The sequence below is a fragment of the Pipistrellus hanaki genome (genome assembly GCF_964339955.1).
Source record: "Pipistrellus hanaki genome assembly, chromosome: 9".
Lineage (NCBI taxonomy): Eukaryota > Metazoa > Chordata > Mammalia > Chiroptera > Vespertilionidae > Pipistrellus > Pipistrellus hanaki.
Genome location: NC_140511.1, coordinates 45,849,809 through 45,991,041, shown reverse-complemented (window position 1 = coordinate 45,991,041; position 141,233 = coordinate 45,849,809). Strand labels below are relative to the sequence as shown.

General features: G+C 44.7%; 9 protein-coding genes across 15 annotated transcripts in view; 3 read left to right on the top strand and 6 right to left on the bottom strand.

Moving 5' to 3' along the window:
* The first annotated feature begins 14,418 nt into the window (after nt 1–14,418).
* Nucleotides 14,419–16,377, top strand: CAVIN3 (caveolae associated protein 3). Its single transcript, XM_084893453.1, has 2 exons — nt 14,419–14,875; nt 15,743–16,377. The coding sequence occupies exons 1-2, from the start codon at nt 14,492–14,494 to the stop codon at nt 16,154–16,156; spliced, it is 798 nt and encodes a 265-aa protein (XP_084749579.1). The 5' UTR covers nt 14,419–14,491; the 3' UTR covers nt 16,157–16,377.
* A 35,540-nt stretch (nt 16,378–51,917) lies between these two features.
* CCKBR (cholecystokinin B receptor) lies at nt 51,918–61,367 on the bottom strand. Of its 2 annotated transcripts, none has more exons than XM_084896005.1 (5): nt 61,135–61,367; nt 55,316–55,567; nt 54,912–55,161; nt 54,464–54,636; nt 51,918–53,326 (listed from the first exon to the last, which is right to left on the bottom strand). In XM_084896005.1, exons 1-5 carry the CDS (start codon nt 61,289–61,291, stop codon nt 52,785–52,787), a joined length of 1,374 nt encoding a protein of 457 aa, XP_084752131.1. In that variant the 5' UTR covers nt 61,292–61,367; the 3' UTR covers nt 51,918–52,784. The 2 variants fall into 2 exon arrangements, with proteins under 2 accessions (XP_084752131.1, XP_084752132.1); XM_084896006.1 differs by lacking the exon at nt 51,918–53,326 and adding an exon at nt 53,765–54,120.
* A 12,716-nt stretch (nt 61,368–74,083) lies between these two features.
* On the bottom strand, nt 74,084–81,971 carry CNGA4 (cyclic nucleotide gated channel subunit alpha 4). The gene is made up of 7 exons (XM_084893564.1): nt 81,951–81,971; nt 79,573–79,729; nt 79,338–79,439; nt 79,034–79,140; nt 78,068–78,713; nt 76,692–77,041; nt 74,084–74,850 (listed from the first exon to the last, which is right to left on the bottom strand). Exons 2-7 carry the CDS (start codon nt 79,632–79,634, stop codon nt 74,366–74,368), a joined length of 1,752 nt encoding a protein of 583 aa, XP_084749690.1. The 5' UTR covers nt 79,635–79,729; nt 81,951–81,971; the 3' UTR covers nt 74,084–74,365.
* Nucleotides 81,972–82,889: 918 nt separating this feature from the next.
* On the top strand, nt 82,890–107,315 carry FHIP1B (FHF complex subunit HOOK interacting protein 1B). 6 transcript variants are annotated; one of them, XM_084896045.1, is made up of 12 exons: nt 82,907–83,032; nt 93,428–93,757; nt 93,890–94,528; nt 94,877–95,035; nt 95,220–95,306; nt 95,516–95,683; nt 99,308–99,387; nt 99,585–99,748; nt 100,170–100,949; nt 103,669–103,847; nt 104,004–104,166; nt 106,794–107,315. In XM_084896045.1, the coding sequence occupies exons 2-12, from the start codon at nt 93,620–93,622 to the stop codon at nt 107,153–107,155; spliced, it is 2,919 nt and encodes a 972-aa protein (XP_084752171.1). In that variant the 5' UTR covers nt 82,907–83,032; nt 93,428–93,619; the 3' UTR covers nt 107,156–107,315. The 6 variants fall into 6 exon arrangements, 4 of the variants coding, with proteins under 4 accessions (XP_084752174.1, XP_084752171.1, XP_084752172.1 ...); XR_014796043.1 differs by having other exon boundaries at nt 82,928–83,032; nt 103,669–103,870; XR_014796044.1 differs by having other exon boundaries at nt 82,928–83,032; nt 99,585–99,790; nt 103,669–103,870.
* Nucleotides 107,316–107,718: 403 nt separating this feature from the next.
* Nucleotides 107,719–111,275, bottom strand: LOC311628658 (uncharacterized protein C11orf42). The gene is made up of 3 exons (XM_084896049.1): nt 111,083–111,275; nt 108,209–109,007; nt 107,719–107,968 (listed from the first exon to the last, which is right to left on the bottom strand). Exons 1-3 carry the CDS (start codon nt 111,152–111,154, stop codon nt 107,838–107,840), a joined length of 1,002 nt encoding a protein of 333 aa, XP_084752175.1. The 5' UTR covers nt 111,155–111,275; the 3' UTR covers nt 107,719–107,837.
* Nucleotides 111,276–115,260: 3,985 nt separating this feature from the next.
* OR52W1 (olfactory receptor family 52 subfamily W member 1) lies at nt 115,261–116,223 on the bottom strand (the record flags this gene model as incomplete). Its single annotated transcript, XM_084894278.1, has 1 exon — nt 115,261–116,223. One exon carries the CDS (start codon nt 116,221–116,223, stop codon nt 115,261–115,263), a length of 963 nt encoding a protein of 320 aa, XP_084750404.1.
* An 8,393-nt stretch (nt 116,224–124,616) lies between these two features.
* On the top strand, nt 124,617–125,591 carry OR52B2 (olfactory receptor family 52 subfamily B member 2; the record flags this gene model as incomplete). Its single annotated transcript, XM_084894419.1, has 1 exon — nt 124,617–125,591. Exon 1 carries the CDS (start codon nt 124,623–124,625, stop codon nt 125,589–125,591), a length of 969 nt encoding a protein of 322 aa, XP_084750545.1. The 5' UTR covers nt 124,617–124,622.
* A 9,178-nt stretch (nt 125,592–134,769) lies between these two features.
* Nucleotides 134,770–135,756, bottom strand: LOC311627704 (olfactory receptor 56B4-like; the record flags this gene model as incomplete). Its single annotated transcript, XM_084894257.1, has 1 exon — nt 134,770–135,756. One exon carries the CDS (start codon nt 135,754–135,756, stop codon nt 134,770–134,772), a length of 987 nt encoding a protein of 328 aa, XP_084750383.1.
* Nucleotides 135,757–140,329: 4,573 nt separating this feature from the next.
* LOC311627702 (olfactory receptor 56B4-like) overlaps nt 140,330–141,233 on the bottom strand; it is a gene marked incomplete at both ends in the record, with an annotated part of 988 nt that continues 84 nt past the window's right edge. The window contains 2 exon segments of the mRNA XM_084894255.1: nt 140,330–140,374; nt 140,376–141,233. The exon segment at nt 140,376–141,233 is cut by the window's right edge and continues 84 nt beyond it. Coding sequence (XP_084750381.1) covers nt 140,330–140,374; nt 140,376–141,233 — 903 coding nt within the window.

The window sequence follows — 141,233 nt, the reverse complement described above, 5'->3', positions numbered from 1 at the left end:
GGTGCTCTGCTGCAAATACTGAATTCTTTAAAATCAAAACAAACACCCCCCTCCCCCCAGTTTTGATTTGGTGTTTCTGCTTTAGTAATGCCATACATTTCTTGTCAGCCTATTAGGGATTCCATCCCTGAGGAAAGGTCTGAGGGGGGTCTTGTCACTGAGACCTGAGTGAGAAGAAATCTGAGTGGGAGTCCCTGGCTCACCGAGAGGCTGAGGGGGGTTGCTGGCTGCTAAGGGAATGGAGGGAAGAGTTCTGAGTGACAGCTGAGAGATCCAAGGGAGGTCCCTAGTCACTGGGAGTGCTGAGGGTGGGCTCTGGTCAGTGAGGGGCCTAAACAGATGGTTTTGTCATTGAGGACCCAAGGAAATGCCCTCATCACCGAGGAGCCTAGTCAGGGGCACCACTGACCAAAGGGCCTGCCAGAGACATCTGGTCAGCAAAACTGAGGGCGAGGCTCCCACCATAAACTCTTGAGTGTGGTCAGTGGGTCCTAGGTGAGAAGGGCTACTCCATGAGATGGCCAAGGAGGATGTAAGAACATTAACTTCTGGGGGGACTGAGGGTAGAGGTTTGAAGAAGGGGCTCTGACCACTGAGACATGATTGAGTAGTCTTTGGTCAACAGGAAATATAAAAATGGGACTCCTACATCAACTCTGAGTTCACATAGACGGCAAAATGACCAGTGTGGGGTCCAACAGCTGAGATTCCAGGACCAGATTAAACCATAGTGAATCTTGGATTCCTCCTTTCCCTTCCTTCCAGCCTGACCTGCAGGTTTTCTAGTCACCAGTAGATGGCACTGCAGTTTCACACGAGGAAGGGACTGCTGGCTTGGTTCCCAAGGTGGGGTCCAGGTGCAAGCAGGTGACCCCTGGGAGAGAGAGGAAATTAGTTGCTTCCTTGACCAGATTCCCTGGAGATAGGGAGGAATGAGGCCATGATGGCCAACGCTGGTTGCCTAAACACAGGCCACCTAGAGGCTGAGTCCTGTTATCACCAGACCAACTAGTTCTAAACACAGTGTGACTTTTTATGTTTGATTCATTCAGACATTCATCTGCTCAGCAAATGTACACCTAACACCTGTTAGAATTTGTGTGAGGACACAGGGTGATTGAATAAGGTCACTGTTATTGAGACGTCCATAGTCTTGGGGGTGAAACTTTATTACAAACCTAATGATTACAATAAATGTGATGAAGACTGTAACAAAGGGTGCATATATGCCCTGGTAGTCCAGGAAAGGAATGGATATAGGGTTTGGGGAGGTGGTGAACATGAGAGTAGAGCGAAGTGACATTGATGGAGGGTCTCAAAGTATGAACAGGGACCCACTAATGAGAAAAGGTGTCTGGAGTGGAAGCAGAAGTGTGAGTAGAAGTGTGGAGGGATTTTGGTGCAGTGTAAAATGTCTAGGGCACACAGGAAATGTGGTGCGGGTGGGCTGGGAGGATGGTGGGGAGTGGAAATGACAGATATGTATGGGGGAAGATCATTAAGAACCTTATAACCCATATTTAGGGATTTGGTCATGGTCCTTTAACGGATGAAGTATAAGGAGGTTTTTCAAGATGGCAGATGAAATATAACATTCAGGTTACTGATTAATTACTCTGATAGCCAAGGTGAGGGGTAGATTAGAGGAGAAACAGACTGCATGCAGGAACCCAAGTAGGCAACCAAGTTAGAATTTATGGGTGTTAAGAGAAGGGAAGAGAAAAGAGATTGGAGGGGTATTTAGGAGAGAGGATAAATAGGATGTTGTGCCAAAGTAGATGTGAAAGGTAAGGAAGAATGAAAAATTTAGGAAAATAAATGCTAACATTTACTAAGCATTTAACATTTGTGGTACTTTATCTCACTGATCATAACAGCACTCTAATAAGTAGGAATTATTACCCTCATTTTCAGATGAGGAAATCAGAGCTCAGAGAGGCTGTGTGGCTTACCGAAGGTCACATAGCTACTCTGTCTCCCACCTGGTTTCCTACCTTAAGCCTCATCTCTCTCTAGACCATTTTCCACACTGCCACCAGCATGAGCATATAGAAAATCCTTCCTTACAATCCTCCAATGCTTCTCTACTGGGTATAAGATAAAAGTCCAAGCATGCAGAGTCCTTGGCTGCTCAGTTCCTGCCACTCTCAGCCTTTCCCTATTTCATTCAAAGGATCAGGCACACAGGGGTGCTGGAAAGTTCCTAAAGAGCTGTGCTGGTGATACGAACCCCACCCAAACCCTTCACCCACACTGGTCCTCTGCATCCTAACCTCTCTCTCTTCCACTGGACGACGAGCTCCTCTAGAGGAGGGCCCCTCCTAGAGATATTCATTGCAAGTCTTTTGTAACAACAAAAATACCATGTGGAGGGTTGGTCAAATAAAATGTGACTTAAGTGTTCCTTCTAATGAAATACTTTGCCGTCATTAAAATGAATGAGAGCTCATGCCACCTTCCCTCAAATCCCACCCAGGATCTTTGACAGAGGAGGAGCAGACCTAAGCCTGATTTTCAGAGAGCTCGGCACAGGACACAGCCTCCAGATAGAAGTGGTCAGGAGGATGGAAAACCCATCCTTCATACAGCCTGGAAGATGGATGTGTCACCGCTCATAATTGTACTTTAATAATCATTCTCAAAATGTTGGCTTTCTGACACCAAGATTCTTATGCTGTCCAAGCCAGGGACATGTGTACTAAAGGATCGTAATAATGATTCTATCCATTTGGACACTGGGAACTGCCGATTTCACATTTCTCATGACTCAGCAGAAAGGGGGGGAAGGGTCCTTGTGTTGATTGGGATGATTTGTCTTGACTGCTATTGGAGAGAATGCGTTCCCCTCACTCCCAATGGTTTATTTCACACGAAAGAAGCTTCTCTAGAGTGACACTCTTGGCCTCCCTTCCCAGAAGAGAAGCCAATAACTTGTTCTAATGACAAATTTCTCTCTTTGGTAGTGAGGTTGACACAAAAGTATGTATTCTGTAGAGCATTTTAAAGGGAATTACCTCAATTTTCTTTCTTTAAAAAAATACTTTATTGATTTGTTACAGAGAGGAAGGGAGAGGGATAGAGAATCAGAAACATTGATTAGAGAGAAACATCAATCAGCTGCCTCATGCACACCCCCTATTGGGGACTTTTTTAAAACGCCGCAGGACGTGGGACAAATTGTTAGAAATCGGGACTGTCCCAAAAGTGGGACGTCTGGTCACCTTACCCTACTGGGGATGTGCCCACATCCAAGGTTCATGACCTTGACTGGAATTGAACCTGGGACCCTTCAGTCTGCAGGCCAACATTCTATCCCCTGAGCCAAACTGGTTAGGGCCTTATCTGTATTTTCTAACCCTTCCTTTAGCATCAACCTCCTCCCACCCTTATTCTACCTTATTTTGAAGTAAATCCTCAACACTATATCATTTGATTCCTAAATAATTCAGTATATTTCTCTAAGAGATAAAGACACTAAAAGCTTGACTAGTTTTTGTAATAAGAGTTGTTTATTGATGCATTATGACCTCCATTGTATGGTTAACAAAACTAGAGCCATATGGTGCAAAGGCTTTAGAGTTAACATCTGTGTGGAGCCCATAAAATTGCAATTCACTTCTTTTGTGTGCCAGCGGTGTTTAATTGATTTTGTCAGTTTATCTACTGAGACCAGTAGCCAAGAATATTATTATTCATTTCTATCAGGTTTTGATTACAGTGCCTTCAACTGTGTGAGAATTAAAGACTTAAGATAACACAACTACAATACCATCATGACAGTAAAAACTTCTTTTCTTTTTTTTTTATTAAGATATTATATGTGTACATATCTTATCAATTCCCACCCCCCCTCCCATACATGTCCTCCCTCCCCAGAGTTTTGCATCCATTGGTTATGCTTATATGCATGCTTATAATTCCTTCTGTTGCTCTCTTATCTCTCCCACCTCTCACTACCCTCCCCACTGTAATTTGACAGTCTGTTTGTTGCTTTACTGTCTCTGTATCTATCTTTTTGTTCATCAGTTTATAATGTTCCTTATTATCCATAAATGAGTGAGATCATGTGGTATTTTTCTTTCATTGACTGGCTTATTTCACTCAGCATAATAAACTTATTTTCTTAATATTGTATAATATTCAATTAGCACTCAAATTTCCCAGGTGGTCTCATAATTTCTTTTATTTATTTATTTATTTATTTATTTATTTATTTATTTTTAAATCAGTTTTGAGATTACTTAGATCTCTTTTAATCTGTATATACCCCTTCTATAATTTATTATTATTATTATTATTATTATTTGCAATTTATTGGTTGAGGAACCTGGGTCATTTGTCCTGTGGTATGGCTCACAGTACGAATAAACCCCTATGATATCATTAAAGGTGTTTCATTGTACCACATATTGCTGGTGAGTTAGACCTGGAGACTTGATCAGATTCAGATTTGATTTTTGATTTGAGCTGTCTGGAGCAAAAGGGTCACTTCTCTGGTAAATTTTGGAAGAGTAAATTGGCATACTCAACACTACTTCTCTGATTCTTTCTCTTTAGCCAGACTCTCCTGGGTTACACACATTCTGTTCTCCTTCTCCATGAAGTAAAATTTAAAGGGGTTTTCCCTGGATAGTTGGGTGAGTGGGAAGGGAAGCAATGGTTTTCTTTCATGGTCTGTGAGTGGGTGGGTTAGTCTCCCTAATCATGGGGTTCAATATTGAATGATGTAACCACATTTGCCCATATCAGCGTTATCAGTAGTATTGCTATTTTAAGCTCTCATTTGCCTTAAACTTTTGCATTATTTCTCAATCAATTCAGACCTTGGGCAGGGAACAGGGGACTCCAACAAGGATGAATAGACTAGCCACTTTTATTAGACAAGCTCCTCTGCCTGCCTTGCCCACAGATCTTGTAACACTCACCACAGTTGCCACATTCATCTCATTCTCTCACCTCTGGGCAACAGCCTATTGGATCTGATCCAAGGCTATCAGTCAGATGCTCACTCTCTTCTCTCTCAGGAGATTTAGCAAAGACACAGTGTGCAATCATTTGACAGTAGGCACTTGAGCTAGATTTTCTCACCATGTGTATTGCTGATAAGTAGGGACAGAAAGCCGGGCTGCGGGGCGGCAGCATGGAGCTGGCCCATGGGGAGTAGTAGAGCCAAGAGATCAGGAAGCATTGGGAATCGGAGGGCGTGGCCTGGCTCACTGACCTCCATGTTCTAGTTCCCCAGACTTTTTGGGTGTTGTTGTTCTTAGGTTCTGTGAGATGGTCACTTGATTCTAAGTGTATGAGAAAATTATACTCACTGGACTTGCTGAAGAGAGATCATTGCAACTTTTAGAAGTATTTTCATGACAAGCTCATTTCACACACAAGCCAAGGAGTTGGAATATATGTAAAACTAGGACTGGAGAAAGAAAAAGTGTTTTCTGATTATTCAGGAGAGGAAGGGAAGAAAGAGAGTAAGTGTGTGTATATGGGGGGGGGGGGGGGAGAGGGGGGAGAGATAAAAGGGGATGATATTTCCCATGTGACATTTCCCAACCATTCAAAACATCAGAGTTCCTACCTCTTGCAATAAAAAATTTTCAGTTTTCTTAGTGAAAATCAATGAAGAGGCATTGCTTGATGCCAGATTCATGTGGAAGAATTAAGGCAGCAAGAGGAAGTATGGGAGCCCTGAGTGTGTTTGTGTGGATGTGTGTGAGTGTGTGTGAGGGGTGCAGGGGGTAGAAGTGTATAGAACTTTGGACTTGAGACTGTGGTTTGGAACTAACTATACCTAGGTGGTACCTGGTCACTTTGAATGTCCAGCCTCCTTCACTTCCTCTACAGAGGACAGTATCTAATCTACATGAATACCCACAAGCTTCAGTCTTACTGCTCCTCAACTTTGTCATCTCTGCAGCGCTGTCCTATCATCATGGCTGTTTTTGCCCTACACTCAGTTTGGCCTGTCTTCACCAGGAGCTCCACGCTGTAGCCACTTAGTGTCTCTTGCTGGGATTCTTGTCCCAGCATTACAAAGGGTTCAGAAATCTGGAGAATGGAGCTGTTGCATAGATTCAATGAGTCCAAAGATGAAAGATAATTTTGAAAGGCATTGGGGGTCAGAGGAGCTTCAGCTAAAGGAACTAAAGACTACCCCTTGTCTAAAGACCCTATGCAATTATTTAACACAATTTGTCTTAAGGCAAGGTGGAGATAATACACTTCAAAGGGTAGGGTTTACAGAAGCATTGTCAGATTTAGGAATAGCCTACAGCTGTTCAGGTGTTTGGCCAATAGGAGGCAATAACATGCAGATTAAAATGCCCTGAGCTGTCTGGCAGCAAGCAATAATGCTAGTCAGGTTTGGGGGAGATGCTTTTTAGCTGTCCCAGATGATTCAGCCCGGCTGACGTGCTGGAATTGGCTTCTGGCAGTCTCTCTCTAATAAATCAAAGGAGGATGGTTGAGCAGATCTTTCTTCCTCTTATAGTTCTTTGCCTCCAGTCTTTCCAAAATTACCAACAGCCTTGGTATTTATATACAGGTTTCTTCACAGAGTTGAGATTTCAGAAGGGGCATTCAATGTCAACGAGGGAAGGATACAGCACTGCCTATTTAGACTTTCTCTTTACTTCTCAAAGGAATGGTACCTGCACATCAACTCCTTCACAAGTTCCCTGGCTTTTAGATGTGCAACCTTTCCTTCTCCATAGGCCCTCTTTTTAATATTTCTTTGATCCAAAATCCCACCAATGTCCATACCCATCACAGGCAGGGATCCCACTTATTGGCTCTCTCTCTCCAAATTTACTACTCTTTTCCTACCTCAAAGTCCTAAATCAGAGCGTGCCAATTTGAGATGGGCCCCCAAGACTCTAGGAGTTAAAAATGATGCCTATTGTCACCAGGCCTTGCAGAGTTGTGTATATAGGAGTTGGAGTGGAGGGTGAAGACAAAAGCCTCTAGGTCTGTAACTAGTTGTGAATTCATATCTTCCAGGTCAGGTTTCATTTTCAATATTCCTACATGTGTAAGTGGAAATCATGGCAGTTCATTTGATTAATACAATTGTTATATTAGCTCTTCTACTGCTCCCAGAAACCGACATTAATATTGAAAAAGGATATATTTCCTCAATTAGAAGGGCCTCTCGCCTTTTCCCCAGAGTTAGTGAGCCCCATTATTGTGCAGAAAAGAGGTCTGGTTTCTTTCCTGCTCTGCATGGGAAGCTATTGAAATAATAAATAAGCTATATTATCCCTTAATGGCTCCTCCCTTTCGTTAATTCAGGAAGGGCTCCAGACTCGATAAATTGTTTCAACACTGCTTTGGGGATGGGTGGCTGCCAATTCTTTTACGGTAAACCCACCTTCACTTAAGTTAACTGAGATAGTTTCTGTTCTTTGCAACCAACTGATCCTTGTTTAGAAGAGAAATGGATTCTGGCAAGTAGGTTTTCAGCAGCAGAGCCTCAAATGATGTGGATGTTGGCCCACCTTCGCTGCCAGGTGCAGAGTGCTGAAGACTCTCTTGTCCTGGGTGAGGCCTAGCCAGCTTGAATGGCCTTCCATTCGTTGCAAAAAAGTGATGCCCAAGTGGGATCCATGATAACAGAGGCCTGGAGGAATTTTTATTCTGCCATGTCCAGTGGAAAATGTGAATTAAAATCTTAGCACAATTCTAGGCTAATTCACCAAGGGTTCAGACTCTTCTGAAGGTTTGGATCAGTTCATCTGATTGTTGTGGGGTCGAACCCTGGGTTCAAAATAAGACCACCGGATGCTGATTAATTAATTTTAAAAAAGCAGGCAAGGATTTATTGAACTGGCCAGGACAGCCACGAGAGCACCACACGCAGGTGGTCTCCACACGACTGCACTGTTCCAGGGGTAGGCAATTCCTTTTAAAGGTTTAAACTGCAAGAATTTTCCTTTTGGCCGAAACCGGTTTGGCTCAATGGATAGAGCGTCGGCCTGTGGACTGAAAGGTCCTGGGTTCGATTCCGGTCAAGGGCACATACCCAGTAGGGGGTGTGCAAGAGGCAGCTGATCGATGATTCTCTCTCATTGATGTTTCTAACTCTCTATCCCTCTCTCTTCCTCTCTGTAAAAAATCAATAAAATATATTTAAAAAAGAAAAAAAAAAAAAAGAAAAAAAGAATTTTCCTTTTGTTCCTAAATCCTAAAGACTAAATTCTAAAGACTGGGGACAGCCTGCAGGGTTGGTTCCCAGTCACATCCTGCTGGACATTGGAATGTGGCCCTATCTTGCGATAGCGATAACACAGAAGCAGAGCTGAGCGGTTAGACTCTAAAGGTTATCTACAGTTTCTATCCCCAAAGCTACTGAGTCAGTGGGAATCAATCTCCTGTGGGTCTGGTCCCAGGCAAGGGAAAATTGCCTTAGCCTCCAGGTCTTAACCTGGAAGCTGAGGTAAGTACCCAGAGTTTTAATCAGATGCAAGAGCCAGACTTAGCAGGGTTAAAATTCAAACAGCAGTTTTTACCAAAGTATGGTTGCCACTATATTTCACTGGTAAAGAAACTATAACCAGTGTACATACTGGTTAAGAGCCTGGGTAATATGAAATGTGTTATAGAGGACAGACAAATAAAGACCAGCTCTATTTCTTAAACTCAACCATCCATTTCTTACCTAATTGGCATATTGGAATTTAGTTTCAGCTTATTTTTCATTTAGTTTGTATACTTAGTATATTTAACTCCATCTGTTTTCTGAGACTTTAACCCTCGTCTTAACTGACATCCTCCCCGCTCTTTTGTTTCCCTCTTTCTCATACCATTTGACACTTAAAATCTTTCCTATTTATTTCCCCCTCTCATTCTAATGGTCCCAGATTGACTGAAAGGATGAGAGGGGAGTCCCTGACTTGGACAAACACAGACTTCTGGCAAGGACTAAGTAGTGCAAGTGACTTTCTGGGAGCTGGACCATGTGAGACAGTTGGGGTCAGGTGTGTGTCTCTGTGTGTGTCTGTGTGTGTCTTTCTGCACCCTCTTCCAGACGTCAAATCCTGCAAGATTTGTGCACCACATGGTTAAGCTGCAAGACTCTCCTATGGTAGCTGCTTTCAGTTTCAGCCAAGACACTATGGCTGACACAACTCCCTTCAATAAGGAGGAGTTATGGTTAATTAGCAGCTGCCAAAGTATGGATTTTGCATACTATATTATCTCCAAGGGAATGGTGGATCAGTGATACCATCACACTTACCTGGCTGGGAATTTTGATACCAGAAAGCTGGGCACCAGTGTCAAGGACATCTCACCAGTCTCAGGGATCATTCTTACCCGTGAGTTAAATGGGTAAGCTGGCAGACCTATTAAAACAATTTTTCCCTTTTCTATGCCTTTCAGACCTGAATGGCTTAGTGAGTGAATTATGATATACATGGTCTGATTCTGAGAGCCTTCTCCTCTGTTTCTACAATGCCCCGAATCCAAACAGAATAAGAAATATTAACTATGGTACTTTGTGTTGTGCCATATCACTGAACCAGGCCAATTGCCTTACAGTGGGCTGGGATGGAAGAGCCAATGCTATTCTTTGCCTAGGATAGCCTCACTTCTCCCCCTCCCCTTGTTAAATAGAATAGCTAATATCTCTTCTTTAGACACCAAACCAATGATAGTTATTTTGGGAAAAAAATCTCATAACTGAGCACCATCCAGCTAATGCAGTGCTAAATCATACAAGTCATATTATTTCCCAGTTGGGGTAGTAGTAGGTGGCTCCTAATGACTTCTCCTTCCTTGGGCCCAGCCCCAGATACACAGGGGGATGTTTGTACTAAGATAAAAGTGGTTGCAGGGCCCTAGCTATAAATAATTTCCTGTAAGTCATCTTGGTCAAGGCTATCTTCAATGCTCCATTCTCTCTCTCAGTCTAGAGCCATGGTCGGCAAACTGTGGCTCGTGAGCCACATGTGGCTCTTTGGCCCCTTGAGTGTGGCTCTTCCACAAGATACCACGGCCTGGGCGAGTCTATTTTGAAGAAGTGGCGTTAGAAGAAATTTAAATTTTAAAAAGTTTGGCTCTCAAAAGTAATTTCTGTCGTTGTACTGCTGACAGTTGGCTCTGTTGACTAATGAGTTTGCTGACCACTGATCTAGAGAATTAGGCCACACCTCAAGATCCACCCTGCCCTTTACTCTGTGGGTAGCAAAACGTGTCCCTGGATTGGAGGCTGTAGCTGAGTTAGCTTAGGGTAGAGGATGCAGTGGCTCCTCAGTGATTAGTCCAAGAATGCAAGCTCCAATTCAGGCGGGGCTTCCCCCACATCAGGGCCCATTGAATTCCCGAGATTACAGAAAGAGGTTCCATAGAGTCTATTCAGTTACTGCTTCTCTAGGCTTTTTGCCTTTGGAATGTTCAGGACATTTTTTTCAGGAGGAGCCCAGCTCTCACATCCTAACGATTGGCTCCAGCGGCAACCAGATACTCCAAAGTACCTGCCAACCTCTAGCTCATCTCAGGTGCATGGTGCCTCAGCCAGGGTGCCTCAGCCAAAGCATCCACCCCTCGCATGTTGATTTACTTAGTTGTTAAACTTGTTTTTCTCTGCCCCTCCCTCGCTTGCTGTTGCCCCAAAGTTATAGCTCTTTTTTTTAATTGCCCATGGCACAGAGCTCCCTCATTGTGTGGAAAGGCCGTGCCCTTTCCGTAGGCAGGATGTCGATGACAAAGGGTGGAAGGTAGTGCCTGTCCACTGTGGCTCGGTCCCTGTAAAAGGCAGTTAGTTCTGCTGTGCTGCACGTTGTTACTTATATTCAAACGTTAAGTCCCCGGAGGGTGCCCCAGTTTGTCTGGCAGCTGAAAGCGAGGCTCAGGGTCAGGGATGTTTTTGTGTTATTAACTCACATAAATTCCTCTCCACTCCCCCATCCCATTTAATAGTCAAAGACCGTTAGGCTGTATTGCTATGTGAGACCAGGGGTTCCAGTTTACAAAACAACCCAGGAACCCCTGGTGACTGTTTCCACTGGTATTTGGTAGTAAGGCAGCAATTGTCTCTCATTAGCAGTATACTTCTCAGCTGCTGGAAGCGTTGCCTAGCTAGCTCAGCATCCGAAATACTCTGCCATATTTTTTCTTCTAGGATCTGTTGTCTCACCCCTCTTCCCCAGACTGTCTTGGTAGGAGAGACAGACCTCAGATCTCACCTTTCTGATTTATAGGGCCCAAGGGGTAGAGCTGACCAGGCTGTTAGCCTGTAAGTCGGCCAGGGCCAATCATGGAGTCTCCCGTGAATCCATTCAAAGTACGTGGCCTTTTGGATAACTCAGGATATGGAGTGTATAAGAACTCCAAAAGGGAGCATATACTGACTCAAACTGAAACACCCCAGGAGCTTCTATGGGACGTAATACACATGTTTCACTGCCTGTCACAGGGTTGAGTACTGTTACACCAGGAAAGCCCTGATGGCACGTGCTCATTTCCCCTGTCTCTGCCTCTTTTGTTTCAGGAGATCTTTGCAACACCTATAGGGGACCCCAGATCACTGAGGGAGAAGATAGAAAATAAGGATGCATTACCAGTATGATACCATCCAAGGCACTGGAATCTGATCTGTCCTTTTTCCTTTTTCCTCTTCTCACTTAAGTCAAGGGAGCAGCCAACTATTCTTGAATCAGGCAGAAACAGAGGCAGATATATTATTATATATGAAAGGTGCAGTGGAATATATATATATGTATTCCAGCCTGGGAATAAACTGACACCTGTAGGAGGACACAGTGTAAAGCACCAGATCTGGAGCTGTGACTGACCCACATTCAACCATCACCCTACAATGGTCTTTTTTGATTATCTTTGGATTGGATTTCAATATATATATATATTGAGTGGCCACATTATTATGATCTCTAAACGCATAATAATCTGGCCACTCAGTGTGTGTGTGTGTGTGTGTGTGTGTGTGTGTGTATATATATATATTTATATAATATACTTTAGAGGCCCAGTGCATAAATTGTATGTACATGGGTGGGGTCTGGTCACAGGGAGGGGACCTGGGCGGTTGGCTGGCCTGCCTACTGGTCGAACTCCTGGTTGAGGGAACAGTTTGCATATTAGCCTTTTATTATATAGGATATACATGGCGTGGCCAGATTATTATGCATTCAGAGGTATATATATTGCATAATATATATATATATTATTATGCAATCAAATATATATTGATTTTAGAGAGGGAGGGGTGGAGAGGGAAAGAGAGATAGAAACTTTAGTGATGAGAGAGAATAATGGATTGGTTGCCTCCTACATGCCTCCCACTGGGGATTAAGCTCGAAACTTGGGCATGTGTCCTGAACAGGAATTGAGCCATGACCTCTTGGGTTATAGGTTCATGTTCAACCACTGAGCCACCCTGGCCAGGCTGGATTTCTTTGTTTTTTGTTTTGTTAATAAAGCCAATCCTTCCTCAAAATATGCTATGTTCTGGAAAGGGGATGGGCCAGTGTATAAAAGGAACCCTTGACAAGCAATTTTTTCTTCTTCTTGGAATGTCCATATAACCCAGTGGAAAAATTCTGGGGGGCTTCTAAGAAATAAATGTCTTAAATTTTAAGAGCGTCTCTTTTCTTCTCTCCCTCTTTTAATATATTTTACTGATTTTTTTTTTTTTTTACAGAGAGGAAGAGAGAGGGATAGAGAATTAGAAACATCGATGAAAGAGAATCATCGATCAGCTGCCTCCTGCACACCCCATACCGGGGATGTGCCTGCAACCAATGTACATGCCCCTGACCGGAATCGAACCCGGGACCTTTCAGTTCACAGGCTGACGCTCTATCCACTGAGCCAAACTGGTTTTGGCTCTTTTCTTCTCTTGATCTTGTACAGATATATGAGGCTTGTAACTTGCCCCCAGCCTGGGAATAAGCTGACACCTGTAAGAGGACACAGAGTAAAGCACCAGATTGGGAGCTGTGACTGACCCACATTCAACCATCACCCTACAATGGTCTTTTTCCATTATCTTTGGATTGGATTTCCTGTTCCTAAGAACTACTTTAACCAGTTTTTCTGTTCCCTCAGTTTGAAAGTATTTTAACTGCACATCGTGAGGGGTGTCTCTGGGCAGATCCAGTCCCACTGGGAGAGATGGTGAGTCCCTTCTGGCCCCTGAGGGAGCCCATTGCTCTTGTGTGAAGCAGAGGGGTCAGGCTCCACGACCTTGTATCTGCAGAAGTCAGTCATCCATGGGACAGCACCAGGTTTCTGGGAATAGTTGCCCATCCTCTGCTGTACTTCTGTGTAAGACAGACCTCGAGGCCTTCCAGACTCACTTAACCGTCCTGAATGACACAGTTTCTCTCAGGGTTGGTACCCAGTGGCCTCACTGATGGGTGAGCCGAGAGATCACCGGTATCAGTGGATTGCGTGGATTTCTTAGCCTACTTCGGTTTACCAAGGATTGCTAAAGACAAGGCGTGGGATTTTCCAAACCGAACATTACAAACTCATGGCCTACATCTGTGCTCACTCTCCTCCCCTCTACAGCAGCAAATTCAAACCTCCTTCACATGCAGCAAATATACTCACTTGTTTCCAGAAAATGTTACAAAAACAACTTCAGGCAGCCGCCACAGCCTACCTCCATGAAAACAAAGTCATACCTACCAGCACTTGCTCTAATCCTCAGAAGGATTTCAAAGGAAATGGGGTCCTGCTTGCCCTCCCAGCTTGGGGTGCAGGAGCTGGGCGCCCTGGGCTTTCCCGCCCAACGAAAGGGAGCGGAGAGAAACCTTAGCAAACGGGGTAGTGCCACCCATCAGTGAGAACCAGAGCAGCAAGAAACGGGGCCTGCAGCTAAGCCCTGGGGAGGGCTATTGGCAACACACCACAGGATGCCCCGCCCGCCAGCAGTTCTCATTGTGTAGGCTGCCTAGCCACCAAGCGAGGCCTCGGGCCAGGCAGGAGTGGAACATTGGGGACATCCAAGAGCCTCCCCAAGGCTGCCAGTCTGGGGGCGCAAACACGACCCTCAGAGGCACAAGAGGCGGAAGGCGGGCTGCTGAGCAGGCCCCTCTGGCTACCCCTGGGCGGCGCTAACACAAACACTGCAGTTTCTCTGCCCACCTGACGCAGACAACAACATTTTCCATGGCTCTGCCCTTTCTGGTGGAGAGTATGTTCCAGAAAGGGGCACACCAGGGAATGGGGGCGGAGAAGAAGTCAAACTCAGAGTGTGTTTTCGGGAATGATGTGGGGTGGAGGCTGGGCCAACCTGCTTCCCCGTGGGTCCTCGGGGCGGGGCAGCAGAAGGGGGAACGTTGCTTCCCCGGGACCCCGCCGCCCCGCCGCCAGACATCCCGCCCCTCGCCCTCCCTCCCGCCGCCCGAGAAGGCCAACTCCGCCCGCCTGAGTCACGGCTGGGGCCGGGGAGGAGCCGGGGAAGGCGGCCCCAGCGCAGAGCTCAGTCGGCGGCGGGCGGGCGCGGGAGAGCAGGCCGGGGACCATGGGGGAGAGCGCGCTGGAGCCGGGCTCAGCGCCCCGCGCGCCGGCGGAGGGCCCGGTGCACGCGGTGACCGTGGTGACGCTGCTGGAGAAGCTGGCGGCCATGCTGGAGGCGCTGCGGGAGCGGCAGGGGGGCCTGGCGCAGAGGCAGGGCGGCCTGGCCGGCTCGGTGAGCCGCATCCAGAGCGGCCTGGGCGCGCTCAGCCGCAGCCACGACGCCACGAGCCACACGCTGGCGCAGCTGCTGGCCAAGGCGGAGCGCGTGGGCTCGCACGCCGATGCCGCCCAGGAGCGCGCCGTGCACCGCGCCGCCCAGGTGCAGCGGCTGGAGGCCAACCACGGGCTGCTGGTGGCGCGCGGGAAGCTCCACGTCCTGCTCTTCAAGGTCAGTGACCCCGGGCGTCCCTCGATCCGGGGCCTCGTCCCGCCTCCGGGGACACCGTCTGGGGGGAGGGAGGGTCCCCGCCGTTCCCATCCGCCCACCACACCCACATTCCTGGCCCTGCCCGGGGGAACAGACTTCCAGAGCCGCACCCGCTCCCCACACCCAGCCCGCTCCCCCTTCTCCCCCCGGCCCGCCCACGCCTGGACCCGTCTGGCCAATCAAAACCCTGCCAGCTCCAAGTCAGGACACGTCCACGGAATTTGCTCCAAGCCTCACCCCATCCCTGAGAGAAAATAACGGTGGTGGAGGTGCATCGCCCCTCCTCCAGTTCTTCTCCTTCTTCTTCTTCTTCTTCTTCTTCTTCTTCTTCTTCTTCTTCTTCTTCTTCTTCTTCTTCTTTTAAAATATATTTTATTAAATTTTTACAGAGAGAAAGGGAGAGAGGGATAAAGAGTTAGAAACATCGATGAGAGAGAAACATCGACCAGCTGCCTCCTGCACACCCCCCATTGGGGATGTGCCCGCAACCAAGGTACATGCCCTTGACTGGATGGAACCTGGGACCTTTCAGTCCGCAGACCGATGCTCCATCCACTGAGCAAAACCGGTTTCAGCCCTCCTCCAGTTCTTGTCCCTGCGGCCACCCTCCTCCTCTCAGGGCCCCCAAGCGGGTCCCACCTATTGAACAAACTTCTGCAGGCCGCCCCACCCCCCACTTTTCCACGCCTGCCTTTTCTTTCTTTCCCATTCGGGCAGCGGAGGGTAAGGGGGGAGGGGGCAGGCTCCCCTGCTGTGATTGAGGGGCGAGGCTCAGGCTGGTGCGGGGCAGGGGGCTGCCGGGGTCAGTGCTGTGTCCATCACCTGCAGGAGGAGGCCGAGATCCCACCCAGAGCCTTCCAGAAGGCGCCCGAGCTCCTAGGCCCGCTGGAGCAGCCTGAGCCCACCGCGGAGCAGCTGGAGGCTGAGGCTGGGGAGAGCTCGGACGAGGAGCCCGTGGAGTCCCGGGCGCGGCGGCTGCGGCGCACGGGTCTGGAGAAGGTTCAGAGCCTGCGAAGGGCCCTTTCTGGCAGGAAAGCCCCCGCGGCGCCCACGCCTGCCAAGCCTCCCCGCCTTGGGCCCGGCGGTGGCCGGAGCGCGAATGGCCAACAACCCGAAGAAGAAGCCCTGCCCGCGCTGGAGTCCAAGTTGGAGCCAGAACCTCCTCCGCAGGACACTGAGCAAGATCTCGGGAGGCCTGGGGCTGCCCAGCTGGCTGTGCTCCAAATAGAGAGTGCGGCCTGATGGCTGGCGCGCCTGCCTCCCCTGTGCCTAAGCCTAGTCCCAGAATAAATCTTCCTCCCGCGGAAGGCAGGCAGCATTCACGCCCAAATAAGGAGTGAATCCTGCGTCCACAGCACAGCTTTGGTCCTTCCTCCCGGGATCCTCCAGCCCAGCACCCTGAGTCCTGGGAGCAGCCACTTACACCTGCTTGTACTTCCATCAATAAAAGCAATGTTACCTAATCCAGGCTCCACGGGAAGGGTTGGGGATGGGAGTGGGGTGGGAATAAGACAAACGTGGGAACCAGGAATGTGGCTTCTGTTTCAGATCGTTGTATGATTTCTCTAGTTTCCACTGAATCCGAGGCTCCACTCCCGGGGCCCATGCGAATACGCTGCTCCTTAGGTGCTTCCTCATGGGGACACACCCTGTCCAGTCCCTTGCTATAGGTTCTCAATACATGTCAGCTTTGCTCTTAGTGTCTTCTTCCTCTACCACCTCCTCAGAGTTGGGTTTCCCAGGATTCTGTTCTCAGCATTCTTCTCATTCTGGGTTACCCCTCAGTTAACATTCACTTCTACCAGCCACAAACCCCCCAGACCACTGCCTTGAGCTGAAAAGTACTGCAAATTCAATGTGCTCAACCTATCTTCTACCGTGCCATTAAGCCCAATTTTAGTTCTGCAGCTATTTATTGAACACTTACTATCTATTGTTCTTACTATCTATTCCTCTTGTGTTTTCTTTGCTTATGAATGGCGCCCTCATCCCCACGGAAATCTGGCAGCCCTCTGACAAGTCCCTCTCACACTCCCCTACCACATGGAAACAGTTACTCTATTGCTTTGACCTCTGCAATCTGTCCACTTTTCTTTTCTTTTTAATATATTTTATTGATTTTTCACTGAGAGGAAGAGAGAGGGATAGAGAGTTAGAAACATCGATGAGAAACATCAACCAGCTGCCTCCTGCACACCCCCCACCGGGGATGTGCCCGCAACCAACGTACATGCCTTTAGCCGGAATCGAACCCGGGAGCTTTCAGTCCGCAGACCGACGCTCTATCCACTGAGCCAAACCGGTTTCAGCCACTTTTCTTTTTTTTAAAAAATATATCTTTGTTGCTTTCAGAGAGGAAGGGAGAGGGAAGGAGAGAGATAGAAACTTCAATAATGAGAGAGAATCCTTGATCAGCAGCCTCCCGCACGCCCCATACATACTGGGGATCGAACCTGCAACCCCGGGCATGTGCCCTGACTGGGTATTGAACCATAATCTCCTGGTTCATAGGTCGATACTCACCACTTGAGTTATGCCAGTCGGGCTGTCCACTTTTCTTAATACGCGTGGCCACTGTTCCATCTCAGGCCTTACCTTTCACCTGACATTCACATTATGTGAATTGCCAGTCTGATCCTATCACTCTCCTAATTCAGACCCTTCAATGGTTCCCCATCACCTTAATAAAGTCCAAGCTCTTTTTTTTTTTTTTAAATATATTTTATTGATTTTTCACAGAGAGGGAGGGAGAGAGAGAGAGAGCCAGAAACGTCGATGAGAAACATCGACCAGTTGCCTCTTGCACACCCCCTACCGGGGATGTGCCCGCAACCAATGTACATGCCCTTGACCAGAATCGAACCTGGGACCTTTCAGTCCGCAGACCGACGCTCTACCACTGAGCCAAACCAGTTTCGGCTCTTTCTTTCTTTCTTTCTTTCTTTCTTTCTTTCTTTCTTTCTTTTTTTTTTTTTTTTTTTTTTTTTAATATATTTTATTGATTTTTTACAGAGAGGAAGAGAGAAGGATAGAGAGTTAGAAACATCGATGAGAGAGAATCATCGATCGGCTGCCTCTTGTACAACCCATACTGGAGATGTGTCCGCAACCAAGGTACATGCCCTTGACCGGAATCGAACCCGGGACCTTTCAGACCACAGGCGGATGCTCTATCCACTGAGCCAAACCGGTTTTGGCAGGTCCAAGCTCTTTAACATTACCTTCAATATCTTCATATAACCTTTTTGTAGCCTCACTTCTTGCTACTTCCCTTAATTCTACTAAATTGCACTAAGCAATGTATTCCAACTCTCCTCTCTACTGTCCTGCAAAACTGAGCAAGCTACCCCTGTCTCAGGGCCAGCGGCTTCTCTTCCTCAGCACCACCTGCACACCTCAGTGCTACTTGCACTGAGGTGTGCAGGTGGTGCTGATTATTAGCAATTTCTGATTATTAGGTGGTGCTGATTATTAGCAATCATGATTATTAGCAATTTCTCTCCCAGTCCCATGCCACTAGACTGGCTCCTTTCCAGTAGGGGCCATTTTATTCATTTCTGTATTTTTCACACCAAATACTATGCTTAGCACCCAGCAGGGCCTCATAAAGCAAGAACATTTTAAAGAAGTGAGAAGCAGGAGGGATTGGCTAGGGGTGAGAGCATGGTCATCCACTCATTCATCAGTCCTTGGCTATGAAAATGTTTTCTAGTCCCTACCTGTGTTCCAGGTTCTATTCTAGGACTCGTTAACATGACAACCCTTTCTGAGTCTGTCAAGGACCTCAGAGTTTAGGGAAATACAAACATAATTACTAGAGGCCTGGTGCACGAATCTGTGCACCAGTGGTGTCCCTTGGCTTGGCCTGCAGGATCAGGCCGAAATCAGCTCTCTGACAAACCCCCAAAGGGTCCCGGATTGCAAGAGGGCTCAGGCCAGACCAAGGGACCCCACTTATGCACAATCAGGGGCAGAGAGGAAAGAAGGAGGTTGGCCAGCCTGGGAGGGACCATGGGAGTACTCCAGGGCATGTCTGGCCCATCTTGTTCAGTCCTGATCAGCCAGATCCCAGCAGCAAGCTCACTTACCAGTCAGAGGGTCTTCCCCTTGGTGGTCAGTGCATATCATAGCAACTGGTTGACCAACTGTCTGCCTCCAGGTGGTCAGTGCATGTCATAGTGAGAGGTTGATCAGCCTTAGCATATCATTAGCATATTGTGCTTTGATTGGTTGGACAGCCAACCGGATGACCAGACGCAGCATATTGGGCTTTTATTATATAGGATATTATATAGGATGATGAATGATGCAAGTGCAATGTTAGAGACAGGTTATTTTGAGAGGAAAGAGACACAACCTAACCGGAAGGAGGAAAAGTGGAGGATGTTTAAGGAAGTGCTCTTGGAAGAAGGTAAGTAGTGGGATGGGTGGAAAACAGGAATGGCGAGGGCCAGTAGAACTCAGTGGTTAATAGTTTCTCAGTTCTTTCATCTATAAAATGGAATAATGGTAACCCTTACTGGGCTGATGTGAGCATTACAGGATATAAGTGCCTTGCACAGTGCTAATTAATTTTAGCTGTGTAATTCATTCATCCACTCATTCCACAAATATTTACTAGCTTTATAATTATTCAACGTGTATGTACACATTTTTGGGGACACCCTATATTTTCTTCTTTATACTTTTTTTCCTTAGTTTCCAAATCAAGTTATTATTGTGATGAGTGCTTTTATAAATAGGAAAACATACATATAAAAATGGTAAGCAACAGTAAATATCTTTTATTGATTTTTGTACAGAGAGGAAGGGAGAGAGATAGAGAGAAACATCAATGAGAGAGAGTCATCGATCAGCTGCCTCTTGCACACCCACTGGGGATATGCCCGCAACCAAGGTACATGCCCTTGACCGGAATCGAACCCGGGGCCCTTCAGTCCCCAAACCGACGCTCTATCCATTGAGCCAAACCGGTCCAGGCAGCAACAGTAAATATAAATACAAGTAAATAAGAGCTTCAGAAATGAAGATGGATTTATGAGTGTAGAGACAGTAAGACTGAGGCAATTCCATGCTGACATATATAAAATATAAAGAATTGAAGAGACTCAATTTAGTAAGAATGTCTCATTTGATTTATAGAGAATGCTGTTCTGAGATGTGAATTTATTTTTCCAGCATCCAAATCAGGTACTTTCAGGTTGTGCTGAGAAGAAAACAAGTGTGGAAAATAGATAATGTGTGGTTTGAGCCTGAGTCTCTGCAGGCAAAGTGTCCATAATGGAGTGTTTCTGCATTCCAGCTGAGAAAGCTCCTCTCCATCTCGTAAGCACATATTGGAAAGTAAAACTGCAGGCGTCTGAGTTACTGATAGGAAGCTAACACTAAATAAGGAGGTGACAGTGTGGAGGTGGTGAGTGGTGGTGGCATGAATATTACCATGAGTGCTGGCTTTGAAGGCATAACTATTTAGGCTGCGCTGCGTATCTACAAACTCGGGATGTGACCCAAATAGACAGAATCCAGAGAGGCATTGCCACTGGGGAAACTAAGGCAAGATGGCCATACCTTATGTAATATACTCTCCTGCTTTTAAAGCAGCATCCCAGAAAGTACGCTTGCCACCTTCCACTTCAATTCCTTTTATCCCCGTTCCGTTGAGTTAGATAAACAGCAGGCCATAAGACTGGGGTGGCGCTCATGCTGTGGAGGCCTATGTAAGCAACCCAAAATCTAAGCCTGTGAGTGCCTCAAGGTTATAAAATTGAAACCTAAGGACAACCAATTACAAACTGCCAATTAAGCTTTGAGCTTTAGCCAATCAATTTTTTTTTTTCTTCCACACTTTTTCTAAGTCTTTCCAATGAGCTGCAAGGTTGGAATGGAAAAATGCTCAAATAAACTTTTAATTTTTCAAACATGCCTCTGTTTATCGTTCCACACTTCTGTGAACCATATACATCTCCATTGTCTCAATTCCCAGTGCTTAAATAGTTTATCTCCTCCCTCTCAGTCACCTCATGCATAATTAGTCAACAAATCTTGGAGAAGCTAGATATTCAGCATTCCACAAATCTTTTTTATGTTTCATGTCACTGTTCTTGTTTAAAATCTTATTGCCTCTCATGTAGGCTCCTGAAATTATCTCTTAAATTTCCTTACTTGAATCTGTTTGATATATAGTATCCAGTTGGTCCAAACACTACTTTTGATTTTCTCAAAAACTTGTGACTGCCTCTTCCTCTTAGCCAAAGTAGTATATTCTTTTTTTTTTTTTTTAAATACATATTTTTAAATGTATTTTATTGATTTTTTTGCAGAGAGGAAGAGAGAGGGATAGTTAGAAACATCGATGAAAGAGAAACATTGATCAGTTGCCTCCTGCACACCCCCTACTGGGGATGTGCCTGCAACCAAGGTACATGCCCTTGACAGGAATTGAACCCAAAATCTTTTAGTCCGCAGGCTGATGCTCTATCCACTGAGCCAAACCGGTTTCAGCCAAAGTAGTATATTCTTGTGTGACATTATATTATGTATAAAAAATGTAATTATATGAGAATATAATTAGCCTATCTAATAAAAGAGTAATATGCAAATTGACCATCACTCCAACACATACGATGGTTGACCCATGTGGTCAAAGATGGCTGCCCCCATGTAGACACAAGATGGCCAGCAGGAAAAGGCAGTTGGGAGGGACCAGGCCTGCAAAAGAGTGCAGTTGTGGGTTATCAGGCCAGCAGGGGAGGGCATTTAGGGGTGACCAGGCTTGCAGGGGAGGGCAGTTAGGGGAAATCAGGCTGAGAGGGGAGTAGTTAGGCATCAATCAGGCTGGCAGGCAGAAGTCAGGAAGGCAGGCCAAGTGAGCATTTGGGAGCCAGCAGTACTGGATTGTGAGAGGGATGTCCAACTGCCCTTTTAGGCTAGATCCTATCGAGATTGAGCCTAAATGGGCAGCCGGACATCCCTCGAAGGGTCCCAGATTGGAGAGAGTGTAGGATGGGCTGAGGGACAACCCCCTCCCCTTTAGTAGAATGTATAATGTAGATGTTCTATTCCCCACGACACTGTAAAACTTCTTGAGGGGAGGAATACACTGAATTTATCTTTCAGTCCTTTACAATGCTGTGTGTTTATTTAGAAGTCACAAAAATGCCTGTTTCATGGACATAATTATTAATTTAGCTTCCCTTTCCTCTTACCCCAGTGCCAAGAAGCTCCTTCCAAAATCACACCTCAGGTAAGAGAAATGGAGCTGATGCTTTTTTTCTGAGCCGTAAAATTACTTCCTGAACACTTGTTTTCCTCATATCACCAATCAAGGATGGAAATACATTAGTGCACAGTCCACCCAAAATAGACTGAAGTTGATATCTCTTTTTCATAAGTGTCTATTGGCTGGTAAATGCTAGCACCTCCATTTATGTTGGGGACGAATATCCAGGCAGTGTTTTCTATTAAGCACAAGTAGCTGCTGCTCCTGCACTTTGAGAGACACCAGTTCTTCACTGCAGATAATTCTGGGGTGACTGCAGTTACACTGTCACTCCCACACAGGACACTCTGCTTACTCTCCCGGAAGCTCTTTGCTCTGCCACCAGGAATTTCAGCTCCTCAAGCTCCCTTCCCCCCACCATTGCCAGTGCTCCAATATTCTGCTGGGGAGTTGAACCCCCTGCCCTTGCTCCAGCTGTGGCAAGGGGTAAGCTTTCCTCTTTGGCCCCTTGGAAACCTTGCTTTTTTAAGAATTCTAATTTCAGAAGGAAGGTTATAGGATTTCTCTTCTGTTTTACCAAAAACTCAGTGCAACCTTTCTCTCCAAGGAAGGGCTGGGATCTTCATCTTCTCTCCAGGTCAGTGGGTTGAGGGACTCAAGAGAATACCTCAAACAGACCCATGGTTCTTTCACTTTGAACTATATTACTCCGCCAGGTGGTTAAATATACTAAACCTACGATAGTGCTGGTTTTGTTCCACCAAGCCTTTGCTCTTAGCCACTAATATGGCTCTATATAAGTAAGCAAACTTAGGATATTTGGTTATGGCCACCCCCTTTTTTTTCTTCCTGGAGGACAGACACAATAAAACCTACACATTTTCCTAGTATTTTTCAGGTTTTACTAGAGATGGAGTCAAGAAGATAAAAATAGAATTCTCATCTAGTTAAACAAAAAGGGCTTAAAGTCTAATTTAAAGATCAATAATCATAGAATATTAAACCCATAGGAATAATATAAATACCAATAACAGAAAAAAGCTTCCAAAATAAGTAATCTTGATACTTATAGATAAAAGTAAAAAATAGATCTATATAATAAAGAACCAGGGTTGTAGGGACCATTCCCACGAAAGGCTCCACCAGACTGAAAGTCAGTGCTGGGTTGCAGAGGCAACCCACCACTGACTAGGTCACTGACTGCCTACGGGGCTGCAGATCAGGCCCGGAGAGTGGCCTGCAGGTAGAGAGGCAAGTCTGATCCGTAGCCTCTGTGGCAGCCATTGATCAGACCTTGCCTCTCTTTCTCTCCTGGACTGGCCAACAGCTCACCTCCATTTCTCTCCAGGCCTCCATCAGTGGCTGCTAATCAGGCCCGCCTTTCTGATCAGACCCATTGATAGGCCCAGAGATGCTGACTGGCATAGAAACTGACCAATCAGAACCAAATCTGGGTGAATGTAAGAAGCCAATGGCTGCCTAGGAGGTGGAGCTTTTGATGCTGACTGGCATAGAAACTGACCAATCAGAACCAAATTGGTGGCAGGAGAGGGCAGTTGGGGGCGAGATCAGACCAGCAAGGGAGGGCAGTTAGGGGCAATCAGGCAGGCAGAGGCAGTTAGGGGTGATCAGGTAGGCAGGCAGAGAGGTTAGGGGTGATCAGGCAGGTAGGCAGGTGAGTGGTTAGGAGCCAGCACTCCCAGATTGTGAGAGGGGTGTCTGATTGGAGTGGGTGCAGCCCCCCTCTGTGCACAAATTTTGTGCACTGGGCCTTTAGTATAATAATAAATTAAAGAGTTTAGCATTATTAATAGGGAGCAAAAGTACAAAAGTCAAATCCTAGGGCAGTGGTCGGCAAACTCATTAGTCAGCAGAGCCAAATATCAACAGTATAACGATAAAAATTTCTTTTGAGAGCCAAATTTTTTAAACTTAAACTTCTTCTAATGCCATTTCTTCAAAATAGACTTGCCCAGCCCATGGTATTTTGTGGAAGAGCCACACTCAAGGGGCCAAAGAACTGCATGTGGCTCGCGAGCCACAGTTTTTCAACCACAGCTCTAGGGGTAGGGACTCTTCAGTGTGGTGGACTTTTAATGGATGGATTTCCCAGCACCCCTTTAAGGAGCAGCAACGTAGATCCAGCTAGAATTGTTTTCTAATTTACTGATACCTGTAACCTGGTCGTGGGTTAAATTCCTACTCAGGCGTGTGTACCTAGATTGCAGGTTCAATCCCCGGCCCCACTGGGGGTGCATGTGGAGGCACCCAATCAATGTGTTTGTTTCTTTCTCTCACATGAGTGTTTCTCTCTCCCCTTCCATCCCCTCCCTCCATTCCACTGTCTCTAAAAATCAATGGAAAAAATATCTTCAGGTGAGGATAAACAACAACAAAACATCATCATCATCAACAAAAACAAAATCAACAACAAAAAGAAAAACCCAGAAATAAATGAGTCCTGAATTTTACATTCAGCTCTGATGGGTTGGAGAGGGTCAAACAACCCATTGTTCTCATTGTGGGGAGGTCAGGAATTTACCCAGTGCATTAAAAAAATATATATTTTTATTGATTTCAGATATGGTGAGGGAGAGAAAGAAACATTAATGATGAGGAACAGTTGTTGATCAGCTGCCTCCTGCACACCCCACACTGGGTATTGAGCCTGCAACCCAAGCAGGTGCCATGACTGGGAATTGATTCATGACCTCCTGGTTCATAGATCGATGCTCAACCTCTGAGTCACGCTGTCCAGGGCCCCGTGCACTTTTCAAACATAGTAGTTACTCAGAGCTTGTTGCAGATGTGGGGACTGTTAGGAAGAAGGGGGCTGACAGAGGATAAGTAAAACATCTTTCTGGTCAGGTAATGAACAAGCCATTGGGCATATTTAAACCTTAAACAGCCACTTTATGGACCCTCTAACCTTCCCTGAAGTTGCCAGAAGCCAACTTCTTTCTGATGAATCAGGGTACTGCTCACATCGTTAAATGGCTCTGAGACGGTATTCTGTAGTTCCTACTGGGCCAGCTGTCAGATGTGGGGAATTAACATGAGACACGGACCCCTTTCAGTGTGTTATGCTACTGTCCATTCTCACAGCTTTGCATAAGTGTTTTAACCAGAAAAAAAAAGAAAAAAAAGCTGCCTATGTTACACCCCTTCATTGCTCTTCGTCTTCCATCCGAAGATTGTGCTATTTGACCCACAGGGAGGTGCTAGCTAACATGCTCTGCCTGCCAAAAAGGGGAGGGTCTTGTCAGGTACTACTTCTTGGATGGCTGTGCCATGAGTCACTCTCCCCCACTTCTCTGTGGCTGCAGGAGACCACAACCTTGTAAAACAGGTCACCTTTAGGCAACATTAAATGCAACTCCAATACCATTTTGGTGAGGGTACCTGGGAAACCCAATAGCAAGATATTTTCAAGATATATGCTACTGTTTTCTAATCTTGATTGCATATCCCATGAGACAAAAAGTTGGACCTTCAACCTGAATATATGCGTGTTTATAAATTACATGCATATACTATTGTACTCACGCATTGAACACATACAAAAATAGAAGGCTGTCCTGACCCCTGGGATGTGTGCATCCAGCTGTAGAGATGGCTAATATATCCAATGTCAATTCATAGATAACATGGTAATGGCTTGCTGGGGGAATGCTGGGGGAATACTGGCATAGCTCAGCCACCTGCGTCTTCACACACTGGCGTTACCACAGGATGTGCTCTCTTGGGTCTCTATGACTTTCTTTACCACGTGGGGTCCTCCTTGAAGAAAATAGGACTTCCTTCTACCAGTTGTCTAGACACCACCATGAAGCTTCCTGTGGTTTTGATTTAAATAAGCATATACAACCCCACATGGCAGTGCTTGAGCACTGTCTCACTCTTCTCTGTGCGAGTTAGAATATGAGGGTCTTAATGTGTATTTCACCCTGAATTATGCTTTTGGGGTACAAACAGCCTTTTATGAGCAGCCAAATGACTAGGACAATGTCTTTTGAGAAGTACCAGGCCGCCTCAAACAGAACAGGAAAAATCACCAAGTGGCTTCTGAATGAGGCTGCTACCACAAAGCTTCTAGAAAGGTTGCTTGAAAGGTCACCATCACACTGGGCTGCCTCAAAAGCCTCTCTGCCACTGTTGTCTGAAAGCTGCTAGGCCCTGTGTGGCTGATGCTAAAACTCAAGGCACCTGCGGATCAGCCATTAAAGGATGGTTTAGTTTTATGCAGGCATTAAAAGGAAATTTTCATAAGTAGGTAAAATCATGAGTCTTATACAGATGTAATAAATTTATGTTTAAAATTTTATTTAATTCACTCATGAGGAAACTAGTGAAGTGCTACAACTAGGTCAAAGGAGATTCCTAAGAACAGGCACAGATATAGGTCAGGAATATTGTAATTATGGGCAAATAGAGCCAAAATTCTTTTGCTTTATTTTTGTTTTTGGTTGTTTTCCTCTTTTTTTTTTTTTTTTTTTTTTTAATATATTTTATTGATTTTTTTTTTACCCCCTCCCTCCCTCCCACACATCCCCTCCCTCCCCAGAGTTTTGTGTCCATTGGTTGCACTTATATGCATGTATACAAGTCCTTCGGTTGATCTATTATCTCCCCCAGATCTTCCTCCCGTCCCCACTGTAACTTGACAGTCTACTTGTTGATATACTGTCTCTATATCTATCTTATGGTTCACCAGTTTATAATGTTCTTTATTATCCACAAATGAGTGAGGTCATGTGGTGTTTCTCTTTCATTGATTGGCTTATTTCACTCAGCATGATGTTCTCCAATTCCATCCAGGATGCTGCAAATGATGAGAAATCCTTCTTTTTTATGGCAGCATAGTATTCCATTGTGTAGATGTACCATAGTTTTTGGATCCAATCATCTGCTGACGGACACTTAGACTGTTTCCAAATTCTGGCTATTGTAGATTGTGCTGCTATGAACATAGGGGTGCATATATCCTTTCTGATTGGTGTTTCAAGTTTCTTGGGATATATTCCTAGAAGTGGGATTACTGGGTCAAATGGGAGTTCCATTTTCAGTTTTTTGAGGAAACTCCACACTGTTCTCCACAGTGGTTGCACCAGTCTACATTCCCACCAGCAGTGCGCGAGGGTTCCTTTTTCTCCGCAACCTCGCCAACACTTGTCGTTTGTTGATTTGTTGATGTTGGCCATTCTGACAGGTGTGAGATGGTACCGCATTGTTGTTTTGATTTGCATCTCTCGGATAATTAGTGACTTTGAGCATGTTTTCATGTGCTTTTTGGCCTTCCTTCTGTCTTCTTTTGAAAATATTCTATTTAGGTCCATTGCCCATTTTTTAATTGGATCATTCATCTTCCTTTTATTTAGTTGTATAAGCTGTTTGTAGATGTTGGAGATTAAACCTTTATCAGTGGTAACATTTGCAAATATGTTCTCCCACACAGTGGGCTTTCTTGTTGTTTTGTTGATGGTTTCTTTTGCTGTAAAAAAGCTTTTTATTTTGATGTAGTCCCATTTGTTAATTTTCTCTTTAGCTTCCATTGCACTAGGGGTAGTATCAGTGAAGAAGTTTTTTTGGCATACGTCTGAGATTTTGTTGCCTGTGGATGCTTCAAGTATTTTTATGGTTTCCCGTCTGATGTTTAAGTCCTGTATCCATTTTGAGTTTATTTTTGTGTATGGTGTAAGTTGGTGATCTAGTTTCATTCTTTTGCATGTATCTGTCCAATTTTCCCAACACCATTTATTGAAGAGACTGTCTTGACTCCATTGTATATTAGTGCCTCCTTTGTCAAATATTAATTGAGCATAGTGATTTGGGTTGATATCTGGGTTCTCGATTCGATTCCATTGATCTATATGTCTGTTCTTGTGCCAGTACCAGGCTGTTTTGAGAACAGTGGCTTTGTAATACAGTTTGAAGTCTGGTATTGAGATACCTCCTACTTTACTCTTCTTTCTCAGGATTGCTGTGGCTATTCGGGGTCTTTTATTGTTCCAAATGAACTTTTGGAGAGTTCTTTCTAGGTCAGTGAAATATGCCGTTGGTATTTTAATGGGGAGTGCATTGAACTTATAGATTGCTTTAGGAAGTATGGACATTTTGATGATGTTGATTCTACCAATCCATGAACATGGTATGTTCTTCCATCTGTTTACATCTTCCTCTATTTCTTTTTTCAGTGTCGTGTAGTTTTCCGCAAATAGGTCCTTTACTTCCTTAGTTAAGTTTATTCCTAGGTATCTTAATTTTTTTGGTGCGATCGTAAATGGAATTGCTTTTTTAGTCTCTGTTTCTATAAACTCACTGTTGGTGTATAGAAATGCCATAGATTTCTTGGTGTTAATTTTGTATCCTGCTACATTGCCAAATTCATTTATTAAGCCAATTAGTTTTTTAATGGAGTCTTTTGGGTTTTTTATATACAATATCATGTCGTCTGCAAATAAGGATAACTTTACTTCTTCTTTTCCAATTTGGATGCCTTTTATTTCCTCCTCTTGTCTAATTGCAATGGCTAGTACTTCCAGTACTATGTCAAAGAGGAGTGGCGATAGTGGGCATCCCTGTCTTGTTCCTGTTCTTAGAGGGAATGGTTTTAGTTTTTGCCCATTGAGTATGATGTTTGCTGTGGGTTTATCATATATAGCTTTTATTACGTTGAGGTATGATCCTTGTACTCCCACCTTGTTAAGAGTTTTTATCAAGAAAGGGTGTTGGATTTTATCAAATGCTTTTTCTGCATCAATTGATATGACTATATGATTTTTATCTTTCAACTTGTTTATGTGATGTATCACGTTTATTGATTTGCGGATATTGTACCAACCTTGCATTCCTGGTATAAATCCTACTTGGTCATGGTGTATGATCTTTGTGATGCTCTGCTGGAGCCGATTTGCTAGAATTTTGTTGAGGATTTTGGCATCTATGTTCATGAGGGATATTGGCCTGTAATTCTCTTTCATTGAGTTGTCTTTATCGGGTTTTGGTATTAGGGTGATGCTGGCTTCATAGAAGGAGTTTGGAAGTGTTCCTTCCTCTTGAATTTTTTGGAATAGTCTGAGGAGGATAGGTTTTAGTTCTTCCTTGAATGTTTGGTAAAACTCTCCTGTGAAGCCATCTGGCCCTGGGCTTTTGTTTGCTGGAAGCTTTTTGATGACTGTTTCAATTTCTTCCCAAGTCACTGGTCTATTGAGATTTTTAGATTCTTCCTGATTGAGTTTTGGAAGTTTGTATTTTTCTAGGAATATGTCCATTTCCTCCAGGTTGTTCAGTTTGTTGGAATAGAGTTGTTCGTAGTATTTTGTAACAATCCGTTGTATTTCGGTGGGGTCTGTTGTTATTTCACCTCTTTCATTTCTGATTTTGTTTATTTGGGTCCTCTCTCTTTGTTTCTTGGTTAGCCTGGCTAGAGGTCCATCTATCTTGTTTATTCTTTCAAAGAACCAGCTCTTGGTTTTGTTGATCTTATGTATTGTTTTTTTGGTCTCTATGTCGTTTATTTCTGCTCTGATTTTTGTTTGTTTTCCTCTTAAAAGAATTTGTTTGCATGTCTATGGGCAGGAATGATTTAGCAATGCTCTTAATTAACTACAACATTTAGAATCAGACAACCCAGGTGTGCTTTAGTGACAGCACATCGTTTTCCATTTAAGAACAAATTCCCCCCCCTCCCTTTTTTTTTTTGTAAGCACTAGAAATAGAAAAATAAGCAATTTCCCCACTTTTGGTCAAAAAGAATTTCAAAAATGAGCCTTGGCTGGTGTGACTCTGTTGGTTGGGCACTGTCCTGTGTCCGGTGCACTGAAAGGTTGCTGGTTCAATTCCCAGACAGGGCACATGCCCAGGTTGTAGGCTCAGCAGTTTCCACTCACACTGATGTTTCACTTCCCCTCTCCCTTCCTCTTTCTCTCAAAATCAATTAAAATTTTTTTTTAAAATCTCAAAAATAATTCATATAAATAATGTGTATGTTATTTTTAAAATATATTTATTGGGGTGACATTTATATAGGTTTCAAGTGTACAATTATATAATACATCTAATTAGTACTTATGTGTAATGGTATATGGTGGATAATATGAGTATTGTAAATGGGAGCAAAGTTTGATTCCTGGCCTCCAGAAGCTTTTAATATAGTAGGAGAAATGAGACATACATACATATATTGTAATGTGGTCGGTAGGTCCAGAGGTGGACAGACTATAACATAGGTTGAAATGTGGAGAAAGGAATAACCATCCTCTGTTGTGCACATACTGCTTGCATGTAAAAACTGAGCGCTGGTGGCGGATCTAAAACTTGAGCAGGCTTTTCAGATGTGCTTAGGATTTTGGTACCTGCTCTCATGCTCTGACCCTGTGTTCTTTCTCTCGTCCTTCCTGAGGTGTGGTCAGAGTCCTCCTAGTCTCAGATTACACTGTCCCCTGACAAGCTGAGCCGATGGCTACAGCAGCAGTGGCAGGAGTGACCCCTGTATTCTACTCTTTGGCCAGTGACAAATCTGGCTACTCCAGGGGGCCAGCAGCTGTGGTTTGGCTTCACTGCAGTGTGGTCTGCATGCCCTGGTCCCCCAGCCATGAAGATTTCTGGTGCCGTGGCAGTATTACCTGTTCTTGCTTGCTTGATTGTTTTGGGAAAAGTTTTAGAAGTCCTGCAGGGGGAACTTGGTACTCCTTTTCTTCATCTTCCTAGCCCTTTTCTTACTCATGGAATTCTTCATGGCTCAGATTCATAAGCAGATCAAGGTCAAGTCAGTGGAGACAGTGGCAGCTGAAGGCTCCATGGTGGGAATCCAAGAGCATGTCCCCTCTCTGAAGAAGTCTATCTTGAACTTTCACCAGGTGCTTTTGATTTTGTACCTCCTTTGTTTCCTTTTGCTTCTGGCACACAGTGCTTGTCTTTGGTTCCTCTTATGTACCAACAGCTGCCACTGGTGAGCCAATTGTCCACTGCAGAACTGATCGCTGCCCTGGACCCTACCTCTGCCTGATCTGGGGGACCATGGAGAAATGCATGTCCATCTAAATCACCATCACCTTGTTCTTCATGACCATCCTCTTCTGCTTGGGTATCTTCATGCACTGTATCCATCATTACCTATTGAAGGGGCTTTCAGTGTTAAGTTTTGGCTTGAATGATATTTGGCAGTTCTGAGAGTCTTCCCTCCTTCACATTAGGAAGTTTGTGTTTCTCTAAATATTGTGCCTTGGGCAGGGCTTCCTCTTGCTAACCTTCTTTGCTTTCCTCCTTCATAAAATAAACACTGGTTGTTCTTGTTTTCTTTGTTCATGGTTGTCTTTGTTCTTGTCTAACTGTGGGATAGATGGGATGCACTTGATAACATTTCATTGTTCTTTCACACATGCACTTAATTTGTTTCTCACCAGAAGCCTGTGACATTGAGTTTGCTACTTCACTCTTCCAGTACCTTCAAATCAGCTAGAGTTTCCATTGTCTTGAAACAATGAGCTTGCAAGGTTCCACAAATTCTGCATGGGATTAGAAAGAAAGTTCATTTGACTACCTGGGTTTGATTTTGTTTTACAGGATCCTGATCAAAGTGGGATGGCTACATCAGCCACCTCTGGAAACAGGAAAATGTGATATCCCTTTGTTGGTAACAGCCCTGAAGCAAGCAGGCTATCAGGTCACTGATAAACTTACATCATGTAGGCGAAGAGCTGCTTGTAACGCCTCAATCTTAAAGTCAGGCAGGCAGAAAGAGCCAGCATAAATGCGCAATGGGCACGACTTCCAGCCTGGCCGCCTTCCTCCAGGTATTCCTCCTCCAGGCTGGCCTGGGCTCCCGAGGGGCGCCACAGGGTCTCAGCTCTTCTTGCAGGGCTGTGGTTGGTTGTTTGTCCTGCTGCTGCCCTTAGGCATGGGCCCTGACTGGTGGCTCAGGCCAGAGTCACTGAAGCAGGTGCTGCTATCTCACCTCTTCTGCGGCTGTGGCCACTCTTAAGTCCTGTACAATAAAATCATCTCACTGCCAGCGAAAGATTGAAGATGATTCTTGATCATGAAATGATTCTGGCCTCATCAGATTTGGCATGAGTATTTACATAGGTGCAACAAGAATGTTAATTTAGCATAAAAGCCTTCTCTAAGTTTGCTCTGCTAAAGGTTTCCATAGGAATCTCAGGATGGACTTCTAAAGTCTATTACTCACTGTCTTGAGGCTAGGAACCATGTTCAAGAAACTCTATCCACTGGATTTCATCTGTAATACCCATACAAGTTAGTAGGTGACTTCCTCTTTTCTCAAAGTTCTCTAAACATCTCTAGGTTCATGGTCGGCCATGGAAGTGACTTCTTTAAGGCTGGACCCTGAAAGCCAGGCACCAGGAGAGCTCTCTCAGCATTGTCTCCATGAAGTGAACCTTAATTCCCTAAAGGTGACTGGTTAGGCACTGGCGACAGCTTCTCCATGTTGGCAGAGAGCCTCCTCCCTTGCCTCTGTGGTCATGTCCACGTGGAGGGGCTGGCAACAAGGTTGCTGCTGGCATGGGCAGCCTGTTCTCCTCAAGGCAGCTGCCTGGTGGTGGTGTATTTGGAGCAGCTGGGAGGCAGGGGGTATGATTCCCCTCTCCCAGCTTCCAGAGGGCCCCTTCACTTGCCCCTGGTTGTCTGAAACCTTTCCCAAAAAGGACAGAAGGAGCTCAGATCAGTATCCCATCGTGCTGCTGGTTGGAAGTTATTTGGTCAAGTCCCTTCTGGAGAGAATCTTTAGAAAGCTTCCGAAAATAATGCAGCAGGAATATGGACCTGTAACCACCGCTTCAGTCTTCAAGACATAATAAGTTTGAATTTGAGCCTTTTTCTAATACAATTTCGATTCCTGAATACGGGCCATGATATGATTGGGGACTGCTTTTATGTACCGTTGAATAAATCTTTACCAAATTCAAGGAAACCTTCCTGCCAAATCTGTGGAAGAAGCTTTACTTCACAGATAAGAACATTAGCTGAGTCTCAAAATTGAGAAATTAAAGCAGTATATTAAAAAAAGAAAGAAAAAACATGTAAGCAGGGAGAAAATATTGCAAATACAATGGTAATTTGGAGCAGTGAAATGCTGCCTAATGGAGAAAGAATACAGAGTAGGAGGAAGGCTGGAGAATTGAGGTGCAGAGGTTGCCCTCTAGTGTTCGAGTTTGGAACCTCGCTGTAGAAAGAGAACTATATACCATTCCTGAACTTTATTAAGTATTTCGCTCCAAAGGAAAGAAATTGTGGAAAAGCTTCGGTAAAACACAGTCTCTTTAAACACACCATTCTTTAAATGCAGGAGGTGTATCTGTTGATTATATAGATGCCGGTTTGGAATTAAGCTGGACATGTCTGATGCATCTCCATCTCTCTACACTTTGCACAAGGATGACCCATATTATGATGCTTTATACAGCATCTTGGGGGCAGTATTCATGTTACAGGCCTGACGTTGTGCCCAGGGGATGTCCTTCATTGAGGCAGGACACATTCTCAATCAGGAAGAGGTAGATGCCATCATTGCTTTTGGAAATCTCATGAATAAGTCATGCCAGTTGGCCTTCTTTCTGTGTGGATTGCAGCAAGATGTTGACGTTTTTAGAATATTTGAAGCATTCTCTGAGGACAACCTTTTCAAGCTATTTCTTCACTCAAGTCTTATGGCCTTGCACCAGACATATACTTGATAGACTGGATCTTCATACAGTATCTCAGAAACAACTACTTGACCTGGCCTGTCTGCCCTGGGATGTATTTTGCAGAGATGGGGAGGAATTTTTATTGAGAAGTAGGTTAGGAATTCTCTAAGTACACCAAGGCATTTCCCCGCAGGCAGACTTTATTCATACAGGATGGCTTCTAACGGAATTGGCAGAGGTTATCACACCAGGAAAGCTGTCCAGCTGCAACACAGCCACTCAGAGGGGCACTGGTAAATGGGCTTAGGTCTTTGTGTTTGTAGTGAAGGAGACAAGAATAACAGTGTTGCTTTGAATAGCAAATCTTCATAACAACAAATGAAGTATAAAAAAGTATTTTTGATAAGAGCATTTTTTCCCCTATGTAAGCAACATGGAGGAAAGTTGGGAAAAATTTCCAAAAAATCAAGAGATGAAAACAGCTGATTTTGAACATAGTGATTGAAATTTTAAAAAAATGAATAATATTGACATTATCATTTAAAAATATTTTGTAGGGAAAACCATTTTACAAAGGAAAAAGTGCAAGTGGCTAGTTCATACTTCTTAATTTGGTGTGAACAGTTGAATGCAGTAATATTTTAAAACTTTCTTTTAAAGAAAACAAAACAAAAACAGTGACTGGTTGTTCCCAATTATATAAGCATCATTCTTAAATAAGACATTCCAGACAAGGCTTTAGTAAAAATAATAAACAATTTTTCCACTTATATCTATAATAGTAAAAAAGTGGGTTGATTCTTATTGAACATATGCAAATATATTTAAAAGTAAAATATTTGATAAACGTTTTTGAATTTGGGAGAGTGAGTTAGGCAGGGAGACTAAGATATCACTTAAAAATTTTCCATTTCAGTGCACAAAACCAGAATCAAATAAATTGTTGTTGGTTATAGATAACCTAATAAGAGAAAGGCTTCCTTATATGTCCAGGAAATAGAAAATTAAAACAACATCAACAATATTCCAAATAGCCACAATCATCTCATGAGTTCATTCAGTCCTATGTAATCAATTCTTGTTCTGCTGGACCTCGGATTTGCAGAGTCATGAACTTGAACTCACTGGTGTCTTGACTCAAAAGAGTTCTGGACATACTGACTCTGCCTACTGAAAGCTGTTTAAGCGACGACATCAGAAACCTGACCAAGATTTAGTCTTCGAAGTGTCAATAGTTGGAAGGACCAGGTGCAGTCTTTTCCATGGGCTCTGAGACCATGCCTCTTTGTGAGTATGTGAATTCTGGTTTGCAGCTGAATGCAGAGCCTTCAGGGGAGCGTTGAGTAATACAAAAACTGCTAATAACTGAAGAGGATTCATAACAAGAATGATAGAACTGATAAGAAAAGTTAGTGGTTTCTGTGTCATCTAAGGCAAACCTAATACAAATCAGTCAGTCTTTAGACACAATGTCAGTATGGATAATGATTAAGGATATTTTCAAAGAAGATGGTGAATATTACATCTGGTTTATAATAATAAATGAACATACTTTTTACAGAGAAAAATGAAGACATATAAAATTCCTGTATATATATATATATATATATATATATATATATATATATATATACACAATATACCCAGAATATACCAAGAATGTATCAAGAATATCAAGTCAGTAGATTTTGAGTATTTCTTAAACATCTCTGTTTTAATTAAACTGTACAGGTAAGTCTGATGTTTATCCCCAAATGAAAACCACTGGTTTAGAAGATATGAAATTCCAGTTAAAAAGTAAGATTCTACCTAAGTAAACATTTTAAATAATAACAAACATTATGACTGGTAAAATCCTATTACCTAACGTCAGGCAAAGCACCATCAGGACACTGGTAAATAGAAACACTGAAAGCATTAAAGATGTAGAATATTGACATTAATAATATTTTACCTGTACAAATTTAATCTAGGAAAGTCTGAGCACCTTTTGTGATTTGATGATTCTTTCCATGAAATACATTAATAGTAACATAATAAGTGAAACGGAATTTTTAACACCACTCTTTTATAAGGTAAAGAAACAAATGTTTGTATTTCAGGGAGGCAAAAACAAAAAGTTGTCAGGAGATTTGAACACTTAAGATCATGGGTTCCTAAGACGTAGTAGTTAGGTCCATTTGAAAATGACAATAGAACATCTAAAAAACAAGCATGAACTGTGACATAATTGCAAAGAACCTTAGCTCTTTCATAAGTGAGAATCCTTTGTTTGCTTTTTAAAAATAATCAAGAACACAACAAAGCTAACATAAAACATAGAAAATTATTCTGATAAGACAACATTTTTGCAATCGAGAACAAACTTCATTTTGTAGGTAAAGGCAAATAAACAGTAAACCAAGGAAACTAGGCCATCAAAATTGAGCAAACTTTGTTAAGATTTTAACACATTTCATAGTTTTCCCTCTGGTTTTTATAAACCATGGCAAAATAAAGTAGAATGCTGGCTTGTCAGGGCCTGGGGTAAAGGTAGGGGGATGGGGAGCTACTGTTTATAAAACTCAGCTTCCTCCTGTCTCTGAGGGCACTCTTTCCCTTTCCAGAGAAGATTGTATTTTCTGGGCTGAGCTGAAACACAAAAAATGTCTCCCCAGAGCAGCGTGGGACAGACCAGCACAGGGCAAAGCAGGGTGGGACGGAGCAGAGCAGAGCTGACCAGTGAGGAACAGAGTAGAGCTGTCTAGCTAGAGAGGCCTGGCCCCAGGGCTGCCTCATAGCTGTGTGTTTTCACAGCGGTGCTGAATCACAACTGAGCTGTTTTGCACTGAATAAAGTTTTCTTCTTCACCACTCCCCAAATCGGAGATTCTTGTTGGCGTTGAACTGGCACCAATGACCAGTGGTTGGCTGACAACATAAAACCCTGAGAACTGTTACTTTAGGACAAAACAATTTTTTTTCTTGAGAACCATAAGCATGTGCACAATTGTATTTCTCTGTTGGTCCTCAATATAGCCTAATCACTAACATAAATTATAACTTTTAACTTAAGCAACTTCTATTTCACATAGAAAACTGGGGCACAGGAAAGTACAGAAAAATTGTGACTTCTGCCACATACCAGCTTTTCAGTTTTTTGATAAGTTAGCCGGGCTCATAAATATATATAACACTTTTCATAGCCACACACATCTTCTAGCACAACTTATCAAAGTAAAAAAAGTGAACACTTTTTTAAATTAACAGACTCAAAGAGACAGCCTTTCTGCAGTGTATAAATATAAGAATCAAAAACATAAAATTGTGTTTAGTAATTAAAGCATCTGTAAATAAAGAAATAACTCTGCTTAACTCAATTTTAATATCAGTTTAAAGTTTTAACTCATCTAAACCTCTTAGAAATTATCTTCAAGATGACATACTACAAAATTAAATTACTGTTGAAATAAAATTTTCAGAATGATTCATTAGTTAAACACAAATTTCCATTTTTCATATTCTTAAGCAGTAGGAGTAATGTTAGCTTATTTAGTTAGTAAACCTATATACTTTTAGGAAAAAAAAACATAGAATATTGTTAGGAATTATACTTAACACAAATAAATCAGAGAAAATACAGCTGTTTTTATCAATCCCCAAATAATAAACTAGTCTCATTTTCCAGAGATATACTTAAATTTGTGAACCTGAATTCTAAAATGTTATTGGGTTCATTTTTGTAAGAACATTTTATTAATGTATCACATTTAAAGATGTAGAAGTGCAATTTTACTACTTCTGGGAATTTTAGGAATATTCATTTTATTTAAACACTTATTTATCTCTATCAGCCAATCAGAGAAGAATTCCTTTAGCATGAGACTTTATAATCAAGTTAATTAATACCCTCTGGAGGTAGGAGAATGTTATATATTCACACAATGAAAGAGAAAGGCCTTTCTAAACTATAGACACAGACACAAAGCGACAGCTAGAGTTTGTAGCTTCAATCCTAAAATTTCAGTCATAGTACAAGAGTAAATAACAAAACATCAAATCTCCCAGTCCATGTATGAAAGACTTGTTTTCCTTTCCAATGGGCACAGGTTCCTAATTGATTTGGGTTCAGAATAGACAATAGGACTAACAATCCAGATTCTCCACTAGCTCCATCCAACAGACTAGATTTCTATAATCCATTTACTAAAGTCACCAAATGGTCAGTCTATACAATCAAATTCTCAGTCATGGCTGCCTCTGATGAGAATTGGCTATAAATGAACTCAAACCCAAACCCAAACCCAAAACAAGACATATTAGAGAGGAAAAAAACAAAACATTAAGGATACGAATGCATAGAGAAAAACCTTGTGAGAACAGAACAAGAAGACAGCCATCTGCAAGCCAAGGAGAGAGGCCACAGAAGAAAACAATCTTGTCAACACCTTGATCTTAGATTTCCAGTCTCCAGAACTGTGAGGAAATAAAATTTTGTTGTTTAAGCCAAAGAAAAAAAAGATTAGTAGAGAGAAAAATTAAAATTCAAAAAATAGCAAAGATGCTTTGTCACTTTGGATTCACATCTGGGAGCCAAGAACACAGTGAGTGCCCAGTCAGTGTTGCTCAGTGGTTGAGCATTGACCTGTGATCCAGAAGGTCAGGGTTTGATTCCGGGCCAGGGCACATGCTCAGATTGTGGGCTCGATCCCCAGTATGGGGTGTGCAGGAGGCAGCTGATCAATGAATGATTCTCATCATTCTCTCTCTCTCTCTCTCTCTCTCTCTCTCTCTCTCTCTCTCTCTCTCTCTCTCTCTCTCTCCTTCTCTCCTTCTCTCTCTCTCTCTCTCTCTCTCTCTCTCTCTCTCTCTCTCTCTCTCCTTCTCTCCTTCTCTCTCTCTCTCTCTCTCTCTCTCTCTCTCTCTCTCTCTCTCTCCCTGAAATCAATATATATATATTTTAAAGCAGCAATAAACCAAGATGAGATGTGTCTAGGCTTAAGCAGCCGGTAGGAGGTGCACTCTGGTGACCAGGTTGACCAGGCTCTGTCAAATGATCCATGGGCATCTTGGTGGAAGACCTCCAAAACGTTTAAAAGGCTATTTTCAAAAGGAGAAAAAAAAGCCTGATTCTCATAAACTTGTATTAAACATTCTATTTAACACATTAAAGAAGGAATTAATGAGTTGTTATACCGAGTCAAGGATGACTCCAAAAAACAGACACCTTTATGGATCAGAAATATTGAAACGCATGAGCAAATGGAGCCCAAACTTTTTTTTGGGAGGGCGCGGTGTGAGCAGAGGTGTTTTGCATTGTAATTATCTACAACTTGGGAGTTGTAAAGTAACTCCGATAGACTCAGCAGATAATGGGAAGGATGTATTATAAACAATGCAGAGGGTTACTGAAGCTCAATTTCCCCCCTGAAGGGGAAACCTAAGGGGATATTGATGCCACTCCCTATGCTAGAAAGATATGGTCCTACTGGACCTGCCTGTAATTCAATGACTCCCAGGCTCAACCTAGGGGTGGGGATTACTCTAGGATTATGTTTACAACCCTTCCCCAAATGCAAGCACCCCACAGCTTTCATCTAATCAGACCACCTGACACCCACAATATCACCAGCCAGATCATATACAATGGAAAAACAACCAAAAACCTTTCTCCCATCTTTCTGAAATCCAGATGTAAAAAACTCAAACCTAAACAAACAATTAAAAAAACAACAACTTGAATTTGTTTAAAATCTCCCTGACACTAGTTCCCAATGTAAAAAGAAAATATCCACAAAGCTAAACGCATTTGTCTTAAACTGCTTTCAACAAGGAAAATAGCTTCCCTGCTTCTCTATAAAAATTCTTTTTGACTCAGTATCATGGCGACTTGCCAAGTCTCACTTCTAAATGGTTAAAAAAGAAAAAAAGGGAACTCTTACAAAAATATACTATGACAGACTGCTCATAAGGAAAAAAAAATGCAGTCAGTCTGTCTCTCGTAAATCTAAAATAGAGTTTGAAATGGGGAGAAGTACTTTCTTCTCCTCTGAGGGCTTTAAAATGAAACTTCATGCGTGCCCAGTGGAGCTAACAAGCACAGCACGATGTCAAAACGGGCTCTCTCTCTGCCGTGGATGCAGCTGAAGAAAAAAAAAAAAAAAAAAAGTAGGAGGCAAGTCCCCTTCCTGCAAGGTGGGTTTCAAGACAGCCTGTGAGGACCAGCGGAATCAAGTTTTGTGACCCTGAGACGAACTCATAAGGCTTGGGGTTGAAGGACTTGAGGAGAGAGACTTGGGAAAAAAATAGCGGAAGCATTGTGGCATTTCCCCGCCCACCTCCTCTGCCTTGGGGAGGCTGAGCTCCTCCTCCCCTGAAATCCTTGGAGAAGGGGCTTGGAAAGGCCAGTCGGAAACAGAGTCCTTTAGGACTGAGAGGGCTGATGCGGGCACTTGACCCTTGCCGGAGAAGATGAAAGGCAGAAGGTAGTGGCAGGAGTCGGTGGTGCATGAACCACTACATGCAGAAGAGCATAGCAGGTTCCTGGTGGACCAGTTGGAGCATGAGGGTTGTTTTCCCTAGTGGGCTTCCTGCTAGAGGCTGGGGGGCAGAAGGGGTTTGGAATTAAATGCAAAAGCAATCAGAGATGTTGAAGCCTACTTTTTCAGTGGAGCCATTTCGCAGGGGTCCCACAAAAGTGCCCCGTAACAGGAAGACTCAGAGTGAACACCCACCAAGATCTTGGAGCGGCACCACCGGGGGCTACAGTTCCCCTAAAAAAAAGAGCTTTCCACCGAAACCGGTTTGGCTCAGTGGATAGAGTGTCGGCCTATGGACTGAAAGGTCCCAAGTTCGATTCCGGTCAAGGGCATGTACCTTGGTTGCGGGCACATCCCCAGTGGGGGGTGTGCAAGAGGCAGCTGATCAATGATTCTCTCTCATCGATGTTTCTAACTCTCTATCCCTTTCTCTTCCTCTGTAAAAAAATCAATAAAATATATTTTTAAAAAAAGACCTTTCCTCCTCTAGTTCTTCTCTCCTCCCACCATTACCCTGAGCCCTGTAGGACCCACACCGTAGAGGGAGGTGGAGTAGAAGCTCCCCGTGGGAAAACAAGCCAGCTATGCCACACCCACTCTCTTTGGCCCCCACCTCACTCTCCTTACTCAGGCTTCCAGTCTGAACCAGCCCAAGCTAGGGGAAGAGAGAAAGGAGGAATTGCCTTAACCAGAGTTCAAGTTTTAACTATTACATGGCACTGGACATTTCAATGACCGAAAGGAGATATTTATGACTAAACATGACTGGGGGACTTTTTAATTTTTCCATGTGTCAGGAAAAGCTATAAAAACCCACCTGAGACCAGCCGGTGTAGTTCAGAGGTTGAGCGTCAACCTATGAACCAGGAGGTCGGGATTGAAATCTGGGTCAGGGCACATGCTCAGGTTGCAGGCTTGAGCCCAGTGTGGGGGATGCAGGAGGCAGCCAATCAATGATTCTCTCTCATCATTGATGTTTCTATCTCTCCCCCACTCCTTTCCTTTCTGAAATTAATGAAAATATATTAAAACAAACAAACAAACAAATAAACAAATAAACAAAAACACCCACCTGGGATTTCATTCAGGGGGAAGGAAGAAACTAGCCCCTAGGCAGAAGCAGAGGAAAAAAATGAAGAAAAAAAATTAAAAAGCACATCCTTTTAACATATGGCTGAACAAGTTCGCGCCAAAGAACACAGCCTCTTTCGCAACCTCTAGTAAGCCAGCCTACAAAATGGTCCAACAGGACTTGAGAAATTCCATTCCCAGGATAGCCTTCCCAGAAAAAGGCCCTGCAGGCTCTGGGAGACTTGTCAACCACGGAGGATACAGCATCCAGGCAGGAAAATATCAGCAAGATTTCGTGCTTTTTTGACGGTCCTCTAGCATTGGTTCCAGATTTGGAATGATCTCTGGGATTCATCAGACTGTTTATCAGAGGAGGGAAGAAATATCAGTGCTGACTCACGTAGCCAGTCAGACCATGGAGAAATCAAACTATACAGCAGATGCAATGAGTTCCCAAAACTTCCTCACATGGCAGTTCTGGGTACTTGGTGGGACTTGCATCCCAGAAAGCATGCCAAAGAGCCTCTGGGTGAAATCTAGACTGCACATTGGAGTGGCAGGGGGACACCAACTGGAGTCCTTCCAACCTCTCTGCTGAGAGCAGTAATGCCCTCAGACCAATTTCTGATTCAAGTTAAGGCAGAGAAGAGAGTTATCTTCAAGGGCCATGCACACGTGTAACTGAATGCAAGCTGTGCTGTGAATTTCTAAGCACCGCGAGTGTGTGCACCTGCCAACAAAGTAGGTGCATTATATTCACTTCCCCTCCATAATTATTCAGATATAATTGAATATTAAAATATATGGAAATATTTTAGATATATCTGACGTTATAAGTGCAGATGATTTCCACATTCCTTTGAAATCTACCATTTATACTGTTTTTTTTTTTTATGATTAGGGATTCTACAATCAACAGAACCTCTGCAGAACGACTGAAGCAGGCACACGAGAGAGCATACATGAGACGTTACTGGTGATACCCAGCAATAAAATTCTGGTGAGGGGCGATTACGGGATTAGAAGCAGAGAAGTAGGTAATGGCTGAAGCATCACACGTGTGTCCCCTAAGGGCCTGAACCCACGGAGGGTGTCATGGCAGGCTGTGTCAGCCAGACGAGCAAGGAGACTACAAGGATGTGTAAATAACGAAGGCCTGCCACTTGAGCTCTAATGAGATTGTCCCCTGTTAATAAAGCTACATTGCAATCATTATAACCTCCATGTCTTTCCACATGAGCAACTAAAACCTACTTCATCATAACCTCCATGTCTTTCCACATGAACAACTAAAACCTACTTCATCATAATCTCCATGTCTTTCTACATGAACAACTAAAACCTACTTTAATCTAAAGAATCATATTGCTCAGGGGAAGAGAACCCCAAAACTATATCACTAACCAAGCCCCAGGTAATTCTCATCATGACAGAAATTCAGAAAAACACTACTGAGTGCGGTTTAGGTCAGGGAATTATCAGGTACACCCTAAGCTAGATGCTTGTTCACTACCCCATCCCCCAGCTGAACAGGTGTTACTGCAATAGGACCTGCTTCTGAAGCCTCTAGCCATTTAAAAAGGGAAAGAATGGAATATGCTTTAGATATACAAGTATTTCAAGATGGATATTTGGAACTGGGAAGGCCTGGACTGGAGACCTAGATTAGAGAGTAAAGGTGCGTAGAACAGACTAGAAACCTAAATTTTGGGAGCTAATCTGTATAGAACAGAGGCACCTACAAAATAGTAGGAGCTGTTAGGTCTTCTATGTATAATATAACTCGCATGAATGTAATCCTTACACAATGTGTCCTGTGATGCTTGTCCTTACACAATAGGTTGTGTTATCTACATTTTGCAGACCAGGAGACTGAGTTTCAAAGAGTTCAAGTGACACTGCACAGAGCTAGCAAGCAGGAAAGCTCCCAAAGATAGTGTGACGGTTTATTCACTTAACAAATGTTAAGCATCTCCCCACGTATCATGCATCTCTCTTAAACGTAAAGCATCCTGTTCGCTAGTAGCTTTTACGCTTTTCTACAGTTTCACTGTGATGACTCCAGGTGTTGACTTATTCAGTATTTGCTGGGATTCATAGGGGCGCTTGAACCTGTGGCTTTCATTTCTTGCCAGAAGCTGCCCTAAGCACCTTGCCACGTGTCTACTAACAAGACTGAGGCTTGTATAATGTAACGGTCTTGGAGACCACATTCCATCACATTCCGTTGGTTAAAGTTATAAGTCCCTTCCCCTAAACTTGATGTGGGGAGGAATGGAAGAGGGTACCACAGAGCCTGTTCACTGCAGCCTCTCATTAGACTCCCTCCTCTGCTGGCCCCTGGCTTGATCTCTGTACACTGGGACTCAGCACGCTGACAAAGCCAAGATTCTAATTTGGGGAAAAGGCCAGTGCCTTCAGAGCAAAAGCATCTGCCCTGCCTCCTTACCCCTCCTATGTCTTCCCTTCCCTTTTTGGCATGAGAATTCCTTATTGAATTATCATCTCTTCATTGAGTTTAAGAAAAGGTTTCCTATACTTTGACTAGTTTTTCTTTTTCAAGTTGTTTTCTGCCGGAGGGTTCATCCAAGCAAGTTGGCCCACTAGCCCAGTGCCTCTAGGCAAAAGGAGTCCTGCTTTAGTGTTTAGAAGGTTCACGCAGACTGCTGTTTGAGGAACAGCGTGTAAGGATACAAGCGTGGAAGCAGGAAGAGAAATGAGTTATTGTAATAATCAGGATGAGCCATGCGGATGGCCTGGTATAAGGTGGCAACGGGACAGAAACCCCAGGCAGAAGGGGTGAATACTTTAAAAACAAGCCTTCAGAAACAAATATTGAGGAGGTTTTTTTTTGTATCATCATTTTCTCTCAAGTGAAATTGTGAAGGCTGGGATGGTGTGGGAACCTCATTAAGACCCTGAAATCTACCAGGTGGTTCTTCATTCCAATATTTTGGGTACATTTTTACCTTCTAGAACTTTAACCTTCAGTGTAACCATACCTAACAGGTAATCTGTCAAAATCCTGCTTATATATCCTCACTATAAATGTTAGAAGATGAGCCCTGAGCCAGTGAGGAATGGACTTCGATTGACAATTAGAAACAGCTTCCCCTTTGTCTACAGAGAGGTCGATGGCAAGGAGCATCTCCATCCTCAGAGGTGGACGCCTCACAGAGCCCTCCAGAGGGAGTCACTTAAGGCAGCCTGCAGCTTTGAACAGGGCTTGTGGTCTCAACTATTTCCTCCAAAAACCCTCATTTTCTGGGCTTGAAAGGTCAGCATGGCTCCTAATAAGGTTTCTCAAGTCACTGACAATGTATGTCACAAACTAGTGGACTTTATATATATATATTTTTTGTTCACCCTGCATCATCTCTATCAGCCTTCGTCATTTAGGAGGCCCAGCCAGGTTGTCTCAACCGTCTGCTGTCTTGTGGTATTAAACTGGGGCCCCAAAGAGGACATGCATCCCTATTGACAGCCCACCACTGCCCAGATTTCATTCCTCAGCCTGCAAGCCCCCTCCTCCCCACGGAGTGTGGACCTTTGCCCTCCTCTCTGTCGGACTTCATTTCATGTCACTTCACTTCCTGGTTATGTGCTCCAGCCTCGGGGAACATCTGGTTACAGAAATTGGGAAGGTTATCCCTGCTCTGGAGCCTTTCCCTCCCTATTCCATCTGCTTGGAAAGTTCTTCCCTTAGACCTCTCCGTAGCTAGTTCCTACTCACTATTCCAACACCCGCATCCTCCCTTGGGGCTCAGCATCAATAGATTAAGTGAACCCCTAAGCGACATGGATGACAAGAAAGGTTACACACACTCTAACATAATAAAGGAGGGCCGGTAAGCCAGACTGAGAGATGAGAAGGCTGTAGCGAGCATCACCTCACTCCTGGAGAACAAAGGAGTGATCATGTCACCTGGGCACACTGAACGCCACCTAAGCAGTGAGTGCTTTCCAGCTCTGCCTGGTCTGCGTACTGGCGTCTCCCCTCCATTCCGAAATGTTTGTGCTGAAACCTAACCCTCTAGATGGGGCCTCTGGGTGGAGATTAGGTTACGTGGGCAGATTAATGCCCTTTTATAAAAGAGGCCAGAAAAGGCCCCCTTGTCTCCCTTACAGCAAAAAGGTGGCCGTGTATGAAGCCGGTCCTCACCAGGCATCAAACGTGCCATCACCTTGATCTTGGACTTCCCAACCTGCAGAACTGTGAGAAATAAATGTATGTTGCTGATAAACTGTCCAGTCTATGGTATTCTGGCACAGCAGCCTGGACCAATGAAGGCAGCTCCCAATTTCTGAAATGACTGTTATTTTGAGTTCAAGGCATGCCTCGTAGAGAGCGCCACAAGGAGGTCTCTCAGAGATGCTGCAGAGGGATTTGGAGACCCAAGGACCAGGGTGAAATGCAGCTGCCTTCCTGGATTTTATGGATAAGAAGGGAATGATTTTTGAGTCTGGAGACATTTTTTTGTGGGCTCTGTGTCACAGAGTCATTGCCTGCTCTAGTTATTTTTTATTCCAGTCTAAGCCAGTACACACTTTAATAAGATCCACAAACAGCCTTGATGTATGATTTTGGGCAGGTCATTTCACTTACGACTTAACTTCTCTGCTCGTAAAATTCAACTGCCTGAAGGTATTACCGGAGCTTTTTTAATTTTTACGCATCACCAGTGTTGTTGCAGAGATCAGATTAGAACGAGGGAAAGCACTCAGAAAGGGTTGTTATGCGGCTGGGAGTCAGGATGGTCACAGATATTTGCATGTTGCCAGATTACCACAGTCACAGCCCAGCCCAGCAGTCACTGCAGTGTCCTCTACGTTCTGCAGAGCACTGCAGAGCCACCGAAACCTATTAGCATCAAGGCTTACCCAGGCGGCCACTTCTGGGCTCCACAGCGACATGCCTTTTCCTGTCCCTGGTGAGGGGCCCGCAATGCTGCAGTCAGAGGGCGCCCTGGCTCTCCTGCTCAGTCCTGTCTTTCCCCAAGGCAACTTTCCATCCTCTCTTCCACTCTCCTCTGCCTTCCTTTTGCCTATTTGTTCCCTTACCCAACCCCGCTACCCTTGGCCCCTGTCTGTCCCCACTGAGTCCCATTCTGGGCACCATCGTCTCCCCTGCTGCTCACCCTCCTGGGGCCTCAGCACTCTTCTCTGCACTTCCTCCTCCCTCCCTCCCGCTCCGCTCTGTCCTGAAAGCCCCTTCCAGCCAGGGACCCCCTTGCTCAGCCTCCTCCCCTCCTCTCATCCCAGCCGTTTCTGGTCTCAGCCGTTTAGGTGGTGCAGGGTTCGGGTTCTCACCAGCAGATGTTGGAAGTTCAGAGCTTTCACTTGAGGCCCAGGCGGCGGGGGCGGGGCCAGCTAAGGGTGGTGCTGCAGCAGCGTGAGAGAAACACGCGAATCTGATTTCCCTGGGGTTTACCGAGGAAAGGTGACCTACAGATGGGTACCTAGAGGAACCCAAAGTGCCGCGGGCTGTGCCCCGCAGGGCCTTGCGCTGAACCGCCTTGGGCCTTGGACTCATTACACTTCGCATCTTTGCATCTCCTCCTGACCTGGCTTAGGTGGCTCTCTCCTGCACGCCTGATCTTGAGAGGAATGATGACAGGCGAAGATCAGATGATGGGGACCCAGTACCCATCCGTGGGAGCATCCCCCTTGCCCATGCTCCCTATATAAAATAACCGATTTTATAGTGATTAAATTGTAATTGTTATAATCAAAGTGATTACTTGAGGAGTGCACTGACTATGCAGATAGTGAAATTGTACCCCTACCAGCACCAGCAGCATTTGCTCCCTTAAAGGTCCAATTCACCTCCTAAAGCAGCCCATCTGTGCTGGATAATTCAGTAGAAAAGGCAAGCAGAGGCCTGGGGCACTTCCCAGCAAAGGTTATACTTTGACACTAGGCATAATATTTGGCTCTCCTTTTAGGCCTCACTAAAACTACAGTACCCTTCGCCTCCCCTCCAGTGTTTGCAATATGATTGAAAGTGAGAGGATGTTAGGGACTGGGATTTCCTCATTTGTCCTTGGCCAAAATGGATAATGTGTCTCCATTTCGTGTTACCACTCTGGCAACACACTGAGCATTGCCCTGATGCCTTAACTGACTTTAAAGGGATTGTTTTGATTTTTTTTACTATTACAGTTGTCACAATATTAAGTAGTTTCAGATGTACAACATAGTGTTTAGACATTTATATAGCTTATGAAGTGATCACCCTGGTAAATCTAGTACTCATCTAATACCAAACATAGTTATTATACTATTAGAGGCCCAGTGCACAGAATTTGTGCATGGGGAGGGGGGAGTGTCCCTCTGCCCAGCCTGCACCCCCTCCAATCTGGGACCCCGGTAGGATCGGGCCTGAATGGGCAGTCAGACATCCCTCTCACAATCCAGGACTGCTGGCTCCCAACTGCTCACCTGTCTGCCTTCTTGATTGCCTCTAACCACTTTTGCCTGCCAGCCTGATAACCCCCTAACCACTCCCTGCCAGCCTGATTGATGCCTAACTGCTCCCCTGCCACCCTGTTTGCCCCTAACTGCCCTCCTCTGCCAGCCTGTTTGCCTCCATATTAGCCAGAGTTTCTGAGACTTAGCCAAGAAACTTACTCTTGTGGAGTTGCATAGTGCAAAGTATGGTGAAAGGGGTAGGGAGCTTCCATGCCCTCTTCCCCAAATCTGCATGTGTTCATCTACCAGTAAGCTCTCCAACTCTGTCCTTTTGGATTTTTAGGGAAGCTTCATTACATAGGAATGCTTGGTTAAATCATTTGTCATAGTGCTTGAACTCCCAACTCCAGCTTCTCTCCCCCACCACCCCCCTACCCCACCAAGAGAGAGATTGAAAGTCCTAACCCACTAATCACTGGTTGGTTTCCTTACTGACTAGTTGCCATTCTTAGGTGACCTAAAGGCTTTCCAAAGGACATGTCATTAACAAATAAAAGACACTTTTGTGGCTCTTCACACAGAAAATTCCAAGGATTTAGGAGCTCTATGCCAGGGACAGGACAAGAGTGAATACCAATTTGGATGCCTTTTATTTCTTCTTGTCTGATTGTTATGGCTAGCACTTATAGTACTATGTCGAGCAGGAGTGGTGAAAGTGACATCCCTCTCTTGCTCCCATTCTTAGGGGAAATGGTTTTAGTTTTTGCCCATTAAGTATGATGTTGGCTATAGGTTTGTCATCTATGGCCTTTATCATGTTGAGATGTGCTCCCTCTAGTCCCACTTTGCAGAGTTTTTATCAAAAATGGGTGTTGAAATTTGTCAAATGCTTTTTCTGCATGTATCGATATGTTCATGTGATTTTTGTCTTTCAATTTGTTTATGTGATGCATCACGTTTATTGATTTGTGACTATTGTACCAGCCATGCGTCCCTGGAATAAATCCCACTTGATCATAGTGTGTGATCTTTTTAATATATTGCTGGATGTGATTTGCTAATATTTTGTTAAGGATTTTAGCATCTATGTTCATCAGGGATAGTGGCCTATAGTTCTCTTTCTTTGTAGTGTCTTTATCTGGTTTTGGAATTAGGATAATGATGGCATTATAAAAGAATTTAGAAGTGTAACTTCCTCTTGGATTTTCTGAAATAGTTTGAGGAATATAGTGTTAGTTCTTCTTTGTTAATTTTTAAAAAAAATTCAGGTTTTTTTTTAAAAAATATATTTTATTGATTTTGTACAGAGAAGAAGGGAGAGAGATAGAGAGTTAGAAACATCGATGGGTGAGAGTCATTGATCAGCTGCCTCTTGCACACCCCCTACTGGGGATGTGCCGACAACCAAGGTACATGCCCTTGACCAGCATCTAACCTGGGACCTTTCAGTCCGCAGGCCAATGCTCTATCCACTGAGCTAAACTGGTTTCGGCACCCTTTGAATGTTTGGTACAACTTCCCCCGTGAAGCCATTAGGACCTGAGCTTTTGTTTGGTGGGAGTTTTTTGTTGCTGTTTTTGTTTTATTATTACTGCTTCTATTTCATCAGTTGTTATTGGCACATTCAGATTTTTTTTTTATTCTTCCTGATTCAGTTTTGGGAGATTGTATTTTTCTAGGAATTTGTCTATTTTATCCATGTTGTCCAGCTTGTTGACATATAGTTGCTCATAGTATTTTCTTACAATCCTTTGTATTTCTGTGGTGTCAGTGGTTAATCCTCCACTTTCATTTCGGATTTTATTTATTTGAGACCTCTCTCTTGTTTAATCACACAACTTTTAAAAGACAGGACTACTGGAACCTGCCCAGGTCTTCAAGGCTTGAAGAAAGGCAATACAGCAGAATGGAAAGAGAAAAAGCTTCGGAGGCAGATACCCGGGCTTAGTTCTTGCTTCCATCCTAGCTGCAGGACCTAAATTTCTTTTAAAAAATATATTTTATTGATTTTTTACAGAGAGGAAGAGAGAGAGATAGAGAGAGCTAGAAACATCAATGAGAGAGACACATCGACCAGCTGCCTCCTGCATCCCCTCCCCCCCCCCCACTCTCCCCCACTGGGGATGTGCCTGCAATCAATGTACATGCCCTTGACTGTAATCAAACCCGGGGCCCCTCAGTCCGCAGACCGATGCTCTATCCACTTAGCCAAACTGGTTTTGGCAGGACCTAAATTTCTCAGCTTCACGTTCCTTTTCTGTCAAATGAAGAGAAATGTTCTTCTGAAGAGCTCTGAGAATAAGATAAACTGTGTGTACAAAACACCTGTCATATAGCCCTGAGAAACATATTTCATCCCCAAGCCTTCCTTCACCTCACCATCTAGATCTAGGCTCAGTCATCTTCCTGTGACTTCAGGCTTCTCCCACTCCACAATGGGAAATCAGGCAGGGACACGAATAACTTCGATAGACGAGAGAAGGTAGTCAGAACTGTATGAGCACATGAGCTTTGTTATTAGGAAGGCCAAGCAGGACTTTATGGAGGCATTGATATTAAATCCTGACCTGGAATATTTTGTCACATTTCAAAAGATGGGAAGGCTCCTGGGATTCCACTTTTAGTAACTAGAGAGAGCACAGAGTGAATACATAAGTAATCAGTAGACTACAGGGCTGCATAGTGTGCTGGGTTCTAGGCCAGCCCTTTCCACAGCTCTTCCTCTTGGGCTCCCCACTGCCGTCTGGTGGTCAATAGGAGCCCCGGCCCCAGCTGAAGGGGCTGACCCTCGTCAAGGCTGCATTTCTTTTAGATGGAGGTGGGAGGGTATGAGGGCTGTGACCCCTATGGCAAACCCTGCGTCTTTCTCCACCCCCATCCAGGAGAAATTGGCATGAGAGATAAAGGCCCAATATCTTGCCTTCAGCTCCTCAGACCAGCTGGGATTCTATTTTTAACCAGCACTGAGTTTGACAGCTTGAAACGCCTTCTCCCTCCGTTTCTCCTTAGTCCTGCCTCTTGCAGCCTAGAGCTTGTAAAAAAGGATGGCTGGGAGCCTCCTCAGCACTGCTAAACAGAAAACCCACTTTCCTTTCTCCCTGTCCCTCTCTCCGCCCAGCCTTTGTTCAGTGCAGTTGGTGGGCAGAGGCATTATTAGCTGTGAAGCTAATGAGGCTTAAATCTCAGGGCTCCTCACCCACACAGGCCCCTTCCAAGGCCCTAGTGAGGAGCAATTTCATATCTGTATTTTTTGTATTCTTTTTCTTGAAAAAGGGGCTCCCAATTTTATAAGTACCAGGCATCACAGAACTTGGGTCTGCTCCCTGATGGGGATGGCTTCTTTCCCATCTCCAACTCAGTGTCTGCTTCAAGAGGGTTATTTCTGTCTTGCTCCTATGTATCGTATGACCTTGAGCAATTTTCCTTTCTTCTCTGGGTCTCAGTTCGCCCATCTGTTATAAGATGAAATGTCAAGGAAGCCCTCTCCCAACATACCACACCATACGTGATTATCCATGTGTGTCTCCTTAATGAGCTCTTCAGTTCTTCCCTCTCTGTTTTGTCATTCTGTGTGTGTGTAGGGGGTGATGTTGCTGTCTCCGTCTCTCTGGGGCTGTATCAGTTTAAAAAAAAAATATTTTCACTGATTTTTAGAGAGAAAGGAAGGGAGAGAGAGAGAAACATCAATGTGAGAGGGAAACATTGATTGGCTGTGTCTTGCACATCTCCTGCTGGGGATGAAGCCCCAAACCTGGGCATGTGTGCCCGACAAGGAATCAAACAAGGAACCTTGGAGGATGCCCAACCAACTGAGCCACACTGGCCACGGCTGGATGGCTTGTGTCAAAAGGGAGGCTGGGCTCTGCGGCTTCTATTCAGGGCCAGCCCTCTCCACCCCCATTTGTTGCTGCTGACTGGAAAGGGTGCTGCTGTGGAGCAGAAGCGTGGCCAGGGACTGCTGCCAGAGAAGAGCGCGTAGACCAGGCTCTACTCTTTAGTTTCTGTTCACCTGTCATGGTCTGACCCCCGGTGTTTCAGACACATATTGAGTAAACTGAGTCTCACTATACAGTGCTTCCTTCCTTTATCTTTTCACTAAATGTTTAATAAGCATTTATTACTATAGTACCTTAACAGTGATGCCACTCTAGGACTCATGATGTGTCATGGATATCCTACCTCCCGCCCACACCCCCATTTCCAGCTTCCACCTATGACATGGGTGTGTGGGTGGGTCCAGGATGACAACTCAGAGACAACACACAGCCTCCTCCAGCCTCAGACCACGGGCTTTTTGGCAGGGGGGGCGGGTCCAGCTGTGGGTGACCTGACAGGGAAGATCACAAAACCCCACGCCTCCTCACCGGCCCCAGAAGATTCCAGAAAGGAAGTTTAGGAGGAAGCCAAGCCGTTTATTATGTATTGACGAGGTCGGCTGCGGGAAGCGAGGGCAGGGACATAATATTTAATTGGAAAAGAACAAAGGGACTTCTCAGTGCAAAACAGCCTGTTAGTCAGGGAGCTGTGAGAGGGGGTTGGTGTACCCAATGCTGCTTGGGGCAGGGCACCGCGAGGTCGAGCTGGGGGCAGCCTGGGGCATCTCAGGAGTCAGCCCAGATCGCTAAATGAATCAGTGCCGTTACGCTGTGTGTGTGTGTGTGTGTGTGTGTGTGTGTGTGTGTGTAAGAGAGAAAGAGGCCTTCCCTGTCATAGAGGTCCTGCTGCTGGGGGATAGTCCGCCGCTGGGGATGCTGCGTCTGAGTCTGTCCAAGATTAGGGCCACGTTTCCATGCCACAGCCATGTGTGCCTCGTTTCCTGTGTGTGGGTCTGCTCTGTTTACTTTGCGTCCATAAGCCACCCTTCCCTGTGCATTGGGGGTAAGTCCATGCGGTTGGCTGTCGGTCTTCTGCGAGGGGTGGTCTGTGTCTCCTGTGTGTCTGAATGGGTCAATGCTCGAAAAAATCGGCCTGTCTTGCCTTAGCCCCCCACTCGGCCCCCACCCCTCAGCCAGGCCCCAGCGTGCTGACAGTGGTGTAGCTCAGCCTGGACAGGGACGCGATGGAGGGGGTAGGAGGGTCCTCGTCAGGGAGAGGCCTGGGGCGAGCTCTCGGAGGCCGCGGGCAGCACCGGGCACACGTGTCGAGGCAGGCCTGGCGGAAGCGGCGGTGCATGAAGCAGTAGACCAGAGGGTTGACACAGGCCGAGACGTAGCTCAGCAGATGGATGAAGGAGATGGGCGCGCCCGACAGGGCCCGGCGCGCCCCGGGGCCATCGAAGGCCTTCCACGTGTTGGCGCTGTACACGGGCAGCCAGCACAGGAAGAAAAGCACGACGATCACCAGCAGCATTCGCACCACGCGCTTCTTGGCCAGCAGCTTGGCCTGGGTGGGCCGGTGGCAGGACGCTGGCCCGGGGGGAGTGGGCGCCGTCAGCGCGGACAGCTCCATCGCAGGCCGGGAGCGCGGGAGCTGCACGTAGCAGCCATCGCCGTCCTCGCCCGCCAGCCGGGTCTCCAGCCGGCAGCGCCCGTTCTGTAGGGCAGCACCTAGGCACAGACAGTGGGCGCTGTTAGAGAGTGGGAATTTTTTTATTTTTATTTTTATTTTTATTTATTTTTATTTTTATTATTATTTTTTAATATTTTATTGATTTTTTACAGAGAGGAAGAGAGAGGGATAGAGAGTTAGAAACATTGATGAGAGAGAAACATCGATCAGCTGCCTCTTGCACACCCTCTACTGGAGATGTGCCCGCAACCAAGGTACATGCCCTTGACCGGAATCGAACCTGGCCGACGCTCTATCCACTGAGCCCTCAGGCCGACGCTCTATCCACTGAGCCAAACCGGTTTCGGCTATTTATTTTTATTTTTAAATTTATTTTATTAAGGTATTATATGTGTACATATCTTTCCATTGCCCCCTCCCCCCACTCTCATACATGCTCCTCTGCCCCCCGCCCCCCCTGAGTTTTTCATCCATTGATTTTGCTTATATGAATACATACAAGTCCTTCTATTGATCTCTTATCTCCCCCATATCTCCCTATCCTCCCCGCTGTAATTTGACAGTCTGTTTGTTGCTTTACTGTCTAGAGAGTGGGAATTTTTAAGCATGCTTCCAGAGAGGCTGTGGACCATGCCCCAGATAGAGCTGTCAGTGCTGACACCAGGGCAGGCCTTGAGATAGGGCCTCACGGCCCCTTCCCAGCATGTGGGCCTTGTTTCATAGAACATGGTCAGCTTTCTGAAGAACAGGATAACCCTGTGCATAACACGATCGTCGATGGCATGATCCTGACGTTGCTTGGGAAAAACTGTTTTGTCTTGGGTTGCTTGCTCTGCAAGAACAGGGTGTGGTTAATGTGCTTAAAAGTGGTCCTGCACAAAGGGTCACTGCTGCTCTCCGAACTCTGCGTGGAGAATGGCAGAGCAGTCGCCCGGCTAGTCACTCACCAGGCCGGCTAATAAAGGCTCCCTAAATTTTAATTTGGTCTGGGCTCCAGTGGTCATTCTCTCGTCTCCGCTCCACAACAGGCGATCAGAGCAGAAAGCAAGTTCTCTCAACTCCAGAACAACCCCTATCTGACCCCACATTTCCAGCCTTTCCATAGACACCCCTCACCCCTTCTTCACTTTCCAAAGCCCGGCCCCCTTATGGATTTCACCTCTGGTTTCACTCACCTGGTCCCGCCCCAGCCGGCAACCCTCCTGGGCTTCGGGCTCGGCTCTGGCTCTCATTGTCATTGTCGCCATCAAAGCGAAGCCCTAAGTAGAGTTCTCGGGAAATAAGCCCATAGGCCACGGCCATAACCACACCCGGGATGAAGAACAAAAGCAGGAGCAGCAGTACTGACCTGGAAGCAGAGCACAGACCAGTCACACGGGTCTCTGTCCAGCCATAACCGCGGATGCAGAATGACCCGAGGACCGATGTTTCTAGGCTTTGGGGGTGCTGCTGGGAAGGCCTAGAGAACTGCGGAGAGGCCCCAAATGGGAATCCCAGGGTGGTGGGTGCCCAAAGGGAACCGGAGTAGTAATTCTTGGAGCAGCTCCTGGGGAAGGTTCCGGGGAATGGTCCTAAGCATTTGATGGAGATGGAGAAGGGATCCCCAGGGATAGGCGCCCTCACCAGGTTTGGCGAACCCTCGCACTGGGCCAGCGATGCACGCACTGCAGCACTCGGGGCCCCACCGGCTGCACGACGGTGTATATGGGGTAGGGCACCATGAGCAGCCCCGCCAGCATCCACGTGGCTACGATCACACGAGCAGCGTGGGAGCGTGTCTGCCACACGCGAGCCTGCAGCGGTCGGCAGATGGCGCTGTACCTCTCCAAGGCGATGGCCACCAGGCTTAACGTGGACACACTTACTGACACGCCTAAGCAAGGAAGGAAGGAAGGAGGGGGTCATCTAGGAAACCTGAACTACACAATCACCAGTGTGACTTCAAACGTCTCAGGGAAACATGCAAACATGGGCAAGGACTGTAGAAGAGGAGAGGGTAAGGTGGGCAGGGTGGTTGTCTCACCTACCCATGAGGTAGGCCACCGCCTTGCAGACGACTGTGCCGAAGATGAATGTGCCCATGAGATTGGGCAGGAGGGTGAAGGGCATGCAGGCCACAGCCAGGAGGAGGTCGCTGACCGCCAGGGAGAGCAGGAAGGTGTTGGTGACGGTCCTCAAGCGGCGGCTCAGTCCCAGGACTACAATGATGAGCACATTTCCTCCAACGCTCATCAGAAAGATCACTGCATAGAGGGTGACCCTAATGGCAAGCTCCAGTTCTGGGCAGGAAAAGAGAGAGGTGACAATAAGGGGTCTTTGTCCCCAGCTCCAATCCCACTCATCCCAATCCCCACTATCCAGCCAGATCCCCTGCTTCCCAAGAGCACCCCAACTCAGCAAATGATGAACTTGAATCCTTTACCCTTCTAACCCCTCAAGGCTTAAATTGGTTTAACTCTACTCTTCCTTAAGAAAGCCTATCTTTTCTTAAGCTTTACTCCAAATCGTTTTGCAGCCAGACTTCTTGAAAGGATTACATTCACCTTCCTGTTCATTTCTCAGTCCGTTACAATCCAGTGCCCTATCTGTCCTGCCATCACTGTTTTGGACAATTCTTCCCAAGGTCACTAAGCTTTAGCTGCTAAATCCAAAGGTCTCTTCTAAGCCTATTCTACTTGACCTCCCTGTAGTATTTGACAGGTCAGGCGAGGTCCTTATTGTCTTAAAAATAACCCCAAAAAACACCTTCCCCTACTCTCTACTGTCTGCAACCTTTAGCAAGTGCAGGTTCTCTGAGAACTGCCTTCATTCTCTTCCCACCCCCTCTCTGCAGTGCACCCACTTAAGCTACTGGATGACTCAGTTTCTTGAAGGCATCATATGCACTTATGACTCTCTCCCTTGCTTATGTTGGTTTCTCAGTCTGGAAAGTTCTTTCACAAACCCCCACCTCCCTCACACATGTTTTCTGTATCTGTTAAGTTCCTATTTACCTATGTCCTGAAGACTGAGATCTAGTGCCCACTTTCCTGTAAGGCTTTTCTGGACATCTATCTCCTTTTGGAGTTAATTTCCCCTTCCTCTGAATATGCATGTTCCTTACACATCTATTAGGACCTTTTTTTCTTTCTGCCTTGTATTTTAATGACCTCCAAACATTCATTCTCCCTCAATCAACATCTGCATGCAAGGCATTGGACACAGATGAACATGCAAGAGGAAGGAACACCCAGATATATACACAGATAATTGCCACACAGTGTGATGAGGAGTGGAGGTTGAGGAACACAAAAAGTGCTGCAGGAGCTCACAGCAGGGGCACTAGAGTTCTGGGCTAGACAGAGGGCTGACTCCATACATTTGAATCATTGACTATTGGGAGATTGACTCATCTTTGGGTCTCTATATCACAACTAAGCAGACCCAGGCAAAATTGAATTGAATTAAATGAAATTGTCCTGGTCACCCACACCCATGGCCTGAGTTTCAGGGAGACTAGAGCTTAAAAGGAAAGAGGGCAGGGGGCAAGGGGTAGGGGAGGGAAGGACTCAGAGCTGAAACTCTCTCTTCCTTGGCTGACTTTGCTTAGCCTCCAAATCAAGCTGTTTTCTCATCACACATACCAACTTATTCAGAAACTGTTGTAGATGTCAAGTAAATGCTAATTACAAGACCTCTCTGAACTAAGCCCAGCAGTGATATTACTTGCTCAGAGCATACGAGAAGTAGGGGGCAGAATCAGAATAGAAGCCAAGTCTCCAGATCTCTAAAATGCTTTGCCTCCTACTGCTCTCTCACTCCTGTGCCATTCATCATGCAGTCTCCTTCTCCCAATAAAACCTCAATCTGTGTTTCTTTCTCTCTGTTCTCTGTCACAGCATTTCTCACTGTATCATGGAGATGTGTAATCCTCTGTCTCCCCCACTAGGCTATGAGCTTCTGGAGATCAGGAGCAATGCCCATTTTGTTCTCCAGCATGTCCCTGGCACTTGGCAAAATGTCCCTTACAAAGAAGTGTCAACACATGCTTGTTAGTGAATCTGGAATGAATCTCTGTCACTTTGCTCACCAATGCACCTGTTTTGTCCTTCCTCATCCAACCTTCACCTCGGTGCCTCTAAAGCTCTAGCATGCCCTCATCTCTCTGTCTCTGTCTCTTTGGAGACTGAAGTAATATTCAAGTGGACAATACTTAAGTGAGTATAAATGTGAGATGTTAAGATGTTGAGTGCGATGTTAATCTGATTGAGTTAATCGGATCTAAGTCTTATGGGTAATATCTGAATGTGTGAGAGCAATATCTGGAGAAGGGTTACTTAAGTGAGCATCAGTAATATCTAATTGTCTGTGGACAATAATAAAATGAAATTAGCTAGTACTCATTCATTTGTGTTCAAGGATGCGGGCGGCAATATTAATGTGAATGTGGACGCTATTTGCTTTTCTGTTGGTAGTATCTGAGTGAACATGGGTATCACCCAAGTCTGTGTGGGTTACATCCGAATAGTGTGGGTAATATCCAAATTTCTACTGGTTATGAGTAACACGCACCTGTGGGGGTAATATCTGAGTGAGTGTGGCTAATAGAGTTTTTGTGGGTAACTTCTGATGGCCTGTGTAACATCCAACTGTGTGGGTAACAACTTCCAGATAAATGAGGCCAATTCCTGCATCCGTGCTCTGAATTGCTTTATGTTCTGCTAGATTCTAAGGCACATGTGTCAAACACAAGGCCCGCGGGCCAAATCCAGCCCACCAGGCCTTGCAATGTGGCCCGCACCGCGCTGTCATCACTGCACTCCGCTGTCAGTTTATGACATTGTCAGTTTATGACTGTTCAGTAAACCATTCGGCCCGCGATTTAGGCTGGATTTTAGATTTTGGCCCCTTCTCTGATTGAGTTCGACACCCCTATTCTAAGGCTTCCTTGCTCTACTCACTATCTCTGCTGTCTTCTGCACCTCCATCTCACATGAACTTTCCTTTCTTTGCCTGGCTTTTAGATATTGGTCTTCTTCAGGATCTTTTCCCAGTACCTCTTCATATGTATATTTCAGAGAGGGAGGGAGAGGGAGAGAGAGACAGAAACATCAATGATGAGAGGGAACCATTGATTGGCTGCCTCCTGCATGCTCCACACTGGGGATCAAGCCCTCAACCTGGGCATATGCCCGGACCTGGAATTGAACCATGACCGCCAGGAACATAGGTCGACACTCAACCGCCAAGCTATGCCAGCTGGGCCCAGTACCTCTATTTACTTATTTATTTATTTATTTATTTATTTATTTATTCTACACAAATTTTATCTATTCAAACGGCTTCCATTACTTTCTCTGGCAAAGACCTTTGAAGTCTGTATTTCCAGCTCAGACCTCTCCCCCAGCTTCCAGACCCTTGGATTCAATGGTTGACTGTACAATCCCACCTGGGTATCTTGCCAGCATTTATGCTTAACTGGCTTCAAATTGAATTAACTTATAATCTCTTTTAAACCCGATTCTGTTCCTGTGTAATCCTTCTCATTATAAAGTACCAATATCCATCCAATTATCTAAGCCAGAAACCTGGATGTCATCCCTTGACCTCTTCCTCCCTCTCTGTTTCACACAAATCACCAAATTTCGTTGATTCCACTTCCAGAAATGCCTCTAAAATCCATCTCCTTCTCTTCATCCCCCCTGTCAGTACCTTACTCTAGACCAATATCACCTTTCACCAGGACCAGTGCAATATAATAGTCTTCTATATAGGTATCCACCATTCCCACCCCCTGCCTTCTATGCATGTATTGTCTTGCAAGTCATTCTTCACACTACAGAATAAATCCTGGCAGAACTACCGAAATTCCCAGCAGTTCCTATTGCCTTAAGATAGAATTGACACTCCTTAGCCAGGTCTATAAGGCTCTCCGTAAACCCTTTAGCTTGGTCTTCATTTTGAGTGCTAATTGTTCCTCTTTTATGGTGTATGGTTTGGGCACCCAGAAACTAGGGTGCACTGAACAAAAGTGCCATGGACTTAAACTTGGGGCTTTTATGAGGATGCTTTTTGCCTTTTTTTCTCTGTTCACTTGGCTGGCTGTCTCTCATCTTTTTTATTTTCATTCAGTTCATATTCTACCTTCTCAGGAGGCCAACTTTGATTCCCAAGTCTAGGCTAGGCTAGAGGGGCTCCTCTTCTGTGTTCCCCAAAGCCTCCCCAAGCCCCTCCCACTTTGTGCTGCAATCCCTGGCTTACCTGTCTGTCTCTCCCACTAAACTGTGAGCTCCATGAGATAGGAACCCTGTCAGTTTTGGTGCCTAGCACAATCTCTCATTCAATAAATATTTGTTGAATGAAAGAACCTAAGTGAGAATATGTAACAAATGTCCGAGAAAGCGTGTCCTACGTTGTCAGTTAAAAACAAAACAAAACAAAACAAAAAAACACCCTTGAATTATAATTTATTCCCACATTCCCTTTTTGGGCTTAGAATAATTTCCTTCTGTTTACCACTGCTTCCTCTACTAAAATCCCTCTTCTTCTTCTTCTTCTTCTTCTTCTTCTTCTTCTTCTTCTTCTTCTTCTTCTTTTTTTTTTTTTTTGCCTAACAAACTCCAAGTTCAAGACCCATCTCCAGGTTCCTTCTATGAAATTCTTGGACCCTGTTTCCTTTGGATGCTGATATTTCAGACCCTCTTGTGGAACTTCCCATGCTTAATGTGATTTTCCTAATGGTTTTCCAGGGATTCGAGGATGAGGGAAATGGAGACAGGCAGCTCTAGGGAGCAGCATCCAGCCTAACTTACAGCCCAATTCAAGTTGGAGGATCTCTTTGGGGGAAGGTTGGGGTTGGTGAGGGGGACACAGATTATGACTAACTTCCCACTCAGGTCTTGCAGAGTGCTCCTTCCTTCAAACAGCCCCCTTCTTCCCCTCTGAGGGATGAGGGTCTAAGCAAGGTCTAGTTCATCCCTGTGTCCCCAGCTCCTAGCCCAGAGACTACAATAGCAGGTGCACAGTAAGCATTTAAGAAAAGAAAAGGCCCAGGAAAGGGGGGGGGGGGGACTTGATCCAGGCCATAAAAAAAAAAAAATAGGATATTGACTCATGGGAAGAGTGAAAGTTATTTTGGGGAATAGGTGAATGGATATCATCTGAAAGGGGTGTGTGTGCGATGAGATGGGGTGGCACAAAGGCATGGGGTGATAAAGGGGGTAGTCCAGCTGTGGGAGGTGGCGGTGGGGAGAGTTTGCAACCTAAGGAGAGGCAAGTTGGAGAGGAGGCATGGAAGGGATTTGAGGATGAGGGAAATGGAGTCAGGCAGCTCTAGGGAGCAGCATCCAGCCTAACTTACAGCCGAATTCAAGTTGGAGGATCTCTTTGGGGGAAGCTTGGGGGTTGGGGAGGGGGACACAGATTATGACTAACTTCCCACTCAGGTCTTCCAGAGTGCTCCTTCCTCCAAACAGCCCCCTTCTTCCCCCCAATCTTCTCTCCTTCCCCATGTGGCTCTGTGAGTTGGATGTAAAGGGGGAGAGAGAGACCTGGAAGGAACGGCAGCAGGAGGTCCTTGCTTCCCCAGTCTCCGTGTCTAGCACTCCGTGGGCTGGGTGTCGCGGAGGGTGCTGTGTTTTGGGTTTACCCGAAGCTCAGGGTGGGATGAGGGTGTGAAGGGACTCTGGCCAGGTAGTGCGATGCTGGGATGGGATGTCCTGAGCCGCCGGGGACAAATGTGTCAGGGGGGCCGTACTCCCTGAGAGGATGGTGTGAGCGTTGGAGGAGGCAGGGCGGGGGCAGTGGGGTCCCTCTCCTCATGTGTGGGGTGGAGGAGCTTTTGGAGGGAGCTTGAGGAGGCACCTACCTCGTGTCCCGTTTCCTCGGGCGGCAGGCGGCTGGCAGCTGAGGTTGCCGGTGTCGCTGCTGTTGAGGAGGGGGACCCCGGGGCGGCAGAGGGCAGCCCCTGGCCCAGCTCCCGGTGCTGCTGCTGGCATGCTCCGGTTCAGCCTCAGCAGCTCCATGGCCCTGGCCCAGCCACCGCCTCCCTCGGCAGGGCCGGGCGGGCTCCCGCGGCGGCTCCACCTGCTCCCGCTGAGCCCGCGGAGGCGCCCGCCCCTCCCCGCCCCTCCCTGCCCGCCGCGTCCCGCCCCCACTTGGCCCTTGCCCTCAGCTCCTGGCATCGGTGCCGGTCCCCAAGGCTCGGTCCTGCAGGTGATCTCCGCCCCCCTCCCCTCTCCGGACTCCCCCTGCGGGACTGTCCTTCAGCCTCGCCCCCTCGCCCCTCGCCCCCTCCCTAGATCTCTCTGCAGAGGTTTCCCTTCCCCCACCCCTCTGCACCCCTGCACCACGGTCCCGGCTCCCGTGTGTGTGTGTGTGTGTGTGTGTGTGTGTGTGTGTGTGTGTGTGTGTAGGGTGGGGTGGGGTTGGATGGGTGGATGGAGCAATTTTGAAGAGGGAGGCTGCGGGGGAGGGAGGTTAAGAGGGGTGAGGAAGGGGGTGGGGTACGGCTCCAGGGGGCTCTAGCATCTTTTCCTGGTGGTCGGGGGCCGTAGGGGTCACGGGTTGGGCGCAGATGCCCAGCCCACGCGGAGCTGCCGCAGTGGCCGGGGCACAGCCGCTGGCTCCTTGCAGCTCTTCGCTGCCGGGCTTGGGGGAACCCCTGCACCTGCCCCCGCGCCCGCGTTCCACACTGCCTACCGCGGGCCGGGCACACCTAAGCTCCCAGGAAACCCTCAGCATCGGACAAAGACGGGGCGGGAGAGGCAGCGTGGGACTCGGGGAAGCCTGGCAGGGAGAGGGCTGCCCAGAGGAAGAGTCTAAATTGGGTGCTGAGGGCGGCGGAGGTAGTGGTGAGACTAAGATAATGGGGGCAGGGGGTGGGGAGGGGGGGAGGAGGAAGGGTAGAGGACGGGATGATGGTGGGTTAAGGCTGTAATCCAGCTCTGCACAAGCATAAGAGGGAGAAGGAGGCTGGCTTTTTCCTTGGTCTCCAAGCAGCTCCCACCCTCACCTGACACCCTGACGTCGTCGGTGTTTGCTCTCAGCGCAGGTGGAGCAGCCTGTGCGGTGTGTCAGGTTCCCACGGGAGGGGCCGGAAGGGGGCTGGATCACTGGGATGCAGCGGCAACAAAGCTGATGGGGGCCAACGCAAGACTGAGGCTGGGTCAGCTCTTTGGGCAGGACTTGCCTTCTCTAATATTTCAGCCAAAAGAGCAGATTAGGTTAGGAATGAGGTCGGAGTCTGTGAAGGGGATTCACAGAGCCCTGTCCAGGCTTTTGGAGAGGACCTGGTCCCGCCAGCGCTGGGTTAAAGGGGCTTGGGCATTGGAGGACATGAGCCTGTGGTGGGCGGGGATGGCCTCACCTGCTCTCCCCACCTTCCTCCCAGCACTGCCTGCCTTCGCCATCAGAGAGCTCTGGGCCAGAGAGCCTGGTTTGCTGTTTGTTCAACTCCAGCGCAGGTGGGGCCTCAGATAGCCTGCCGAACTTTTCCCACATTGGGTGACCGTAGGGTGTGGGTGCTGGGGAGAGAAATGTAGGCGAGAGAGGAATGGAAATAGGAGAAGCAGACCAACATTCACTTATTCAGCTACATACGTGCCAGTCTGTGCCCGAGTAGGTTGCACCCTAGCAGGGCAGGGAGGAAATGGGGAAGAATGACAGGTGAGCTAATGATTACAATCAAGATTACAACCTACAGTATCCACCAGGATGCACAAATCAGAAATTTAGGGATCATTCTGATGCCTTACTCCTTTATGCTTCATCCCTGTGGTAGAGGCTGTGATGAAAAGCCCAGAGAACTCTCCAGAAATGAAGGTTTTTTTTTTCTTTTTCTGCCGAGAGGGCTGTTGGAAGACAGCCCTCAACTGTTAGCTTCTTCAGGAATTGCCTTAGTTGAAGAAAGCCTACTCATGGAAGGTCATGCTCCCTTTTGGGGACATCTTACACCGATGACTGATGAATAGAGAAGCAAAACACTTCAGCCCTTCACCCCAACAGAGGACAACTCTGAAACACATTTGCAGCTTTTTCGGGGGTTGGCTGAGGCCTTCGTTGGGACCAAATTACTGCTCATCTTGCCCAATCCTTCTTTCATCCTCTCTCTTGCACAGGTGTTGCCTCTGAGAGCACAAACATCCTCCACAGTAATCTCTGTCTTAAGACTCCACTTCCTGGGAGCATGACTGCCTCCCATATTTAATCATTCATGAAGCCTTGTTGGTTTTAGCTACTGAGTGTTTCTGGTATCAGTCTGCTTGTATCCCCATTGACATCACCCCTCTGTCCCTCGCTCTACTCTCCTAGCTCCCTAAGGAATCCACCACATTTTACTGACGCCCCTTCCATCCATCCTCCACTTTATAGCCAGAGGGATATGTTCAGAATGCAGATCTGATCATGCCACTCTTCTGATCACTACTTTTGGGGTAGAGAAAAATCTTTTAACAGAATCTGTGAAGCCTGCATGCCTTGGCTCCTACTGACTTCCCAAACCACCTCCCAAACCACCTGAAGAAGCTAACAGTTGAGGTTGTAAGAAGTTAATTCCAAGCCACTGTGCTTCTTGTTCTGCCTACTGTAAACACAATGGCCTTTCTTTAGTCCATTTTTAAAAATATACATATATGGTTCTCAAGGTACATTGTTTGTTTGTACAACCTTTCCTTCCTTATCTGATTAATTCGCACTCATCCTCCTGATCTTAGCTCAAGCTCTCAGCATTTCTTAGGGGGTGTTTTCCTGGCTTCCCTTCTGTGACAGGCAGAATTATAAGCATGACCCTCAATGACTCTCACTCTTGTATACTCTCCTTCCCTTGAGTGTGGATGGAACCTGTGAATATGATAAGATACTAGTCCCATGATTATATTATATGGCAAAATGGATTTTGTAGGTGTCATTAATGTTATTAGTCGGTTGACCACAAGATAGAGAGATTATCCAACTAGTCCTAGCCAAATCACATGAATCCTTCTCTTACAATAAGTAAGGTAGCTTCCTATTTCATAGAGAAAACAGCAACTCCCACTAGGAAGTCTGTCCCATTATGGACATGCTAAATTTCAGGTGTCTATTTGACACTGAAGTAGGAATTCCAGTAGGAAGCTGAATATACAGGTTACATAGGAAGGAATGCAAACCATAGAATTAATGGGAATGTGTTGAAGAAACCAGGAACCAGATCAGAAGTCAGGAAAAGGCCATTATTTAACAGCTGGATAGAGAAAGACCAGCCTGCAAAAGAGACTAAGAGGAGCAGACAGAGGGGTGGGAGGAAAACGAGGGGAGCAAGGCATTATAAATGGGAGAGGAGAAAGTGCTGAACTGATTCGAATGCGGTTTCTGGGCCAAGACAATGAAGAGAGAAAAGCACTCTTAATTACAACCTTGGAAAAAGCACCATTGTAGTGAGGTTGTAAGAGAAGTTTATTACTAATGCAAATTTCCTGAGAAGGCAGGGAGGTATGGAATCCAGGGCACATATGGAGGGTTCTAGATTTTGACAGGAGTAGAGATTCAGTTGTAAAAGGAAGTTAGTAGAAGAGAATAATTATAGATGAAAATAAGTCATGGACAACCAGATAATAAGTATATTTTCTAGATTGTTTGGCAGCTAAGGGTGGCTTTATGGCTATGTCCTGAACAGTGGCTGTGTATGGAAGTACTACATTCAGCTCCTAGAGCAAGTTTTTAAAGGAGAGGAGTAGTAGACTCCTTTTTCTTCCTAATTATCCTTTTCGTTAGGTTGAATGAGGATGTGGCATTAAGCCACTTTTCTTTAGTCATGCAGTGCGGGTAACACATTAAGGGTGGCGGAGTGAAAAGATGGAAGGAGCATGGGTCTCCAGTACTCTCTAGACATTTTACCACCCTTTGTTTTTCCATATGAAAAAGAAACTACAATTTTAAGGCCACATAATTTTCTTCTCTTGTGTCATAGCAACTTGATCTGTATCTTCATTAAGACAGTAGGTGTGTAGATTTGGTAAGACAGAACTGCAGTCTGATAGTTCCTATTTTCTCGATGAAGTTGGATATCTGGTTACATTGAGTTGGGTGTGTGTCTCTGTGTGTATGAGTGGTATTGAAATTTTAGGAGTCAAGATAGTTTGAAACACTGTATATAATGGGAAAGGGCAAGTGGAGACCAGAGGAATGTAGTAAGATATGTAGGCAATTAGGAAAGTGTTAAGGACCCACTGAAGAGTTATAAATCAAGAATTTCTATTGGTAGCAGTTTCTCCAACACAGCTCAGACGGTTGGATGCAAGCATGGAGAATGCTGATGGTTCAGTTCATCAAAAGTTGAGATTTCACTGGGAGGATGGGATGGAAAAACAAAGGCATAAAGATGAAATAATGGGCCATGAGATCTCAGCTGAACATGGAGAAGACAACTATGAGGTAGTTGACAAAGTCTAACGTGAGTAATAAGTAAGTTTCAGAAGGGTTGGAGTTATCAGCATAGAGAAAGGGAAGAGTGGACATCTGAATATCAAGGAGCAGGAATCTATTGGTAGTAAAGAAACAGCATCAGTGAGTGCAGAGGACGCCAAATCTATGTACATGGGTTGTGAGGGGATCAGAAGCCACCCCTTTCTGCACCATCCTTATAGGATTGCTGGTTTTAGTTAACACAGGAGTTGGGAGAGTGTTTAAAAAAGTTGAAGATGTAAGAGTTTGCTGATATTAAGAAGTTTCAGAGGATGAATAAACTCTTCTGAAAAGCTTAAAAAAAACCCCAAAACCTTCACCCAAGGATTTTTAGAGAGGAGAGAGAGAGAGAGAGAGAGAGAGAGAGAGAGAGAGAGAGAGAGAGAAGAGAAGAGAAGAGAAGAGAAGAGAAGAGAAGAGAAGAGAAGAGAAGAGAAGAGAAGAGAAGAGAAGAGAAGAGAAGGGGAAGGGAGGGGAAAGGAAGGGAGGGGAAGGGAGGGGAGGGGAGGGGAGGGGAGAAGAGAAGAAACTTTCATCAGTTGCCTCCTGAAGTGCCCCAACCAGGATCAAACCTGCAACCAAGACCCTTCAGCACATGGATGATGCTCCAACCAACTAAACCACACTGGCCAGGGCAGAAAATCTTTCCTTCACCACACAAGTCTGGGTTAGGTGCATCTCCTGTGCACTTCTGTAACACCCGTGCCTCTCATGATGGTAATTCTTACAATTATAAGTCTTATACTTGCCCTTTTTCTGTTTATATTTCAAGGGTCTGCTTCTGGTCTTTTCTCCTACAGATTCTCAAACCACTGTCCATATTACTCTCATTACTTATTTTCTACCTTTTCTTTATGCTCAAGGAACATTGAATTGTTTATAGTTTCACTGTGCATTCCATATTGCTTACATTCACCCCTCTAACTAAAGGCAGTTGGGTGATGGGAGGTGAGGGCCAGGAGATGGTGGGCATAGATAGTTTCAAAAGATGGTTTATAAAGAGGGGGGAAAACCTCCAAGTAATAGATACAGTGGAGAAAGGGGACAGACCACGAGCAGAGGAGGGAATGAAAATGGAGTGCCGAGAGAGTCGGAACTCATTTATCAAAATCAGGAAATCCCATCTATGTCAAGGATTAAGCCAGCATTCAGAGAGTATGGGATTGCTCCTGGCCAGGAAATGAGGACTTCAGATCAGAGTAAGAAGGTAACTGCAAAGTCAGTATGGGTAGCCAGAGGAACGAGACCTGGACCCTTGTCCCAGAACATGTCAGAAACCTGAGGTCAAGGAAGAAAGCTCAAGGTGTCCTGAAGCAGGGCCAGGCTCAGTTTTGAAGGACGCCGCCTTTCTGACTCAAGCCTTGACTTGTCAAGGTTGTCACTTTCTTTTGTGTGTGTGTGTCACATTTTATGTTCTCTCTCTCTCTCTCTCTCTCTCTCTCTCTCTCTCTCTCTCTCTCTCTCTCTCGTTTTGGACGGGGGTGCTGGCACACCTAGCTTGACTCTTGTAGGTCGAACAATTTACCTTTTCCTTGGGGAAGTTCAATCACCTAGCTACTGCCCTACTGCCCACGTGTAGGCACACAGTCCTTCTTTCAATATTCTATATCACAATTGAGATAAGAGGGGAACATTTAAACAACACCAGTGAGTGTTGAGCAGAAACAACTAAAGAGACAAGAATAGAGTGCCCAAGGCACAGCCAGAATAAACCTGCTTATTCTCGGTAGCTTGCAGATCCACACAATAGCATTTTACTCAAGGAACCCTGTGCTAATACACACAGTGGTGTGAAGGTCACGGAACAGGCTCTGCTACCAGCTCTCCTGGTTCTGACACACACACACACACACACACACACACACACACACAGAGTCTGTGGCTGATTAAGCTGCCTTCCCTCCACATCGTTCAAGGTCTTCTTTTCTCTGCATTTCTATGATGTGCTGACATCCTGTGCTGAGCTCTTGCCCACGCACTCGCTGCCCACATAGGAGGCCCTTCTCTTGGGATAATTAAACAAAGCAGGAGCAGGCTGAGAAGACAGACCGGCTGGAGCCAGAGCAAGTAGGTTTGTTGGGCAAAGGGAAAAAACCAGGTGAAAGGACAGGCTTTCCGGAGTGTGGGGCTTGTGCCCGGGAGAGCAGAGGCAGCACGGGAACTGGCTCCAACTGGATGGTTACACTTGGCTTCAGACATAAACTCTCACAGGTAGGCCAAGAGGGGCCTGCATCTGCCAGCTCAGGGCCTCACTTAAGGGCTACAAAAGCCACATGAAGGCTCACTCAGGAAGTCACCCAGAGAGGACTTCCATGAACACACCAGGGCACTCCATGGGACCCTTTGGGGAACAGTGAGGCTGAAGACAAGAGGCCATGGTACTGAAACTGGGAAGGCAGTGCCAGACACAGAGAGGCCCGATGCCTTCTGGGTAAAAAGCACTAAGATTTTTCAAGTCTTGAATGCTCCAGGCCATTAGATGGTGCTGCCCCAACAGGACTGCCTCAGGCTCTGATTTGTCACAACTTCCTCTGTAATGTCTCTCAGTACCTTTCTGAATTTTGACTTTCTTTAAAAATCTGAACAAGGGCCCTAGCCAGTTTGGCTCAATGATTATACAGCATCTGCCTATGGATTGAAGAGTCCTGGGTTTGATTCCGGTCAAAGGCGAGTACCTTGTTCGCAGGATGTGTCTCACATCCAGGATTCTCTCTCTATCTCTCCCCATCCCTTCACTCTCTCTAAAAATCAATGGGAAAATATCCTCGGGTGAGGATTAAAAAAAAAAAAATCTGAAAAAGGATTTTCATAAACAGTAGATCTTGTCCTTAAGGTTTCATTTCTCCTAGGGTAATTCTTCCAACTTTATAAGGTAATGCATTCCTGAGGCCTGGGAATTATCCGGAAGAGAAGGGGAACCCTTGCACCATCTGCTGGTCATATCTGGTGTTGCCAGAATAGCCCAGAGGCCCAGGGTCTAGCAGGGCCAGACAACCTGTGCCCCAGGGCCCTCAAAGGCTCAACTGCTGCTAGAGGGATAGGGATAATGGTCATAGCTACTTTTATTAGCAGATAGATAAGCAACTGCTATCTACCAAGCACTTATAAGCAACCTACATTCATTATCTTATTTACATTTTAATTCTCCAAGCATCTCTTTCAACAACCCTGAAAGACTTTGAAGGAGGCTGAGAATTCCCAATATTTCAGAACAAAAAGCTGATTCTCATGGGCTCCAAGCACCTGGTTGACTCTAAGCTCTCTCCCATCTGTTGTGCTTTTAGGCCAGCCTATTACTTCCCATGACTTGGGCCATGACTCTGACCCTAGCTTGACTATTCATCTCTGATCCAAGCCTCAAGCCAAACCCCAAGGTAGAATCTACCCACCCCGCCTCCTCTTGCTCCTGGCTCCTAGTGTTTGCGCCAGCTCTTTCTATGAATCTGATTTCCTCTAACCTTGATACTTTATTTTCATCTGTCTTGGGGGAGGTTAGCAGCCAAACCCTCAGAAAGAAAAGGATGAAGGGGGGAGGGCTGAAGAAGCATCTGCGGGGGAGTAGCTAATTAGGAACACTGAAGAGGAGTGCACAGCCCAATTCTCAGCGAGGCTGAGGTGTCCTGAGCGCTGTGACCCAAGGAGGAAAGTGGTCCTGTAGGAGGGAGAAGAGCTAAACCAAAAGCAGCTGGGCTCTCAGTAGGAGGCTCCTTGGACAGCTCTTGACACTTCTGTGGGATTCTAGCACTGACTCTGAGACTCCTGCCCTTTTCCCACAGCTGCATGCGTGCAGCCAGGAGAGCAGGAATTGGCAGCTTTTCTCTAGAGCAGTGGGTGGTCCCTTGTCTTTGGCTCTATCCCCGAGATTACACTTCAGCACACTGGGCAGGCTAGCTGGTGATTCACAAGCTTTATTCCGCTTGACTGGCTCCTTCTCCCTGGTTACCACCAGTTAGTGTCTGTGACAGTCATTCCAAAAAAAAAAAAAAAAAAAGGAAGGCAGCTTGCCTGGCCTGGCCTCAAGCTGAGGAAATCCTTTCCTTATCTACTTAAAAGAAACAGTAAGACAGACCTAGGTTTCATTCCATGGCACCTAGGTTCCCTGTGATATTGGACAAGGTATTTAATCTCCCAGAACTGTGGTTTCATTTCAAAATGGGGTAATAATAGCATCTTTCTCATATATTTGTAAGGATTAAATGAGACAATGCACTTAGCCCAGGACCTGGCATAAGATGGCTTGACAATAAATTGAATCTAATATTTTAAGTTGCTCTATGGGTTTCAGTTTTCAGATCTAGAAAAAGAAGCTTAATAATAATTTAAATTTCCTAATATTTTTCTAAGAATCAAATGAAATGTACGTACATATAACAGTTATGAGTGATTTCATAACTGTGTAAAATTTTGGTCATTTTCTTTTATTTAAAAAATATATATTTTACTTTTTTTTACAGAAAGGAAAGGAGAGGGATAGAGAGTTAGAAACATCGATGAGAGAGAAACATCTATCAGCTGCCTCCTGCACCCTCCTACTGAGGATGTGCCCACAACCAAGGTACATGCCCTTGACCAGAATCAGACCTGGGACCTTTCAGTCCACTGGCCTATGCTCTATCCACTGAGCCAAACTGGTTAGGACAATCATTTTCTTGATTCTTTAAATCAACAATTCTCCTCTAAACTTTTAAATACCAAATTATGGAAGATTTAATCTCAGTTGTGTTTTGGGGCTTTCTTTCCATTCTCTTTCCTCTCCAACTTAGTGTCTGGCAAAAGTTTCTGGGGATTTTATATTGGACAGACTATTTGGAGGGTTCTGGCTTTTAGAACTTGGGGGTTATGCTGATAACTACCTTATTCAAGCTGGCTCCTCACCTAAGGGGTGCTGCTTTGAGACTCCAGTGCCAGCTAGGCCATAGTGATCTCTCTCCAGTTTCCAAAGACTCAATTCTCAGTGTTTCATATTCTGGGACCCCTGTGGAAGTGGGGTCCCAGCTGCTTTCCTTCCCAGAAACCCTGTGATAGGTAGAATTTTGGCTCCTATTACCTTTGCCCTCTGGTGTTATTCTTGATGATTAGGGCAAAAGGGACTTTGCAGATATAATTAAGTTAACTCCTAGCTTTAAAATCAGGATATTATCCTGAATTATCTGGGTGGACCTACCGTGTTTTCCCAAAAATAGGACATCCTCTGAAAATAAGACCTACTTACAGGTTTCCTTCTGAGTGAAATATAAGGCATCCCTCCCGAAAATAAGGCCCCGCTAGACTAAACATGAGAGATTTGGTCCACTGATTCTGAAAGAAATGGAGTCACAAGAAATTCACCAGGAAATTCAGGAATTGGATTGTTATGATGATGTTCCAGAAGATGATGACATGATTGTCATTGAATAAATGAGTAAATTCTTGATACTGTAGGATTCACAGTTTGTCTGGTTTGTGTTGACAACTACCGGACTACCATACTGTATACAGGTAATAAATTTCCTTTATTTTCATTTAACAATAAATGTGTACCGTATTCTTCTTCATGGAAAAATAAGACATCCCCTGAAAATAAGACCTAGCGCATCTTTGGGAGCAAAAATTAATATAAGACACTGTCTTATTTTTGGGGAAACAGGGTATCACATGAGCCCTAAAAAGCAGAGATCTTCCTCAGCTTTAAAATAGGGAGGGGAAGTAAGAGATTTGGGAAAATGAGATTTAACAGGCCTTTGTTGTCTTAAAGATGAAGAGGCTATTATTTCAAGGAAATCAAAGACCTCAGTCCTATAACCAAAAGGAATTCTTCCAACACCTTGAAAGATCTTAGAAGAAGATTCCTTGCCAGAGCCTCCAGAAAAGAGTCTGGCCCAGCTGATGCTTGGATTTTGGCCTTGGAAAGCCCTGAAGAGAGGACCCAGTTGAACTACACTGTGTGTGACTCTCAGAACTGTGAGATAATAAATGGGTGCTAAATTTGTGCCAATATGTTACAGAGCAAAAGAGAACAAATATAATGCTCAAGAATCCCATCCCTTTTATTAGTCTTGGGGAATTTCTTGTTGCTGGGTGTAGAAGCTCTGCTTCTTCAACTCTAAGCCCTCACAGATAACCAGGCACAATTAATTAGGTGCATTTTTGTAAAAATTTAGGACTTCTCCTTTTCACAAACAAAAATAGAGTTTCTATGTTTGATTCTGTAATTTAAAAAGCTTTTAAGTCTTGGGGACACAAAGATTTAGGTACTTTCTTATAATGGGAGGAGGATAAAATGATCCCAAGTGAATATGTCAGTAAAGTTTTCTGCCATATATAAGAACTTAGTCTAGTGCTTAATACATATAACTAATATTCTTTGGACTAGAAAACTATTATTATTTTGGTTATTCCAGAAACTTAAACTTTGGTTTCTTTTCTCCCTATCCTGACCTAACTCTAACCGGCTTAATCCCAAACTGTCAAAATACTGCCTCCCACATAATGGTGGAAATCACTCTACAACCAGAAGACCCCAGCATGGAATTGCTGATATTCAAAGTGTCTGCTGGTGTGGTGGCTCCACCATGAGGAATGAACTCAATATGATTTGAGTGCTGAGATGGTAGAAGAACCTCTCGAGAAACTGACACACATCTTTCCCCATCACTGAGCCTCTACCTACTTCAGCTCTCATCTCTTATTTACATTTAATATATATTTGGGTACCTGCTATGTGCCAGGTACAGTTTGGCCCTGAGGATCCATAGATGAACAAGACAAACCCAGTGACATCCCTAGGATCTAATATTTTGTGAGGAAGATGTCATAAAATAACCACATATTTTAAAAATAATTTAATGTGCAACCTCCCTCATTGTCTCTTCTGACACCTTGATTTCAGTCACAGCCCCAGTTCTTATGGCTATTTGAGAAAGTGTTTTTCCAAGTCCTTCATGTCTGAGTGCATCTTTGTCACCAGCATACACCACATTTAAAAGATTGGTCACCTTTGAAGACACCAACAGGTCTGGGGGACTGTTCCCATGACCACACATTAGCTGATGCTCTTCACACACCCTGCCTTCCCAGCACTGAGGGCTCCACTCTACATTCTCTGTACCACCGGTAATAATCATTCTTGATATTCGGTAATTGATAATTGGGCATCTTAAAATAATGGGCCAAACCAATGACCAAAGTGATTTATATCTTCTCCAGGTTCAGCTATTATAGGTGCTTGGAAATAATATTATGAACCCTCCAACTACAATTCCCCAAATCTGTGTTTTGCTTTCTGCCTAATAGGAGATAGTCCCACCTAAAAACTTCATTGCTATAGTAATAAAGGTGATTTGCTCATGATTTCCCCCTGCTTCCTGGCCAACCCTGGTTATTCCCTGTGTGGGACACATAGTGCAGTGTGCTCCCTCCTCTTGGGAATTGTAAGTAATAAATCCTTCTTTCAATGGCACTGACCACTCTGTGTCATTACTCAATCATATTATTAAATGAAATCCCATGTACATGTTAAAATACCAACTGTCACAGCTCAGACACAAAGACTGGCAAGCTCTAGAGGAGCTAAAGCTGTGACTACGGTGAATGTGACTCAGAGATGACATCAGACTTACCCCCAAAGACCCCACAACACCTTCTCTGCCCCAAACCTGCAAACCTTCTAAATATACTAAACCCCTCAAAACTCTCCTGACAATCCATTACATCTAGTCTGTATCCTTCACCCTGTTTTAGAATATCTGGCAGCATCAAGGGCAGCTCCAACAACTGGCATGATAGGACATGACCAGGGGAGTAGTCCTGGAACTATTCTCCTCTTGGAATCAGTCCTTAATGCAGGGTAACCCTGACCCCAGGCACCAGGGTTGGGTCAGAAGAAGGAAAAAGGAGCAGAGGTATCCGCTCTGGCCCACTAAACTAAATGAACACCCGCAAAGCTGACAAGGTTGAGGATATACAGTGCTATGAGATGCAGGGGTCAGAGTGTATATGTGAATATACCTATGGAGGCATGTACACACTATAGCAGTGTGGGGTATAATCCTGCTTCGCTTTGCCTCAGTACTATTCTCAATTAATCAGGTATTCCAGCCCCTTTGAATCCAACCCACCAGCTACAACAGAGCTCATGCCCCTCACCCCTGTGACTCAGAATCCAGAGAGAAGTCATCTGGCCCACTACTAAAGCCAGTAGCCTTTCCCCATCAGCTCCATAAATGCTCGGTGAGAAGGCACGTGCTTTATTGAAGTGCAATTTGCAAGGTACACCTGTGACCCCATATGGGGGCCATTTAAAGGATACCTTGGAACAAGAGGGCTCTGGATGTGCTTTTGTGTATTTACAAGTGTGCGGAGGGCATCTGTGTGTCTACTGGTGTATGGCTCTCAGTATATGTGTGTTTTTGAGGTGCATGATTGAATGTGCATATATCATGTGGGTATAAGACATAACTATGTTTGTGAGCAAGCATGTGCGCTCTGAGAATGGAAATTCTAGAGCATTGTATATGTATGTGCAATTGTAGTATGTGTGCACACGTGCATGCATTGGTGAGTGGGGAATGAGTGTCTGCTACACTCCTACATCTCCAGGTGGGCATCTGCAGACCCAATTCACTCCCATCTCTGGAACCCAGCAGACAGGATGGCAGAGTTTCTGCAGGCTGGCTGTCCTATAATTCTGGATTCCTAGGGATAGGGATGGGGTCACTCTGAGCCTGGGGTCCTTCTTGGTTGTCCTCATCCTTGGAAGTTCCCTCCCCAGACTCGCCTTCATCATCGGCCTCAGCCAATTCCTCAGGCATTGGCCACTCTCGAGTCTGCCACTCCAGCCGTTCAATGCGATAAGCAATCTTGAGGGCACTGGACTCTAGCTCAGCCAGGAGACGAGCGAACTTGGTCTGTAGATCATCCAGCTGTTGGTCAAGGCCTCTTAGCCGGGACTCCGTGGCCTCCTGTAGGGCGATCTCAGCTGCCTCAGCATTCACGTCCAACTTGTTCATTTTGAGAAGGATCTCACGGCCCTTTTCCTCCATGACAGTCTGGGCCTGTGGATACTCGCTCAGCACTTCCCGCAGGTCTTCCTTGCTCAGGCAAAACAGGTCCGAATAACCTAGGCTCTTTATGTTGGCTGTGCGGCGGTTCCCAGACATATTCCCTGCAGCACATGGGCAGACAGATGGGAGGAAAAGTAGTCAGGGTCGGTGTGAGGGGGCATTTACTCCTGTACAAGGATGCCCCCCGTCCATATTTGTACTCCTGAGCCTCTCTTTCTGCTTCAGTAATTTGCTGGGACTAGGTCCTGTGCTGGAGAGGGAATTAGTGACCTGCCTCCAAGAAGTCATAGTCTAGAGGAGACAAACATTTAATTGGATAGTTACATAACAGCATTGCTGGTGCGGTGTGGACCTATGCATCTGGTTTTGTGGGAAGATAGACAAAGAGTCCCTAACTATAAGGTGGGGGAATTTAGGGAAGCCTGGAGGAAGTGATGCCTGACTGAGGGGGCTGTTGCTAAGGAAAGGGGTGTTGGAGCAGCTACACAGAGGGAGGAACATGAGCAGAGGGATGGAGGTAGGAAAGAATTAGGTTGGAGTAGAAAACAGGAAGCAGTCCAGAGTGGCTAAAGTGCAGAGTGTGAGGACAGTGGAAAGAGTAGAGGGCAGCCAGGTGGGGAGTTCAGACCCTCTACTGAGAGCAATGGGGAAGTCCTGAAATATTCTAAGCTGGAGAGCTGTATGGCATCATTAGCATTTTAGGAAGATATTGTGGGGGAAGGGTGGGTGGGAAGAAAGGTTAGGCTGAATGCTGTAAAGTCTCAAAGCTAGAAGGACCTGAGCAGAGGCAAGGGAGCTACTTGCTGGGCACTATTCATTTAATCAGCACAAATAACTTCTTGGGTTTTTAATATCATCCTATAGGACAGGTGAGGCCTAAAAAAGGGAAGTGACTTATCCAAAGCCTGGTAGGTAGCAGCCGACTGCATACAGGATGCGGAGCTTGAGGGGGCCCTTGGAGGACAGATGTGAGGCCTCCAGGACAACTGAAAAATGGGGTTCCCCAGGGAGTCAGCATCTAGCCTCAGTCAGTGACTGTGCTCACCCCCTTTCCAGGCTCTCCCACCTCCCAAAACCTCAGTGTCTACCTGTGATTAGGCAACTCCTACTGCCCAGAGTGATAAGAGGAATAAATGAGCCAATGAACAGACAGTATTTGGCCCTGAATGGAGTTCAATAAGTTGGATTGACCCCAAGTGTGTGTACTTATTACCTGTGTGACCTTGGAGAAGTTCCTAAACCTCCTTGTGCTCTAATTTCCTTACCTTTAATTTTACATTTTTAAATTAATTTTTTAGAGAGAGAGGAAGGGAAAGGGAAAGAGGGAGAGAAACATCCACTTGGGAGTGAAACATCGATTGGCTGCCTTCTGCATGCCTCCTACCAGGGACTGACCCTGCCACCCGGGAGTGTGCCCTGACTTGGAATTGAACCAGCAACCTTTTGGAGCATGGGATAACCCCCAACCAACTGAGCTACAGTGGCCAGGGCCCCTTGCTTGTAAAATGCAGATTATGGTATCTGCCGTAAGGGTTGCTGTGAGATTTTAATGAGTTGGCACATGAGAAGCGCTTTAAACAGGGCATGTAATATGCAGGCAGTAAGTATTGTTATTGTTATCATCATCTCTGCCACTTCCCACTGGCTCATTGGTGCCTCAGGTAAACACCCACAGAGCACGGGTACTCTCTCTTCCAAGAACTCACCCTTCTCACTGATCTTGGTTCACCTTCTCATGTCCTGTTTCTATGTCCTGCTTCTGCCCTGAGCCCCCTAGTGATTCAGGTAAAGGCCACGTGTCCTTAATCTGTGTGGACTCTGAAGTACCATCTGGTCTCAGGACTGTTTTCTACTATCTTCTCTCCTCTCCCCTCCACCCCCACCCCCAACCTCCGCCCCAGCCCATCCCAGCCCTATCTGGGAACAATGCTGAGGTGCCCACCTTTGATGTTGATGATGCTGATCTCCCCAAAGTAGAGCCCTGCACCAAGCACAGCATACTGCGTGACACCATCATCTGCCACCACGGCCAGCTGACCCTCACGGATGATGTACATCTCTCGGCCAATGTCCCCCTTGCGGCAGACATATTCGCCTGGCGAGTAGGTCTGGGGCTGCAGCTTCAGTACCAGCTCCTCCAGCAGGCTGGCCTCACAGTTCTGGAAGATCTGCACCCGGCTCAGAGTAGACAGGTGCACAGACACGGCCACTTCTGCCCGCAACCGCTCCGGCAAGTGCTGTAAGATGGCCACCTCGTTGGTCATCTTCTTGTTGATCTGCAGGTGCTGGTACCTGGGGACACGGGCAGCACCCGTTTCTCACCAGCATTTTATGTGCCTCCCCGCCCCCCTTCCTCCTTCCTCCAGGGCTCATCTCAACTTCAGCCAAGAGCCCAAGCACTCTGAGGTTTCGCAGGGGTTATGGGAATAATTGAGGGTGGGCTAATGAAATATCCCCATTCCACAATCTCTTTGCTGGTCACAGATATGTTTTTACCTTTTCTCCCTCACGCAGGGCCTCGAAGCCTCCACCGGAAGACAATGAATAAGACAGTCTTGACCTCCCATCAGTTTCTACCCCACCCACCAGGGGTGTCTTGTACCAGCCAATGGAAATCCACTTCAATCACCAAGCCCCCTCGTCTCTAGAAGCTTCTGCTCTGGTGGGTGACACTTTCTTTTGTTCAGCCCACAGCATGGACTTCCATGACATAGTCAGCCATCTTGTTTTTGGCCATTCCCTGTGGGGGGGGGGGGGTACTCCCCTTCTCCCTCAGGCCTTCTAGGGCAGTGGCAGTTCCCATTAGCTAGTGCAGAGTATCTCTCCTTATCAGTCTCTCTCTCTCTCTCTTTTTTTAAAAAAATATATTTTAATGATTTTCCACAGAGAGGAAGGGAGAGGGATAGAGAGCTAGAAATGTCGATGAGAGAGGAACATCGACCAGCTGCCTCTTGCACACCCCATACTGGGGATGTGCCCGCAACCAATGTACGTGCCCCTGATTGGAATCGAACCTGGGACCTTTCCGTTCGCAGACCGACGCTCTATCCACTGAGCCGAACCAGTTTCGGCTCTCCTTATCAGTCTCTTACCCAGCAGCCCCTTACCCTAAGCCCAGATACAGTAAGTGGATGACATCCAAGCCCCACCCAGTAAGCTCCCCCGCTCCCCCCAAACCAATGAGTGCCATGTCCCGATTGCCTTCCTGGCCCACCGGGCATAAGCACCCAGACCCCTGCCTCAGAGTCTGTCTGGTAGAGCCCTACAGGCCTAAGGGAGAAGGGAAATACCCGGGTCCCGGTCGCCCAGCATCCTCACCAGTCAATCACGCGCCGCTCCAGCCGGCGGTTGACGTGCTGCAGCTTCATGTACTTCTTCACCAGCGCGTGGTCGGGGTAGAAGGCCGCGTCCGCGGTGTTCATGTTGTAGATGACGGAGCTCATGCTGCCCATGATGGTGGCGAAGCCCATGACGGCCAGCAGGAAGTCGCCCACCATGAAGAGGTACTCCTCCTCCCTCTCAGGCAGCGGGATGTCGCCCACGGTGGTGAGGATGAGCGTGGAGAAGTAGAAGCTGTAGAGGTACTGGCGCCGCAGGCGCTCGAAGCCGGGCTGCGCGGGGTCTGGGTACACCCAGGGGTCGCGCCCGAAGCCCAGGTACTGGGACAGGGCGAAGTAGAGGCAGCTGTTCCAGTGGATGACCACGAAAATGTAGAGCATCAGCTTGGCGATGCGGAAGGCGTTGGGGTAGGCCGTGCGGGTCTCCGTGCGGTCGAAGGCCTCGAAGAGGCGGGGCACACGCAGAAAGCGGTTCAGCCTCAGTGTGGGCGTGTGCGGGCCCAGCCGCACGTAGGCGGCGTCTGTGGGCGCCAGGGAAGCCAGGTCCCAAAAGAAGCTCCAGGTGCGAACGTAGCGACTCGCGATCCTCCCTTTGTCCACTACCAGGATGCCCTGCTCCAAGAATCCTGTTGGGAGGAAGAGAGGGAAGGGATGGGCGCAGGTGTAGTGTGGGGTCAGGTACAGGGCTGAGTCTGGGCCAGCTGCCTGCTCCAGTGATAAGGGTGCGGTTGGGCAGGCCAGGGTAGGACAGGGAGAGAGCCACAGGGAGGGAGGGCGGTATGCATAAGGATGTCAAGCATAGATGCATGTGAAAGTGCTTGGGGTGTGTGTGTGTGTGTGTGTGTGTGTACGTAGAGAGGGTGTGTGTGTGTCACTTTCTAGGTACTAAGAGGCTCTCTTTGGGGAGGGAACTTGAAACAAAGGGCCAGTCCTGGGACTCACGGACCCGTGTGGAAGCGCACCACGATGTCCAGTAGGTACAGTAGGTCACAAGTGTAGTCCAGCACTAACCAGGCCACCAGGTAACCATGTTGCAAGTCAGGAAAGCAGGCTCTGTGCGGAGGAGATAGAAGGGGTTGGCTGAAGGATACCCTTTGTGCCTGAGGTGGTCTCCCCGAGCCACTGAGCACTCCCCACTGGGCCCTTGCTTAGGCCCCTCCCCTTCCCTCCTCCAGGCCCCGCCCCACTCCTGAGCCTCGCTCTTTAGCCCCTGTCTGAGCTAAAGCCCCTCCCTTAAGGTCCCGCCAAACCTGCACACGATGATGATGAGGTTGTACATTACAGGGAAGACCATCGTGTTCAGCCACCAGTAGTAGTAATCCCCAGATGGGTCCAGGACAGGCAGCGCCTTCCTGTGGCAAGAGGGGGAGCCATGTTTCATTTGTTCCTCATTCAATGTTGAGTTTGTGACTGGGGGCACCAAGAAGAATCAGGCTCCATCTAGTGAGGCACACAGATCTGACACAAAAGATCAGGATCTCTCACCTGGCCTTGGCCTGGGCAGGGGGACTGGATTCTGTCGTCTTCACTTTGCTGTCCTGGCTCATGGTTCTGTGGCCTGGTGCCTGGGTGCGAGATATCCAGGGCCTCTGCTGGCAGGCTGCTTCAGGAGATGCAGACTAGTGCCCGCCGGCCTGCCTGCCTGGAAGAGGCAGCCCTTCGTCTCCAGCTGTGACTTCTCAGTCTTTGGCCTCTGAAGCTCTTAGCAACACAACCAGGGCCAGCTCTACTGGAGGAGAGGAGTCAGTGTGGCTCTGGCGCCCCGCCCTGTCTCCCAGGGCATTGGGTTTACACCTGCCCAGCTAAACATCTCTAATGAGGTCCCTGGAGAAGGTGGGGGTGCACGCCTCAGAGAGAAGGCTGGGCCTTTCCTCTGCCCCCCTCCCTCCCACCACTACCGCCAAGCCGGACTATAGAGGGGCCTTCTAGACAGAAGACATTAGTGACAGTGTGGGCTCAGGCATTCATTCTGTTTTACTTTATGCAAGTTCCCCGCTTGGGCCTCATTATTTATTCATTTAACGATATTTACCCAGTGGACCATTTGTGTTAGGTGCTGAACTAGTCTCCAGGGACAAACACCTGTCACATCAGATGTGAGCACTGTTTCCATTATCTGTACCCTACCTTACAACCACCTCCACCTTCCTAACGCTTGCTGGATGAGGGTGATAAAGACCATTTTTGTTGTGTTTCTCCCCCCCCCCCTTCCCTTTTTGTAACCTCTTCTACCTAATCCCACCAGCTATTAGATGTGTTTTCTAGATGCTCCAACTCTTTCATTTTCCTTTCTGTGAATATGTTTAAATCTCTCCTACCAAAACAAACAAAAAAACCTGAAACAACTTCTTCAAATTGATGTCCCTTTTACTACTATTATATTTTCAGTCAACAAGTCATAATGAGAATACCTGCTATGTGCCAGACCAACACTATACGAAGTATTGGGGATAAACGGTGAATGAGAATCAATCCTGGCCCTCTAGAAACTCATAGTCTGGTAGAGGAAATAGTTGGATAGACAGGTAATTACACATCTATGTGATGGCTGCTCCATTAGGTGGGTATTCAGAGGGCTATTGCAGTACATAGGAAGGTTCCCAGCTGAGCCTGGGTGTTGCAGAATGAACAGAAGTTAGGTATAGAGGTGGGAGAGTGATGCGCACTAGAGGCAAAGTGCATAGTGTGTGAAAAGGCATAGAGACTTCAAAAAGCATGGGTGGCTGGGGGAACAGCAATTATTCTTTGAAGAGAACTTGAGGGGCTAGTAGTGTGAGATGAGGCTGAATGGTGAAGAGAGGATGGCTCAGGAAGAGCTTAATCGGCCATATTATAAATCTAGGGTTTTATCTGAAGGCAACGGGGAACCTGTGAAATATTTTGCACAGTCAAGTGATGTGATCAGATTTGTGGTTTTGTAGCATTTAAAAAAAATATAATTTATTGATTTTTTACAGAGAGGAAGAGAGAGTGAGAGTTAGAAACATCCATGACAGATAATCATTGATCAGATGCCTCCTGCACACCCCCCACTGGGGATATGCCCGCAACCAAAGTACATGCCCTTGACCGGAATCGAACCCGGGACCCTTCAGTCCGCAGGCTGATGCTCTATCCACTGAGCCACACTGGTTTCAGCTGGAGCATTTCTTGGAAGAAACCTCTATAATCTCCAACGCTTTTAATTTTTTGAAATCTTTTTTCCCCCCCATGACTCCATAATTCTTGGTGTTGTTTATTTCTTCTTAGAATCTTCCAAAAGCCTCTCTGCCCATTCCTTGTGTTGGTGTTTTTAGGATTCTGTCTGAGGCTTTTCCTCTTCCCAACTCTCTGTCCAATCTCAAGACCTGCCCTTTTGTGCTAGCCCCGCCCTTTCCACCCCCACTCTTCCACTCCAAGCACCGCCCAGGACCCGTGGTCACCCACAGGATTTCCTTTTCCATCTAACGACTTCTAAGAACTCTCTCTTAGCTGCAGACCCCACTAAGTGCTCACTGTATATTCCTGCTTGGATAGCCCAGCCCACAGTCACCTTCAGCCCACTGGGTCTATGTATCTGAGCTAATTATCTCCCCACATCTGCTTTTCCTCTTATAATCCCTATCTCTGGCCTTTGAACCCCTGACTTGTTGTTCATTCTTCCTTGCCTTGGTATGTGCCTTTTGAACTGAAACTTCTACTGCTTTAAAAATACTTTTTTTATTTTCAACTATTTTTACGCTTACAGGAAAGTTATAAAAACAGCACAGAAAGTTCTTGTAAACCTCTTACCCACGTTCCTGTTACCATCTTATATAACCAGAGTACAATGTTCAACACCAAGGCATTAACATTAATAGGATACTTTCAACTACATTGCAGACCTTATCTGAAACTTCCGTATCTCTTAGTTTATCTTATTCTTGCTTGTTTCACAAGATTGCTCAGACACTATCTCCTCCTGAGCTCTTCTTTCTCCATCAGCCTCTAGTACACCCACAAATCTCCATGCTAAGAGCTGCTCTTCCACGACACTTATTTTTCTATGCTGCAAACGTCTCATTTAAAGGACTGAGGTCCTGGAGGACACAGGTCCGTTCTAATTTGATCTGGAATCCCGCCTGACCAGGAGGCGCTTATTTCCGTGTTCCTGAGTGACTGACTAAGACACTGAGCAAGGTGTCCAGGGGCAGCAAAGTGTGGAGCAGCCCAGAGGAGCGGTCATCGCCCAGGTACTATCCAAGCCCGGCGCTCAAACGGAGCAAAAACAACCAGATGATTGGCAGTCAGTCAGCTCCTTCTAGGGCTCCGCTTTTCCACAGGCCCCGCCCACCCACGGACACGCCCCCAAACCTGCCCTTCCGCGCTAGCCACGCCCCTTCCCCGCCCACTCTTCCACGCCAAGCACCGCCCAGGACCCGTGGTCCAGTCCGTTCCGTGCAAGACTCTTACAGCCCATCTCTCTCCTAAACCCCCCGCCCTCCGGTCTTTTCCGGGCTCTTGCCGTCAGCCCCGCCTCCTGCCCACTGGATCGACCTTCCCCCGCACCCTCCAGGCTCCGCCCCTAGCCCGTGGGCCTCCGCCTCCCCAGAGGTCTTCCCCCGTGACACCACGCCGGAGTCCTCCTGAGGGGCGGGGCGTGCGGTACGAAGGGGCGGGGTCTGGGGGAAGGGGTGGTGCTCCTCGCTCGGAAGGCCGCGGTGGCCCCGCCCCTGCGCCCGGCCGTTGCCGGGAAACAGGCATCGACGCTCCGGCTTTGGCCAGGTCTAGCCAATGAGCTGGCACGCCGCTGCCCAGGCGTGCGTCGCTGGGCGGTTACGTGTGGTGCGCGGGGGCGCGGATTGCGTGGGGCGCGGGGCGGGGCGCGGCTGGTGCGCCTCCAGAGCGATGGCGGCGGCCTGAACTCACCTAGCGGTTCCGCGGCGGCGATCGGGCCTGGTCCAGGTCCGGGTTCCGTGAGGGAACGGTAAGTATGGGTGGGAGGGCCCCGAGAGCGCGTGAGGGGAAGAGGCACCGGCCATCCCGGCCCCGGGTTTTGGTGAGTGGACGGGTTGTGAAGGGACAGGGTTAGAGGGCTGGCGGGTGGCGAGCGTCCTGGTGTGTGTGTCTCAGGTAGGGGAGCCGGGCGAGGTCGGGGTGTGTGCGCAGGTGAGGAGCTGGCCTGGATGAGGGGCCGCGGCGCTTTCCGAAGGGCCAGGCGGAGGGGACTTGTGAACCGGAGGAGCTGGGGCTCCGTGGGCAGGGGTGAGGGACGCCCCGGGACCCGAGTGTGGGAGTGAGGCCGGTGCGGGGAGGGGGAGAGGAAAGGGCGAAGGTGGGCTGGTAGGGGTTTGGGGAGGGAGTGGGGGGCGGGGCATGGGAGGAAGGACAGGGCTGTGAGGTCTGGATAAGGGTAGGAGCTTGGTTCGGAGGCTGCTGCAGCGGGCTGTCCTGGCCAGTGAGAGCGGGAGTTCTAGCCCGAGTAGGACAGCTTAGGGGTAAGTGGTGTGCATCTGGCGCTTCTGTGCCCATGGGCCCTACACATTTCAGAGGACAAAAAAAAAAAAAAAAAAAAAAAAGGCATCATGGGTTGATAGTAACTATGAATTTATTTTATTTTATTTTATTTTATTTTATTTTATTTTATTTTATTTTATTTTTTTAGTCTTAGTCTTCAACAGAGTAATCACTGGGACCCGTTTCCCCGGTTCCTCCTTGGGACTGCAAACTTGAAGATGGTCCCTCTCATGGGATTTTTTTTTTTGTGTGTGTGTGTGTGGCTATTTTTGCCTATATTTTCTCTCCACCTGCTTCTGGACAAACTTACGCTGCTGCTCCTCACCTGTGCTGAGCAATGGGCCTTTGATGGTTGTCATATAGAGATTGGATTAACCAAGTTTGGGCACTAATTCTACTTTCATGGAAATCACATGGTTTGTTGCACATAGCACTGTATTCAGGCTCCCATTCAGAAGCCTTTGCTCTCATAGTCTTGCAGGTAAATGAAAACAAAAACTACTGAGGTAAATTTTAGGTATAGTAAACTGCTCATATTTAAAATGCACATGCGTGATACACTTTGACATGTTTACATCTGTGAAATCAACACCACTTTCAAGATATTGAATGTTTCTTCTCCTTCTCCCCCACCCCCCAAATTTTCTTCTGTATCTTTGCAATTTTTTCTTTCTTTTGTCAACTGGATATTGGCTTCACTTTATTAGTATTTTACAGGTTTCCTATCTTCCTGCCAACCCACATGCACATGAAAGATTTGAAAGTTCTGGAAAAGCTGGGTTGGCACTCAGTGATAATAGCTGCTTTCACACCAGTAAATTTTCCTCTGTGCTGATAGTCTACCTTCCCCAACATGAGGAGGAGCTAGGCCTTTCCTGTCTATACCCTTCTCTGAGAATTGGGGGCAGCCCAAGTTCCCATTCTGTTCCAGATTCTCAGCATCAGAACCAACTACTATTCTGTCCCATGGTATGTTTTCATTGCTTCTCTCTGGTGCCATACATGCTGGTGGAACCTTTGGCAACCTGCCCACTGGACAGTCAGAACCCTGTCCTATATAATAAAAGGCTAATATGCAAATCGACAGAATGGCAGAATGACCAGTTGCTATGATGCACACTGACCACCAAGGGGCAGATGCTCAATGCAGGAGCTGCCCCTGGTGGTCAGTGTGCTCCCACAGGGGGAGCACCCCTGAGCTAGAATCTGGGCTCATGGCTGGTGAGTGCAGCGACGGTGGCAGGAGCATTTCCTGCCTCTGTGGCAGCATTAAGGACCCCTGGGGTCCTGGACTGTGAGAGGGGCGCAGGCTGGGGTAAAGGGACACCACCCTCCCCCAGTGCATGAATTTCATGTACTGGGCCTCTAGTGGAACCTATATGTGTCACAACAGGATTTAGAGCAGTGATCCCTAAACATTTGGCCAAGGATTTTGCCAGTCCATGATAAAGTTTTCATCCATCCCAGGTGGAAGGAGAGAAAGGTTTCATAGGAAACTTGAGTTTTTCATAAAGAAATTTATTCTGAGATAATTATTTCTATTCTTTTGGTATTAGAGTGCTCTCCCACTAATGAAATAATGGTGATAGTAGATAGTGGGTTTAAAAAAATGGTCTTATTTGTCAAAATAAAAAGTAACAGCCTATATTTTAATAAAAAATATTTCTACTGGTAAGTGAATTCCAGAAATTTAGAGTGATGATGATGAGGCTGTTGTATTATGTTGAGGAAGCATCTCTTTATATAGTAATTCTATATAACTTCTGACATCTGAACCAGTGTTATACTTTACATAGCAATCTCAAATTTTACTGAATTTACATAGATATCTTGTGAAGTAGGCAAGGGCAGGAATTCTTATAGATGAGGAATCAAATTAGGAAGCCAGAGGTCACCTAGTGATAAAGTGTCAAAGCTGAACCCAAATCTGGTCTTCTGAGAGTAAGAGTGACTTGGAGAAAGAAAGTTTGTAAAAAAGAGTGAAGGTGATGTGGACTAAAAGGCAAAGGGTGTATAGGAAGAGCTGTGATGGCATGGAGGGCATTATACTGGCAGAAAGCATTTTTTATGATTTGTAATTGTTCTGTTTCTAAAAGATGAAAGATAGTTTGAGGGTGACATAGGAATGAGGGTTCTGCTTAACTTGTGGCAGTGACATAGGAAGAGGTATATACAATACCTGGATCACGTTAAGATAGTGTTAGGATGAGTCAAGTCACCTGTTGGAGGGTTCTTTGGGACTGTCCAAGTTCTTGATTATTTTGGAAAAAGCACGGTTTGGTAAGCTTACTGTTTGCTATACAAACTCTTTGTTGAATAGTAGTACATTAAGTATAATGGATTTTGACTTATGGCATATAGCTCAGTGGTAGATCTGGAAGGTGAAACAGATGAGGATGGAAATGTAGAGATAGAAACATGTTGTATGTAACCATTTATTTCACATCTGCTAGTGCCAGGCATTCTTCCAAGTGCTGCGAGAACAAATTCATTCATTCATATATTTATTTACTCATCCAGCAAATACTTCTTTAGCATATAGTCTGCCTGAGTGATGCTCACCTTTTATGAGATAAATAACATGGTCCTCTGAGGTCTCAAGGAATTCTCAATCTGATAGGGAAAGTAAGACACATGAAAAAATAATTTCAATTTAGAGAGAGTATATGAAATAAAAAAAAATTATGAGGTGATTACTTCTCTGTATGTAGTCTCAGCCTCTCCCTTTATTCCAATTATATATATTCAGTGATCTATATATCTCCAAAGGTATCACAAATTTAACATGTCCAAACAGAAATTGTCTTTGTTCTTGAAAGCCTGCTTTTGCACTGTAGGCCCCATCTCAATCCAGACTTCGGTGTCATCTTCCATTATTTTTGATCTTTGAGTCCTTGCATTTAATCAGCCACTAAAATCTTAATTTTTATTCTCTGTTATTTCTGTTCATTTCCATTGCTATAAATTTACTGTTAAAGCTTTAATTTACTTCCTCCTTATCTCTCATCCAGACTTTTTACCCCCTACAATCTCCTGCCTTCAAACTTTTTTCTAGTCTGTCCCTAGAATGATCTGATCATGGAACGCCTCAGCTTAAAAACTTTTGGCTCTTTGTGTACTGTAGGACAGCATCCAAATTCTTTAATATGCGTAATTTGGCCTGAACTCACCTCTCCAGCCTCATCTGCCACTCCCTACTCTGTTCTAGCTTGAATAAATTGTTCACAGTTCTTTAACAAATTTGTTACTTTTTTGAGTCTTGAAATCTTTCTAATAGCTGCTTCCTCTACTAGGAATGCTTTTTCTTCTCTGCTCAGTGAACTTTCCTTATTTTAAAGATCTAGTTCAGTCTCACCTCTTTTTTGACACTTTCTTTGGCACATATACCCACCAGGGGTAGAGATAACCTTGTGAAACATGGGGATTCACTGTTACAAATGGAAGTTAAGATGTGATTCATGTTGTGAGTTATAAGGGCTTTGCTGGAGTCAGATGAGAGGATTCCCTGTGAGAAGCAGAGGTACTGGGGAGAGGAGGTGGTAAGTTAGGACCATATACTGATAGCCCATTTGTTTTACACATATAGGCAAAGGGATAGACAAGAAACATAAGCTGAGCTCTGGGTTGGTAGGCTTCTTTGAAGTAGATCTTCCCCCATTCTCCCTACCCCCTTATTCCTATTAGGTTTTAATCGGGTCTTTCTACCTTCACTATTTAGGATAATAGCCCATCCATAACTCTTATATCAGTATCAGTCACCTTGCCTAGGAAGCGCCATTGTGGGGGGAGGAGCCTTAGGATTTTATTGACCTGTTGTTAGAAGGTCATTCTGGTCCCTCCTGTATGCTGTACATGTTAGCAGGTGTATCCCTGCCCCCAGCTCCCCTTTCCTCCTTGCCTCTCCCAGGGCAAAGTTTCATAAGTGAGGCCAAGCCACTTCCTGCCCCGTGCTTGCTGTTCTGTGGTTGCTGAACACTTGCTGAGTGTTTTGGACCCTAAGAAGAATGCCGGACTTTGGCTATTTGTGGGTTTGAAAGATCATCTCCTTCTTCCCCTTTTTTCTTTGTGGCTGGAACCTGAAGGTAAATCTGTAATAGAGTGGTGATTCCGCAATCCTCTGTCTTATTCTGAACTTTGCAGGGTTAACAGGGAGTAAGGAAGTCTAACTAGGTGATAAGGGACACCAAGCTATGATTTCTTGTGTTTCTGCAGTAGATAAACAGGGCCTAAGTTAAGTGTTGGCTTTTAGGTTCTGGGACACAGATTCCAGCTTGGCTCTTGTCCTCGAGGTCTTTGTAAAGAGATGGGGTGGGGCTGAGGAAAGGTACAGGAGGCCAGTCCCCCTTGGGCCTGTAAGCAGTGCCCTTTGTTAGTTTAAGCAGTGGAGCAGAAGTGGGCACCCCAAGTATATTGCAAAGTAGGTTTATTAATTTTTGGAACTGAGTTCTAGAAGCTGGAAGCAGTTTAGTTTGGGACATGTTACTGCCTTACTTTACTGAGACTGGATGCTTGGCCTTTCTTCAGCTCACGAGGGTATGTGAGAGGTTGTGAGAATGGATATTCCAGCACAGGTTTGGTCTTTCAGTCAGGGATGAGGGCACTTTGGTGAGACAGGATCAGGAGCAGGAAGTGGAGAAAGATAAATGTCTTTTACAGAGTACCTGCTTTATGCCTGGAGTGCTACATAGGTTATCTTATTTATTTCATCAGAAACTTATAGATGAGAAAATTGAGGTTCTATTGTGTGAAGTGATTATTATTATTTTTAAAATATATTTTATTGATTTTTTTTTTTTTTTACAGAGAGGAAGAGAGAGGGTAAGAATTAGAAACATTGATGAGAGAGAAACACCCATCAGCTGCCTCCTGCATGCCCCTTACTGGGGATATGCCCGCAACCAAGGTACATGTCCTTGATCAGAATCGAACCTGGGACCCTTGAATTTGCAGACCGACGCTCTATCCACTGAACCAAACTGACTAGGGCTGAAGTGATTATGTAAGGTCACTTAGCTGGAAAATGTGGACTGAGATTCAAGCCGTTGAGGTACTCCAGAACTCATGCTTTATCTATTTCTTTTTGTTTCTCTTTCTTGAGCTTAGGACCTCTATTTTCAGTCCTCAAGTGAGATGTGATTGAGAAAGCAGTCTGTAAACAGTAATACTCTTATCTCAGGGTCTTTTTAGGTAGCAGATAACACAAATGGGTTTGGAAAAAATTAATAAAGGGATGATATATATGGAGATGGGGGCAGTTTAAGGAATTCAGTGGAGATAATACAGTATTTCAGAACTAATAACAGTGAGAGGACTAGTAAGCCTAGTAACAGAAGACTTGTTAAAAAGATTATCGGCTATAGTCTGCCTTCTCTTACCCATGCCTACTTGGGATGGTAAGTATTTGGGAAGATGGGCAAGTCCTTTTCTGGTATGCTCCTGCTGCTGATAGTTACTAGTTCGAATGACTGTTTGATGGTTTATAGGAAACCATGTGTGAAAGACTGAGCATCCATTCTGTGGCTCTACCATTTTCTCACCCCTTCTCTTCTCTCTCAGCCCAACTCTCTTGGAGAACAGGTTGAGTGGAGGAGGTAGTGGTAGATATTAGCTTCTCTGTTTCAGATTTTGGGTTTACCTAAAGTGCCATCCATTCTTTATTACTGTTGATGTCCTTTCTTAGAGGAAGAAGTATACCTCTTTTTCTCAGACCAATCCTATACCTTACTTTTTGTTCAGTTATTTTCACCTTATTTACTTCATAACCTGTAACTTTCTTCAGATTTCTTTTCCTCATTTGATAAATATCTTTGAGGCTCCCCATCCAAAACCAAACCAAACCAAACCAAACCAAACCAAACCAAACCAAACCAAACCATAATAACTCTTCCTCTTAACCCCCTCCCTCCTTCCCAGCTTCTTTAAACTATTGCCCTATTTTCATCCTTCCTAGTATTACTAAATTTCCTGAAATTGCATCTTACTCATCTTTGGCTCCTAGTCATTCTTTAACCATTTACTTTCCTAAGTCTAGCTAAACTACAATTGCTAAAACCAGCTGACCATTTTCAATCTTCATTCTACTTAATCTCTCTGTAGACTATGGGAAAAACACCAGTTCCTTGAAACATTTTTTTTTTTTTTACCCTTGATTTCTAGATTACCACTGTTTCTTGGATTTCTCTTTTCACTTCTGATTACTTTCACAGTTTTCTTTAAAGACTCCTCCTCCTTTACGTGACTAAATCCTGGACATGATGGATATCCTTTAAGTATGTCAAAACTGTACTCATTCTCTTTTTTGAAACACAATTCCCCTTGTTATATATTGTTTTATAGTTTGTTAATGGCATTATCTTTTACTGAGTCTCCTGTACTTCATATTAAGGCCTTCTCTTATCTTCCATTTGTTTGCCATGTCATGTTGCTTTTATTTCATGAATAAGTTAAAGCTGGAGGCAGATTTTCTACATATGCATCCCAGTCTTGCACTTACTAGCTGGCTAGCTTTGACAATTTATTTAACCTTTCTAGGCTTTGATTTCATTATGTCTAAAATGGAGATAATAGTACACCTAGGTTTAAAGGAGGTACTACATGTAGTGCTTAGAACAGAGCCTGACTCAAAGTAAGTACTCCGTATATGTTAGCTGTTATAATTATTTTTAATTCATCATTCAGTTCCACAAGCATTTTTGAATGCCAGACACTATGTTGCCACTGAGTTTTAGGGAAGAATGAATGATATGGTCACTTTTGTTGAGGAGTTTGCTATTAATGGCAGAGATATTATAGGTATAAATTCAGTATATGACATGCTAAGATGTGAATCTCAGATTTACCGTTTCTTTGCTAATCTTGAACTTAACCACATTAGTTCATGCCATTTTTTTTTCTTTAACCAGTTAACTGCCACGTGTACAAAACGGAAACCATCCCCACACATCATAATATTTTGAATTTAATTTAAAAAATCAATTTGCAATGAATATTGTAAAAATAAATACATTACTCACAATTCGGCTGAAATTGTGAGTAATGTATTTTCAGCTGAAAATTCTCAAGAAAAATGATTTTAAAGTTGGTCAGGGCTGTCACTTAGGGAAAACATCTTTTTTTATAGATTCGTGTGGCATGTGGGGAAGGTCTGCCACTTGCATCTACAGATGCTTATGGCATACAATGGGTTAAAACAGACTGTTGAGCCAAACCAGAATTATATGAATTGCTGAAGGGGGTTCTTTTGGAAGAGAAAGTAAATAAAGATAAAAACTATGAACAACAAATATGTAACTATTAACTAGTGAATCTAAAAACCAAGGGAATTAAAAAATCTGATGAACAATATTAACTGTTGAATATAATAGAATCAGAGGTATGGAAGGGGAGTGAACTGACGATTCTCGGGGGAAAAGGGGAGAGGGAGGTGTGGGAAGAGACTGAACATAAACTGTGCACCTATGGATGAGGACAATGGGGGGTGGGGAAAGGGCAGAGGGTGGGGTGGGAACCTGGTGGAGGGGAGAAATGGAGGGGGGGCTGAAATGAACATTTGTAATAATATGAACAATAAAGATTTATTTTAAAAAAATAAATAAAGTAGAAAATAAAAAATAAAAAAAAATAAAATTAGCTTAAGTTTAAAAAAACAAAACAAAACAAAACAACAACAACAAAAAACAGACTGTTGAAACAGATTATAAATTGTCCACTGCTATCTGTCTCTCTGCTCCACCTTATACAGCTATCTGGCATATTTTTAAAGGCAAATTTGATCTTGTCATTTCCTTGTTTCAAAACCTCCTTTGTTTCTAGGGCGTCCATAGATAAAACCCAAACTCCTTAACATGATATTCAATGATATTTATAACCTTCACCCATATTTATGCTTCGACTTAATATTGTATCTCTCTTCTCTAGATAGTCTGTAAGCCATTCCAAACTTGCAACTGTTCTTCTAATTCGTTCTGCTCTTTTATAGTGCCATATTTTTTTACATACTATTTTTAATATGAAGAAGGCCTTTCTTTCCCTCTGCTCTCTTTGTGGCCAGTATCTGTTGTTAAGAGATTTAAGTTAGATAACTCCTTTCTGAAATCTTGCAATCTCCTGGGCAGAATTAGTTGCTTCCCTTTATGCCCTCCCCCCTTCTTCTTCTCCGCCCCTCCCCACCCCTGCACTTCTGTAAATCCCTCTGTTTATAATATTTACTGAGTTTTTTATTTATGCTCCCCCCAGCATTTTTTATCCATTCTTATATTTCCAGTGCTTATGCAGAACAGTGCCCAGTACTTTATCTGTGTGGTTACACGTTTAGTCAATCTTGCTTGCTATTTAGGATTGGTCCCACCCTCTATATAAACAGTCTCCTGTTCTGTAGAAGGTTTCCTTAAGCATAGTTGCTACATTCCTTTTTTTGTGAGCTGGTGATGATGAGAGAGACTATCTGGGTTGAAGAGGATGACAATGTGGGGCTGTTGCAGGTCTCTGGGTTTCTTCAGCTCTTGTTGAGTACAAAGAGGAAGGGCAACTGAACCACACCTTTCCTCTGAAGTTTTTACTTTCTTGAGAGACAATACTGCTCAGGGGTGGTGGTGGGTGTGATGGAGAAGGAACTGTGAGCCAACAACTATTTTGTTATTTTTCCCCTTTCTTTAGTGAAGGTGTCATGAAGGGATACCCAGAGAGTGAGTGTTAGATATATCTGACAAGAGTGGGGAATAGTGTGTATATGGGAGTGTGTCCCTGCGTTCCTTGGTAGAATTAAAAGTGTTCTGCTCTTTCAGTTGGCTCTGCATTTCCACCTTTTAAAAGTATTTAGACATTTAAAGGCCTATTTGTCCATTTCCTATTGGGTAGGCTTCTAGGGAGGGAAAAGTGATCCTTACACAGTCACAGGGTGGCAGCTGCTCATGGTGGCAGAACAAAGTTTATTCCTCAACAGTGTCAGAGGGTTGTCATCAGATCAGGACTGGATTTCTTGATTGTTCATTCATTCATTTACTACTTCATTCACTTAAGCATTCATACATTTAACAAATATTGAGTCTTGAGGCACTAAGGATACAACTTTAAATAAAACAGATAAACTATGCCCTTCATGAACTTACATTATGATAATTTCTTGAAGTGAAAAGTGCTAAGAAGAAAGTAGGATCAGGAAGCCAGAGTGAAGGTGGGAAGATGTGCTATTTAGATAGAATTATTGAATAAGGCCTCTCCTAGGAGATGGCATTTGTAAAGAACCGAGGAATGTGAAAGATTAGGAGAAGAGCTCATCAGGCAGAGGGAATGGGGAAGAATTAGAAAAGGCCTGTGTGAGTAAAGCATGAGTGAGGAGGAGGATGGTAGGAGGTTGCACAGGTTAGATTATATAGGGCCCTATAGGCCAAGGTAAGGAAATTGGATAGTTACTAGTGTGATAGGAAATTATTGAAGGATATTCAGCAGAGGAGAGATATTATTTAGGTTTTAAGAATATCACTCTGCTGTGTGTAGAATAGACTCTAGGGCAAGACTGGAAGTATGGATGCCAGATTGGAAGCTATTGCAATAGTGAGATGTGCTTTGAGGATAGAGATGATAGGATTTGCTGATGATCTGGCTATTAGAAGTAAGGTAAAGAAATGAAGATGATATCCAGGATTTTGGCTTGAGCATGTAGGTGAATTTATTGAGATAGGTAAGGCTGGGGGAATAATAGGTTTGGTGGTAGAAATAAATTTTGTTTTAGACTTGTTAAGTTTAAGTTGCTGATTATGTGCATGTGTGGAATTTTCAGTGGAGTGGTGGTTCTGAGTTCTTCCTGTTGGGTAGAGGAGAGTGGCAAATTTCTGTTGATCTCTTCCATTCTCTCTTTTTGAATTAGATTTGCAAGTCTGGACTGGTCAGCAACCTCTGGGCTTGTCACTTGGAGCCTGGTATACCTTCTGGCTCCATGGCCAGCTCCTGGCTCCTATAGACCAGATGAAGCTGACTGGAAACACAAGTGGAGAAAGCCTCCAGCTGGCAAATCCTCAGAGTGTGGTCCTCTGGCCGCTGGCCCTGTCCAGCTGGCCTCATGGAGAGGATGAACTGGCTGAGCAGACTGGCCTCCCGGGGCCCTGGGCACCGTGTAACTCAAGGGGCCAGTCTGCAGACCCCTGTCGTGGCTGACCCTGAGACCTGCCTTATGGTCTTCAAGAATCACTGGTCCCAGGTAGGAGACTACACACCAGAGGGCCTAGTCTATTGGCTTCCTGAGTCCTGTTAACTTTCTTTGTTCTCTCAGTGTGTCATTTAGTTACCTTATCATCTTAGATTCCCTCTATCTTCTGTCCTATGTCCCCAGGTGGTGCGAATCCTGGAGCGACAAGGCCCTCGGGTAGCTCCTGGGGGTGCAGATGATCTCAGTGCTGTGCGCAACCACACTTACCAGATGTTGACGCTGCTGGCAGAGGATCATGCAGTCCCTTCAGCCCCCAATGCCCCTGGGCCCCTGCTGGAGTTTGCTCTGCACGAGGATCTGCTAACCCGTGTGTTGGCATGGCAGCTTCAATGGGATGAGCTTGGGGATGGGGTTGAGGAACGGCGGGCTGAGCAACTGAAATTATTTGAGATGCTGGTGAGCGAATCTCGCCAGCCGCTCTTGCGGCATGGTCCAGTTCGTGAGGCTCTGCTGACCTTGCTGGATGCCTGTGGCCGCCCTGTGCCCAGTAGCCCAGCACTGGATGACGGCCTGGTGCTACTTCTCAGCCAGCTGTGTGTGTGTCTGGCCCGGGAGCCTTCGTTGCTCGAGTTCTTCCTGCAGCCACCTCCTGAGCCTGGAGCTGCCCCTCGTCTTCTCCTCTTTTCTCGCCTCGTTCCCTTCGTCCATCGAGAGGGCACCCTGGGCCAGCAGGCCCGAGATGCCCTACTCCTGCTTATGGCTCTGTCAGCTGGGAGCCCCACCGTGGGCCGCTACATCGCAGATCACTCTTACTTCTGCCCGGTCAGCACCTCCTGGGATGGGGGGGTAGGATATGGTGTGTGGGCACTGGTAGGAGATGTAGAGGGTGTGTGTGTGAGGACTGTCCTCAGGAACCAATCCCCTGGATTTGAAAGGAATGCCTGGAATTTGGGTGGGGATGAAAACATGGCTTAGGTGCATAGGGTAGAAACTAAGGCTCTTCATGGGCCAGTGTTTCCAGGTTGTCTTAGAATATTGGGTAACTAAATACTTGCTCTGGTCATAGCCCTTCCCCTTACTCTGATAAAAACTCTGGGTTAGTAGCTGCCCTGTTCCCCCTTTTTATATTGTCTGAGCCTTTGGTAACCTAACCTTGGGGATGGCCCCCAGGTGCTGGCCACAGGGCTGAGTGCCCTGTACTCTTCATTGCCCCGAAAGATTGAAGTTCCAGGGGATGACTGGCACTGTCTACGACGGGAGGACTGGCTGGGCGTGCCAGCCCTTGCGCTCTTCATGAGTTCCCTAGAGTTCTGCAATGCAGTGATTCAGGTGGGACTGGGGTTCTCAGGAGGTCTGGTGCTTCGACATTCTGGGGAGATGGGGTGGGAGGGGGTGTATTCCCTGGAGTTCTGCTGTCCTGTCATCTTGAAGGTAGGGTGCCTACTGTGCCTGTCTATTCCCTTTCAGACAGTGGCCCCCTCAATCCTCCTTCCTCTTTCTTGTACCCCTGTAGGTGGCTCACCCTCTGGTACAGAAGCAGCTGGTTGATTATATCCATAATGGGTTCCTGGTACCTGTCATGGGCCCTGCCCTGCACAAGGTGAGAGTCATGGGTAGCAAAGCAGAATAGGGGATTAGGCTGATGGGTGGCAACTTCAATGCCAGGACGAATGTGGGAAGCAGTGGTCTAGGTACTCATCATCTCATTTTCCCTGTCTGCTCCTAGTTCCTCCTTAAAACTCGGGAAATGACTCTAGTATATGTGCAGGGAAGCCCTAAATTTCCAAACTTTCCCTTCCCTTCATTCAGACCTCGGTGGAGGAGATGATCGCCAGTACTGCCTACCTGGAACTTTTCCTACGGAGTATTTCAGAGCCTGCCTTGCTCCGTACCTTCCTGCGATTCCTGCTGTTACACCGGCATGACACCCACACCATCCTTGACACCCTCGTTGCCCGAATTGGCAGCAACTCCCGGGTATGGCCCCTTCCTCTGCCCTGGCTTACTTGGGTGAGCCATCTTCTCTCTCTGACCTGTGTTCTGGGAGGGTGTCACTGCCCTTCATTGGCCTTTGTCTCCAGCAGTCACTTTAAAGTGACAGCATTTACTTTCTAGTATTTAACTTTTAACCATTTTGGTACAGATTTTAGTCTGCCTCCCTGCGTTTGTAATTTATGACTCTGCAACACAATTTCCTTCTTTGGATGACTTTGGGTGCTCATCATGGCTTTAGGTTTTGCCATTGTGCTACACTTGTGATGTATCGTTGACAAGATACATCATTGATACGAAATAGTCATGTAGTGTTCTGTGGCCTGTTTTGGGTGACTTAAGATTGCATTTTCAGGTTTTGTGTCTACTTTGATAGCTGGCCAGCTGCTACTGGCATGCTTATCTTTTTCCCCTTTTGGATTTGATGCATTGGAGCTGCTATAACTTGGGGTACACACCCATCTATTTACTTACATTACTTCCTCTTGAACATGATTGTTCACTATGTGCCATGCTGTTCTCTGGTATTGAGTATATAATGGACATGGATGCTGACTTCATGGCACTTCCTGAATAGAGGAGATAGATAAGCAAACACATTACTGAAATAATTCAAAATTGTGGTCATTGTAATGAAAAAGCAAACAGGTTGCTTATAAAATAAGATGGTGTTAAAAAAAACAAGTCACACAAAAAAACCTTTCTGAGTAGGTGAGATTGAGCTAAGACTTAAAGATCATGAGGGAGGTAGCTTATTGAAGAGCAAATGGAAGAATAGTCTAGGCCAGTGGTTGGCAAACTCATTAGTCAACAGAGCCAAATATCAACAGTACAACAATTAAAATTCCTTTTGAGAGCTGAAAACCAATTTTTGCATATGAGCCATGAAGTTTCAATCGCACTGTATGTTCGCACCTGCACATGGTATTTTGTGGAAGAGCCACACTCAAGGGGCCAAAGAGCAGCATGTGGTTTGTGAGCCACAGTTTGTCGACCACTGGTCTAGGCAGAGGGAGCAACATGCAAAGGACAACGAATGGGGGAGAGCTTAATGTATTTGAGGAAATGAAGGACCAGCGTGACTGAAGGTGTAGTGAGCAAGGGAAAAAAGGGAATGAGATGAAAGTAGAGAAGTAGGCAGGGTTCAGATCATCTATGGCCTTGTGGACCATGATAAGAAGTTTGTATTTTGACCAATAGAAATGTATATAAAACAGGAGCAAATAGTTTCCAATAAAGACCTGAAGTCTTTCTGGGCGAGTAAAGCATTAGTTTAACCATGGACTTTATGGCATTTATTTTGGCTCTGCAATCATTTTGGTTTCCTTTAATTACAAATAATTGGAGTTTCCTGGGTACGTGTGTTTAAAACAGAAGTTCTTGGATCATGAAGGGTTCTAGAAAACTGTTCTAGATAATTGAGGTACTTGGTAATAGGGTTCCAGATAGGTGAGGTTCCCACATAGATATGTTTTGTATAGGTGAGGTTTCTGAATAGCTAAGTTAGAATATATGTGAGATATTCAGATCTCCTTCTGATCAGACCAGTGTTTTGAATCAAGTATATACTTCCAAATTTGAAAATGACAATAACTACAACAGGTTCTAAGCTCTGCCTTAGATCTCTCGGGTTATAATCTTTGGGAGTAGGCCTACAACGTGTATTTTTCAAAATGTCCCAAAAAGTAATCATGATACATGTCATGGTTAAGAATTATTGGTATAAACCAAAAAAATAGATGTCAAAACTTTAATTTTACATAGATATAAAAATTTTTATTTCTCACTATGCTTATGTTTGACCTCAAGGATTATACTATTTATATTTTGGGACAGTTGATTTCCTTCTTGTCATTTTTTTTTTCTTCTTCTGTGCTGTCCTCTACCCATCATGCTTTTTGTCTTAATCCTAACTTCTTTGATTCTCCCTCATTGTCTTTAGCATATGTTTCTATTAGTCTCACATTTGGTTCCCTGTTCTCAGAAACTTTTTATGTTCTTGGGGATTTCCTCTTGGTTCCTGGTTCTTAGAGGAATCAGATGTCTTCTGACTTCAGGATGCCTGTGTTGGTCATGTAGATCTTTCTTTTCCATTGTTTGGCCTTTTAAAGTTTGATACTGTTGGCTGGACTTTCTGACTCCTGTAACCTTTTTTTGTGGCTTAAATCATGCTCACTAGCCAGCCTGTGTGCCTGACTATTTGTATTAGTTTTTTGTTGCTATAATAACAAATTACCACAAAAGTAGTGACAACATAAATTTATTATCGTACAGTTCTGCAGGCCATATGTTTGACACAATCTCTCCAGTCTAAGGTCAGTGTTGGGGGTGTTGCATTCCTTTCTGGAGGCTCTAGGAGAAGATTCTTGCTCATTTGGCTTTTTGATGGAATTTATTTCATTGTAGTTATATGACAGATCTGTTTTCTTGCTGGCTGTCTGCTAGAGGCCCACCAGTTCTTGGCTTAGGGCCCTTTTCTTCCATTTTCAAAGTCCATGGTGGATTGAGTCCCTCTCATGTTTCTAATCTCTCTTCCCTTTTTTTTTTTGAACCTAGCAGGAAAAGGTTCTTTGCTTACTTTTGTGATTTGATTGGGCCCGTTTTGATAAGCCAGGATTATTTTCCCATGTCAAATTCTGTTACCTTAGTCATATCTGCAAAGACCCTTCTGCCTTGTAAGGTAAAATATTTGTAGGCTCTGGAGATTAGGACCTTCCCGTGAGTCTGAATATTTTCATTGCCAGTTAAAATTGTCATTTAGACAACCATGCTGTCCAAAATGTGGCTGTCTTTTAGTTCTCATTTAGTAAATGATGAGCACCTGGGCTGTGCATGTAGTTCCTTAGACTGGGACCCAATAGTTGTCTTTAGGGAATTCAAGGTGTCTAACATAACTTGCCATAAGGGAAGTTTATAGAAAGTGCTGTGGGGATTCAGAATGAGGGAGAGTTTACATGTGTCTGTTCTCTTCCCTTACTTTTCTAGAACAAAAGCTTTCCCCTATTCTGGACCTACCTATTTTTTCCTTTTCCTGTCAGCTGCCCTCCAGCTTTTCTTTAGCCTACCTTCTGTGAGATAACACTGGTGTTGGAGAGGTGACTCAGCTGCCTGTTCACAGCCCCACCCACATCCCAGCTGGTATTTTTCCAGGTTCCCTCTGTTTTCTTATTGGTAGGCATTCAGTTACTGTGCTGCTCAGTCTCTGCTGACAGGTATTCACCTAGTTATCGTGTTGCTGTTGTATCTTGTTACTCATTCAGTTTTAGTATTTCCTAGGGTCTCTTTTCATGGATAATTCATTCCATTTAAATATTGCTGGAATCTCTGCTGACTAGTGAATATAGCTAGAGAGTTTGCTGATATGTGTATGGTCTATAGAAATACATTGACCTTGACACATGGTTCATTCCTATCTATTAATAGTGAAGTCTTGCCCACAAACATCATTTGATCATTTATTGAATGACTTTTATATGCTAGGCCCTGTGCACATTGTTCTTCTGGGAGCGGTTGGTTGGGCCAAGGGCTGGGAGGGTTCCCATTTGGTAAACACATTGGAGGGTAGAGAGCTCTTAAGGTGACTCCCTCCCTCCTCTCCCACCCCTCCAGCTCTGCATGGTCTCTCTCAGTCTCTTCAGGACCCTACTGAACCTCAGCTGTGAGGATGTCCTGCTGCAGCTGGTTCTCAGGTACGTGTGTGGTCAGGGCTGAGGGATGGCTGATCCTGAACCCTCAGGGCCTTGTGCATTGCTGGGGCGATGGGTTATATTGGGGTTGCTCATGTGTTTCCTCTTGGAGGTAATTCCATTGGCCTGCCTGATGTTTTCCAAAACCCTATCCTTCCTTTCTGATTTATCCTGTGTCCTTTTTCTGCTGTCTTTCCTAGGTATCTTGTCCCGTGTAACCATGTGATGCTGAGCCAGAAACCAGCTGTACGTGATGTGGATCTCTATGGTCGAGCAGCAGACAAGTTCCTCTCCCTAATCCCACGCTGTTGTCGGCACTGTGCCCCCAGCCCACCCCGTCCAGAGCATGCCTCGTGGGCACGAGGTGGGCCTAGCAGAGAGTCAGGGAGAAGGGAGGACATCACGGGTATGGCCTGGATTCTGGGGGAGCTTAACAAGAAGGGGGGGTTAGGGAGGTGGCCATGAGTGGCTTTCCATCTTTGAGGAAGTTAATGAGGGGTCTTGCAGGGTGGGTCCTTAACTTCATCAAAGAAATTTAGCTACTGAGTAAAGTTGTTCCTCTCCAGTCCAGTATTCTTTCTGTGTCCATTTTTTTTTTTTTTTTGGTATTGGTGGTGGTGAGATGGAGCAATGGATGAGGAAAGCTTTCTTTGGAGGGTGGAGAGTTAGCTGTTTGAATTGTACCATGTTTCTGCTGCCTTGTTACCTTCTCTCTCTAGATGTCTAATCCTTCTTCCTGGACCTCCGTCTCTTCTTTCCTTCTTATGTTTTTTCCCCATCTTTAGGCCCTGGAAGCCCAAGTGTTGACTCCTCTTCTGTGGTGACAGTACCCCGGCCCTCCACGCCATCTCGCCTGGCTCTCTTCCTGCGGCAGCAGAGTTTAGGTGGCTCCGAGTCCCCAGCCCCAGCCCCTCGCTCACCAGGGCTTGCTTCATCCCCCGCTTCCAGCCCTGGGCGAAGGCCAAGCCCTGCAGAGGAGCCTGGTGAACTGGAAGACAATTACCTGGAGTATCTGCGTGAGGCACGCCGTGGCGTGGACCGCTGTGTCCGAGCTTGCCGTACCTGGTCTGCTCCCTATGATGGCGAGCGGCCTCCTCCTGAGCCCAGTCCTGCTGGCTCCCGGACTAAGAAACGCAGCTTGCTGCCTGAGGAGGACAAGGACAATGTGGGGGAAGGGGAGGAGGAGGAGCTGGGGAGTGGGAGACTGGCTGGGGGTGCAGGGGAGGGCCCTGGCCACCTGCCTCCTCCTCAGCTCAATGGGATGCCAGGACCATGGCCTGAGGGGGCCAAGAAAGTTCGTCGGGTGCCACAGGAGGGAGCAGGGGACCTGTTAGAGGGCACCTCTGAGGGCATTGCAGGACTCGAGGGCTTTGGGCAGGAGCTCCGGGATCTGGAAGTGGCATTGAGTAATGGGGGGGCCGGCTCAGAGCCTCCCCTAGAGCCTCCACTACCTCTTGAGGAGGAGGAGGCCTACGCAAGCTTCACCTGCCCCCCTGAGCCCCCTTGCCCCTTCCTCAACAGCCCTTTGCGGACTCTCAACCCGCTGCCAAGCCAGCCCTTCACTGGTAAGCTACTTACCCTAAGCCTTCTCCTTTGTGTACTCTGCATGTTTTTGAAGTGTTTATGCTGGTTTCTGAGATTTCTTGGCCATGTCATTTCTGTGTACTTGCCTAGCTCCTTATCCATTTTGCTTGCATTCCTTCCAGATTCATATTATGTCATTCTTGTGTCTTTGTGTCTGCGTGTACATCTTCCATGCTTGTGCTGTTTTGAGTATTGACTTATGTCTGAGCCTTGTATGTTTGTCCTTTGTGCATGTTCCTCCTCTTACCCACTCTGGCTATTTCCTGGAATTTGTGATCAGGATATTCTCTGTTTGGTGCTTTCTGGTGAATCACAGCAATATATTGGAAGCATGTAGAAAACATACTTGCTGTCTTGTGTATGAGGCACCTATCTGTAAGTCATGCTGTCCCCACCATGTATCTGGGTCTTAGCTCTCCTGTCAGCTCTTCTGTGGCCCAGGATCTTCTGGTGTTCTTCCCCTCCCCAGCCCTGGCCTCCTTTCACCCAGCCTCTTCTCAGAAGGACTCAATTTCAAGTTTCTCCTGTTCCCTGTCCTTGAACCTTGTTGGTTGCCATTACTGTCTAATAAGACTTAAAGATTTATGATTAGTAATAAGGAATGAAGCAGATAATAAAATACCTCTTTAGGGCAAATGACAGAAGTGTGGCCCTGAGCTCATTCACTGAGTTCTTTTGATCTCTGCAGGATGCCCTTGGAGCTAGACCTGACCTGAATGGCTAGGCTAACTCCTCTTTGTTTTTGTTTGAGAGGGCCTGTTCTACCCAGTCCAGCCCAGCCCTCAGCTGGTTCTTATTCTTACTCCATACTCTGTGTGAGAGGGAAGAAAAATGAACCAAAATCCACCTCTGGGAAGCAGTGTAATGCTTTGGACTAGATATACCTTGAATTAAGGTCCCATCCATGCCATTAATGCATGCAAATCACTTACTAGGATGCTGATACATTGTGAGAACTCAGCAGGTGGTAGCTTTTAACTCCGATTATCATCTCTTCTTTGCCAGATGCATATATATATATATATCTTTTTAAAATCAATGAAGCATGTCCTCAATATATATATTTTGAGGACATGCTTCATTGATTTTAAAAAGGGAGAGAGAGAAAGATATGAGAGAAACATTGATGTGAGAAACATCGGTTGCTTCTTGTACGTGCTGCAGTGTATGCACCCCCATAAGATCGAACCCACAGCCTAGGTATGTGTTCTGACTGGGAATTGAACCCATGACCTCTTGATCCATGGGATGATGCCTAACCAACTGAGCCACACTGGCCAGGGCAAGTGCATGGCAGATATTGGCTGACCAAGGCAACCACCCATCTCGGGTTGTTTGTAGTCCAGTTGTCATACCTTGATCAGTACCTATTCTGACTGGGCCTGAGATATATTGCCATCCTGCTTGCACAGCATCAGGAATTCATGATGACGCCCTCTTGCAGGTTTCAGAAACTATCTTTTCATTTATTTATTTAATCTGCTCAGTACCACTAGAAGGTGGCGTGCAGATTTTATCACATTTTTGAAGCATTAATTGGAGCTATATCCTCCTACTTTGTAAACTCACCTGAGCTTTTTGAATTTCCTCTTGTAAGAAAGTGCCAGAAAATGGGAGGAACAGAAGGACAAACTTATGTGTTATCTTAGGCTCCTGCTTAAGATAGAGTTGTTTTGGAGCTAAGGCTAGTTATGTGCATCTGAAATGGAGAACATTCTAGAATATTTTCCAGGATTCACTGACTCTTGCCCTTCATTGTTCTTCTGTTTCAATTCATAGTACAATTTTTAGGTACACTTCCTTTGCCCCATAGATCCCTGGTCAGACAGACTGTGATGGTCTGGAGCGCCCATGCTGGGGCTCATTGAGGCCAGTTCTCCCAGTGGAACAATCTAATCCCTTCTGCTATTCTCTCCCCTACCAAAGAGGCTGCCCTGCCTTGGTTTTCTCTGGCTCTTAATTCTCAAGCTCTTTTTTTCCTACATTTTCTTTTCCACCTTCTTGATTCCCAACTCCTCAAAAGAGCTGATTTCTTCTCTGGTCCTCCAAAGATTTCTCCCCCACTTTAAGTTGGCCTATATAGTCACCTTGTTTGCCTTTGTTATACTTTCTTGCTTTCTTTTTGACCCAAGTCTAATGTTATCTTCTGTTTTGTGTGTAACCTGATTTCTTTTGGTTCTAATCACTTTCTCATTCTTTCTTCTGTTGTGCCTCTTAGTTGAAGCTCTTAAAAAGACCTGCGAAATGTTATGTAGCTGATAGTTATTATTGAATACTTATAATTTGCTATATTTTAGGCTAAATGCTTAATGTTAGTCTCCTTTTCATCCTCTTAATAACCTTGTAAGTAGGTATATTTTCTTATTTAACCAAGTAAGAAACTATGCTTGGAGAATTTTGATTCATCCAATAACTATTAAAGGATAATGCTGAAATTTGAACCAGCTCTCTCTGAATCCAGAGCCTATGATCTGGCTCTTTAGCTCAAGTGTGTGTAAAGCTAGTATCTGGACTCTTGTACGTCCATGTGGTGCCTGCCATTTTATCTTCTCCAGAATAGGTGGTCACAGGATATTTAAACATACCCAAAGACTGACATACAAATAATTATCATCTAGTCGGGGGTCTCTTGTTTTGGGGAGGAATGCGTGCAATGTGCATTGTGTTCAGGCCTTGTATCCTTGTGCCCACCTCCCCCAGGCCCCTTCATGGCTGTGCTCTTTGCCAAACTTGAGAACATGCTGCAGAACTCCGTCTATGTCAACTTCCTGCTGACGGGGCTGGTGGCCCAGCTGGCCTGTCACCCCCAGCCCTTGCTCCGCTCTTTCCTGCTCAACACCAACATGGTCTTCCAGCCCAGTGTCAAGTCCCTGCTGCAGGTGTGCGATGCATGCATGCATGGGTGCGTCCAGGCTCCATGGTGGGCCAGGCCCACAGCTGGAGTGGCCCTGGGGGGCTGGGAACAGGCCCAGTGTTTCTAGAAAGGACTGTCAGTCTAGTGCTACCCAGAAATGTCATGAAGTTGTGCTTTGTAGGTGTTGGGCTCCGTGAAGAATAAGATTGAGAGCTTTGCGGCCTCCCAGGAGGACTTCCCAGCACTCCTTTCCAAAGCCAAGAAGTACCTCATTGCTCGTGGCAAGTTGGACTGGGCTGAGGGCCCTGCAGCAGGACCTACTCCTCGCCGCTCTGATTCTCTAGGTAAGGCCTACTCCACCACCTTTCTCCTGAGCCGCCCTATGCAGCTAATTAACCTAGGCCAAGTGAACACTTATTAAGAGTGAAACCTTGTGCTGGGAACTGGGAACTGGCAGAAAATGGAGTCTTGGTGTTTGTTCTCAGGCTTCTTGTCAGGATACAGTTCTGTCCACTAAGAGCCAAATCAGCAGTACCAGCAAGAACTGCTCTAGTAGTTGGGGACAGGTAAGGGGACAGAGTAGTCTCCAGGTTAGATATTGTTACAGCTTAGTAAAGGATGTGGCGTTTGACATGAGCTTGATGGTACTTTGTAACCACTCATGTACTTTTTTCCTTAAGCCCATTTGATATCTGCTCTCTTGCTCTTGGATTTGGGTAGGCAAGGATTCGGATGGCCTTATTCCTCTGTTTAGGGAACAGCATGAACTACTTAGTTGGAGCAGGGGATTTGGAAGGTGGAACAGTTGGTAGTAAGGCTGGAAAGCTTTAAGTAGAGCAGAAGGTTCTCAGAGTAGAAGTTGGGCTGGGTAGAAGTTGTGAGGTTTTAGGCTGTGAGAAACCTTTGGAGGGTATTAGATCTGGGATTGGAGAGGTAAGTGCTAGGTGAATTGGAGGTAGGAGAAATGTATTTGGGATGAGACCTTATAGGTTTGAATAGCGGAAATATAAAGGAAGAATTTGATAAAGTGGAAATGGGATGGAAATAATCACAGAATTTGGTGAGGGGTTGTGAAGTATAAGAAAGAAGGAACGGGTTATATATGACCATGACATTTTAAATCTAAATCTTTCATCAACAAATATCTGAGCACTTGCCAAATGTGTTATGTATTATCTTTAGTACAGGGAGCTCAGGGAGGAACAAGATGAGATCTTTGCCTCAGAGAGCTAACAGTCTGGAGAGAGATGAAGGGAGAGAGAGACTAGAGAAATCTCATAACCAGGGGAGCAAGGTCCCATAGGTGGTGAGATCCAGAGCAGCAGAAAGGGTTAATTTTGGATAGGAAAAGGTTTTTTCCTCCTTTGAGGCAAATGAGGGCAATTTGAAAGGAAGAAATGATATGAATCAAAGGAGTTGTGAGGTGTGGAAGGGAAAGTTAGGGTTTTAAAGTCACCCTTTGTTACTCAAAGTAGGAGACAAAATAATATGCCAAGACCAAGAGTGCAGATGTCAAGTGGGGCTTAAGGAAAAAAGTGCATGGAATGGTTAGAGAGTACCAGAAGAGTTATCATACAGTTGTGAAGACCCAGGGAAGTTCCTTAGCATGATTTCCTGATGGTCTAGTGCTGTGCATATTTCTTGCTTCCACATTCCTAGTACTGTGTTCTCTGTGTCATAGCCAGCATTACAAAGGTAAATTAGATAGAGTCCAAGCCCTTAAGCTAACAGATTAGTGTATGACATGTAAGCAAGTCATTAATAAAATGTGATTAGGGCAATGAAATGGAAAATCAGTGGAGGGCAAATCAGAGCAGATTTTTCAGAGAGGTGGAGATCGTGAAATTAATCCAAGGATGAAAACTGTAGAGAGGGCAAAATTAAGGTGAAGGGGGCTACAGAAGCATGGCAAGAGCTTGGAGGGTTCCAGGAAGAGCAGCTAGGTGTGAATGCAAAAGCAGGGTTGGGGATTAAAGAGTTTTAAGAGGAGGTTGAAGGAGAGTAGGCCTGGTTGTGTGGTGAAGGGTTCTGAATGCCTAATTTAATAAATATGTCTAGCATTACTCAAAATTAGAGGCAGAGAAAGGGAACCATATCATGATCTAGAGACTAGATGCTTAGAGTTAGGATTAGATATGAATGTAGAGCCACAGCCAGGATTCTAGACAGAGAATTAGAGGAAAGAAGTCAATATTATAAGTGGCTTATTTAAGTTTAAGCTGACATGAAGCTGTCTGGCCACAACCAGAGGGAAGGTGGCTTTGGCGAATATAGGAGAGGGACTAGTAGAAGGTGAAGTGGCATAGGAGAGCAGATCTTGGATAGATGATGGAGTATGACAGAAATGATAAAGTCACTAAGCTATATAATTGCATAGGTAGTGAGTTGGTTCATCAGCCTGGGAGAGACAGCCCAGGACTCGGCCTAAGTGGGGGCTCCCCCGGGGCTTCCACTCCGGTTCTACCTCCCCGGGGCGGGGCCAGGGTGAGGCTCTGCGAGTCAAGATTGCTGTCTACTGTGCAGTCATTTTCCCGGAGTTTGAAGAAGTGGGTATTGAAGGAGAAAGGGTGTGGGTCAGGTGAGATAGGGGAAGGTGGAAGTGGTTGACTAGGTCAAGAGGGTGATAGGAAGTATGATGTAAAGCCATGTTGTGGACTGAGGAAAGCAGCTTGGTGATGGTAGAATAGTCATTGGAAAGAGGAGAGGTAAGAGAATCCCTCAGGGTGAAGGGTCATGGAGATGGAAGGGAGCTTGGCTGGGAGTGAAGTGGCTGAAGGGTTAACTGGCTGGGAAGACTGAGGATGGTTTGCTGGGTGGGGAGGCTGGATATAGGGAAGAAGGTTGGGCAGGCAGCATTTTGGTGTTAGAGTCCTAGTTTAGAAATCCATGCACCTAGGATAGGTGGGAAATTTCAGCTTTTAGACCAAGAGAGTGTGCCTGACCTCTGCACCTTCACTCTGTTTGTTTGCAGTGAAGAGCCGGAGGCCGTCGCTGGGGGAGTTGCTCCTGCGCCACGCACACAGCCCAACCAGAGCCCGGCAGGCGGTGCAGTTGGTTCATCAGCCTGGGAGAGACAGCACAGGACTCGGCCTGGGTGGGGGCTCCCCCGGGGCTTCCACTCCGGTTCTACCTCCCCGGGGCGGGGCCTCCGAGCGCCAGGGTGAGGCTCTGCGAGTCAAGAATGCTGTCTACTGTGCAGTCATTTTCCCGGAGTTTCTCAAGGAGTTGGCTGCCATCTCCCAGGCCCATGCTGTCACCTCGCCTTTCTTGTTGGATACTTCAGAGGACGGGAATGTCCCTCCTGTCTCAGGCTTCGGGCCCCTCAATCCTTGACTTCTTCCATGGACAATCAGGGCCCTGCGTGGCCTGGGTCGGGGCCCTGGTACAGGCTCCTTTTTATGTTTGGAGGGAGTGGCAAGAGAACTTTTTAATTTATTTCAGATGAATGTTTTATGGAGAACTTGTTGCAATATGTATAAAAGGGAAATCTCTATTCTGTGCTCATTCTTCTTTCCCACCCTTTTTCTATGGGATTGGTACTCAGAAAGGTTATACATAGATGGGGGATTGGTCAGGGATAGTTTCCTTATTGTGAGAACATTGATGCCAAAGTTTCAAGGTACTCCTTACTCCCTTAGAGCAGGGTTGGGGGATGCCTGGCCGGCCCACAGGCTGTATAAAGACCTCAAAATCACTTGGTTTGGCCCTGCCAAGACATTAGGGGTGAGTTAATCAAATGACCAATATAGCAGGCTAATTTTTAAGTGGTCTGCTTGTAATGATATAAATATTCAAAATTGCCCTTGGCAGAAAAAAGATTTCCCATCCCTGCCTTAGAGGGTGAGGGGACATGAAGCCAAGGGAAAACAGGGATTCTCCCCCTTCTCCAGACTCCAAAAGAAAGAATGAGTAGGGGCTCAGGATGGTTTGGGGAGCAGCAGCTGATGTTTATTGGGGACCAGTATCCCTATGCCAGATATTGGGGGCCTTGCCCCTTGAATCTTTCGCTGTAACTTCATTCGTCGCTGTCGAACTCCGAGGACAGACCCTGCAGCAGGGGCAGGGACATGGAGTGCCGGTCGGGATCCCCGGGACCCCCACCCTGGGCTCCTGGTGGGGGGCTGCGGGGGCTGAAGAGCCAGTTCTCTGCCAGGGTTGGGGATAGTCACAGCTTGACTCAATGCCCTGGCCTTTTTGCCTCCCTGGTCCCTCCCTCTGGTTCTCTGCACTGTGCCCACCCCCACACCAAGACCATGCTTCCACCTCACTGACCCTTGGCTCCCTCACTCCATCCCCCTTACCAGGGTTACAGGTATCCCATACATCCCTGAGCTGTCCTCCCTCCTCTCTGTCCCATCCCTTTCATTTTCATTTCCCCTGTAGTACCTGAGAGCATCTGGGGCCCCCTTCGGAATGGGTTTCGACCCTTGTAGGACACTCTGGTGAGTCTGCCCTCTGGCCCTTCCTGGGGAGGTGGTGTAGATGGGGCTGGGACAGGTGGGGGCATATCAGCAGGTTCGGTGATATCCTCAGGGGCTGATGGGGACGCCAGAGGTGGCATGGTGTTGAGGTTGGGTCTGATCCAGCTGGTCCCATGAAGTAGAGGGCCTTTGGTCAGGGCCTTCTGTGGTCCCAGCACTCCCTTGGGCTGCAGTGAAAACTTGAGGCATGAGAAGGCAATAGGCAGTGACCGCTGTAACCGGAGCATCTGGGGCTCATGACCGGTGGGCAGTAGCCCCAGCTGCATCCAGGAACAGGAGAAGACCTGGTAGATGATATAGATGCTGTGGGCGCTTCGGAGCCAGGGAAGAGTCTTCTGTAGGCTCACCTGCCCTGGTGGCAGCAACAGAAAAGCCACCTTCTTGCGCAGGCCACCCACATGTAGGTGGATCCGGCAGGGCTGCCCATCCAAGAGTCGCATTTCTTCATAGGTTAGCTCTGCTCCACTTTTTGGTGCGTATTCCCGTGTGCAGTGAGCAAAGGCACCCTCAGACCCTGCCTGCTCCAGCAGGTTCGGGAGTGGTCCCACGGGTTGCAGTGCCCGCCGGCCCTGCCGACCAGTCAAAACCAGGCGGCTGTGGCCTGGGCGCGACTGCTTCACTAGCACACTCAGTAGATCATAGCAAGCTGCATCCGATAGGAAAGGCACGGCCACGACATTGGGCCCGAAGCGCTCTTCGATCACCTGCAGGAAGCCAGTTTATGGGAGCAGGTTAGGGTGAGGAGTTACCTGGTAGCCCACTCTAGACTGACCCTCCCACTGTCACTATTTGATTACATCTCCACAGTGTGCTCAGACCGTCCTACTTCCTGCTTACTTCCCAGTTCTATCCTGCAGCAAAACCTTGAATGTTTATCATATGCTAAACTCTGGGGGATGCATAAAAGATGGAGACGTTATGCTTGTCTTAAGATAGCTCAGTCTAATGACAAAAATAGTAGTAAATAGTAGTCAGCTAAGTAAAATAATAGCAAGATGTGGAGATTAGAAGTTATTTAGCAGCCTTAGTCTTTGACAGAAGAGGATCAAAGGATTCTATGTGGTAATATTTCAGCTTTGCAGGAATTAGCCAGGTAGGAGGATGGCTAGTCAGTCCAGGCAGAAGGAAGAGCTGGTAAGAAACTCTGAGCTTACAAATTAAGGGGCACATTCAGGAACATGTAATTTCATATCACGTAAATGTAGGGTATGAGGAGGTACAGGCACACAGGAACTGGGTTATGAAAGGCCTGTGTGTATACTAAGTGATGGGGACTTTCTTCTTGAGGACAGTGGGAAGCCACTTGAAGGACTCTGGTTAGGGGCAGGCTTAGGTAGGCATTTTAAAAAGCTAATTTTGAATAGGAAGGCATGAAATGAGGGAGGCAAGAGAGAAAAATCAGTTAAGCGTATTATAATACTCCAGGCAAGACATGGTGAGCCCCTCAACTAAAATAATGGTTTTAACCTAAAATATTTAGGTTATAGAATTTTGAGAACTTGGTTTCTTAAGGGGCGTGGGAAAAGGAAAACTCAAGGATTATTCTTAGGTGATTGGTTAGATGGATTATGTCATTTACCAAGAATGGGTGAACAAAAATAGGTTTGGAATGTCCATTCTTACATTACCTCTAGCATCCCTTAAATACATCTTCTGCCCTAGTGACAGGGCATAGTTCCTTTAGGGATTTGAGGCTTCATCTTTGTAGTGCTAGTTCCAATATGCTTATAGGGATTGTAGTTTCTCTTGGTTTTGTCCTTTTTATCTTTGCTTTTTGAGTTTGGTAAATCAGCTCTGGAAAGTTTAACTTCATTACCACTAGAAAACCCTATAAGATCCTCTCTAGTAATTGTAGTTAGGTATGATAACAACTCATCTAGGATATTGATGGCTGAGACTTCTGATTCCATGTTTTGCTAGGGAGCATACAAAATTCCTTCTTTGGGCCTCTTTCATGTTAGAGCCCTAATTTCAAGTGCTGTGTGCTCTACTCTTTGTCCCAATTCCAAGATCCACATCTGTGCCCCTATTGATGGCTTTGTCCACTTGGCTGGCCTTCCCTTAGAATTCACCAATGGTCCCTTAAGACTGATCTGCTCTTCGCTGTATATTTTTGTGTTTTTCTTCCCCTCCAGTGCTGCCTTCTAGCATAAAAAGAGAGTAGCTAACGGATGAGTTGTGTCTACTTTGGATAAGCTGAGGTAGCTTGAAGATTACTGTCTTGCACTTAGCCATGAAGAGGTCAAAGGTAAAGTTCAGGTACTTTAGAAAACTTAAAAGGCCTTTCATGATTAGCCCCTGCACGTCTTTGACCTTACTTTTACCACTAATAATTTGAACTCTGCTCTAGAGGGCTATTTGCAGTTCATAAATCTTCATTTTCCATTTTTCTCTCCTGCCTTTGCATATGTTCTGCCTTTAATAAGTACACTGTTCACTCACCCATCCACCACTCCTGAACTCATTCAGGTATTTGCCCAGCTAGAATGTTACTCTCTTCATGAGAGTGACCTCCTCTAAGTCCTGCCCCTGACCTAGCACTTCTCCTCTCTGCTCTCACAGCTTGCTATACATTCAAGGAACCATTCTTACTGCTTTCGCAATTGTGATTCAATTGGACAATTTGTACGAAGCACTTATTAGTACAGTGCCTGGCCCATAAGCAAGCACTGAAATAGTGTTAGTTATTATCTTCTGGCTTCCCTCCTCATAAGCTACTCAGACCCACCTAGGTTATACTTTGTTACTTTCTCCTTAGCCCTCTTAGTACTTTACCTACCTTGTCTTTGATGAGGGTCCATGTGGTATCAGCTTCATCCAGTGTTAGCAGCTGCGGGGTACCAACCAACATGTTGGGATATGGGAAGGGTTAGGCAGGGCAATGGCTGCTGCAGGAACCCCGAGCTGCCCAGAGAGGTGAGGCGTGGCCTTAGGCTCTGACCTACTACAGCATGAGGTCATAGAGGTCCTGCTGGAGGATGGGTGTTGGGTGGGAGAGGGCAGTCACCTTAGCCTCACTGTTCTCACAGTCTGAGTCTACTCTTTTGAGTCATCTACCTATTCTGCTTTAGAGAAGGAACATGCAGGCACCATTAGGGTATGTATGTATGAGTGTATGTAGTTCTTTAAGGAAACAGGATCAGGTCTTTCCTCCCTTCAGCAGTCTCCTTCAAACAATTTGATATGCTGTCTTGTCACCTGCAGATGACTTCTTTGTGAGGTTGCAATGGAGTCCTGAAGTGCACAGGAGAAGAACAGATCAGGACTTAAACTGGGAATCAAGTAGTAGTTCTCAATCTTGGCCATATTTTGGAATTACCTGAGAGCTTTGAAAATTACTGATGCCTGGCCCTAGCCCACCTGGCTCAGTTGGTTTGGTGTCATCCTGTTCACCGAAGAATTGCTGCTTCAATTCTGGTCGGGGGCACATAGCCTGGTTGCGGGCTTGACCCCCGTAGGGGCCATGTGGGAGTCAGCTGATAGATATTTTACTCTCTTGCATTAATGTTTCTCCCGCCCTTTCCTCTCTCTCTCAAAAACAAACAAAAGTCAATAAAAAACGTTGAAAAAAATTACTGATGGTTGGATCCTACTCTCAGAAATTCTGATTAAATTGGCCTGGAGTGTGCTTGGGCATCAGGATTTCTAAAAGCTTTTCAGGCAATTTTAATATGCAGCCTGGGTTGAAACCCATTATTAACAAGTGGGTTCCAATAGCAGTGAAAACCAGGTGTGTGTGTAGGAGAGTGCCATGCCGAATGGTGATAGTGTGAGGGTAAGAATCTAATTGGGGTACTGTTGCCTTAGTAACTGGAGAGCGCTCTCAGGAAGTCAGAATTACTCAGGTAAATTTGTGGAAATTTTTCTTCATGTTCTACTCCCTGTCCTTGCCTGAGCTGTGTCTAGTGTGTACTGTCCAACTACAGCTCTAATCCATGTGCGATTTCCCCTTGTGTCTGTTTAGAGATCTCAAACTGCTCTTTTGCTGGAAAAGAAGAGTGGTGTCTCCTAAAATGAAGTACTTGAGAGCAGCAGTCACCAACCGGTGGTCCGTGAGGTCTGAAAGGTTGGCGAACGCTGCTCTGGAGAGCCTTTCTGATAGCTACTTTCCTGCTCTGCCCCTTATCTATCTAAAGAGCTCTCTTGAAAATTCTGGGAACTTCCCTGGGGAAAAACAGACCATCTACAGCAGGTGACCAGAGCGGAGATCATGAGGTCAGCCAACTGGTGGGACTGATCATCCAGAGAACACGAGGTTCTCTGCAGGCAACCTCTAGGGCAGGATAGAATAGTGTGGATAGCAAAGACTTCAGAGTGATCAAGGACCCTAACACATCACTTCTCTCAGGTTACAGGGATAATTGTATAAGTTTCTAATCCATCCCTTATTTAAAAACTTAAGGGATAAACGTGTTTTGTAATTCAAAATTTTTTATTATTTAAAAAATTTAACATGCTTTTATTGATTTTAGAGAGAGATAAAGGGAAAGGAAGAGAGAAATATCTATGTGAGAGAGGAACAATGATCAGTTGCTTCCTGTATGCACCGTGACAGGGGATGGAGCCTGCAACCTAGGCATGTGACCTGACCAGGAATCCAACCAGTGACCTTTCAGTGTACCCAACAATGTCAACCAACTGAGCCACACCAGCCAGGGCCTGTAATTCAGAATTTTTTAGATTTTAGAAAGGTAATATAGTGTCTTTAGGTGAGAGACACAGACATGGAGCAAAACAAACTGACAGTGCGGGGAAGAGACAGATGCAGAGGTATAGAGACATCTCAGTGAGACTTAGGGCAGAGCTCTATGATCAAACACATCAGTATTTCTGCAGCTAAGTGTAAGAATAGTCACTCGAAAATAAATATAAATACAATTGTGAATGTTTCAGGTGACATTCTGGATCAAAGTTATGAAAAAACTTGTTTGTTCAGAGATTATTTATTTTAACTTTGGGGGATTATGGGCTTATAATTGTTCTCAGGTTTTGCGGAGCAAGAGGGTGCTGGTAAAGCCTTCTAAACATATCACATGGTAGGTGTGTATGTAATCTCAATCCAAAACAAAATAAAAATGTCCAAGGGGGTCGAGTTTTAGCTTGCAAGGAATAAAATTTTTATGATGAACAATGCACAGTTTTGGAATCAGCTGTCTTGGGGTGCTGTGCACAACCAGGGGGTGAAACTGCCTTAGAAGAGAGGTTCCTGTGCTGGGAGGTTGACAGAATTCATTGCTTATTAACATTGGCTGCCATGATTTCACTTTTCATGCACCAGAGGGGAAAGGCAAAATGTGTGTGTGTGTGTGTGTGTGTGTGTGTGTGTGTGTGTGTGTCATAGGACTGTCAACATTTTTACAATCTAATAAATATCCTATTGCATACATCTTTGTTCATATTGATAATTATTTCTCAGGATAGATTTATTGAAGAGGAATCCCTACGAGAAATATATGGACATCTTAAAGACCTGTATCCCTTTAAGATTAGAATTTTATCACAATTGTCTACAGAATTATTGTCTGGAGGGCTTTTTAACTCAGAACTTTATGAGTTCACATTTGGGTTGAGGAAAAGTGTAAATTTCTTCCTCTTCCATTTGGTTGCAGTGTGACTGCACCTCTGAAAATCATAGCTTCTGGGCTAGCTCTTCAGACCCCATGTTGCCCGGTAGATGGCATCCACCTGCCTTTTCAGCCATGTGGCCTCCTGTGCAGTGTCCCATGACTGTGATGCAGCTATCTGCTCTGGCCAGCATTCCACCTGGATTCAGGTCTTTGTGGTTATGATAGTTTTCCTGGAGCGCTTGGGTCTGCTTATGCAGCCTGCAGCTTTCTATGACCTCATAACAGTGCCTCCCCTGCCTTAGGTCTGAGATTATACTCATTCTGGACTCCATTCTGGTATGAGAGATCTTTTGTGCAATATCCCTCCTAGGGTGGAGTGCAAAGTTGGGCTACACCACGGCACAACCCGTTAGTGTCTCTTCTCTGGAGCCACAGCTATGTGAAATATTCCTATTTCAGCATATTGCAACAACAGCACGTGCTTCTGATGATGTTGGCCAGGGCAGGTAGGGTTGTTGATGAGGCTTTTACTTGGGAATTTTACATTCTTGGCTGAGGATGTGCAAAAGGGCAGATTGGTAAGAGATCAGAGGGATTCTGGACTTCAGGCAAACAGGCAACATAGTTACAATGGCTTTTTGGGATATAAAAATTTATTTTAGTTGGACTCCTGACCCATGAAACTGCACACCTTGAGAGAGAGAGGGCTTCTAGCCATTAACTCTTAAGACTTTGGCAGTGGAGTGTGTGTGGGGTGGGAGTGGGGTGGAGTAGGGATATAGTCATTACACAGGAGACCAAGAAGATTATCTGAACTGGGAATATCTTAAAGATCAGTGTCCTGGTGAAACTGGGACCCCAGGACATATTATTCAGATTCTCAAGGTGGGGGATAAGCCTGTGTGACTCCTTCCCTACAAACTGGCTACAACAGAATCTGACTCCAGAAATAGGGCTGTGATCCCAGACAAGAACTCGTCTCCAGAGGCACTGTCCCTCTTCCCAGACCCCTAGATTCAGGATCTGCAGAGGAGCTATTGTGAGGGAACAGGGGCAGACTTAAGGTAAAACGATGGGGAGAGGCAAGGAGGAGAGTTTTCTTCAAATCTTGTGTGCTAGGATCCCATGATAATTCCTGATCTTATTTTCCTTGCATGGTAGCATACTGGCCCCTGCCTCCTGCCTCCCCCGCAAGCAGGATATGTGGCTAGGCCTAACTACACATTCCAGTGGTACACATAGTAGGGGCTTCACAGCAAACACCTGTTGAGTGATTATGAGACTCATATGCAGATAATGAGGCCAATGACGTAGTTCATACTTCCAGATTCCAGATTTTTTTGAATGTTCCCCCAGCTCCTCCTCTAGGCTTCATTGTTTTCACTGCCCATCAGAACTGGCTTTTCCTGAACATGAAGGTTTCCAGGAGCCGGTCCCTGATCTGCTTGGTGCGGGCCCCGTAGATGAGAGGGTTGAGGGCAGGTGGCAGCAGCAAGTAGATGTTAGAGAGAAGGATGTGCACAGGCTTGGGGACAGTGTGACGACCAAAGCGGTGGGTGAGGTAGGAGAAGAGACCAGGCACATAGAAAGCCAGGATGACACAGATGTGGGAACTACATGTGCCAAAGGCCTTAGCACGGGCCTCCTTGGTAGGCAGTCGCAGCACGGTGTGGGCAATGAGCCCATAAGAGCCAGTGATGCCCAGAATATCTACACCCGACACGGCCAGGGAGAGGGCTAGCCCATACAAATTGTTGGCCCGAGTGTTACCCACCACCAGCTCCACCACCGCCATGTGTGCACAGTAGGCATGCTCTATGGTCTTGGCTCGGAAGTGTTCAAATCGTGCCACCAACAGAGGGAAAGGCACAACAATAGCCACAGCTTTTAGTGCCAGTGCCAGGGCCGCGTATCCCACACGAGCTTTAGTGACAAGGATGGAATAGTGCAGTGGACTCCCTACCGCCACGGCACGATCACAGGCCATGGCCAGCAGGACACCAGATTCCATGGCAGTCAGTGCATGGACAAAGAACATCTGGACCAGGCAGGCAGCATACGGCACAGGGCGGGTCCCGAACCACATCACAGCCAGCAACCCTGGGCCTACGGAAGTGGCTAAACCCAGGTCTGTGGCTGCCAGCGTGGCCAGGAGGAGAAACATGGGCTGGCGCAGTGTGGAATCTACCTGCACCACTGCCAGCATTGTTCCATTGCCCAGCAGGGCCAGCAGATACATGGGCCCAAAGACCAGTGTCAGCCAGGCCTGGGTTCCCCCTAGCCCTGGAATGCCAGTCAGTAGGAAGAAAGCTGGGCGTGGGAAGATGGCATTGGGCAGTGGAACTTCTACCATCCTGTGTAGGGTAAAGCTTTAGGGCTCATGGGGGCATGACTCTTGAGAGGAATAGGACAAACAGAGAGATTTTTGGGGGCTTCTCAGTGGCACAGACCTATCCATAGAGTATGTAAAGGGTAAGCACAGGGCTGAGAAGATCACAGGAGATTTGAATGGATAATCAAGACCATAACCCTAGCTAGGATGGGAGAAACCTTTGCACTTGAAAGCTCATGAGGGTAGGGAGAGAGACGGGACAGTGGTAGTGAGGAAGGGAGGTGGTCACTGCTGTAGTGGCTGGTACAGTCAGAGCCCTTCAGTGGGGGATGTCAGCTGAGATGTATGTTTTTCTTACTCATAATAGAGTCAGTCTCAGTCCCTGGTGATGGGGTGAAAGCCAACACTGGGTGGGGATCAGGCCTTTGGCTGGTCCTGTCCCTGACTGTGTATCCTTAAGAACAACTTCTGGGCCTCAGGTTTCCCATCTTTACAATGGGGGTGGGCTTAAGCATCACTCAGCTTTAACATGCTGGGAAGTTACCCTCCAAGAAGAACGGGGGAGAGTAAAGAGAAAGGCAGAAACAGGAAGAGGAGGTAGAATGGAACCTGGAGTGAAGGTGGAAGCCTTGTATGACAGGAGAAAACTAGTAGGTTTTTGGGGTGTGGGGTGCTTACGTTTCCTTGAACTCGATGCTGAAATAGTGAACTTGAACACTGGCTGAAGAGTTGAAGTTGGACCTGGGATGCAATGAAGAAAGGGAGAAATGGCAGCAAAAAAGGAACTTCTCTCTTTTCCTTCTTTACAATCCAGAAGAGGTCCTAGAGTCTCATTCCTGATATGCCAGAGGGAGTGGTGACAGAGGGAGGAAACGGCAGTCAATCCGAGGCAGAAGCGTTCTTGGTGTTGAAAGAGTCAGGGTGAGCAGAACCGATTCCTCTAGAGTCTAGCCCATGGCAGAAGTGTATACCTCTTGGATGAATAAATGGAGGAAGAAAACAACAGAAGACTTGACTGGGGAAGGATCCTGAATGCGGTGTGTTGGCAGCTTTTCTTTGCCTTGACCTGTGCTTACCAAGGCCCTTTATGTGGCTGCTACACCTGCTTCCTTCAGGCCCTCCCCCTCCCACCTAGGCCACATTAACTCTTCCCTGTTCCATCTTTGCTCAGTGCTGATAGGTCTGGTAACTCAGGAAGTAGAGAAAGGAGACAGAGACAGGACCACAAAGAAAGAGACTAACTTAGGGGAGTGGAAGATCTGGGAAAGAGGAACACTTCCCCTGGGAGGTCTTTGCTGCAGAGAAGACCTTGCTTTATTTTTTAATAGCATCCCCTTTATTATTATATAATTACTCGTCTCTCCTTTTCCCACTAGACTGAAAGAGTTAGAGTCAGTATTTCTTATTAGCTCCAGTACCTCCATTATGCATCACAGTGCCTGGCATGCAGTTGTCTATGAATAAATATTTATTGCTTTTAATTGTGGGGCAGAAGTGCTGGCCCAAACAGTGTTTGCTGTGGGAGCCTTAGGTATCCATGGAGATGAGAAAGAATTAATTGCCACCAACCACATACACTGAGAATGACTCCTTTTGTTAAAATGAAACATATCCTAAATATCACCACAATATGCAAGATAATGCAATAAAAAACACAGGGCTTACTGGAAAAATGGGAAGAGGGGCACAACATTCACAAACTTTGTTAGTGACATATTTAAAAAGGATAGTAAATGCCCAGCTGGTGTGTCTCAGTGGTTGAGTATTGACCCGGGAACCAGAAGGTTGTTGGTTTGATTCCTGATCAGGGCACATGGCCGGGTTTCAGGCTTGATCCCTAGTGGGGGCCATGTAGGAAGAAGGTAGCCAATCGATGAGTTCCTCTCTCATTGATGTTTCTTTCTCTCTGTCCCTCTCCCTTCTCTCTAAAAATTAATAAAAATATATTAAAAAATTAAAAGGACAGGAACCAACAAAAATGGTAGCGCATGTCAAATGATTACAAAGTACATACTAGCACATGCACCAATAAATATGACACTTCACCTTGAAAAAGACTTAGAATTTTCCTCGTGGCAGTGAATGTTGGAAGTAGCTTGTGAATTATTGTGAAGAGGTGGGAGACACTAATCTGAAATCAGGTGGGATGCTGTAACACCAGATGTGGACAGGTGTGGCTCGTAACACAAGTGGTGAACTGAGGCAGCTGATGAATGTTTGCATATGTGCATGTGTGCTCGTTGAATTTTCCAATGCAGTTTGGTTCAGCTCGGTGCAGTTTTCCATGTTCATCTAGTTTCTTGCAGGTGAAATCACACATAAATAAGCAGAATATTCACATTATGCTCAGTTCCCTAATACACTAATTCACATGTGTCAAACACAAGGCCCGCGGGCCAAATCCAGCCCGCCAGGCCTTGCAATGTGGCCCGCACCGCGCTGTCATCACTGCACTCCGCTGTCAGTTTATGACATTGTCAGTTTATGACTGTTCAGTAAACCATTCGGCCCGCGATTTAGGCTGGATTTTAGATTTTGGCCCCTTCTCTGATTGAGTTCGACACCCCTACTAATTGGTTGGACCAAATCTGCATTTCAAAACCAGCTTTATAGCAGAACTGATTGAATCTCTTTTGTACCTGACCCCATGCCTCGTGGGGAGTATACAGTGGCAATAACAAGACCCTGCTGCCCTGCAAGACCTCAGTCTAGTGGACACAGTGATGCCCACAGTTGGCAGGGAACAATTAAAGTAACTGTGTTAACTCAGGTCAGAACTAGGCATGGTGGAAGCACAGAAAAAGCCTCTTCCCCTTCTGGGAGGAGTCAGGGAAGTCTTCTCTGAACGACAGTGATGCCTACAGTCCTCTGGGATGTCCTATGTGCAGTTATTGCTCTAGTACAACATGCATTTGCAGTAGGTACAATTATTTTCCCCGTCTTTGTACAGACAAAGAACCGAGGCACCAAGAAATAAAGTAACATGCCCAAGGTCACACAGCTAGTAATTTGCAGGATAGCAAATTGTGTGGCCCTAACATCCCTTGGTGTGGCCCTAACATCCCTGCTTGGTGTGGCCCTAACATCCCTGCTCTTAGCCACTATTTCAAACATTTCTGCTGGGATTTAGCACATGAGTAGTGTTCTAGGACAGCGTTTTTCAACCGCTGTTCTGCGGCACACTAGTGTGCCGCGAGATGTTGCCTGGTGTGCCGTAGGTGCAGACAAGACAAGAATTTTATAATTTTTCACTATTTTGTTTACTTAATATTTCATAATAAAGTAATTATAAAATACTTTCTTTGTGTTTATTTGATTCCTATTCAAGAGAATTACTTTATATATAGTCAATATAGGCACAGAGTTAAATTTTTTAACATTTTCTAATGGTGGTGTGCTTCGTGATTTTTTTCATGAAACAAGTGTGCCTTTGCCCAAAAAAGGTTGAAAAACACTGTTCTAGGAGGATTAGTTCAGGAGAAAGATTGGCAGGTGGTTCCAGGATGCTGAATGGGGAGATGTAGAAAGAGCTGCAATGACCTGTTAGTCAATGGTGAGCTCTCATCTGTTGAGGGAGGAGAGGAGCTCTTGGGAAGTGGGCACAGTGGGTTGAGAGCCATAAGGAAGAGGGTTGAGAAGTGCCCTCAAATGCCATTACATTCAAACGGTCTCAAGAGAACACTAACAGGATTTTGGCTGACGTGGGCCTACCCTGGGCACTGTTTGTACAAAGATGGTTCATAAGATACATCACAAACCCTTTAAGTACAACAAAACTGAATTAAGTTCCTGCAAATGGGATGTATTCTGCGTTTCTCACTGCCTAGTAGTCCAGGAGGTACTGGGGGATATCACTGATGTTGCCTCTTGGAAAGTTTCTTTGTTGGTCTCCTAGGCTCCAGCCCAACGTTATAGGAGGTATCTAAGCACATGTGGGGGGCGGGAGGGAGGTGTGTCACCTGGCTGGTCTTTCCCTGTGACATTTTTAACAATTTATCCCGCGTCCTGCGGCGACTGTTCCGCCAAAAGCGGGACGTCTGATCACCTTATTAATATTCCATAGTTCTCTGGGGCATTGGGAATCCCCAGTACCCAGGATAGTAGATTGATGAGCCCTTTAAATAAAATAAATATAATTTTTATAAGTAGTGTTGCTAAATTAGAATCCCATATCAGGGGCTACATTTGACCATTTTTATATGCTATCCTACACGGATACGTTAGGGGAAAGGAAGGAACATAGAAATTGCTCAGTGCTCCAAAAATTACCAGTTGGTTTATCCTTGGAAACTCACTGCTCTACTTTTAAGAAATTTCAGATTAGATTTTTTTCATTTTTACTTTGAAATGTTAGGACGTGTTGCTTGTTTAAATAAGTCCCAGTTGGAGAACCATCTGAAAGTCACAGAGCCAAGTCAACATGATTGTGTGATGTAAATTTTGGGTATTAATTAAATGGAATAATATCATAAACACATATTGAAATTAAAACTTAAGTTACATGACAGAGACCAGAGACCAATAAATTAACAACGTGATAGTTGGTATGAGAGAAATTGCCAAAATCATTCTTTCCTTCTTCTTAAGCAACTGAAGAATAATCTCTTTTTTTTTAATTGGTGTATTTAGACCATTTACAGTTAAAGTAATTGTTATATTAGGGCTGAAGTTTACCATTTTATTATTTGTTTTCTGTTTGCTTCTTCTGTGTCTCATTCACTTGGCTCTGTGGCTTTCACATGGTTTTTCAACTGGAACTTATTTAAACAAGCAACACGTCCTAACATTCTTGTCTTTCTGTGGGTTATTTGACCGTGTTTAGGGAGCCTTCTTGATTTAATTATAGGTACATGCCCTTGACCTGACTGGAATCAAACCTGGGACCTTTCCTGATGCTCTATCCATTGAGCCAAACTGGTTTTGGCGCCCTTTTCTGTTCTTGAACTTACCTTGAGTTATTGAGCCTACATGACCCCTCTCATCTCCCTTAATCAGTGTTTAAGGGAGATGAGAAGGGTCATGAACACTTTGACATGCTCATCTGAGGGCTTTTGTCTTCTCTTCTTATCAGCTACATAGTCTCCCCAAACCTCTATTTTTTCATCTGCCAAATGAAAAAAATTAACAATGGCTTATCTCATTGGGTTGTTCTGATAATTAAGTGAGAAAATTCATATTCAGCCCTAACACAGTGACTGGGATATAGTAAAGGCTCAACAAATGCTAGCTGTTATTTTACTAGTGGGATTTCTGTCACTGCTCTTACGCTGTGTTTTCAAATGTATTTTGTCTGGAGCTAATTATCCCTAGAGTTAGTACTCCCTCTTGGCATTAGAGGAAGAATTTTCATTTCTCCATTGGTTCATTGACCCAAATGCTCAGTGATCCCATGGGTAACTCTGGCACCTGCCTCCAGAAGGAGGAAGCATGTGGCCTCTCTGTCTCTAAATATAAGCACTCTATGGAGCAGGACTAGTGACACGCTGCATGCCAACATGATCAGTCCAGTCTTCTTTCTTCTCATTCCTCATCTCTCAGAAAAAGCAAAGTTTTTACTAGTAACTCTTCTCTACCACTTCCTGGATCCTTCAGCTAATACTGTGATGTAGTATGTGAGTTTAAGAGCATTGATGGTGTCAGGGAGAGGGATTGACAAGTATGTGTGTGTATGTATTTAGAGATCTATATAAAAGACAAAGATTAGAGCTTGGAGAGAGGAAATGGATATGTGGGATAAAAGGGGTTAGTGAGACAAAGGATGTCAGCGGGACTGGGAGGATGACACTGGTTAGAGAAAGAAATGCGCATGCAGAGGTGGGTCAGAAAAAGCATTAGGAGAATGTGTGTGTGGGGGGAGAGACTTTTTAATAAAATGTTTGAGTGCAGTTCAAATGGGAGCTATCATTGGGAGCTATTCATGAAAATGGCTCATGTTTTGATCATTACCTTGGTGTAACAAACAAATCCACTAGTAAAAGGCTAATTTACCAATCCCATGGTTCATTTGTTCAAATATTCCTATGTACCTACAATGTGCAGAATGTATGATTAGTACTGTGAACTCCCCAGTCTCAAGGTGGGGACTCTTGAGGGAACTTTCTCTTGGTAATCTGGTGTGTCTAAATTGGAAGTCCTCCTTGTTCTGTCTCCCATCCTGCATTTTATAGAACAGGTATAGCAATGGGGAGAAGGAGAGGTTATGCCTTGAAGTTGGGATTCTCCATCACGTTTTGCCATTGCATCATAAAAATATGAAAATCACATGATGCACCATCGTATACTTACTCAAATTTTGACAAAAATCCCAAAATATTTATATGGGGTTGAAACAAGTGGGTAGGTAGAAAATTTTCTTTATATGTTTATTTATTTTAAAAAATGAATTGGTATTAAGGGTGTCAGTAGATTAAGGGTATCTCAGTGCCTCTGCAGTGCAAGTAAGACTGGTTTTAAATTATAAAACCATTTTACATGCTGGCTTTGAGTGTATGTGAGCAAGAGTAATGTTATTAGAGCTATAAATTTGAATTAGTTTCAATTTATTAAAAGGGTAAACATTTATAAATTTTCATGCCTTACTTTTTGTTATTAGAAATAATTTTCTTGTGATACATCTCAAAATGAATTCTTCCATACATATAGCCTAGTGTAGGGGGCAGGCTATTTTACCCCTTAGAAACATGGCTTCAGGGTGTACAGCCTGCACATTTGTAAAACCTAAGGGTGGTGAATGAATATAACAAAAAAAAAAAAAAATAGAGTTGGAAGTCACAGGAGGAAAAGATACTAGGTAGAAAAAGAGAAAGCAGAAAATTGAAGAAGTGTCTCCATTTCTCCTTAGCCTGGACCGAATCTTTCCCTGCCTTTTGCTGTCTTCACTATTGAGGTTATAAAGCATCGTTAGAATTATAAGCAGAGCGAGAGTTTTTTGTTTTTGTTTTTGTTTTTGTTTTTTGGACTTATATTAGGTATCTTGCATTGAGAAGTAATATGTAAAAGTAAAATGAATTTGATTTTTTTCTTCAAAAACATATTTTATCGATTTTTACAAAGAGGAAGGAGGGATAGAGAGTTAGAAACATTGTTGAGAGAGAAACATTGATCAGCTGCCTCCTGCACAACCCCTACTGGAATTGAACCCAGGACTCTTCCGTCAGTGGGTCAAAGCTCTATCCACTGAGCCAAACCAGTTAGGGCTGAATTTGATTTCTGATGAAGTTTTGTTTATATAAATTTGGGGCCTATACTTTAGAATAGAGGAAGAACAATGTAATCCCGTATCAGTAGTTCCACCTAATGTTTATTTGGTTCCTTTATACTCCTGATTCTCTCCTTATCCTCTCCATGTTCTTTCTTCTCCATGTTCCTTTCAGAATTTTAATCATTCATTTTTTCCCTAGCCCTGATAACTAACAGATAGAGTTTCAGAAGCAGACAAATCTAACTTGAGTGATGGGAAAATCCAAGGCAAGAAGGTCTCTAGGATTAATCCTTCATAGCAGGAGGGAAAACCAAATCTTTTTGAGGGTTAAGGATCAAGTGGGCTGGAGGAAGGCTATATTAATGGAGTCAGAGCGGAGTATATCGATTTCTTATACTCAGAATAGTTTTCCTGGTGGCTCCTAAGGATAAGAACTAAACACAACCTTTATGGAGCTGTCTGGGGAGGAGTGTGAGAAGTTCACAAAGAGCAGGTAATGAATATGGTTTCTCAAATTCAGCCGCTGCCCACTCCTCACTGCCTGTAGAGAAGACCTGGATCTAGATCGGCGTGGAGAAAAACACTCCTTAGGCTCCTTTTGGATTTCTACTTTGTACTCCACTTCAATGAACAGGGAGCCACAAGCGCCACGTTATTAGGTAAGTGCCATGTGAAATGTTCAAGGTAATAGCCAGATAAACTTAATGTGATTATGTATAATCAAGTTAAAATACAGTTTGCCTAATAGGTCTTCAGGAAGGAGATACATTATTATGTGCACAGGCCATTACAAAATGGCTTGTCTTAAAGAGGTATGTTAAGGTTCAAATTTGAATAAGCAGAAATGGAAGGGAAGGGAAATTCATGTGAACACAGAACGAGCAAAGTCTTAGAGGGAAAAGTATAGCATGGGTAAGGGGGCAAATGGCACAATGAGGTCAGAAAGGGAGGTGGGTCCAGACTTTGGGGGCGGGGTGAATGGAGGCAGGGTGAAGCATGGTTGATATAGACGTTCTACGTGAGAATGAGTGCAAAGGGCTAGAGGTTATCCCTATAAGAGTATTCTCTGGAAGGACTTTCCCCTGGAAAATCCCACAGTTGAGAAAGCCATGCTGTCTTTTGTGATCTCAGCACACACTCAGAGATGTTTTCTGTTCCTATTATATTCAGCAGACCCATCAACTTCTAAATCATTATAGAGAGGATCCTAAAGTTCATCATGACTCACACCAACCTTACCATCTTCCACCCTGCAGTTTTTGTCCTACTCGGCATCCCCGGGCTGGAGGCGTATCACAGCTGGCTGTCCGTACCCCTCTGCCTCATGTATGTCACGGCAGTCCTGGGGAACAGCGTCCTGATAATGGTCATCATCAAGAGCGTTAGCCTTCATGAGCCCATGTACGTTTTCCTTTCCATGTTGGCCATCACGGACATCCTGCTTTCCACCACTACTGTACCCAAGGCCCTAGCCATCTTTTGGTTCCATTCCCATGACATTGCCTTTGATGCCTGTGTCACCCAAGTGTTCTTTGTCCACGTGATGTTTGTGGGGGAGTCAGCCATCCTATTAGCTATGGCCTTTGACCGCTTTGTGGCCATCTGTGCTCCTCTGCATTACTCAACGGTGCTAACGTGGCCCGTTGTGGGAAGAATTGCTCTGGCCATTGTCACCCGAAGCTTCTGCATCATCTTCCCAGTGATTTTCTTGCTGAAGCGGCTGCCCTTCTGCCGGACCAACATCATCCCCCATTCCTACTGTGAGCATATTGGAGTGGCCCGCTTAGCCTGTGCTGACATCACCGTTAATATCTGGTATGGCTTCTCAGTGCCCATTGTCATGGTCATCTTGGATGTAATCCTCATCACTGTGTCTTATTCACTGATCCTCCGGGCAGTGTTCCGTTTACCTTCCCAGGATGCCCGGCACAAGGCTCTCAGCACTTGTGGCTCCCATCTCTGTGTCATCCTCATGTTTTATGTCCCATCCTTCTTTACCTTATTAACCCACCGCTTTGGACATAACATTCCTCGACATGTCCATATCCTGCTGGCCAATCTTTATATAGTGGTGCCACCAATGCTCAACCCCATTGTCTATGGTGTGAAGACTAAGCAGATCCGGGAGGGTGTAGCCAGCCGGTTCTTTGACATGAAGGCTTGGTGCTGTGCTTCCCCTCTGGGCTGATGGCTCCCCAGAAGTCCCCACACCCAGGAAACTAGGTATAAAATATAGAGATTTCCTGAGAGGGCTTTTCCTTCTCTTTCCCATTCTCTTCCTTCTTCTTCATCATCCTATCTTCTTCTATATCTTTCTATTTTCTTTCCTGGCTCTTCCTCTTTGCCTCCTCCCCCTGTTTCTTTGTTTCTTTTTATCCTCTTCTATTCTCATATTCCTCCCCCACAACCCACAAATAACAACTAAGTGTTCATGCTTCTAATTATGAACATTTGGTATCCTCAGTAGACCAGATGTACTCCAGAAACACAGGGAGCTGAACAGCACATAAAGTAAGTTATGCACAAATGGATAAAAATAATTTTATATTTAATATCTGAAAGGGTTCCAGTTTTTATCTCCAAATATGCATTTATTATTTGTACAGGTTCAAGTAGCTCTCTCCCACTTCTATAATGGCAGGTGCTTTTGAAAAACAGCTATGTGTGCATATCATTTAGCCATCTGGAAAAGTCCTGTTTTTTCTTCATATTTCAGTTCAAGTATTGTCTTCCTGGAGAAGTGTTTCCTAAATTTTTCTAGGCAATACAAGACTCCTATCGTTTGAGTTTTAAATGTATAAACTCACCTGCCAACTGAATATCTCCTCCAGGATATAGAACTCAAGTGAGCACATCTTCATGTTCCTGTTCCTTTCCTTGGAAACTAATAGATCACGAGGATCCCACCAACTTCACCAAGCTGGAAACCCTGGGAAGTTTCTCAACTTTTTCCTTCCTGAACTGCTCATCAATAAGTTATTGGTTGTTACTCATATTGATAATAACCAAATAGTTATCTGGATAGTATTTGAAGTGATACTGGGATTCCAGTCCTGTTTCTATTGTTTTCCATGATCTTCTTAGGCCATATCTAAAATAGGCTCTGGGGAATATGCCCTTCTCAGGCCACTTCCTGGTGCTGAAAGCTTGGGTCCTAAGAATTGTATTCGCTTTTGACTAGTCAAAGTCTTTCTTAGCTAAGCTCTTGGTTTCTTTGGCATTATACTGGTATGTTTATTAATAACCTACTAAACTTCTCATCTATTTGGTTTTATTTATGTGCCAGTAAACACCCCCACCCTAAATCTCTTAAATATGTAATTCTCAAATGTTTTCTGTATTTCCTTTCATTATGTCCATGTACGTCTTTCTGCACTAAATAAAGGCTAATTTGGGACTGTGATGCTTTAGTGGGAAAGTACCTTTGCCTTCAGTTGCTTGATTTATTTGAGATGTTTACTGATTAGCACATCCAGAGCATGATCATCATCTTAAGCAATACATAGGGATATATATATATACATATATATATATATATATATATATGTATATATATATCACTATGTGTATATATTTAATATATATATTTAAATTTTATTATGTATGTCTTTAGTCCACCTCTACCAAACCCACATGCCCCCTCCCTTGGCCTTCACTACACTACTGTCTGTGTTTATGAGCTATATATTCTTTTTTTTAAAAAACATATATTTTATTGACTTTTTACAGAGAGGAGAGGGACAGAAACATTGATGAGAGAAAAACATCGATTCAGCTGCCTCCTGCACACCCTCAACTGGGGATGTGCCCGCAACAAAGGCCCATGGAATCGAACCCAGGACCCCTCAGTTCGTAGGCCGCGGCTCTATCCACTGAGCCAAACTGGTTAGGGCGAGCTATATATTCTTTGGCTAATCTCTTCACCTTCCCCTATTCAGTCCTCACTCCCCCTACTTCCTCTGAGATCTACCAATTTGCTCCATGCATCCATGCCTCTGGTTCTACCTTGTTTGTCAGTTTATATTGTTCATTACATTTCACATATAAGTGAAATCATATGGTATTTGTCTTTCTCCGACTGTCTTATTTTGCTTAGCATAATAATCTCCAAATGCATCCACCCTGTTGCAAAGGGTAAGAGCTCCTTCTTTTTTACAGACTCATAGTATTTCACTGTGTAAATGTACCACATATTTTGTATCCACTCATCTGCTGATGAGCATTTGGGCTAACCTTCCCTGGGCCCATCCTATTTCACTCCTATCTGTCATCTAACTACCTTTAGGGAAGGTTGTTGTCTCAGTCCAGCAGGAAAGACCCTGGAGGCTTGCCTTAGCCACTTCTTAGAACACTCCTATTCAAACCTAGTCCCAAGGGGCAGGCCCATCAGATGGACAGCTCTGCCAGATTGAAACATTGGATGAAGGTGTGTTCTCCCCTCTATCTAAGCTTGGTTTCCTCCCCACTCACTCTAGAAAGAACAGTCAGTTCTGTTATAACATGACATGAGTTCTTAAAAGTCACTGTGCTATGCAATACCCCACTCGAAAAACCTCAGGATTTATGGAAAAATGGAGTTAGGAAAATAGCATTCAACAACTTTGTCAGCGACACTTAAAAAAGATAGAAAACTTGTATAAACAGTAGCGGAGTTTTACATTGTTAAATGATTAAGAAAAACACAAATACTACACTGCACATAACACTTTGAAGAAGATATGCAGTTTGCTGTGGAAACACAGAGGGGTTGCAGCTAGTCAGTTATTGTGAAGTGCTAGAAGGAGCTCTATCTGGAATTATTAAGTTTTGATGTGAAGGAAGGTGGCCGATTAGTATTTGGAGTATGTGCGTGTTTGTGTATTCCTACGCAGTTTGTTTTGAGCTTGAGGCAGTTTTCTGCATTCTACTGGACAAAAGGGCACAAAGGCAAATGTGAAATCCAGTTGTGCTCAAATTGTTTTGTAATATACCATTGATGTTAGAACATACTTGTTTGTTCAAATAAAGTAATATAGCAGAACTATCTACCTTTTTTCCTATGTCAACAGTCTTCCACTTTCTGGTATTATACACCTCAATATATATAGATTCCAAGACTGCCAACTACCTGTGCTCTACATACTTCTGCCTTGGTCTTGCCATGGCACTTCCAAATCTCACTCCTATACCCTCAGGCTCTGCCTTCCACATAGCCATCCTCTTGTAAGAGTTATTTTTGCAATATTATCTTTCCTTCCTCACCTTTTAAATCTATGGTCATCTAGAATCTGTCCTATCAGGATGTTGAAACTGCTCTTGCTAATGACTCCCACACTGTCTCGTTGAATGAGCATTGTGGTGGCTAGAGTACAAATAGAGAACAGATGGCCCATTCAGATTAGAATAGTTAAAAAATTCTTTTTATTGAGGTATAGTTGACATGTAATGTTATATTAGTTCCAGGTGTAAAGCATGATTCAATATTTGTACACATTGCAAAATGATCTCCACAACTAAGTCTAGTTAACATCTATCACCACACATAGTTTTAAACATTTTTTTTCTTATGATGACAACTTTAAGAGTTACCCTTTCTCAGCAACTTTCAAATATGCAATGCAATACAGTCGATCCTTGAACAACATGGGGGTTAAGGGTGACAACCCCAGAGAAGTTGAAAATCTTCGTATAACTTTTCATTCCCTCAAAACTTAGCATTTGTCCTTCAGTATCCATGTGGATCGGTTCTAGGATGCCCTACAACCCCATACCAAAGACTGTGACTGCTCAAGTGCCTTATATAACATGGAGTAAAACAATGTATACAGTCAACTTCCTGGATCCACAGATTCCCAACTGTGGACCAAAAACAATGTGACCCACATTGGTTAAATCTGTGGATGGAAAACCTCAGAATACACATAGATTGCACACTATATATATATATATATATATATATATATATATATATATATATATATATATATGTATGTATATATATATATATTGAAAAAATCCATGTGTAAGTGGACCCGCAAAGTTCTAGCACTGCATTGTTCAAGGATCAATTGTATTATTATAGTCACTGTACTTTATATAGTACATGCCATGACTTACTTATTTTATAACTAAAAATTTGTACCTTTTGACTCCCTCCTGTATCTGCTTCTGACAACCACCAATCTATTCTCAGTATCCATAAACATGTTTTTGTTTTTTTAAATTCCACATATAAGTGAGATCATACGATATTTGTCTTTCTCTTTCTGATTTATTTCACTTAGCACAATGCTTTCAAGGTCCATCCATATTGTCACAAACGGCAAGATTTCATTATGGTTTTATGGTTGAATAGTATTCCACCATATATATATATTCACATATACTTTATCCACTCATCTATTGATGGATACTTAGGTTGTTTTCTTGTCCACTGTAAATAAATACTGCAGTGAACATAAGGGTGCATATATCTTTTCAAATTATTGTTTTGTTTTCTTTGAATAAATACCCAGAAGTGGAATCACTGGATCATATAGTAGTTCTATTTTTAATTTTTTGAGGAACCTTCATGCTTTTTTTTTTTATAGTGGCTATACCAATTTATACTTCCACCAACAGTGCACAAGCAATTCCTTTCTCTACAACCTTGTCAACATTGGTTATTTCTCAAATTAGAATACTTTGAGAAGGGATTACTTACAAAGAGCCTGTTTTATAGGGATGTGATCAGTAAGAGCTTCAAAGTGATAGTACAGTTACCTAGGGTTAATAATAGCACTTGTCACCACCTCTAGACCTGCAAGGATGAGTGACCCTGAAATCCTGAAGTAGAGAGTTGACATAGAGAGGGTTACTTCCAGCAGAGCTTTTTGAATTTATTCTATCTCTTTGGGTGTGAGTTGGGCTTATCAATTTCAATGCCACTCTTTGTGTTGGTTTTGCTCAAATAGATGGTTGTATCTGGTGTTAAAGAAAAATTGCACTAAACAGGATGAACAAATGGAAGATGATTTTTATACTGATACTATTGCCAGCAATGGGGAATAGAACACAGACAAGTCTGAATATCCGGTTTTGTTAAAACAAAAGTCTAGATTGGGCTGAGGTAAGTGTCAGATATAATGGGTTTAAGCCCTGGGTGAACTAGTGGAAAAATACTAAAGGACTTTAGTAAGAGGCTGATCAATGAGATGTGTCAAGCACATTGAGTTATTCCTGAGATTGCACATCTTTTTGTCTATGATAAGGCCATCTGTGTTTGCTAATTGGCGCCCAAGGAAGTTAGACTCCTACTCTCCACAGAGACTGAGAGATGGGGTATCTCCTTCAATGTTTACATTTCAGGAGATAGTTTCCAGGTCCTTGAGAAAGACATTTTCTGGGTTGTATAATTGGCAAGAAGATAAGAGATGATTTATAAACTCTACAAAGGGGCATTGAATGAATTACAATTACATGTTTTCTGAAGCAAATGCTATAAGAAAAGAGAGGCCAGGGGTCTATAATCAGGAAGAAACTTGTCTTAGATCAAGCCATTTGGTCATTGGTTAGTTGATTTCCTTTCTAGTAGGCAGTCTCTGGATGCTGTTGTATTTGTTTGATGCAATCTGTTGAAGGGGAGGTAAGAGGTGTGCTAATAGCTTGATTTATGATTAAAGCTCACAGGGCATGGTTGTTTATAGCCATCTTGATCACTGCCCTGTTTTCTGACCCAATCTCCAATATTCTGGGGACACTTACCACTGTTGCTTGACATTTTGCCCACTTCTTGGTCCAAGAATGCATGTGCAGGAGGATAGACATGCCTGACTACCCCTGCTGTCTTACCCATTAATCACCAGGTTGGTTTTTTTTCATAGCCCTCTGCTACTCTTAGTATTAAACATTTCTTATCTGAATATACATTATTTTTGTATTAGTTCTTTCTCCTATACCTCTTGGCTTCTATTCTTTTACAATTCAATCACAGTTACCTTTCATTTTTGGAGTTTCCCTAATTTTCTTTTGATCAATATGTGAAACACATTTTTATTTTATTTTTTTGCCACACCAAATATACCTAGTGTTTCAGCAATTTTGTTAAATAGAAGAGTAAATTGGTTAGGTTTTGTAATATGATGCAATTTGAGATGCAGCTTTCTAAAATTAAGATATATTGAGTCATAAATTATTGTCAAGTTATAGCTAAATAAAATCATAGATTTGTCAGAACATTTGGGAAATTTGCTTCTTGACTATAAAAGAACATGGTCAGGGAAATGAGCAGTTCAGGCTGCACAGTAATTATTCACATTCTTACATTTGGTAACAATAAATTTACATATTGATAAAATGTGAAATCTTAATCAAGAAGGATTTGGAAATAATAATGTGTTGTTCAGGCTACTAAAAAGTCTATGGAAAGAATGGCATAGATTTCCAAAGGAAGAACCTTGGCAAGCATTTCTCAAATTACAATACTTTGAGAAGGGATTACTTACAAAGAGCCTTTTTTACATCTGACATCACAAGGTAAATCAGAAAATCTATAAATACCTAAAATTACCTTCACTAACAGAATATCCATTTGCTCTGGGAAAGTTTGTTCTCTGTGATAGTTTTTAACAATCAAGTTACCCAAAGGAAGGGTGAATCTGCTCAATGGGTTTCTTCATGGTTTTAGAGAAACGTAATGATGATGATGACAATATAATAGGATGGAATTTTATCTATTTTTAAACTACAGACAATAAATTGCTGATGTTATTGAAAATGGATCTTAGATCACTAAATAATAAAAAAAGTCTCAGTATGGTGTGCAAAATAATGTGGAATATTATGAACTTGGAAAAGGATAATTTAAAGAGGAGCATATTTATACTCATCCGAAAAACCCTACAGCTGGATGCTCTAATCCACTCTCTGGGGGAGTATTCCTAGATATGTGAGATGAAAGGTTATGAGGTTATTCTAATGTTGCTTTAATGGGAAATAAATAAATAAATAGGTAAGTGTTCAGTTGAATCCACTGACTTCCTCTGAAGCTCAAAATATAATATTTGTTTGTCAACAGGGCTAACCAGAGACGTACGAGCACTGTGGAACACTATCCAGACTGACATGAAGCTCACGGTGGATTGCATGGCCCAGGAGGGTACAGACATGTCTTGAAAAAATTGGATAGGCACATATTCTAGATTTGGATTTGCATTTTTGGTAATGGAAACAAATACTTCAAATATCAACAGAGGACTAGAACAAAAATATTTTAATGGGCTCTCCGTTTATGTATCCTCATATCAAAGGATGTGTTTTACTGCCTTACACAATGAATTCAAAAAAAGAAAAGATTAATATATTACCTGGAGTAATTAATTTTAATTACAAAGAGCAAATTAGGTTGCATTTATAGAGTAGAAGCAAGTAGACTGTGTTGGAAATGCAGGGTATTCTCTGAGGTATACCAATGAAAAAAGATGCTAAATCCATAGCAGGATACTAAGTCTTTAGCAGGATGAATGAGAATTCTGACCTTTTAGGATTAAAGGTTTTGGTTACTCTACCCAGTTTCGACAGAGTTGGAAGATATATGGCAAATATCAATTATGAACTAGTAAACCATTGTAAGCACTAAAACTAGTAGCTTTGAATATTTTCTATTTGCTTCTTATATGAAAGATTTTATTCCTATACACTAACCATTTTCCATTCTGTCTTTTCCATTTTTTATTTTATATATACATTATTAGAAATTAGCATTATAATTTAGCCTTTAGGTGACAGAATTATTCAATGGGACTGAGACTGAATTTGGGGAATAGGTAATATAGCCAGGAATGCATATAATGACTGTTGGAACTGTGCATCTTGTTACTGTTGGGAAAAATTGAAAATTTCTTTCTTTGAAGAATAGCTTTATCATTTAAAATTAGATGTTGAGTTGTTTTATTGTTGTATGAGAATTCAAAATGTATATAAAAGGGTCTATATGGAAGTTGAGTAGTTAAAGGTGTGAGTCTTGCTGATAATTAACTTATTGTGACTCAGTTACCAATTCATGCTTTTTGGCTTGCTTTGTGAAAGTGGATCTGGGCCCTTTAAATACCTTTGCCAGCTGGAATGATGCTCAATTTTGTTAGCGGAAAAAGAATGGAGTAACATTGCAAGAAGTGAGTTACATTTTTTTTTTTTAAAGTGAGGTGAAATTCACATAACATAACATTCAGCATTGTAACTATTTTAAAGTGGCTTCCAGTACATTCACAATGTTGTGCAGCTCTCACTTCTAATTACATAAATTTTCAACATTCTCAAAACAAACCCTGTACCAATTAAACAGTTGTTCCCCATTTTCCTTTCCCTTCACCCATGGAAGCCACTTATCTGCTTTCTGTCCTTATAGATTTGCCTATGTTGGACATTTCATACAAATGGAATAATAAAAGGTGTCTTTTGTTGTCTTCTTTCAGTTAGCATCATTCTTTACTTTTTTCTCTGTTATTATTCCATTGTATGGATATATCACATTTTGTTTATCCAATTATCAGGTCATGCACTTTTGGGTTGTTTTCATTTCTAAGTGTTATGATATGGCTTCTTATTTTGGGAGAAAGGTTTTGTGAGGACATGTTTTCTGTTCCTTTGGGTATGCACCTCAGCATGGAATAGCTGGGTTCCATGGAAACTCTGTTCAGTCATTGGAGAAGCGGCTAGGCTCTTATCTAAAACGGCTGCCCCAGTTGACATTCCCGCCATCTATTCTTGCTTCAGTCCCAGCGCTGATTCTAAGAAGTTGTTCTTCAAGGTGAAATCACATACAAACCTCCTGAGGTCATTCTTCAGACCACGGTCCAGAGCATTTTCTGTGCTATATAGGATTCAGCAGACCCATGCCTCCTGATTCACTGTATCGTGAATGAAGTATTTATTAAGCAGGTATTATGTACAAAGGGGTGTACTAGGCTCAGAGAAAGTACAACATGAACATGGTTGAGGGTCCTCGTAATCAAAAGTGTGCATTTTATGAGATGTGCAAATGGTAAAATTAATTAATATTTAATTAATTGATTATTTGGAATTACTTTTCTAGAGCATGTTCTCGAGCCATTTTTTTGTTTTCATTTTCTAAGAAGAACACTTTATCACACAATTAAATGAAATTTTCCATGTATCTATTACATCTCAACGTATGGTAGCTGTGTATAAGTGTGTTGATCTCTAGGTGCAATAATGGTCAGAGATATTTCATTTTTTTTACTCTTTAACAAACAGTTGAGTTATACTTTTCAAATGCCTGTTTCAATAAGTGAGGCTGACAGTTTTCATGATATTATTATTATTATTATTTTTAATAATCCAGGCCTATTCAGAGGCACAACCTCTGTCTTATTAACATCTGTGTGGCCTTATAAAGCTAAGGTTATTTCTGATGTGGGCGGACAATTCATCCTGTACCCACATATCTTTTGGAAACCCAGTCTGAGTTCTCCCATCCTGAGAGCATAGACCATGGGGTTGAGAGCAGGAGGGATAACATTATGCAGCACATTAAGGAGGACAGGGATAAGGGGAATCTTTTCTTTTATGAAATGTGTGACAGACACCACTATGATACCTGAGTAGAAGAAGAAGATGAGGATGAAGTGGGAGCTGCAGGTGCTCAGAGCTTTGGACATTGCTTCTGCTGAGTTTAGTCTCAGCACAGTGCGGAGGATTAGAGCATAGGAAGAAAGCACCAGAGCCATATCGCTCCCAACTAGGATCCAGGCTAAGAACAGTTGGTAAAATTTGTTCACGGTGATGTCATCACAAGCTAGACTGATAACCCCCAAGTTAGAGCACAGGCAGTGGTCAATTTCATTCTTGGAGCAGTAGAGTCTTTGGGCAGCCAGGACAGGCACTGGGATGGTCAACAGGCCATTCCTGAGCACCATGAATCCTGTGACTTTGACCACAAAAGTGTCAGTGACTACGGAGGGGTATCGAAGAGGGTGACAGATGGCTATGTATCTGTCCACTGCCATGCAGAGGAAGATACCGGACTCCATACAGAAGAAGCAGTGGATGACATACATCTGAGCAAAACATTCAGGCAGGCTGATGGCCTTGGCATCAAACCAGAAGATAGCCATAATCTTGGGCATAATGGTGGTGGCCAAGCCAATGTCGACGAGTGCCAATATGCCCAGGAAATGGTACATGGGCTCATGTAGCGTGGGCTCACGTTGAATGGTGATGAAGATGAGGAGATTGGCAGCAAGAGCTAATAGGTAGAGCAGAGCCAGGGGCAGGGAGAGCCAGTGTTGCCACTCGTGAATGCCTGGGAGCCCCATCAAGATGAACTGGGAGATGTGGAGGCTGGAACCGTTGGTATGACTGCTGGAGGTGTCCATGGCACAGGTGCCCTGTTCTCAGTGTCTGTCCATAAAACTGAAATAGGAAGGAGGTTGTATTAGACAGTTCAGCTGAGTGCCCTAATTAGAGAGTCCTATCAAAGACCCAGTTTCTTATTTTTTAAAATTTATTTTTTCCATCACCTGTTATTCCCTCTGTGTCCTCTAATACATCCTCTGAACCCCCTCCACTCTGGCAATCACCACACTGTTGTCCATGAATGAACTGGTTTCTTTCATCGTGAAAGACTGTCAATTTTTTTTTTTTTTGCTTTTGGAAATAATCTACAGAGATGCAATAAAAAAGAACCCCAAGATCATTTCTAAACAGAAAGGTTGGAATAGCAGTTTGTCATCACCACTTAAATGCGTGATAAGCATGTTCAAATCCAGCAACAATAATCTTATCACCAACAGATAACAAATGTGCATATTGGTTTACTTACTTCCATATTTCTGATTTAGGTTTAAGCAGTTTATATCATTTGGATATAATTTTGTATCTTGCCTTTGTCTTTAACAACATGTTCTGAGATCTAAGAAAAGGTGCTCAGTAAAAACTTACTACATGGAACCATGACTTTACAGTATCATTAAAAGCAATGTGGGATCTTAATTTTAATGAGCACTTTATATTCCTTTATTAGACTTTCATAAATGACTAACCAATATTTTACTTTTCAGATAATTTCCTTTGAGTAGAATTTCAAAAAATGATACAAAAGTGATACATATAGGGAACCTCACCATCTTCATTTTTACAGTATTTTGATGTTATTTAAAATGTCACCCATGCTCATCACAAAAATACACATAATCTTATATAATAAAAGGCAAATATGCATATAAACTGAATGTCAGAACAACCGGAACAACAGAACAACGTCGCTATGATGTGTGCTGCCCACCAGTGGGTGTGTGTGGAATATGGCGGGCGTCAGGTGCAGCAGGATGGTGAGTGAGGGTGCCAGACCAAGGTGGGGCTCTGGTTTCTGTCACCTGGTTACTAAAAATTTTTTGCTCCTTTGAGCTGCAGTCTTGCCTACCACTCACACCTACTGTCAGTGCCTGCCACACTCACACCTGCAGCCAGCACTGGAGCTGCTACTTGCACCCATTGCTGGCACCTGGCACTGGTCCTGATCTTTTGGCACTGTCAGCGGGTCTGATTGGCAGCTGCCATCCTGATAGACCCTAAGGGCTTGTCCATCTACCCCAGGGGTCCTCAAACTTTTTAAAGTGAGGGCCAGATCATGGTCCCTCAGAGAGCTGGAGGGCCGGACTATATGAACTACTAATTCCTACTGTAACACCTTGGCTGCGCTCACTGCCCAAAAAACCTGGCGGGCAGGATCAGACTCCCCTGGGGGCTGCATGTGGCCCGTGGGCCGTAGTTTGAAGACCCCTGATCTACCCTGTTCCTAAGGGGCAATCTGGGCAGCAACCACAGCTTGCACAGACGGATGTTGCGGGTCATGCTTGCACATAATGCTGGTGCTAGCTCCAATTGCTTTGTGCCATCAGCAAGTATGAGTGTGACTGGCATAGTCTGGCATGGGAGCATTGGCAACAGGAGCAGGCTGCCAGCAGAGATGGGACCAAAAGTGGGCTGCTGGCAGAGAGGGGCTGGGCAGGGCCATGGAGGTTAGGCCAAGAACCACCCCTGTGCCCACTGTAGCCCACAGTTCCTTTTCAAGGTGCACAAATTTGTGCACTGGGCCCTAGTAAAAAAAATAAAAACCCATGCTTTGGATCCCCAAGTTCCTTTCTTTTCACCAAAGGCAACCAGTAATCATTTCTTGCGAATCCTCCAAGAGATAGTATTTGTATAGGTATTTTCCCATATGAGACAAAAACAAATGTTAGCATACCAACCATACCATTCTCATACTTTTCTTGACTTACCTTTTTTAGCGTAGTTATCTTAGAGGCTGTTCCATATTGCCATATAGGTATACCTCCTTGTTAAGTTGCATACTTTTCTACCACATGGATGTCTGATATTTTTATGACGACTTGGGATGAACATGCTATTTCCCACTGTAAAAAATGATTAAAAATATATTTGTTCACAAATATTTAAGCATATGTGAAAGTTTATCTTACAGAAATTGCCAAGCAGTGAATTACTGGGCAAAATGGAAAAAAAGATTTTGATTGATATTGCCAAATAATCTTTCCAAGAGGTTTTTCTGGTCCTGTATGACAGTAGGACATTTTTAATGCTCTTGACATACATTGAAAGGTCACGTCATAGATTCATCATACGGTAGTATTTTTCACAGCAGAATTTGTTCATGATGTATCTATTTCATCACATGCACACCACAAATGGAAACTTGAATTTAAAATCCTTTATTAATAGAATAAATAAGATAGAAATTTCAATTTTGATTCAGCTTTTCCTGCTTTATTCAGTGAACTTTGACATTTTCAAAGTTCTCCTCCCCCCCATTTTTATATTTAGTCAATCTTCTGGTTTTGCTTTATGTTCACCTCATCTTGTAGTATTAATGAAATAATGAAATAACGTTCTTAAAGGGATTAACATGAAATCTGGCAGCACAAGCTATTAATTTGTTACATCTTGAAATTATTACCTCCATGTGTTGAATTTCCTGGAAGTATTTTCTTCTATTCATTTTCCCTTAAAATCTATCCTTTAAAAAAATTACACTTGTGCATACACTAAAACTTTATATATTCATAACAAGTGCATTTCTAGAATTTATGATTTATTGATTTTAAGTTTTAAATGATGTAAAATGCAGCATTTTAGTAAGTATTTACTTGCATTTTCTTTGCAAACATTTTAAAAAAATTAATTTTATAATCAATTTGAGACTTGACATGGAGTGAGAAAATCCCTAAGTCAATTTCTCCCACAAATGGCTAAACCATTGTTTCAGTACCATTTAGTAAAGAAGCCTTCCTCTTGCATTAAGTTACAACGTGCCTTATTGTCAAATATTCAATCCAAACACATATTAAGGAGTATTGTTGGACTGGACAGTCTTCTGTGTTTCCAGTTTTAGTACCAATTGGATGAGTGTATTGATGGTAGTGAATAGCCTTACTAATGATTTCAAATAATTTTTTAAATAAGAAAAGACTGGTTATGCTATTTTTGAGTATACATTTTGTTAAACATAAATCAATTTTGAAAAAACTTATTTTTATACCATTGTATCTTTCCATTAAAAATCTGTGTTGCCTTTCTGTCATACTGTTTTTTGTAATCATTTCCATTTAATTAGTTTTTTGGTCTCATTATATTTCCTAGTTGAGTGTTATTATTTTAAAAAACTTGCTGCTGATTATTTTTTGAAAACATTAAAAAAATATATATAGCTATTTGTTCTCCAGACCTCAGGCTTTAATCTCCATACAGGTGAACATCTTGAGGGAAATGAGTGCCAGTGTTGAAAGGATTAAACTACGGAAGTGAACTGAGAGAGCCCAGGCTAGAGAAGAGAACCAGAAGCGAGAGCCAGGAACTCAGAACAAGGAAACTGCCTCCTCCACTCACCTGGCCCCTGGTGACTCCCTGCTAAGAGGTCCTGGAGAATCTTCTGCAAATAGATCTGCCTCTGCAGCTGGGACTACTCCTTTGGCTACGCCTCTCTTTTAAACCATTGCTGCTGAGAGTACATGTTCTCCTGTCCCCTGGGGCCTGGGCTCTTCCACAGTTGGGAGCCCTGAAGTTATCCATTTATTAGGTATTGCAGATTTGGGTCCTTTTCATTTCTTGGCATTATGATGTGGCTTCTTATTTTGGGGGAAAGGTTTTGTGAGGACATGTTTTCTGTTCCTTTGGGTATGCACCTCAGCATGGAATAGCTGGGTTCCATGGAAATTCTGTTCAGTCATTGGAGAAGCTGCCAGGCTCTTTTCTAAAACGGCTGCCCCAGTTGACATTCCCACCATCTATTGTTGCTTCAGTCCCAGCACTGATTCTAAGAAGTTGTTCTTCAAGGTGAAATCACATACAAACCTCCTGAGGTCATTCTTCAGACCATGGTCCAGGACATTCTCTGTGCTATTTAGGATTCAGCAGACCCATGTCTCCTGATTGACTGTATCATGAATGAAGTATTTATTAGACATCTACTATGCGCAGAGTTGTATACTAAGTTCAGAGAAGATACAACATGAACATAGTTTAGGGTCCTTGTACTCAAAGTGTGCATTTTTGGTAGATGTAAAAATGGTAAAAATTAATTTATATTTAATTAATTGGTTATTTGGAAGTAGTTTTTAGGGTCTTTTCTAGGACTATTTTCTTCTTTTCCTAGGAAGAAAACTTTACCACCAATTAGATGAATTTTTCCATGTGTATATCATATCTAAAAGCATCAGAGCTGTGTACGAGTGTGTCTGTCTCCTAGCCGAAACAACGGTCATAGATAATTCTATTGCATTCTCACTTATTTCTAGTTATAGGAAATTTCATTATAATTTTCATATTCCTATTTTGATGAGTAAGGCTACATTTTAGTGATGCTATAGGCCATTTCCCCCATTTTTACAATCCAGGTCTATGACATGTTTTCTTCCTAACACCTTTAGTGACTTATAAAGCTGAGGTTACTTCTGATGTGGATGGCCAATTCTTCACCCCACCCAAGCAACCTCCGGAAACCCAGTCTGAGCTCTCCCATCCTGAGAGCATAGACCATGGGGTTGAGAGCAGGAGGGATAACATTATGCAGCACATTAAGGAGTACAGGGATAAGGGGAATCTTTTCTTCTACAAGATGTGTGACAGACACCACTATGATACCAGAGTAGAAGAAGAAGATGAGGATGAAGTGGGAGCTGCAGGTGCTCAGAGCTTTGGACATTGCTTCTGCTGAGTTTAGTCTCAGCACAGTGCGGAGGATTAGAGCATAGGAAGAAAACACCAGAGCCATATCGCTCCCAACTAGGATCCAGGCTAAGAACAGTTGGTAAAATTTGTTCACGGTGATGTCATCACAAGCTAGACTGATAACCCCCAAGTTAGAGCACAGGCAGTGGTCAATTTCATTCTTGGAGCAGTAGAGTCTTTGGGCAGCCAGGACAGGCACTGGGATGGTCAACAGGCCATTCCTGAGCACCATGAATCCTGTGACCTTGACCACAAAAGCATCAGTGACTATGGAGGGGTATCGAAGAGGGTGACAGATGGCTATGTATCTGTCCACTGCCATGCAGAGGAAGATACCGGACTCCATACAGAAGAAGCAGTGGATGACATACATCTGAGCAAAACATTCAGGCAGGCTGATGGCCTTGGCATCAAACCAGAAGATAGCCATAATCTTGGGCATAATGGTGGTGGCCAAGCCAATGTCGACGAGTGCCAATATGCCCAGGAAATGGTACATGGGCTCATGTAGCGTGGGCTCACGTTGAATGGTGATGAAGATGAGGAGATTGGCAGCAAGAGCTAATAGGTAGAGCAGAGCCAGGGGCAGGGAGAGCCAGTGTTGCCA

What these genes read in the sequence shown, in the direction of transcription:
- FHIP1B (XM_084896046.1), top strand. Translation starts at nt 93,620, where the DNA reads ATGGAGAGGATGAACTGGCTGAGCAGACTGGCCTCCCGGGGCCCTGGG. An exon ending in GAATTGGCAGCAACTCCCGG is followed by an intron (nt 95,684 to 99,307) that starts GTATGGCCCCTT and finishes CCACCCCTCCAG; the next exon opens with CTCTGCATGGTCTCTCTCAG. An exon ending in CTGCTGCAGCTGGTTCTCAG is followed by an intron (nt 99,388 to 99,584) that starts GTACGTGTGTGG and finishes TGTCTTTCCTAG; the next exon opens with GTATCTTGTCCCGTGTAACC.
- CNGA4 (XM_084893564.1), bottom strand. Translation starts at nt 79,634, where the DNA reads ATGAGCCAGGACAGCAAAGTGAAGACGACAGAATCCAGTCCCCCTGCC. An exon ending in CTCATCATCATCGTGTGCAG is followed by an intron (nt 79,141 to 79,337) that starts GTTTGGCGGGAC and finishes TCCTCCGCACAG; the next exon opens with AGCCTGCTTTCCTGACTTGC. An exon ending in CGTGGTGCGCTTCCACACGG is followed by an intron (nt 78,714 to 79,033) that starts GTCCGTGAGTCC and finishes TCCTCCCAACAG; the next exon opens with GATTCTTGGAGCAGGGCATC.
- LOC311628658 (XM_084896049.1), bottom strand. Translation starts at nt 111,154, where the DNA reads ATGTTGGTTGGTACCCCGCAGCTGCTAACACTGGATGAAGCTGATACC. An exon ending in GGACCCTCATCAAAGACAAG is followed by an intron (nt 109,008 to 111,082) that starts GTAGGTAAAGTA and finishes GGCTTCCTGCAG; the next exon opens with GTGATCGAAGAGCGCTTCGG. An exon ending in GGGGCCCCAGATGCTCTCAG is followed by an intron (nt 107,969 to 108,208) that starts GTACTACAGGGG and finishes CAACCCTGGCAG; the next exon opens with AGAACTGGCTCTTCAGCCCC.
- CCKBR (XM_084896005.1), bottom strand. Translation starts at nt 61,291, where the DNA reads ATGGAGCTGCTGAGGCTGAACCGGAGCATGCCAGCAGCAGCACCGGGA. An exon ending in GGCGGTGGCCTACCTCATGG is followed by an intron (nt 55,162 to 55,315) that starts GTAGGTGAGACA and finishes TTCCTTGCTTAG; the next exon opens with GCGTGTCAGTAAGTGTGTCC. An exon ending in GCGAGGGTTCGCCAAACCTG is followed by an intron (nt 54,637 to 54,911) that starts GTGAGGGCGCCT and finishes CTCTGCTTCCAG; the next exon opens with GTCAGTACTGCTGCTCCTGC.
- CAVIN3 (XM_084893453.1), top strand. Translation starts at nt 14,492, where the DNA reads ATGGGGGAGAGCGCGCTGGAGCCGGGCTCAGCGCCCCGCGCGCCGGCG. An exon ending in TCCACGTCCTGCTCTTCAAG is followed by an intron (nt 14,876 to 15,742) that starts GTCAGTGACCCC and finishes CATCACCTGCAG; the next exon opens with GAGGAGGCCGAGATCCCACC.